This window comes from Rhinolophus hipposideros (genome assembly GCF_964194185.1).
Source record: "Rhinolophus hipposideros genome assembly, chromosome: 16".
Classification (NCBI taxonomy): domain Eukaryota; kingdom Metazoa; phylum Chordata; class Mammalia; order Chiroptera; family Rhinolophidae; genus Rhinolophus; species Rhinolophus hipposideros.
The window spans coordinates 50,414,077-50,523,180 of NC_138062.1; the positions used below are offsets into that span (position 1 = coordinate 50,414,077).

Here is a 109,104-nt window from a genome sequence, read left to right on the forward strand (position 1 = left end):
TCAGAGTTTCCTTCCTTCTTATGGCTAAATAATATTCCATTGCATGGATGGGCCACATTTTGTTGATCCATTCATCTGTAATGGACACTCACCACATTGTTTCAATATTTTAGCTGTTGCTAATGCTGCTGCTGTGGACAGTTGTGTGCAATCATCTGTTTGAGTCCCTGCTTTCAATTCTTTTTGAAGGTGTTTGATCCAGGGGCCAGAACGTAAGACCAGGTGAGCTGGAACACGTTGACTTGGGGGTCACTTTCTCGGGACATGGGATTTAACATCTGGGCAAAGACTCCAGGGGATGATGGTGCAGCTGGATAGAACCCTGGCGAAAGTGCTAACCCAGGCTGAGCAGAGTGGAAATGGTCGGGTGAGCTGTCCTGGCAGAAGGAGAGGGCCGTAGACATGCTGGAGTATGTGGAAACTGCCCATAGGACTGTGTCCCACGGGAAGGCCCACAGGACACACCATTTCCCAAGGAGTTCAGAGAGAGGTGCCAGGACCAGGAGGGAGCTGGGTAGTGGTCTCCTCTCCAGGCCATCACAGAGCTGGGCTCATCAATGTCTGTGGCTGTGATGCGCTAAGTACTAGAGGCCGGGTGGGTCCTTCGCCATCAAGAGCCAGAGCCTTCAATTATGCAAAGACAGTGTGATGGTGAGATTTAGGTGTTGGCCGTAGTGACATCCACAACCAGGTGACCCTAAGTAAGCACAGTGGGCCTCACTAATCAGCTGAAAGGCCTTCAGAGTAAACCTGAGCTTTCCGAGGAGGAAGAAACTCCATCTTGTCAAAGATGAACAAAGCTGGGCACTAGCTAAAGTGGTCAGGATAGATATTTATTGGTAACAGACTATGACAATAAGGAAAAGGGTACAGAGTAGAGTGAATGCAACTTCGATTGAGCATTTTAAGAAGAGAATGAGGGAACAGGGAGCGGGGTGAGTGGCGGACTCCATAGAGTCAGGGAGGTGAAAAATTGCAGAAAGCAGGAAGGAGGGACTGGGCCATGTGAAACGCATCTAGGTTTGCTAACTGGCCTTTAGGGGAGTTCATCTCCTCACACCCCACAGAAGCCAGGAGACAGAGCCCATCTCAGGTGTGGCTGCAACAGTCCATTCTTTTGGCACCCCGGAGTTTTCTCAGGCAGGCACTTTTAGGAGGAGTTGGGGTCCTCCTAGAGAAGTGGCCTGGAGCTTTTAGATACCATGTTAGTGTTTTTTTCAAGTCTTTATAAGCCAAGGTGAGATGGATGGGCAGCCACGCCACTGAGGGTGCCATTTAATTAATACCCACAATCTGCAAAAAAGCAAGAGCAGAGGAGCAGGACCCTGAGTGTGGGTGGCCCAGTAAAGAGTCACGATTCCTTTGCCGATTCCCAGACCTAAGTCGGACTGAAGAGCTCGTCAGGTGCCGGGGCTCTGTGCTGAATTTGCACCATGTCAGCCTCCTAGCACTTCCCCAAAGCAGTCTGCAGTCCTCTTCCCAAGTGACTGTCCACTGCAGAATTGGGTGTCCAGACATGCCAAGGACTAACAGACACGGGCTGAGCTGACACTGATACCCACAGACCAAGGAGTCATCATGGCCGCCTGCAGACTGAGAGCACGAGGGGGTGGGGACAGGTAGTGAATGGAGTCCTGGAAGAAGTCCAGCTCACAGTGGACCAGCTCATCCATCTCTGAGTATGGGGTTAGAACTGATGCCTCGAAGTTGGAGAAACTTCGTCCCGCTATTCAGTCCCTGGCCTGGGGGATGTAAGACTGGGGGAGAGACCCTAGGAAATCTCTGAGGTTATTCCTATCTCCAGCCCAAGCAGTAAAATAGAAATAATATTGCATCCAGGGAGATTAGGCCGCCGTCAAAGGCCCAGAGGAGGCAAAGAAGAGTCCCTAACTTCTCTGTTTAATTCTCTGCTCAGCCCTGCACGCACCAGATGGAGAGTGACCAAGGACGACTACAGGCCTGAAGGAGAAAATGCCCCAGCCAGCTGCTCGGTGGACGGGGAGGCCTGGCCAGAGCTTATCACTAAGGCCTCATGTATGTCATATGTGGCCATTGGTTTGGCCCCTGCATCCTTTCCTCTGCTGATTAGAAAGAGGGATCAGAAACAGTTCATGCTCCCGTGAGATGGACAAGGACGTGCATGGACAGTTTTGCCCCAAGGCTAGGCTCGCCAGATAAAATACAGATGCCCATTCTGTTTGGGGGGCTGATGGGAAAGTTCTGGCACTAGATAGAGATGGCGATAACACAACAGTGTGAATGTAGTAGATGCCAAAGAATTTGTACATTTAAAAATGGTTAAAGTGGGAAATCTTATGTTTACTTTACCACAATGAAAAACAACAACAAACAAATTAATAAAAATACAGGATAGCTCATTGAATTTGAATTCAAATAAACAATAAATCGTTTTTTTAGGGTAAGTATACCCCAAATATTACTTGGGCTATGCTTATCCTAAAAGTTTATTTGATGTTCCACATGACTAGTCATCAGGGAACTGCAAATCAAAGGCACAGTGAGGGCGGACGGTGGCTCAGTTGGTTAGAGCGTGGGCTCTGGGCAACCGGGCTGCCAGTTCGATTCTCACCTGGGCCAGAGAGCTGCGCCCTCCGCAACTAAGATTGAAAGGACAACAAATTGACTCGGAAATATACACTGTTCTCCAATAAAAAGAAGTCCTGTTCCCCTTCCCTAATAAAATCTTTTAAACACACACACACACACACACACACACACACACACACAATGAGATATCACCTCATACCTGTTAGGATGGCTACTATGAAAATACAAAAACAAACAAAACAACAAATGCTGGTAAGGACATGGAGCTATTAGAACCCTCGTGCACTGCTGGTAGGAATGTAAAATGTCATACAGCCACTATGGAAAACAATACGGAGGTTCCTTAAAATATTGTAAATAGAACTACCATGTGATCCAGCAGTTCCACTTCTGGGTAGATCCCCAAAAGAATTGAAAGCAGGGTCTCAAAGAGATATCTGTACACCCACGTTTATAGCAGCGTCGTTTGCAATGGCCAAAAGGTCGAAGCAACCCAAGGACCTATGAGCTGTCACTCCCCACTTCCCCTCCCCAGCCCCTGGCAAACACTAGTCTACTTTATGTCCCCATGGATTTGCCTGTTCTGGACGCTTCGTATCAATGGAATCATATAACATGTGACTTTCATGTCTGGCTTCTTTCACTCAGCATGATGTTTTCACAGTTCATCCATGTTGTAGCGTGTGTCAGTGCTTCATTCCTTTTTTAGGGCTGAGTAATAATCTATTGTGTGGATGGACACATTTTGTTTATCCATTTACCTGTTGATGGGCATTTGGGCTGTTTCCACCTTTTGGTGATTGTGTATAATGCTGCTGCTAACATGCATGGGCAAGGATCTCTTTGAATCCCTGCTTTCAATTCTTTGGGGGCATATATACCCACAAGTGGAATTTCTGTGTCACACGGTCACTCTATATTTAACTTTTTGAGGAACTGTCAGACTGTTTTCCAAGCTGCATCATTTTACATTCCCACTGGCAGTGCACAAGGGGTCCGATTTCTCTACAGCCATGACATTTGTTATTGTTATTTTCCATTTTGGATTACGGCCATTCTAGTGGGTGTGACACGGTCCATTTTCCTTTTGAGCCTTTTGTTACCTTCTCACACAACTGCACCAGTTATTGAGTTCTGATGACTTTATTTTCTATCACCCTGCTAGAAGAGGCCACGCAGCTATCTATGAATTGGGGACAGTGACACAGGGTCAGGCCCACCGGGAGGTGTTAGTTAGTTTCCCACCCCAACACTTTCTAAAATAGCCACAGTGAAATTCCACCCAAAATGTACACCAGCGTGCAGCCCGGTGTGGGAATGAAGGGGGCCTCCAGGGGCCGTCTTCCTCTGGGAGATGCTAGATGGCCCTGCTGCCCTCAATAGCAGCTTTGAGTTGATGTAGGAATTGGAGCTTTGAGGCCAGGCCAAAACCCACCTCTCCAGACACCCCTGTGTGCCCCCAAAAAAGCAACCTGTGGTTGAATTAGAATCAAAGTGTCCGCCTGCTGTCCCCCCACCCAAGGCCTTCTGTGACCCATCATCACGTTCAAAGAGACCATTCAGAGAGCAGAGGAGACTATAAAATATATACACACACACTTATTTTTTTTTCCCACCAGCATCACTGGGGCCTTGGCCACACATCCATGTCCCACAAGGGCCTCCTTTGAAGCAAGAATGGGGCTGCAGGGCGGGGGGGCCCACAGAAACCCACAAGCACCCACTGTTCCTGGGGGAGCTTCAGACGGGGTCTAGTCTATGGTCCAGTGGGGCTGGCCACTTCTCAGCAAGGGTGGGGTTTCAAGGGCCACATCTGTGGGAGCCTGGAGCCCGACAAAGGGTTTCAAAGAGGCCAGTGGCTGGACTGGGGGAGCAGCTGCAGGATCCTAAATGTCCTTTTCCCAAAGTTGTGGAATTTCCCTGTGGCAGCTACGGCTGCTTACCCTTGAGGGACCTCTCTTGGTACGAGAGAAGAATTCTATTTTCCCGGACTTAGAGGCTGCCATGGAACTCGAGGACGGGCTGGGTCAGCATGTGGGGCATAGTTGTGAATTTAGGGCTGGCAGGTGAATTAAAGTTGGCTTAAGTCACTGAGTGGGATGGGTCTAGGATTGGTTGAGATCTACCTGGGCTGAGAGAAACACACACCTGTGCTGGAGGCCCAAGGGGACTTTGTGTGGTCTGAAATGTTTTGTCTTTTTTTTAAAATTTCAATGATGAATTATTAAAATTCAGACAAAGCAAAGAAGACTAAGCATTCGCAAAGAGCTAGCGTTTGATGGCTGGTGGCCAGGTACTGCCCTAAGTTCTTCACATAACATGTTGTAGGGTGTTGGGGCCACTGGAATCCCATTTCACAGGTGAGGCACAGAGAGGCCAAGATATTTGAGAGATGTCACACAGCAAGCCAATGGCAGAGCAAGGATGTGAATCCAGACCTGCTCTGGTTAACCCAAACTCAGCAACTGTCTATCCTATGTGGTTGGAATATAGCTATACACGTATTTTTCTTTTTAATTGAATTTTATTTTTTAAAAACTTTTATTTTGGTAAAATCTATAAAATAAAGTTGCCATTTTAACCATAAAATTCAGGAGCATTAAGTACATTCACCAAATGTTTTGCAACCATCACCATCATCTACTTTCAAAATTTCTCATTGCCCCAAATAGAAACCCAGTATCCACTAAGCAATAAGCCCCCATCTCCGGCTCCCGCCCCTCCCCCCCAGCCCAGGCTAACATCTAATCTGCTTTCCGTTGCTATGGGTTTGCCTATTCTGGATATTTTATATGGAATCATTCACTCTGAGGTTTTTAGTGTCTGGCTTCTTTCATTCTGCAGAATGTTTTGGAGGTTCATCCATGTTGTAGCGTGTGTCAGGGCTTCGTTCCTTTTTGTGACTGAGTAACATTCTACTGAGTGGATGGACCACATTTTGTTTATCCTTCATCAGCCAATGGACATTTGGGTTGTTCCTACCTTTTGGCTATTGTTACTAGTGCTGCTGTGTACGTACATGTACAAGGATCTCTGAATCCCAGCTTTGAATGCCTTTGTTATAGTTTTCTCTCACACACACATTTTTCATAGACTACTAACTATCATAGACACTACGTTTTAAAACAGTTATGGAGTTATAATTGACATACCAAATACTGCATGTATTTAACGTATACAATTCGATGTGTTTGACATACATCCACACCTGTGAAACCATTACCTTGATCAAGACAGTGAATGTAGCAATCACCCCAAATGTTCACTCCTGCCTACCTCCTATCCCTCCCCAGGCAACCTCTGACCTGTTTTCTGTACATTTACATTCGTTAGTTTGCACTTTCTAGAATAGCCTATAAATGGAATCTTGCAGTATGTAGCTTTTTGTTTCTGGCTTCTTTCACTCAGCATTACCCCTTTGAGGTACAGCCATGTTGTTGAGAGTGTCAGTAGTTCACACCTTTTCATTGATGAGAAGTATCTTGTGTGTTCATACATTCTCCTGATGATGGACTTTTTAGTAGTTTTCAGTTTGGGACGATTGCAAATAAAGCTGCTGTGAGCCTTTGTGTACAAGGTCTGCTTTCATTTCTCTCCAGTAAATACAGAGGATGGGAAAAGTTGGCTCCCATGGTGGGTCCACGGTTAACTTTTAAAGAAACAGTTAAATTGCCTTTCCAAGTGGCTACACCAGTTTGTCTGTCCAGCAGCCTGGACAAGAGTTCTGGTTCGTCCCTGCCCTCACCAGCATGTGACAGTGTCAGTATTTTTCATGGTGGCCATCTCTGGGAAGGATGGTGGGAGAAATGTGCCAGAGATGACTGAGAAGCAAAGATTTTGACTAACTGTGACGATTCTTTTAGTCATCCCTTCAACCTATAAACATGGGTAATAGGACACTTCCTTGTTCTACCCAAGCAGTGACAAGGGCTCATGAGTTGTCCCCTAAAACATTTATTGAGAACCTATTGTGCGCTCATTATTGCACCAGGCCTTGGGCATACAACAGCAAACAAGACTGACAGTTTCTGCCCTTCAGAGAGCTGGTTTCTGCCTTGGATTGGATCAGTTCTAGAAGCAGAGCCTGAGATGGAGATTCAGGGTTGTGTGAGTTTGGGGGAAATGTGTGAGGGAGTGAAGGATGCAGGACAAGTTAAGGAAGGAGCAGGCAAGGAAGTGGGCTCAGCTGGAATCAAGCCTCAGTCTGATCCGGGTGAGGGGGGAACCCTGGAGCTTGATGACCATTAGAATGGTCCCATTTAGTTGCGAGGGATTCAGCCTCTTGTGCCGCATACCATTCAGTCCTTGGTATGGGCTTTCCTAGGGTGTGTATGTTTTAGAGGGGGCATGACCTCCCTGGTGAGACAGTTTGCTCCGGGACAATCCTCAAGGGGTGGCTGTGAGCCTTTAGCAGTCATACTTGCAGCAGCTGGCATAGGGGTGCGCCAACCAATAAAAAAATTCTGGGCAGGGCACTCAACAGCCTGTATCCTCCACAAAAAAGTGGTGTCCATTAGGCAAATAATCACACTGACAATAATTTAATCACAATTATGATCAATGCTGGCTATGAAGAGGGCTTTATCAGAGGAAGGGAGAAGGTCTTGGGGTGACAGGGAAAGGAGGGCTAAGGAACGCATCTGGAATCCTGGCTACCATGTCATTGGGGTCAGCTGGTCCTGACCGCGTTCTGGGGCTGGGCTCCCTCCTGAGGCACCTGAGATGATTGGATAGGCTTTGAATTTTATTGAAACCATCTGTTGGTTTGTTCTGATTTGCCCTTAAACTGTGTCTTCCTGGGGCGGGGAGATCTAATTATTCATTTTCTATACCTTCACATTTCAGTGCACAGGAGGCCAGAAAAGATGTGAAGAAGGAAAAAGGAAGCTCTTATCACGTTGTGACAGGAATACTGGAAAATGTGGAACCATAAAGTATCAGTAATAAACCAGGAGCCCTGTGAGATGACTTCAAGTATTTAGAGGGCCCCAGAATCTTGGGACAGAAAGGGAAATGGAGGGTTCTATTTGGACAACTTTTTACTGAGCACCTACTGTGTGTGGGGGCATTATTCTCCGCGTAGAAAAGACCTTATAATGAACAAAGCCAACCCCATGCACGTGAAACTTTATAAATATTAAGGGGGTGACTGGTAGCTCATTTATTCTTCATCTTAATGGTTATTAATTCCCTTTCCCATGAAACTCAAGGCTCAGAGAGGTGAAATCACTTATACAAGGTCACACAGCTGGTAGGTAGTCAGGTCTGGATTTCACCCCAGAGCAAGTGGTCCCAATTGCTTTGCTATATAACACTGCCTCTGAATATTACTGTTTGAGGCAGCAGCAAACACCATTTCTGCGAGCAACAGGATCCAAGCAGGGCTGTCCCCACTCGTTTATTTAAACCACTGCACACTGAGCACCTATTAAGTGTGCAGACACCCCCGTTTTACAGATGGGAAGACTGAGGACCAGGGGGCGTCTCCAGGAGATGTTGGTGTACTTCCCCAGCTCCATCTGCGTAGGGCATTCAGTTAGGGCTCAACAGAAGCGTGGACCATCGCAGCAGCACCACCCGTAGCGCGAGCGCCTCTCTACAGCAGTTGGGGCGGGACTACGTGCTCCGGCTGCCGCCGCGACAGCAGTTGATAGCCCCGCCTCCGCCCCGCGCGTGCGCACCGCGAGTCCCGTCGGCCCACTCGACTCTGGGCGTCCGGGCGCGGTTGGAGAAGAGCGCGCGCCTGCGCCGACGTCGGGCTCGCGCACGCGCACCTGCGCCGGCGTCGGGCTCGCGCACGCGCACGGAGGTGGCGGCAGCGGCGGCGGTTCCTGCCGGGGGTTGCGAGCGGCGGGCGGCTCTGAGAGGAGCGGTGGCGCTGAGGGTCTCCGAGGCAGCGGCGGCGGCTCGGCGCGCGGCTCTCGGCCCGGCTCGTGCCGCGGCGGGCGTTTCGGTCCGGTTCAGGGGCGCGGGCGCGGCGGCGGCGGCGGCCCGAGGCCTGCGGCCTAGGCCTCAGCGCGGCTGCGGACTCGATTGCGGCGCGGAGCCGGCCAGCGGGCCCTGAGCGGCGGCAGCATGAGTGTGGAGGCGTACGGCCCCAGCTCGCAGACGCTCACCTTCCTGGACACCGAGGAGGCCGAGCTGCTCGGCGCTGACACGCAGGGCTCCGAGTTCGAGTTCACCGACTTCACCCTTCCCAGCCAGACGCAGACGCCCCCCGGCGGCCCCGGCGGCCCCGGCGGTGGCGGCTCGGGGGGCCCGGTCGGCGCGGGACCTGGCGCTGCGGGCGGACAGCTCGACGCTCAGGTGAGCGGCACATGGCGGCGCCGGAAGCCCCGCGGGGCCTGGCGCCCGGGGACCTGCCCCGGCTCCCCCGCCCCGGCCGGGCCCGGGTAACCTGTTCCCTTGTTCTCCACTCCGGCTGGGTCCCGAGTGACCTGTCCCCGGGCCTTCACTCCGGCGAAGCCTGGTCTCCCCCGCCCGTGTTTCCCGTTCGGGTCGCGCGCGGAGTAACCTCTCAGGACCCCGAGTCAGGCCCGCCCGGTGCGGACCAACGAGTCCCGGTCCGCACGCCGCCGGCGCGCGTCTCGCGGACCTGCCTTGAGCCCCCCGAGCCCGAGCCCTGCTCCGGATCTAGCTCAGCCCGGCCTTAGGTGGCTCCCCGCGGGTTCCCTTCCGAGCGTGTACGAGGTGACCTGCCCTGCGTGCTTCTCTGCCGGGTCACGGGTGACTTGTCCCCAAGTTGCCCTCCGCCTGGCGCTCAGAGGGTCTGCCCGGGTCCCCACTCTGCCGGGCTGGAAACCGTGCCCCCCACCGCCCGCCTGTGGTCGCGGTCCTCCCGACGCCCCCTTCTCGCAGCCGCGGGGCCTCGGGGTCAAATTTCCTCGGGCCCAGGGACTGGAGAGCGGAGGGTGCAGGCTCCAGGGGCATAAATGGAACTTTTGCCTCCGGTGTCGAGAGAACCCCACATTGGCTGGCTTTGGGTTTTGAGATTATTCAAGAGGCAGGTTGCGTTTTGTTTTTCCTCCTTGCGTTGCCTGTTGCTGAAACCGACCTGTTACGTAACTCCACCGCTCTGCCTTGGAAAAGTTGGGTCTGAGTTTGTTCCTCCAGTGGGCAGGGATAGTGGGTTTTACATAAATGGATCTGCCACATCAGAAACTTTTGTTTTTAATGATGTGAATGTTTAGTGAAAGCGACGTAGGTATTTTAAATTTGAGTTTGGGGGATGAGAAGTATCCGGCGTACACTTCCTGGAGCTGGATGCCTGCCGCCAGTGGGAGAAAGGGGCTGGCGGGGTCTTGGGCTAGGGTCCCAGGGAGTGTCTCCATCACCTTCTGGGTCTCAGATTCCATTCCCCAGGTCTCCCTGTGCCTGGTACATCCCTTAGGTTTATTTTCCTGACTACTCCGCCAGGGAGGAGCTACAAGGCCCACCTTCTCACAGGTGTCAAGGCGTGAGGTGCCCATGCCTGGGCTGGGGGAACCACCCCATCCTCAGCCAGAGTGAGCTCAGACCCTGTTCTGGGGGATGAGCGTTATGTTCTAGTTGGGAGTCGTTGGTTGAGTCACTCCCGTGGGTAGACCACCCACTTGGTATTTCTTTTAGCCCCTAATAGAAGCAAAAAACATTTGACTCATTCTAACCCCAGATTCCTTAAAAATAGAAGTCTGATCGGTGGGGCATCAGAGAGAACAGGTGTGCAAGTGTGTATAGTTTTCAGTTTTGTTTATGTGGTGGAGGGAGGGAGGAGACAGGGAGAGTCTGCCTGGAGAGAAGAATGAGCCCCTGGAGGTGTGTGATCACATCTGTAGTCTGACTCTGTAGACCTCTCTGTTGCCACAGCTGTAAAATGGGGGCATAGCAGTTTTACTTTTGTTACTTTTAAACATGCATGATCTCTGGACTCATTCATATGAGCTAGATAGTGCTGTCTGTAACTTGTGCCCAGTGTGTCCAGAAGGTCCAGGATAAAGATCTCTTGGTCAAGCAGTGTACCACGATCTGTGGCAACTCAGGGTTGTGAATAGTAGTTGGTTTTTTGCAAATCCTTTTTTTAACTGTAGCCAATACAACACAGCAAACATGGGTCAGCTCTGGTTCTAGTTTTGTTCCTCATATTTGTGATTAATTGCGGCGTGTCGTCTTTCAGTTGAAGTAATCGATTTATTTTCCTGCACCTGAACACTGAGCAATATAAAAGCATGCAATATAAAATGCAATATAAAAGCATGAATACTCTCCACTGGAGGTAAACATTACAGTTGAGCTCACTTGAGTTCTGATGACATCAAAAGGGCCTGTTCTTCCTTACTTTTAGTTAACCCTATGAGCCACCCACCTATACCTGTAGCCTAATTTTTGATTTATATTTGGGGAAGGGGAGTGATGTTTGTGTCACAAGAGGAGGCCCTGAATTTGGGGGCAGGAAATTCTGAATAGAATTGGAAAGTGGGAAAAAAATTGATTATCTCCTGTGCCAGGTGGTGGCATTTGCTACGTACAGTATTTGCTGGTCACAGCATTTGGGGCGATTTCCCTTGTTTGTCCTCAGGAGTTGGCGGTGGAACCAACTGTATGATGGGGTTACCAGAGAGACTCCAAAACCTCCCATTCTAAACGCCTTTTGATTGAATCTTACTGGATTAGTGGTTGTAAAGTGTCAAGTGCTGTTGCAGCTGCTTTTGTTTCACAGTTTTATTGGGAGACAATTTACATACCATACAATTCGCCCATTTAAAGTATACAATTCAATGGCTTTTAGTACATTCAGAGTTGTGCAAACACCACCATAATCAATTTTAAGACCTTTTCTTCACCCTAAAAAGAAACCCTAGACCCTTTAGCCTGACAGTCCTCCCTCCGCCAACCCCAGGCAACCACTAATTTTATCTCTGGATTTACATACTCTGAACATTTCCTACAAATGGAATCATACAATATGTGGCCTTTTGTGTCTGGCTTCTTTCAGGGAGCATGTTTTCAAGGTTCATCCATGTTGTAATATATATTTACTCCATTGCTTTTCATGACTGCATAATATTCCACGGACGACATTTTGTTTATCTACACCTCCGATGATGGACATTTGGGTTGTTTCCACTTTTGCCTATGGTGAAAGGTGCTGCTCTGAACATGAGTATACAACTTTCTTTGTGGCTGCATGTCTTCAGTGAAATTGCTAGTCGTGTGGTAACTTCGTAACCCTTTTAGGAGCTGCCAGACTGTTTTTCAATGTGCAGCCACTTTTTTTTTTAAGAGGACAATTTATTTTTTTATTTTTTAAGTAAATTTTTCATTGGGGAACAGTGTGTTTCTCCAGGGCCCATCAGCTCCAAGTCGTTGTCCTTCAATCTAGTTGTGGAGGGCACAGCTCAGCTCCAAGTCCTGTCGTTGTTTTCAACAACCGTTTTCAATTGTTGCAGGGGGCGCAGCCCGCCATCCCTTATGGGAATTGAACCAGCAACCCTGTTGTCGACAGCTCTCATCTCCAACCAACTTAGCCATCTGGCCGCCCCTGGCCACTTTTGATATCATCAGGCCTGCCTGCTGGTTTTGTGTAGTTGGTTTTACCTGAAAGTTTGTTTAGAGGTAGAAAGTGTGTCCTGGCAAGAGTGGAAAAATGGCAGGCAGGGGTGATTCCTGCTGAGCTCTTTTTTTTAAAAAAATTCATTTGGGGTGACAATTGTTAGTAAAATTACATGGATTTCAGGTGTACCTGCTGAGCTCTTGAGTTGGTTCAAATAACATTCGTTTTCTTGTATGAAATGAAGCTGATATTTATCAAATTCCTTGAGATTCTGGAATGAAAAGTGCTGACACAGTCCTGCCAAGTGTCCTTAAAATAGAGGGACAGTTTTCTGTTGAGCATCTGACCCTTTTCCTGGGCCGTTTGCCTACCCCCAAGAGGGCTGGGAAAGGTTATTTCAGAAGCTTTTGCTTACTAGCTGGTATTACTACTCTTCTGTGGTCTTTCTAGTTGGAATATTTCCTTTTGACTGTTGGTACGATTGTGTTTCCTCCAAATATTGGAATTGCGGGGAAAATGTACGAGTTGGGAATACTACCCAACCCAAAAAAGTAACTCTGTACGCAACAATGTGGATGCATCTCAGAATACACAGGGTGAAAGAAGCAGTTAAGCAAAAGGACAGGTATATTCTACCTGTGATGGCGTTACATCCCGATAAACCCATTGTAAGTGGAAAATATATGGAAAAAGATGCATTTAATACACCTAACCTACCGAATGTCACAGCTGAGCCCAGCCTACCTGAAACATGCTCAGAGCACTTACACGAGCCTACAGTTGGGCAAAATTATGTCACTGCCGCTGCCCAGAGTCACAAGAGTATCGTACCGCATATCGCTAGCCCAGGAAAAGATCAAAATTCAAAGTGCGGTTTCCTGAATGCGTATCACTTGCACACCATTGTAAAATCGAAAAGATTGTGAGGCCGGGACCCCCTCTAGGTACACCATGAGTCCATTCATATAAAGCTCTAGAAAGTGCTAGTCGCTAACTTATAGAAAGCAGATCTTTGGTTGCGGGGAGGGGAAGAAAGAAAGCGGGAGGAATGACAAAGGGCATCAGGAGACTTGGGGGTGATGATTGTGTTCATTGTTTAGATTGTGGGGTTTACATACGTTGACATGTGTCAACTTTACAAATTAGACGCTTTCAACATATGCTGTTTGTTATATGTCAGTTATACCTCAATGAAATGTAAAAACCACATGGAGACACCACTGCCCACTCACTCAAGTGGCCCCCTTTTTTTAAAATGCTGGAAATGCCACTGAAAACTCTCATACCTTGCTGCTGGGACCGTCAGCCACAGGTCGGTAGCCCAGCAGAGAAACAGGCAGTTGCCCCAATGTGGGGCTGCTCAGAGTTACAGCAGCCTCGTTCGTGAGAGCCCCAGGCTGGAAACAAGCAGTGGCATCAGCAGGTGACTGGATCCACAGGGGCTCTTCCTCAGTGGCAGTCCTGAGCACACAAACGGGCTTCTTTCTCTTCTTCAAGCGAGAAGATGCTAGGATCACGAGTTGTTACTTCGGAATTCATGGCAGGCGGTCCCAGCATATCCTTGACCGTCAGGAAGCAGGTCCTCTTCTGCTTACTGTCCTGGAGTTTCTGACGAGGAGTGAGTTTGAGCCAGTCCAGGGGTTCCTCAGAGTGCTGAGTTTCAAATTGGAGTGGGACTTTTTCCATCTGGTTTTGTGACTATGCCGTTCAGCTCTGATCTCAGTGCGCCTTGAGAACCTTGGAGATAAGACGCTGGTAACCTTGCAGGAGCTCTGGCAAGGCTTCATCCAGCACTTTCCCCTATTGGATTTCCCGGGTTTGTTTCCAAATGGTGAGGACTCGACCAGCGGTTAGGACAAAGGGAGGGCTTACGTGTCACTTACTGGTGAGTACGTGAAATGACTTCTTACTCCATTTGCCTGTTGCTTCACCCAGGTTCAGCAAGAGTGGGGGGAAAGTTAATGCCAGGACAATACCAGTGTTAACTAAAAACCGAAGTTCTCAGTCCAGTTCCCACAAACCAAAGACACATCGTTCTGGTAGTTTCACTGAGGTGTGATCACATACCGTAGAGCCCTCTTGTTTGTAAATGCGCGAGTCTCTGTTTTCCTAGTAAATTTGCAGGGCTGTCCGACCATCACCACAGTCACTTGCTACCTTTGATTTCTCCTGCACGCCGCCTTTTCTTTCACCTTCCATTTTTGCTCTTGCTCATCTTTGTAGTCTTTCGTCCACAGCTGTAACGTAGGGAAAGCAGGCGACCTGTGTTCCATCACTATTGGTCACACGTCGGGGAGCTGTGCTACCCTGCGTGCTGGGCCCTGCTGGAGGCTTCAGAGGTAGGAGCTGAGGCCTGGAAGCCCTCGTGGGTGGATCCGTGTTTACTTCTGTCCCCTCTGCAGGCCCTCCAGCCAAACCTCTTCAGCCTGGCCCCTGACTCCCGCCCTTTCAGCAGTTCTGTTTGCTGTGCCTGGGGAGAGCTGTGGAGTCCAAGTGAGCCCTTTGGCAGCTGCAGCTGCTTTGTTAGCAACGACAGGTGGTGCCCAGACTGGTTGACCTGAGGGATGGTGAGGGCCCAGGAGAGGGTGAGGTCTGCCCTGCAGAGGGAGCGCCTTTGCGAGCCGTGTCCTTGAGTTCAGGAAGGTGCACCCACTAGGCGGAGGGGTGGGCACGGTGCTGCACAGGGCTTGGCATGGAGAGCGAGTGTGGGCAAGGGCCGATGTGCCATGCAGCGGGCTTGGGCCGGCTTCTGGAGCCTCGGGAAACTACCGACGGGCTGAGCGGAGGCAGGGCCCTTAGAGGCACAAGACCCGGCAGAGTGCGGCCGAGGCCAGAAGGGGAGCTCAGGCAGCGGGGGCTGTGGGCGGGGTGTGCGTATGCGCGTGCAAGGTAGTGTGTGACTTACCACCGTACCGGAGGCCGCAGCGGGCACGCCTGCTCCCTGCTGCGTGCGAGTCCTCACACGGACTTGTGTCTAGGGCAGACACGAGTTCTGTCTGGTTTTCATCAGGGCCGTGGACGCCCCCTGCGGAGGCAGGGCTCCCCTTGACTGGGAAGTGGGAGTGGGAGCAGTGCTGATCAGCAGACCCTTCCGAGACAGGAGGAAAAGGCCCCCCGGAGTGGTGTGGGTGGAGGAGAGAGGGGCAGATGCTGGCAGTTGTGGCCACCGTGGCAGGGCGGTCCTGCGGGGCTGCAGGGTCGTCCAGCGTGGCACGTCGCTGTGGCCTGGAAGGTGGTGAGGGGGAAGGGAGTCCAGCTGGGTCTCCAGGTCTTGGGGGCCTTGAATTCTTCTTGCTGGAAGCGCTTTCCCTGAGAGAAGAATGCTGCCTCTGATAAACATGGGAGGCTGGGTTCAGGGATCCGTGGCTGGAAAAGGGTCCTTGTGCCTTTTTATGTGTTGGTCCAGTAGCAGCTTGGGAACCGGCCCACCGACCGAGCTAGGCTTCCCGGGGTCCCTGTGGAGGCTTTCAGACGTACAGCGGAGGGGGCTGTGGGTGGTGCTTTGTCACCACTGACCATGGCACCTGCCTGTCTACTTGAGTTCCTTGCAGAGCCCAGCTGCCAGGGATGACAGTGAGCCCAGAGAGGTGGCTGTTGTCATCCCCGATGGGAGGGATTTGGTCAGAGCTCCCAGGGATTCCAGGGGGCTACCTAGTCCACCTGCGTTGTGTTTGTTACGGATTCTCTCATGTGTCGGTAGAGAAAGGAAACCCTGTCCATCCGCCACTTAGATTCATTCACCTGTTTTGAAGAGTTTCTTCTCTTCCTTTTTTTTCCTTTGCTGAAGTGTTTTAAAGTGTCACTTCACCCTCCTCCTGAAGTTGCTCCACGGGAATTAGCGATACCCACCCACTGACCTACATTATTTAGTCTGCATTTCTAGCAGCAAAAGGGCATCTCTCCTTAGAAGCCGTACTGTTCTTTTCAGGTGAACAGCACCGTTAGTATTTCAGGGTCACCTAATATATGGGGCTTCCTTTCTCCCCAGCCATATTCTTCACTTGTCAGAAAATGTCGTCTTTGCTTGGTCCCAACTCCTTCAAGGTCCAGCATTAATGTGATTGTCGTGTCTCCCGTCCTGTTCTTCGGAGCAGCCCCTCCCTCTCCTTTGCAAGTCACTGAGCTGGGGACCTGTCTGCTCATTGTCCTGTGAGCTGTCCCTCCTTCCGGACACACCCTGACTTCTGCTTGCATGTGTAGGGTGAATTCCACCTCCGTCTCCTGTGAGAGTGCTGGTCACAAGACTGGCCAAGCAGGGGCAGCTCACGGTGACTCGAGGACACCTTAGACATGTCCAGGATAGTCGGCCAGTGGAAATGAACCACAGCCGTGGACTCAGCACGCTGACCAAGGGTCCACTGTAAGGGGGCGGAGGGCGGGGCCTTCTTATCCAAAACCCAGTGGCACCATGCGATGTCACCTTCTTTCTAAGTTGGAAATGGTTGACTTTCAGTTTCATGTGGTTTAAAACTAATGGATTGGAGGAGGCTAAAGGCGCATCATAAGTAATGTGATCATTCACTGGACTTTGAATTTAAACAACCAGAAAGGACATTCTTAGGACACTGGGGAAATGGACCTGTGCCTGTTAGATGGCAGTATTGTAGCATTACTCCTGAGCGTGACCCGTACAGGCACACCCCGGAGAGACTGTGGGTGCACTTCCAGACACCTCAAGTCATGCGAATGTCTGGTTTCCCCAGTTATGTTTATACGCTACTGTAGTCTATTAAGTGTGCGATAGCATTCGGGCTGAAAAAGGGCACATACCTTAATTTACAAATACTTTATTGCTGTAAAATGCTAACCATCATTGGAGCCTCAACAAGTCGTAATCTTTTTGCTGCTGCGAAGAGTCTTGCCTTCCATCTGTAAAAAATGCAGTCTCTGCAAAACGCAATGAAACCAGGTATGCCTGTAATGTGATTATGGGGAGAAAGCCCTTGTCCTGGGGCCCATGACTCGGAAGTGAATCAGGAAAATAAAAGTGTGTGTGCAGAGGGAGAAGCAGAGAGCACGTGTGGGGAAATGTGAGTGGCTGGGGAATCCAGGTGCTGGGTGTGGTGGCATTACATTGTAGCTTTGAAACTTTTTCAAAAGTTGGGGGAGGCTGGACCTTCTGTTAGCCTCTTCCTGAGGGGGTGGGGAGAGGTCAGAGGTCCTGTGGCTCCTCTCTGCCTCAGCCACCCTCAGGGAAAGGTGATTTAATTCCCTCTTTTATATATAAACCTTGGGAATAAAAGAATAAATGACAGTCACTTTACAGCCTTTGTGTTTTTAGATGAGAAGATTGTATTCATTTAACCCACACTTGGAGGGCCTCCTGGGTGTGGGCTCAGTTCTAGGTGCTGGGGTCAGAGCAGGGAGCAAGACCAGCAGAGTGGCCCCACTGGGGTCCCTCAGAGAGTCAGGGGGGCCTCCCTCGGAGGCAGCCTGTGAACCAAGACCTGAAGGACCAGGAGCCAGCTGTGCAGAGGCAGAGGGACAGTAAGTGCTAAGGCCCCGGGGCACTGGCTGACTGGGAGGCTGAGGGACAGGAAGGTCTGCTTCACGCTGGGCTGTGATGCTCACAAGCGTGAAGCCCAAGCCTGTGGTCTCAAAGTTCTTTCTAGCAGCTCGAGGGGTGGTTTTCCTATTGCTTTGATACGCACCAGCTGAGTTCTGGAGTGGCAGAAAACCTTTACCTTGATCAGCTCAGCAAGTCACAGGTGGACTTCAGATAGTGAGAGTTAAGAGCGTAGTGGAAAGGGAACTGTTTCCCCAGTGACAGCGCGCCTGGAGGTGGCTCGGGGTGCCTGGGAGTGCAGGGAGGCCTTGGCTGTCTTGAGCCTGGCAGGACCCAGGGGGCCTGGCTGGAGGTGAGGAGTTGATGACCTTGGAAGACCTCAGGCCTGCGTCCTGCGTCGGCTGAGGACGAGGACATCCTGTAGTCCTCCTCCCATCTGGTCACCTGACATGGGGTGTGGGCCTTCTCTGTGCCCGGGACTCACTAGTGCTCTGACTTATTTACAGTTTCTCAGGTCAGATGTATTTTTGAAGTTAATGTTATCGTAAAACTTTTCAGAAAATAAAGGAAGAAACTAACCACCCAGCTATAGAAGTCATTTTGTGCTGTGGCCAGATCACAGCTGTGCAGGAGAGGGGCCGAGTAGGAGCTGGGAGTGCGTGCAGATGTGTGTGCATGAGCGCACGCAGGCACACGGGGTGGGGGGGGGGGGGCCCGCACTACACTCTCCAGCCTCCCTGGCTGTAGTGAGGGTAAGGAGAGAACCCACCTGACCTTGGGTCTGTATTCTGTTGTCTTGGGAGTTCCAAGAGTGGACATAAGATTTCCTGCCCCTTAGTAAGCCTGAAGGGGTCAGTGTGGGTTCCCTGGGGTTGCCACCTGGCTGGTCAGTCTTCCTTAGGAGCTGCACACACTCCCGTTGTGCCCGCTGCTGGTTCATGCGTCCCTCTGCTGAGTGGAAGTGAAGTGTGAGGCAGGAGTAGTGGATAGAATGAGGCCACCCAGGAGGTGTGCATTTTTCCTTTTTCCTCCACGTACTAATTCTGATGTTTCAGGAAAGTAAAGATTTAGGCATCACCAAGGATATTGCTTTATAGGTGAAAGCTCATGCAACCTGATAAGAGATTTTAAGAGTTCTTCTAGACTAGGAGTCAGCATAGCCCTACTATTTTCTTGAAGGGCTAGATAGTAAATATTCTAGACTTTGTGGGACAAGAAGCAAAATTGAGAATATTATTAGGTATTTGAGCCAGTCATTAATGTAAATTGCCGAACCCAAGAGGGTAGCCCGCAGGCTGACCCCATTCTAGACCACCTTCTTAGCCCTCTCCTGTATTCAGCATGGTATATATGCCCCTCTCACTGCCGTGAAGTGAAGTCCGTGCCAGAACCTAGCCACACACTTTCAGAAAACCAACGTGTGTGCCTAGGTGTATGTCACACCAAGAGACGCTGGGAGCCAGCAGCGCCAGCCCTGTTGGCAGCCTCACACTCGTGTTGCCCCTGCATGTGTCAGGAGAAAGATTGCCAAGTGGAGAGGTGACTCTTTGAAGTGATAATCAGATTCACAATTTCAAACAAATCAAAACTCAATAAAAAATGTGACAACCAAATATAAAAATGGGCAAAGTACTTGAATAGACATTTCTCCAAAGAGGAAATACAAATGGCCAAAAAAGCACATGAAAAGATGCTCGGCATCAGGGAAGTGAAAATCAAAACCACAGTGAGATACCAGCTCACATTTAGGATAGCTGTTAAAAAAAGAATAAAACAAAACAAAAATAACAAGTAGTCTGAGGCTGGGAAGAAATTGGAACCCTTGTAGACTGGTGGGCATGTAAAATGGTATCCCCACTGAGGAAAACAGTCTGGTGATTCCTCAAAAAGTTAAACATATAATGACCATAGGACCCAGCAATTCCACTTCTGGGTGTAAGGAAAGCAGGGTCTCTAAGAGATACTTGTGTGCCCATAGCAGGGTTATTCACAGCAGCCAGAGATGGAAGCAACCCACGTGTCCACAGACAGCTTGGCTAGATAAACAAAACGTGGTATATTTATGCAGTGGAATATTATTCAGCCTTAAAAAGGAAGGAAACTGACACCTGCTACACCCTGGGTGAACCTTGAGGACATTATACTGAGTGGAATAAGCCAGACACAAAAGGACAAATACTGTGTGATCCCACTTATTTATATGAGGTCCCTAGAGGAGTGAAGTTCATAGAAAAAAAGTACAATGGTGAGTGCTGGGGTGAGGGTGGGGGGATTTCGTATTTAATGGGGACCGAGTTTGGGAAGATGGGAAGTTCTGTAGGTGGATGGTTGGACGGTTGTACACCAGTGAATGTACTTTATGCCCCCAAACTGTGCACTTAAAAGTCCCTCCCATGGAGGGAGCTGAGCTGCGCCCTCCACGACTGGATGGAAGGACAGGAGCCCTGGAGCAACAACACACTGTTCCTCAATATTCCCCAATAAAATTCAAGGAAAAAAAAGTGGTTAAGATGGTACATTTTATGTTGTGTATTTTACCACAAGTTTTGTTTAAAGATCAGGGATTCACAAAGAAGTGCTTGTGATGACACTATAGCACCGTCTCCTTTGCATTGAAATCCAGAAGCTCATTTTGATTTTTCCTTTTTTTCAAACAAAGCATTCAGTCTGTTTGTAATTAACCTGGTTGTTTCCTTCCTGAAAAAAGCATGTTAATGCGGTGGCAGACACTGAAATGGGGTTCTGGTCGGAGCGGAGACCATTGCAGACACAGGTGTGCCTGCAACGGATGCGGACTTCCAGACGCCCCAAACGCACCTTTGCAATATCCAGAGCACCCCCTAGGGGGAGCTGCTCTTCCCACCAGAACTCCTGAGGATGGAATAGGGGGTGACTGGGCTGGAGCAGTGGACAGGGAAAGCCCCTGGGGCACTGCTGGCTCAGGCTGTGCTGGCTTGAGCGGGCCGCACACACCGTGGTTCTGGTTTTGGGTCCCCCGGCTCTGAGTGGCAGGGGCTCTGCAAGGGCATGGGAACAGTGTCTGCCCCAGGGATCCTGTCACTTCCCCCCGTGCCACACCACAGGACGGTTGTACTGTCTGACCCAGCCTTGTTTGGCTATGGTCCATGGGGGTAGATGACGGGGACCGTGGACTGTGGTCTGAGATTCCTGGCGGGCAGCGTTACAATGCTTGTCAACCCTATGGCAAGCGGAGTCTCCTGGGCCCCGGAATGGACATTTGAGCTCAGCAGAAGCTCAAATGTGAAATTCATGGCTTAGCTATTTTGTGCGTTTTTGCTGTTGTAACAAAAAGGTAATACATTTAGTAAGATTATTGCCTGAATTCAGAAGGTTATCCTGACATTCAGTTTCTAATTCATAATCAAGAAGGGCTGCCTTCCTGAGAGGGGACTGGCAATGGAGGAAGTCTGGAGAGAGAACTGCCGCGCCGGCCCCCCCCTTAGGCTTCGGGAGGACCATTCACTATGGGATTCCCGGCTTTCTGGCCTGACATGGTGCAGCTTTCCCCAGAGGGCACCTTAACTGGTTTGTAGCAAGTCATCTTGCTCCTCAGTGATGGCCATCTGTATCCTAGTGGTGGCCATGGCTCTGGCAGACAGGGTTGGGGCTGGCTCCACAAGTGGATGACCTTGGCCAGCGGTGCACTGTTTTGGGCTGGGGAGAGTCTGGGCAGTCAAAGCAGAAGACACTAAACAGTTGTCTCCAAGCAGAACGCCAGCCCACGCTTCATGGGCCGGTGGCGAGGCTGCCCACTTGGGGAGAAGTCATGTGCCCGAGACCTGAGGGCTGCGGGCTTGCATGGTGACGCTGCTCTTCCGTGGCAGGTTGGAGGACCTGAGGGCATCCTGCAGAACGGGGCTGTGGATGACAGTGTGGCCAAAACCAGTCAGTTGTTGGCCGAGTTGAACTTCGAAGAAGATGAAGAGGACACGTACTACACGAAGGACCTCCCGGTGCACGCCTGCAGGTGAGCGAGCCCCCCAGGGCCGAGCTGGGGCTCCGCCTCGGACTGCACCTCCTGGCTTCCCAGAGGCTGCTCGGGCCTGTGCACACACACAAGTCCCTTTTACTAGGCAGGAGGGCGGGCTCAGCGCCTCCTGTCACCCCTGATTCTCCCAGCAGGTGGGGAAAGGGTCCCCTCTCTCTGCCTTCCTCAGGCCCTGGGGCTGTTCCCCATATCTGCCCCACTCATCAGAAAGAACTTGTCACGGTGGGTGAGCATTTGGGGGCTTATAGGGTAAACAGAGCAGCCAAGATTTCGCTTACAGAAAGGTTACTGTCGGATTCTTTAAAATGCTGCCTCTGATGTGTTCAAGATTCCTGAAAAGTTGGGAAATGAGTAGTCCGTGGGTAGACCTGCATGCATGTTGACGAAATTTGGAATTACATCTAGCGCAGGACCCATCCCTTATATTTGGACTTATTCTGGCTTTTTTTGTTACATGCACATGAGAAAATTGAGACCAAAAGAGGTGAAATGATCTTGGTTGGGGCACTGGGCCAGTCATGGCAGCTTTGGACCTGAGCCTCAGCTCAGCCCTGCCCACCCTTCTGGATGCTGCCCCCTGGGGTCTGCACTCACCAAGGGACGCTCAGAGCCGCCCTTTTCCCGCTCTGTGGGCAGACTTTTTATTTTGGCTCTCTCATTAAATGTTCGCTCTCACTTGCAGCTGTTTTTGTATATGTATGAGTGATATATTAGTGTCCCTGTCATATGCACAGTTGTCCTTGGTCCTGGTGAAGCTACAGCTGGTTGAAATCTACACAACTTCTGGCCCTCCCAGCTGTCCCCACATGTGGGGTGATGCAGGGAAGGTTCCTGGCTGAAGCACTTTCTGATTTGAGACTAAGTCTTGGCTTCATACACATACAGAACTTCATGCAAAGCCAGTGTTTTTGTTTTCGGTGTGTTGATTTTCAGAAAAACGAGGCTGGGGAGTGGCGTCCGGGATTCTCCCGATGTGTTCCTTTCTAGCTGATGTCAGTCTGCACCCTGGACCCTCTGCTGCTAGGTCTGAGCCAAGTGTTCCTGGGAACACGGCGCCCTCTGCTGGAGCATGAACGCAGCGTGGTCACAGCTCACCTTCCCTATCCCAGAGCTACACTTGCTGGTCTCCCTGCTTATAAGTCATGTTCCTGAAATTTAAGGCCATGGGGGTGACTAGGTAGCCTTGAGCGTGTTAGGCTCACCTGGCACCTCGAACAGCGCTCACACCCCATCTGGAAGGGGCTTTTCTGCTGTCTAGGGTGTCTCGGAGGATCTCCACAGGACCCCAACCGCTTCCTGTGTTCACAGCGCCAGGAAGCCTCTGCAGTTAACTGATTGGATTTTGTTAGTAGGATCGTTGGGTTTGAGTATGTGTTTAATGAAAAACTTAAAAATGTTGTAAGAGGAAAGAATTTTACATCCTGCCAAATTAAAACCAGAGAGCGAGTGACCTTCCAGCTTTAACTGTTGATGTTTTGACTTTTTTAGTTACTGCGGAATACATGATCCTGCTTGCGTGGTTTACTGTAATACCAGCAAAAAGTGGTTCTGTAACGGACGTGGAAACACTTCTGGCAGGTAGGCACCAGGCCGAGCATGTGTCTTTAAGCAGGCTGTGTTCCGATTTGTGTGTAAATTATGGAAATGCTGAAGCGAAGCACAAGATAAAATCACGCTAACAAACCTGGGTTTTTTCCCCCCTCTGTGACGGGTTTAACTTGAAACAGATGGTGGTGTGTGAACGCCTTAATGTATTTACCCTTGATTTATTCTCTGGTTCTTTTTATTATGCAAGTAGGGTTGGCTTAATTCTCCTTCCCAGTTTTTATTTATATTTTTCTGCAAGATGAGCTCCTGGCACACCCATTCATCTTCATTATGGGGTGCCCGGGGAGGATGTTTCCAAGACAGTAACGGGCAGCCATGGGAGCTACTTCCTGGGAAGGCTTGCTCCAGCCTGAGCTCATCTGAGTGGTCTCGAGGCTAACACAGGCCAGATCCTGAATCATCAGATCCAATCAAGGTCACCAACCAGAGGCTCTGGGCTCCCTCCTGTGGATCAGCAGCAGCTGTGACGGCCCAGGCTTGTGTCTGGGGGGATGAGAGCAGTTCGGTGCTGATGCTCGGTTCTCGGGAGAGTCTGTCTAGCTCAAGCACGAGGACTCCTCGGCTCCTGCTTCTGGCTCATTCTGCCGTCACAGCAAGTAGAGTAGCGTGTCAGTGGGATAGGGCGCCAGGTGGCCAGCAAGGGAGTGGCATCTTCTGAGGTTCATGTTTTGGAGAAGTAAAATGACGAAAGTCCACAGGCAGGTTTGTGTGCACAGAGCCTCCACCTGTCCTGTGCCTTCATCCGCTGTGGGCCGGCTCGCGCCATCGTGCCGCCTGAAAACAGAGGGTTCAGATTTGGGGTCAGCTCGGAGTTAGATGAGAATTGTGGGGTTCTAAGCAAGGCAAGGAAGGGGGCTGATGTATTTAACAGACTTTAAAGGAACAGCATCTTCAGGGTGACCAAAAGAGATTCACGTCTTCTTTTCAGAATGTTCTGGTCAATTTAAGTGTTACCATGTTTGCATTAGTTCCTCTCCTGCAGGAAAAGCAATTAAGTAAAAGTTGTCTTAGTTGGCAACTCCAGCTTCCGGTCAGCAGAGCCAAGATCAGGAAAGTGAGGAAAGGGCCTCTAAGAGAAAACAGGCTCAGTCAACCAGCGTTGTGTGCTCTACGTGAAGCCCCAGTGATAGCTGACGGCAGCCTGTTGCCTTCAGGGAGCTGCCACTGTAGTGGGATGAGGTGGGCACAGAAAGAGCGAGAGGAAACCGCTGGTTCTGCTGACATGCTCAGTTGTGGCTCCAGAGAGGACTGGGGGACTTTGGGGGTGCCGAAAGGGACAGTAGTCGGATGATCTGATGAGCTTTGTGGGGCCGGAGAGGGTTAGAATGAGTGAGTGTTGGTGTCTGAGCTGAACCTTGCGACAGAAGGGGTTTCCTGAAGTGAAGAGAGGGTGGCAGCAAGGAGTGTCCAACAAAGCCACAACCAGGCTGCAGAGAGCCCGAGGCAGGGCCTGCCCCACCCATGAGCCCCAGCGAAGCAGGCTTGGCATAGGGCTTGGCATAGCGAGGTCCTGGTTTAGGTGATCTGTGGCCCAGAAATGAGAACAACAGCAGATCCTGTCCTGCCCACGCCAAGACGGTGGGGTGTCAGAGGGTTCCTTGCCTGCCCTCGTGCTTCCTGAGAGTAGCCCTGAGCCCCCCTACTTGGTATTTTTTACTGTCCTCAGGTTTCTAATACGTGTGCTTATCAAGTTTCCTGGCTGGCAGCAAATTAGGAGGAGCTGTCGCTTCTGGCATCCAGCACGGGTCATGAGAAGTGACTTTGGGAGAAGCAGCAGAGAAGCCATGAGGAGCCAGAGGAGCAGGGAAAGGGGCAGCAGCCGGGGCTGAGTCAGTGAGACCGGATAACTTGTATTTAAGAAAGCAGAAACTGGAAAAAAAAAAAAAAGAAAAGCAGAAACTGTGAAACGTGTTAGGAAAGTTTTCCTTAAAAATGGTTAAAGTTGGGTTGACTTTTGCACTCAGTGGGGAGCCAGTTCTGGGGCTGGCTGGTCCCCTGGGATGCCAGATGGATGAGGTGTGACCGCCCCTGCTAATGGACCGTGAACGGTACCGGAACTTTTAACGGGGGGCTCGAGAATTGGAAGTGGTGAAAAGCCAAGTCTCGGGTGTTAACTGTTTATCATTTCCTGGTTGCAGCCACATTGTAAATCACCTTGTGAGGGCAAAGTGCAAAGAGGTGACTCTGCACAAGGACGGGCCCCTGGGGGAGACGGTCCTGGAGTGTTACAACTGCGGCTGCCGCAATGTCTTCCTCCTCGGCTTCATCCCCGCCAAGGCCGACTCGGTGGTCGTGCTGCTATGCAGGTGAGGGCCTCCTTTCCGGGGGCTCTGCTCAGTGGGACTCGGACAGCTTTCAGAGGGTTTCTGCTCCCGGGCCGGGCTGCGCACATTCAGGGTCGGGCGTGGGGGAGAGCTGGGAACGCTGAGTACCTCTTGGGGTGTGTTCTGGGTAAGTCCTGAAAACAATTCTGTAAAACCGAAGACTCTTCTGAGTTTTAAGAGTTCAGATCTCAAGTGTGTGGGGAGATGCGATTTATTACTAACAATGAAAAGTAATTTGATCACATTATAAGACGCAGGGACAGGCACTTGGGGGTGAAAGGTAAGCCTTGGGCGCAGGTCATCGTCATCTTGGCTCTCCTGCCCTTGGGGCTTCTACAGGCAGCCCTGCGCCAGTCAGAGCAGCCTCAAGGACATCAACTGGGACAGCTCGCAGTGGCAGCCCCTGATCCAGGACCGCTGCTTCCTGTCCTGGCTGGTCAAGATCCCTTCAGAGCAGGAGCAGCTGCGCGCTCGGCAAATCACCGCCCAGCAGATCAACAAGCTGGAGGAGTTGTGGAAGGTGAGGCCTGCTGAGAATGCAAATCTGCCTCAGCACTAGTTTCCTGTAGATGGGGGGGGTGTGGTGTCTTCCGAAACAGGAGATTCTGGAAGTAACTGGAAGAGACTGCAGCCTCTACCTGAAGGGGCCCTGACACGAGCTGGCCCTGGACAGCTGTGGGTGGATGCGTCTCTGGGCCTGAGTAGACAGGACTAGGAGTGCACTTTGAAACCTCCCTGGGCTGGGCCTGCTTGGTGGCTCAGGTGGTTGGAGCGCTGTGCTCCTAATGCCGAGGTTGCCGGTTCGATTCCCACATGGGCCAGTGACCTGCGCCCGCTACAGCTAACATTGTGAACAACTGGGCTGTCGTGAGTAAGCTGGAGGTTAGCGTGGGTTGCCTTGGGCTACCGTGTGCCGCCAGGAGTGGCCGGCAGCCGGCGAGAGCTGCCCTGGGCTGCTGTGAGCGGCCAACTGATGACCGGCAACCGACTGCCTCAGCAGGGGGAACGCAAGGCTCATAACACCAGCATGGGCCAGGGAGCGGTGTCCTACGCATAGACGGAGAAACAATGGCCTGAACCGGAGTGAGGGGGGAGTGAGGCGGAAGTGGGGGGGGGCTAAAAAAAATCTTCCCTCGGCCTGTGATATGTCTGAGCCAGGGTGACACCCGGCTGGGGGTGAGCATTTAGTCGGGAAAGGGATCTGGGTCCCAAAGGTCAGAGACTCTCAGCCCCGAGCAGTGAATGACTGAAGGGGAGAGGGGCCCCCAGGTCTTGTGTGATCGAGTTCTCCAGGGCAGCCCTCCTCTGGTTCTGGCTGTTTAGATTTTACTATAAAGTTTCAATAACGAGGCTAGAAATTTTAATTAGGAACCCATGTAACCAGAAATCTTACATGTGAATTTACCTTCACTTGGAGTACAAGTCAAAATATTTTTCAGGCATCATCTAGCACTTCCACTTCCCACTTCCATAACTGGTGCCACAGTGGTTTCACCGTTCCTGGTTACGTCCCAACAGTCCGTCTAATGTTCTGTCCCTGCCAGGGAAGGGTGCGTCACCCTGCTGGCGCAGTGTACGGTCAGGAGGAAATGGGGAGTGGGCCTTCCTTCTGTTCACACAGCCACAGGAACCGGTGGTCTTTCTGGCAGCCTGGAGGAAGTGTTGTTCAGGGCCAGGCGATTGTGGAGGCCGCAGCCATTTGATGGTGTACCTGGGGTGTCATCACCAAGACTCCCTTGTTGGTGTAACCCTGGGGGCGGGTAGGAGCAGGCAGGTGTCCAGCTCCCTGTGCCATGTGAACTTCCCCAAACGAGGGCTCCCCGCGGGGTGGACACCACTGACTGCCAGCCACCCTTCTCTGCGTCAGCCCAACATCGGCTTCTTCTGAGAAGTGATGGGTGTGCCCCCGTTCCTCCGGAGATTGTTGAGCTTGCATGCAGTTCATTTCATACACGGGTGAAACCGGGATGAACTCGATGCTGTTCTTGTCTTCTAGGAGAATCCTTCTGCCACCTTGGAGGACCTGGAGAAGCCAGGAGTGGATGAGGAGCCACAGCATGTGCTCCTGCGGTACGAGGACGCCTACCAGTACCAGAACATATTCGGGCCTCTGGTCAAGCTAGAGGCCGACTACGACAAGAAGCTGAAAGAGTCCCAGGTGATGTGGTGTATGCAGGAGGGAGTGGTCATTCTCACGGCTCTCCTGGTGTCTGGGGAGGGCAGCTTTCCCTGCAGGCTGCCGATGCTGTCCGCGGCCCCGGCCGAGTGAGTCCGGAGCAGTGCGCCGAGGGCAAACGCCCGTCACAGACCTAGACACCAGCCCGAGTGCTGAGTTTAATTCCAACAAAAGTCCCTTGCGGTTCAGTTCTCAACCTTTGCCCACAGCCACAAGTGACAGACCCGAGGAGCCAAGGCACACCAAGGGTGTTCCTTGTTGGTCCCACGAAGAGCGTGTCTAGGAAGGACGAGACTCGGCGCTCATGGGCCACGTCCTCAGCTGTCGGCTTCCTTTCTCTCCCTGAGGACCTCCAAGAGCAGATGTCGAGTAGGGAATCCTGGCCGACTTATGCAGGTTCTGGGGGTCCTAATGGCTTCTCTCCCAGAGGGGCGCTTTTTTGGTGTTGCAGGCTGTTGGGTGCTGCTCTCTGCAGTGTGACGTCACAGCTCTGAGGTGGCCGTAGGGCACACGCCTATGGAAACCCAGACCCAGGAGTCCAGGCCATGTCTGGGTGGTAGGCTAACAGGGCTCTTATTTTTCATGTGCTCAGACTCAAGATAACATCACGGTCAGGTGGGACCTGGGCCTTAACAAGAAGAGAATCGCCTACTTCACTTTGCCCAAGACTGACTCTGGTAATGAGGATTTAGTCATAATTTGGTTAAGAGGTGATTTTAAGTTTTAAAATATTTGTGACCATAAGTAGCATAAAATTCCTAGTTTCTCCCTTGTAAAGTGTCCCCTTAATTTGAACTCTTCCTGGTGGCAACCTCGGCGCATGTTGAAAATGCTAACTTTCTTGCTGTCTTTTCCCTGGAAGACATGCGGCTCATGCAGGGCGATGAGATATGCCTGCGATACAAAGGGGACCTGGCGCCCCTGTGGAAAGGGATCGGCCACGTCATCAAGGTCCCTGATAGTATCCTTCGTGTGACAAAAAGCTGGCAAAGGAGACTGTATGTGTGTCACTGTGGAGACCAGTCCTGGGGCCTCAGGGGGAGAATATGGCCATGGCTGTAGGGGCCCTTTTGAGTCATGTTTGTTTCAAGCCACTGAGCCGTTTCTCCCCCCCCCCCCCCCCACTTTTCCACCTCCCCTCTTCCCACTCTGATTCAGGCCATTGTTTCTCAGTCTAGTCGTGTAGGACACAGCTCCCTGGCCCATGTTGATATTGTATGCCTTGCGCTCCCCCCCGGCTCAGGCAGTCTGTCACCACTCATCGGTCGGCTGCTCGTAGCAGCTCACGGCAGCTCTTGCCGGCTGCCAGCCACTCACTCTGGCCACCGGCCCTTCATGGCGACACAGGGTAGCCCGCGGCAGCACTCAGCAGCCTGCGGCAGCCCACGGCAGCCCAACTCCAGGGAGAGCTATTGTTTACAATCTTAGCTGTGGAGGACGCAGCTCACTGGCCCATGTGGGAATTGAACTGGCGGCCTCGGTGTTAGGAATTCGGCGCTCCAACCACCTGAGCCACCAGGCCGGCCCCTCCCCCATTTTCTTTTTTTTTTTTAAGGAGGGCACAGCTCACAGTGGCCCATGCGGGAATTAAACTGGCAACCTTGGTGTTAACACCACGCGCTAACCAACTGAGCTAACCGGCACCCCCCCTGAGCCGTTTCTTCAGGTGGATTTGAGGGTTCACCATTTATATGAAACTGATAGGAGCGCTCAAAGCCAGGTGCTTTGAGCTCCGTGCCTCAGGGCTCTTGGGAGTTCACATGTGGAACCCAGGTTCTGGACGTGGTGGCTCCATCCTGGCCTCCAGGACTATGCCCCAGGGCTCAAAGGGTAATTGGGGTTGGGGGAGCTGGCTGCAGGGGACACACACATGGGCAGAATCTGTCAGAATGAGGGTCTCACTGGCTGAGTTTTCACCTTTTGGCGCAAAGGAGGGTTCTGTCTCCTCAATAACCAAATGAGGGCCCCTCAGAAAGGTAAACCAGCTTATGACAAGGACGCACCTTAACTCAGCGGCACAGATTATGGCGATGAGATCGCCATTGAGCTGCGGAGCAGTGTGGGCGCCCCTGTGGAGGTGACGCATAACTTCCAGGTGGATTTCGTGTGGAAGTCCACCTCGTTCGACAGGTGCGTCGGCCCTTGCTTCCACCTCCGCTCTCTCTGATTCTCTTATCCCCGGCTGAGGGCTTCCCGCTGTCCATGTGAGCGTGTGGCCAACCTGTGCTCCCCACAGGATGCAGAGCGCACTGAAGACCTTTGCCGTGGACGAGACCTCCGTGTCAGGGTACATCTACCATAAGCTGCTCGGCCACGAGGTGGAGGACGTGATCATCAAGTGCCAGCTGCCCAAGCGCTTCACGGCACAGGGGCTGCCCGACCTCAACCACTCTCAGGTTCTCACTGCTCTCGGGCTGGGAAGGGCTCGGCCCGTACAGCTGCTGGGGGGGGCGCGGGGGGCTTGCAGGGCATCTGGACCCTAACAGCTGCTTATATCTGAAGGTTTATGCCGTGAAGACTGTGCTGCAGAGACCGCTGAGCCTGATCCAGGGACCTCCAGGCACGGGGAAGACGGTGACCTCGGCCACCATTGTCTATCACCTGGCACGGCAAGGCAACGGGTAGGGGTCAGCAGGCCGATGTGCGGGACGTCCCGGCGGGTTACCTGCTCACTGCGTTATCCGTTGTTTGTATTAGATCGGGCTTTAGTGGTTGCTTTTAACAAGCCAGCCTGCTGCTCTCCAAGGCAGCGTAGGTCAGTGCACCCGGCTGTGCTGTGCACGCCTCGGGGCTTGGAAAGTCTTCACCCTGCGACGGAGGTGACGATGTGGGTCCATTATCGGTGGCATGAGTAGAATGAAAACTCGGGGCAGGAAGCTCCAGACTCACTGGGTTTTAAGCTCCGTTCACATCGTGCCATACCTGGCTTTTGTCTGACGTCTGAGCCCGCTCCACTGCCTGGGATTCAAAACAGCAGTATGCTTGGCCACTTAGCATTTCCTGAATCCCCTCTGGGTGAGCGCTGACGTGTTTGCTCGCCCTCTGTTGAAGGCCTGTGCTCGTCTGTGCTCCGAGTAACATAGCTGTGGACCAGCTGACCGAGAAGATCCACCAGACGGGGCTGAAAGTGGTGCGGCTCTGCGCGAAGAGCCGCGAAGCCATCGACTCCCCAGTGTCGTTCCTGGCCCTGCACAACCAGATCAGGAATATGGACAGGTGGGTACCTGATAGGAGGAGGCGCATCTCCTCTGCGTGGCCCTGGCACACGCGCCTCCATGCCCACTGCCATGCCCCCGTGCTTCCAGCATGCCAGAGCTCCAGAAGCTGCAGCAGCTGAAGGACGAGACCGGAGAGCTGTCATCCGCCGATGAGAAGCGGTACCGGGCCCTGAAGCGCACGGCTGAAAGGGAGCTGCTCATGGTGAGGGCACGCAGTAGCACCTTTAGTCAGGTGGTTCCCTGCTTCGGACAAGACCTTGGATACCCTACTTGATATGCTTTCTCTGCGATCACACAGACATGATTTTTAAGTGGTGTCCGCTCTCTGCCAGTCTCCCTGCTGCCGGGAGCCCCAGATCCTGGTCCAAACCCCCGGAGTGGGTCTGTTCTTTCACGACAAAGCGACCAAAAATGGATCCCAGCTCCGTGCCTGTACCCCGGCTCAGCTCTGCCCCTCAGAGACTGTCTCAAGCCCCGAGCTGTCTGGGCTGGGAGGTTTTCTCCACTGAAGCCCAGGCACTCAGGATCTCAGCAAAGTTGGTGTCACCGCAGCATGGACAATGGATGCTGTCAGGGCGGGACTGCTTGTTTCTGTGGTTGTCAGGAGGGTGGAGACCAGAGCAGTGTCCTGTCCTGCGTGCTTTTGGGTAGTACCTGGTAAAGGGACTCTGCGTGCCCCTGATGCTCACGTGATCTCTTCCTTAGAACGCGGATGTGATCTGCTGCACGTGTGTGGGCGCGGGAGACCCCAGGCTCGCCAAGATGCAGTTCCGCTCCATTCTAATCGACGAGAGCACCCAGGCCACTGAGCCGGAGTGCATGGTCCCTGTGGTCCTCGGAGCCAAGCAGGTGAGCCATTCCACTTGTGGTGGCCGTAACTTGGAAACTGGTGTGCGCTTTCTCTTGTTCCGATTCTGCGTAATTCTTAATACTGTGAGGCTGTGTGACGCCCTGGTAGCGATGCTTGGCGGGCCCTTTGAGGGGGTCTTTGAAGGGTGGGTGCTGCACAGGGTGCCTCTGTTTGGGTCCTGAGTGCATGTCTGAATGCGTTTCATGTCTGTGGCAGGCAGATTTCCCATGTATCTTAGCACTGGCATTGACGTGGCTGGGTGCTTCTGTGGCCCCTGGGCCCGAGTCCCCTGTAAGGCGACGTCTAGGCTACTTCCTGCTTGAGCTTCTCACCCGTGTGCGCCTCTCTCCGTAGCTGATCCTTGTGGGTGACCACTGCCAGCTGGGCCCCGTGGTGATGTGCAAGAAGGCGGCCAAGGCCGGGCTGTCGCAGTCGCTGTTTGAGCGCCTGGTGGTGCTGGGCATCCGTCCAATCCGCCTGCAGGTCCAGTATCGGATGCACCCCGCCCTCAGCGCCTTTCCCTCCAACATCTTCTATGAGGGCTCGCTGCAGAACGGAGTCACCGCAGGTAACGTGCCAGGGGACACGGGCGAAACTTGCCGTGGTTGCCTTCCTGAGTGGCCTTACCTAGCGACCACTTACGTAGTAGGTGCAGGGGGCACCTCGGAGAGGCACGATGTCAGCAGGACATCGTGTCCACTTGGGAGTGTAGGTGCCTCGGGGCGTGGGCATAGTCACGAAGTCACTGACGAACACTCACGCTCAGAGCGCGTCATGCAGCCCAAGGAACAGGCAGTTCTCAGAGCCCGGGCCCTGGGGTCTACAAGATGGGGGTAGGGTGGGGCGAGACTCCTTTCCTAGTGACACCCAGGCGGCGTGTGACCTTCACTACTGACACGCACTGATGGTACAGAAGCAGCAGCGCTGGAGGCCAGTGGGGCCTCGCACAGATCTGGACGGTGCCACCAGACTGCTCCACAGTTGGCGGCAAGTGGCATTCTAAGTGTATGTCCGTGCGACACTGGTGGGCGTGCAAGGTGCTTGAACGAAGGGCTCACAGACATACCGGTTGTTCAGATGGCGGGTATTGGGCAGCTGTTTTCCTGAAAACCAAGCTTGTGGCTTCAAGGAAAACAACTGACTATTAATCACCAGTGATAAAATCTGAGGAGTCAGTGAAAATTAGTATTTCAGAAAACTCACGCCCCCTGGCATGAGCTGACCGAGTGTCCCCGTTGCTGAGTGGTTTTTCTGATGCGATCATGGTAGCGACAGCGTCTGTGAGGGGAGTCAGTAGGTACTTCTCATCCCCGCGGCCAGCAAGAATGTTGCAAAGTCACTCGGGTCACAGGCAGTCCCGAGTGCAGGGCTGAGTAGAAAGGCTCTTGTCACGGATCTCCAGGGTGCCTCCCATGCCTGTAAAGGCTATAAAATGTGTCACTGGCTCCCGGGACACAGTGTGCAGTGGCAGATCCCAGTGAGCCAGATCGCATACACAGCGAGTTGCACAGATTGACTAAGTTTACATTTTAATGGAAAATAGTGGTACTTTTCTGTTTAAAAAAAATTTTTTAAGTTAACATGTAATGGGCTTATTTTTTTTTTTCTCTTCTTTTTACAATGGGCTTCTTTCTAAATGAAGTAATAGACATAAATTTTCAGGTTTTAAAATACAGTGAATATCAGTAGGTAACGAAGTTTTTTTGACTTCTCAACTCTTCAGAGTGTAAAGGGGCTCTGAGACCAGCGTTGGAGGGCCACTCATTTAGTGTGTCATTCGCTCCAGCGGCCATGTTGGCCTTGTCTCGTCCCACTTAATAGATAAGGCCAGGACTGCACAGCTGCCGTCCTGGGTGGGCCTGTGGGAGATGCCATGACTGCTGTCACCACGGCACTTAGAAGGCTGCTGGTCCATCAGGCGGAGGCCAGGCCACGAGGAGCTCTTTTGTGATTCACTGACACGGTTGGCACTTCTGGGAAAGCCACTACTTAGCGCTGGTTTAGAACTGACGGTGGTTCATTGCTGTGGCATCAGTGCCCAGCGCATAGATACTATGTTTCCCTGAAAATAAGACCTAGCCAATGAGCTCTAATGCGTCTTTGGGAGCAAAAATTTATATAAGACCCGGTCTTATATAATATAAGACCGGGTATAATATAATGCCGGGTCTTACATTAATTTTTGCTCCCAAAGACGCATTAGAGCTGATTGTCTAGGTCTTATTTTGGGGGAAGCACGGTCCCCAATTGTGTATTTTTAAAATTCTTTACTAAAGTGTAAAGAAGTACCCAAACCTTAGTGACTTTTCACTAAATGAACATAGCTGTGTACAGAACCTCACCAGCCCCCAGGAGCCCCGTCAGCCTTGAAGTGACCCCAGGGTGGTGCTGGTGCCCACCCACACCCACCGACAAGGGTGTCCTGACAGCTGTGGCAGGAGTGTTTACACCACAGAATTTGGCAGGTGCTATAGACCAGCCCCAACCCCAGTGGGTGGTTAAACCTTTGCCAGCAGCCCCTGGGCTAACGGGCCACCTCACTCAACGGCCTCTGTCCCTTGTTTGAATGATACAGACGAACGATGGGCTGTTGGGATGCAGAAATACTGGTTTTCTCACACTCCTCTGTCGGTTACACGCAACTCTTCCAGTCTGGACTGTGACAGGACATGTTGCTCAACAGTGTCTTCTACAAAAGCTGGTTGTAGGGGCTTCTGTGTCCTGTGAGGACAGTAGTAAAACTTCTAGAAGGAAACAATATCTTCGTGACCCTGGCGTGGGCAAAGTTTCCTTGAACAGGTCGCAGAAAGCACTGACCAGTGAGACGTGTTCAGGGAGAGAGCAGCTCTGTCCCTGAAGCACAGTTGTGTGCACACGTTCGCTCAGTCCTGCCCGGTTGGGCAGGTAACCCGCTTGGGTGGCCTCTGGCTGCGCTTCTGTCATGAGAAGTATTGACTCTTCCCTCCCTGATGGCAGCGGATCGTGTGAAGAAAGGGTTTGACTTCCAGTGGCCCCAACCTGATAAGCCGATGTTCTTCTACGTGACCCAGGGCCAGGAGGAGATCGCCAGCTCGGGTACCTCCTACCTGAACAGGTAAGCAGGGGCTCGCCCACCCCAGCAGCTGGCGTCAGTGGCAGCCTGGCCAAGCAGTTGGTTAATGGGGAGAGCTGACACTGCCCGCCTCACCCCATTTTGTTCAGGCTCCTCAACCCACAGCATGTTCCCTTCTCTCTTGTCAGTGTGGTTGTCATGTTGAGAGTTTCTGTGCCCAAGCAGGTGTGCTCTGCCGAGGGCACAGCTGCCCTTGTGCCTCCCACAGCCTCGGGCCTCAGCTCTCGGGAGCCCACAGTTGCAGCCCAGGAACTGAACGCTTGGTTTCCGTAGGACGGAGGCAGCAAACGTGGAGAAGATCACCACGAAGCTGTTAAAGGCGGGCGCCAAGCCAGACCAGATCGGCATCATCACGCCGTACGAGGGCCAGCGCTCCTACCTGGTGCAGTACATGCAGTTCAGCGGCTCCCTGCACACCAAGCTCTACCAGGTGCGTGCCAGGCCCCTACCAGGCCGACCTGACCTCCTGGCTGCAAGGGTCGCGTGTGCATGTTACCCGTGCTTCCGCCCGAGTCCTGCACCTCTATTCCAACGATCGGGAACGTGGGCCACTGTTCATGCGTAAAAGTGTTTTTCTCAAGATAGTTTTCAGAGCAAAACTGAAAACAGCTCCAGCATTGACCAGTAGGGGTACGGTTCGTGCCGCTGCGTGGGGGATGTTCTATGGTCGTGACAACTCTGTCCCGTCCTAGGTCAACACCTGGGTAAGATGTCCAGGTGTATCTGTCAGGAGGGTGATGGGCAGCCTCCTGACGGTTATTTCTGTAGTTATTTCTCCACGTAGAAATGAACCAAATGCAAGCTAACGACTCTGATGACGACACGCGCTTTCTGTTCTGTTAACTGGGAAACATCTCAGGTTTTCTGACGAGTCTGTTATGCTTTTCTTATTGGGACACATTACAGAGATTAAATAAACGAAGTAGGAAGGCAGGGAGAGAGGGGCTGGGGGTCAGGGCTGCTTGCTGGGGTTTGATGGTGCGTTTGGCCACGCTTTAGGCAGCCTAGGAGTCCTTGAGGGCAGCCTGCTGGCTCATGGGGACCATGTGTCTCCTGCAGGAGGTGGAAATTGCCAGTGTGGATGCGTTCCAGGGGCGCGAGAAAGACTTCATCATCCTTTCCTGCGTGCGGGCCAACGAGCACCAAGGCATCGGGTTTTTAAACGACCCCAGGCGGCTTAACGTGGCCCTGACCCGAGCACGGTACGTGGGCCTTGCCGGCAGCAGTTGCCTTTCTCCTGCCTCAGGGCCTTGCAGAGGAACTTTCCCTCGGGGACTGGTCCTCTGGTTACCAGTCCTCATGTCCCAGCTGCACCTTGGCTGGTGGCACAGGGTGTGGGAGGGGGGCTTCACCAGGGCCTGAGGTCCAAGGGCTACAGTAGCAATTTAAAAGGAAGGGCTCACCCACGAGTTGTCTTCGTTTCTCTGTCCTGTCGGTTTTCTGTGGCCTTGGTCTCACGGTCAATGTCATTCTCGGCTCTTCTGAGCTGAGATTCAGACCCAGCGGGGGAATGTGTCCCTGTTAAGTTGTTGAATTCACGAGTCTAATGTTTTGGTCCGTCTCCTTTTTGGCTCTGGGATGTAAGTGCTCTGAAACAGTGGTGACAGCAGAAGGGACCTGAGAACAAGGTGGTCGCTGTGCTGCCCCTGTGCCAGCGGGAGGTTGGGCTCACATTCCTGTCAGCTCCTTCCCCGTGCAGGGCACTTGGTTTTCATAGTTACCCTTCCTGTGGTCCGCTCTTGTTAGGTGGCCAGCATGGCGGGGCTGTCTCCCCAGCTGGGTGAGGGTGAGCACCCACAGAAGCTAGGCCAGACTTGGGTGTCAAGTTGTGTGTCAGGGTCCGCAAGGTGGCCCAGGAGGCCAGCTTGGTTGCAGCAAGGAGACTAGTCTCTGAGTCCACCTGCCCACAGAGGTGTTTTGTCATCTGAGCTCCTAGAAACCTGCCCCCAGATAAACTGAGTGTAGTGTGAAGAGCTTGCAGGGTGGCCCCCAGTGCCAGTCACTGGGCAGGGAGACTGAGGCCGGCCCCCAGGGACTTTGGACTGACGTTTTGAGTTTGGCCTCAGACTGTTCTGCATGGCATTGGCTCACTCTGCGGCCCGAAGCACTGTGCTCTTTGTACCCACCCCTTGCAGATACGGGGTCATCATTGTGGGCAACCCCAAAGCACTGTCCAAGCAGCCCCTCTGGAACCACCTGCTGAACTACTACAAGGAGCAGAAGGTGCTGGTGGAGGGGCCCCTGAACAACCTGCGGGAGAGCCTCATGCAGTTCAGCAAGCCCCGGAAGCTGGTCAACACCATCAACCCTGTGAGCGCTGGCCGTGGGTGGGGGGAGGACAGGGCCAGGGCCCCTTTGTCCTCGAGCCCACGCTCTGGCACGCGGCTGGAAGCGATGGCCAATGTGGCCTGTGGCGAGTGTGCACGTGTCAGTGTGTGCGCAGGAACGGTGCGTGCTGGCCTGTGTGTGCGGAGCCCTGCACACCAGCGTCCTCAGGCCTTTCTGGCCTGGGGCTTCTAGGTCTGCTAAGTCCTGGGTGCGTCTAGGAATCGGACACGGGCAGTCAGGAAACCTTGTAAACCTGGGGTGCTCTGGGGAGCTCAGTGCTGCTTAAGCCGAAGCCAGAGATCAAATGTTGAGCATCAGAGATCGATTGGTTGTTTAAAAAGGAGTGGGATTCCTCACCTACTTAAACCCTCCGCAGGGAGCCCGCTTCATGACCACAGCCATGTATGATGCCCGGGAGGCCATCATCCCAGGATCCGTGTACGATCGGAGCAGCCAGGGTGAGTGTGCTCGGGGGGCATGTTGACCCTTCCCACGCCTGCACTGCCTCTGTCCACAGAGACTTGCCTGCTGAGTCGCTTCTCAGCTGCTCTTCTGAGATCAAAGAGTTGGTCTTTGGCAGTTTCTAAAAACAAGGTGTTTTAAATAACACAGCTCTAACACAGCTCTTCCTGTTGTCCCGGTGCCCCAGCCTACCCTGTACTCCCCTTCTCAGTGGGAGGTCACACTCGCAGCTCCTCCAGGCCGTCAGGTTTCATTCTTCCTGAAGCCTCCACTTGCTCTGTCAGACTCAAAGTGGGGTGCATGTCCTCGTCTCCTGCGTGGGGGCTCTGTATCCTAAGGCTGAGCCTGGTTCCTGCTGCCTGAGCCAGTTTGTACACAGTTTCCGTTCATCCCCCGGGGACCCTTCCCCACTGCAGCCCCTGCAGAGGCTGTTAACGCGACCTGCTCGTGCTTTACCTTGGGCTTCGTTCCCTCGCGTGCTCGCCATCCATCCTGAGGGGATGTGGACCCCAGCCCCTCCTGTCACAGCCCCCTTTTCTTGACCCTGTATTCTGCTAGTCCCTGAGCTCAGATTGGAAATTGTGTTCTCTAACCACAAACCTCTCGCCTCCTCCAGTGAGTCACCGTGTAGCTGAAGGTGTTGGCAGCTCCTCTCTGAGTCCCCGGGGCCCGACCCGGAAGCCACACTCCAGGCGCTGGCCCCAGGGCCTTTGTCTTCAGTACATCCACTGGGCTAAGGAGTTTAGGCGTTCTCTTGCATTTTGCTGTGTGTATGGGACATAGGAACATATATTTTGGCACAAAAGGACGTGCTGTGTGGTGGTTCTCAATTTCTTGGGTCCCTGTAGCAGTGGTTCTCAGAATCCCCTGGAGAAATGAGTTTCATGGGCTCCAGACCCCAGCAGGTTGAGAGGGGGATGACTGTGAGAATCGGCAGCAGTCTGGTCTGCGGTGGGGCACCCCAAGAACCACAGGCAGAGCAGTGACAGACGGGACAACGTCCCACTGTGGGCAGAGCAGCTGACGAGGTGGGCAGCAGGTTCTCCGGGATCCCGTGGGGGACACGCCGTCCACCCTGTCTTGCAGGCCGGCCCTCCAACATGTACTTCCAGACCCATGACCAGCTCGGCATGATCAGCGCAGGGCCCAGCCACGTGGCTGCCATGAACATCCCGATCCCCTTCAACCTGGTCATGCCGCCCATGCCCCCCCCAGGGTACTTTGGACAGGCTAACGGGCCGGCTGCAGGTGAGCAAGCCCCCGGCCTCGGCACTCGCACTTGTCGGTGAGGCTCTGGCAGCCGTCAAGGACTGGACCCCTGGACGCTGTCTTTCAGGCCGGGGTACCCCAAAAGGCAAGACGGGTCGTGGCGGACGCCAGAAGAATCGCTTTGGGCTTCCTGGGCCCAACCAGACGAACCTGCCCAGCAGCCAGGCCAGCCAGGACGTGGCGTCCCAGCCTTTCTCACAGGGCGCCCTGACTCAGGGCTACATCTCCATGAGCCAGCCTTCCCAGATGAGCCAGCCCGGCCTCTCCCAGCCCGAGCTGTCCCAGGTGAGCCAGCCCAGGGCGCCCTCCCCACGTATGCAAACTCCCCTGACACCCCAAACGACGTGGAAGGACGTGACTGTCCTCAGCAGTGAGACCCATCCCACCCGTGGCAGCGCCCTCCCAGTCCCAGGCAGCTGGTCTGGGTCACCTGTCTCTGGTGAGGTAATCCGTGTGCGTTTCCTGCTGCTCAGGCTTGAGGACCAGGTTTCCGGATTCTTCTCTGGGCTGGGGGGGCTGGACACGGAGCCAGTTCACGAGGCTGCGCGGACGTGTGACTGGCGGCTCATCTTCCCAACCATGTCTTTCAGGACAGTTACCTTGGCGATGAGTTTAAGTCCCAGATCGATGTTGCGCTGTCACAAGATTCCACATACCAGGGGGAGAGGGCCTACCAGCACGGCGGAGTCACGGGGCTGTCCCAGTACTAGAAGGCAAGCCCACCCCCCGGGGGGCGTCACCAGGTCCTGCACTTGTGGGAACACTCAGAACACACGGTGGGAGTCTCCAGTCCCCAAGGGGCCAGCTTGTCCTGTGACCTAGCACTTCAGGTCCCTGTGCCTCTGAGAAAGGCGGATGTGGGGGCCCATAGCCCCCCGGTGGGCAGGGAGGAGGACATACCCTTTGCCCTGACTGGCAGCTCACGAGGGTGATGGAGGTTCCAGTCCCAGGTGCGCAGGGCGCTTCTGCCAGAGGTGCCTCTAGGTGCCTGTGAGAGCCCTGCTGTGCGGTGCCCAGCTGTGTGCCGAGGAAGTGGGGTTCCGGTGCTGCCGAAGGAGGTGCCAGTGTTAACAGCACGGACTCTAGCCTTAGCCCTCAGCAGCCTTCTTCCCCTGGGTGGGGAGTCACTGGTCTGGGGCTGTCCAGCACCAGAGGTCCCTTTTCACAGGTGAAGATACAGGTGCACCTTGGGGTGCGGAGAAAGCCCCTTGCCTTTCAGGTGCCGGCCGGGTTCCCGTGTGACGGCCTCATGCCTACCCTCCCTTCCCACAGGTGGCGGCAGAAGAGCTAAGCTACGTGGCTTAGTCCATCAGCATCTTATTCTGGGTAATAAAAAATAAAAATCAATGGATACCTGTTTTCCACTGCTAAAACTGAAGCACCACTGTGAGCGACAGGAGAGGGAGAGGATCACCCGAGGGAGAGCAGCCCGAGGTAGCAAGTGCCCACTGCTGGCATCGCGGCGAGGAGACGAGAGGGAGCACGGAGCTGGGGCCGGCCCGCCCGTGAGCCCCGCAGCCGCTCGCCACGGAGGCCCGCTCGCCGCATCCACACCGGGTCTGCAACCAGGCGGAGGGAGGAAGACCCTCATCTCAGAGTAGCCCTTTCCTCTGTTCTTTCTTTCTTTTTCTCTTTTATTGAAAGGGGACTACGTTTTCGCAGGAACAGCCCGCGTTTCTGTGCTGAGCAGGCTCCTTGCAGGTGGCAGCTGTGCCGAGAGCCGTGCAGAGGCTCAGGTTTGTCACGCTGTCCGAGACCACGTGGTTACGCTGCCTGTGTTCTGAGAGGGTTTTCATTTAAAGAAAATACGGTATTTGGGGATTTTCTGTTTGTTTTTTAAAGATTCTTTCAAAGGAGTACTGAAAAATACTTTCCTGAGTTTCTCTCAGATCTTAGTGGTGGACCTGGGAGATGCAAGAAGCTTCCAGAAACAAAGTTTAAAGGAGCCACACAGCAAGGTTAGGATCAACACCTGTGACGTAATCATGGAGAGGAGGATTTTTGTTTTCAGTTTAGCTTCCAGTGGCTTCTCCCTGTGCGTCAGGGCAGTGAAGGGGCGCGGCCCCAGCCGATGGGCGGCTCCACGGTCCCTGCTGGACTCCAAGAAGCAAGGCGCTTCCCACGAGCAGCAGACGCGGCTCCCTGAGGGATCCTGGCAGGACTGACCGTGAGGACAGAGGGCAGGAAGGTGGCTGGTCACCGGCCGGTGGCTTCCCCAGAGCCTGTCCTGAGGAAGACGGCAGCCAAGAGGACCCTTCCCCAGGGACGCGCCCACAGCCGCTGTGGCTGTCAGACAAGCCGAGCACCCCGCTCCCCTTACGCTCCACCCCACTCCCACGTGTGGAGCCCCTCTACCTGTGGGCACAGCTTCGATGAGGTGGGGTGGTTTCTGCCTTTTTTGGAAAAGAAATGTTTCAGAAATAAGTTGGTTCTGTGCCGAAGGTGCTTGGAGGAGTTGGTCACCTCAGCTGGTACAGGGGTGTCGGCCTGGGTCTGTGTTCTGGAAGTCCTTGTGGCTGGGGCAGCCCCCCTCAGCTCCTTGCACAGCATGGGGGGGGGGTGTTAGTCTCTCTGGTGACCACCTCGGGGACCATCCCCTGCCTGCCCAGGCCTTAGTAACCTTGACCCCCAGCGTCCCCTGCCCATGTGCCCTTATCCCAAAGCCTCCAGATGCCAGCTGGTACATGGAGAAATGGGGACACACAGGCACCTTTCTTCTGGCAAGGCCTCTTATCCCATTGCTGTAGGGCTTTGGTCCCCTTCTTTGGACAGGCCACCTAGAGGCATCTGGCTTGGATAGGCTTCTGCTGTGCCCCTGTCCCCTGCCCCGTTCTTCCGGAGTGCGCTGCCTCTGTGCTGTTGGCTTTGTTCACCTTCTAGCAGCAGTTACTCTGAGTTTTCCAAATCAAGGAGCGTCTGTACCAAGGCAATGTCACTTCTGATTTTTGGTCAATTTGTTTTAAGCTCTTTTGTCACCAATAAAATCTTAAACAACTCTTGCATTCACGGGGCTGGATAAACTGCAGGGCGTTGAGAGCCCTTGGTCTGGGGGCCTGGCTGGTTCGGGGACTCGGCCGCCTCTAGGGCAAAGCTGAGACGCGCTGGATCTGCACGGGGAGCTGGAGAGGGCACCTCCACCCCTCGGGTGAACAGCGCTTGGGCCTGCCAAGAAATGGGGAGCAGCTCCCAGGGTGCCCCGGCGTGCACGACTGCCTGGAGATGGGGCTGTAAGGGCAGATGGCCTCACTGTAGCCCCCCCGCCGCCCCTTTCCGCACCACCCATAGGATGGATACAGCCGTTTCCTCCCTCAGCCCCAGGTGACAAGACCCAGACAGCAGCTTGGACCACGCAGTGTTTATTGGGCTCCGCTCCCGTGGGTGACGTCAGCGGCAGCCGCACTCGTCCACCACCATGTCCTCGTAGTGCCGCAGGACCACGTTGTCGCTGTTGTCAAAGAAGAGTACGGAGATAGGCGACAGGCGTGCGGGCACACAGCAGGGCAGGCCGGCGGCGCTGGGGGCGGCCGAGTGCATGAGCGCGCGCAGCACAGCGTGGTTGAGTGCGGGTGGCCCGCCGGGCCCCGGCATCGTGGCGGGCAGGGAGCACTGGCCCTGGCAGTAGTTGGCGAGGAAGCCACGCGGCGCGATGACCCAGCGGTGCCAGCCCACCTCGCGGAAACTCACGTAGAGCCGCCGCGCGCGACACGCGCTGCTAGGGCCACCGCCCACCGCGGGCTCGGCCTCGCGCCGCGGCCGGGCCAGGGGGTGGCACAGGCGTGGGTCGAGGGTCACCAGCAACAGCGAGGCCTCGGCCAGGCGCGCGCAGGCGCCCGGGGCCCGGGGACGCAGCGCCAGTGCCAGGCGGAGGCCGCGCGGCGCCGAGGCGTTCCGGGCCCAGGCGGCGCCCAGCAGCTCCGCGCGCACCGGCGTTTCCAGGGCAGCCACCGCCTGGCGGAGCAGCACCGGGCCCACGCCCACGCCCTCGACCGCCCGCGCCACGCGCAGCTCCCAGCCGCCCCCCGCACCAGCTCTGGCTTCCGCCGCCTCGAAGCGCAGCTCCAGGCGGGCCCGGCTTGGGAGCTCGGCGGCTTCCACGGCTGACAGATCGAAGACGACGGTCCACTCCGGGCACTGCCCCGCGGCCGAGGTGGGCTCCGGCCTCCGGGCGCGCGCACCTGCGGAGGCAGGGAGAGCTCGGCTCGCGCTGTCCCCCCTCGGGGCCCGCCCGCGCGAGACGTCTCGGTTGTGGCCCCGAGGAGGTGAGTGCCTGGGGCTGAGGGCGCAACCATCTGTTTTAAGGCGTCAAATGGTGTGAAGGAAGGGGAGGGATGGAGTGGGGGCGGGGCATCGTTTGCCAGGAAGAGACGTGCCCAATGCAGGGTGGCCTGCCTGTGTCGGGGACTCAGGCAGGGGACAGAGATGAGCGAATGCCTGGGGCCGGCTGGGATGCGATGCTGGGCCCGAGGGCCCGGGGCGGGCGGGGGGGGGGCGATTGTAGGAAGACTTCAAACGGTGTGAAGCAGCAGTGAGGGGAGTGGGGGCAGGGCTTCAGCTGCAAGCAGGGGTCCTTGCCCGGTGCAAGGCTGCCTGACCTTGTTGCCACTCCCCCGGGACCCCGCAGGTGTCCTCGGGGAGGAGCGGATGGAATGCAGGGCCCCAGATGGCTTGTGGGCCGGACGGGGCGGGTGGGTACCCTCGGTGCTGCTGGAGGTTCGTGGCGGGCTGGCGCGCCCAGGGGTCTCGGCCTCCCAGACCCACACTACTCACCGCGGTCTGGGATGTGGCGCACGATGTTTCCGGCGACCCCCAGCTCCTCCACGTGGCACGGTCGCAGGGTGGCCCCTGGAGGCGTCCATCGCAGTTTCGCCTTGGCCTCCTGGGGGTCCCGGCGGCGGAACAGGCGCCACATGAGGGGGGGCACAGGCCTGGCCTTTGGGGCTCCCTGGGGCGCGTCGCGCAGCCCAAGAGCCTGGAGCAGAGCGGCGGCGGGGCCCGGTGCCATGCGGGCGCGGGCCGGGAGCGGCGCGGGTAGCAGCAGGGCCAGGAGGAGGGGAAGGACGTGGTGGCCGGGACGGCGGAGCGACGGAAGCATCCTCCTGGCAGGCAGCGGCCGGACGAGTGCTCAGGGATCCGGGTCTGGGCGGGGTCAGGGTCCTGTGGGGAGTGGCCGCGGTCCTGATGCTGGGCAGGGACCGACCCCGGGGCAGGTTCTCAGGGGTGCGGGGCAGGGGTCCCAGGAGTGGCCAGGGCCCTGGAGGGGCGGAGCTGGACGGGTCAGGTTCGGAGGTGGGGGAGCGGCGTGGCTGTCCCATGCTGCGAGGTTGGGCGGGGCTGAGTCCTGGGTGACCCCGCGGGAGTCGAGGAGTTCAGATGCGTTTATCCTTCACCAAGCCGTTCCTCAGCGGCTTCCTGGGGGCCAAAACCGGGCCCGGGTTAGCCTGGGGGCCCCACGACTCTGCATACCCTCTGTCCCACCCGCCCTGCCCTCCTCATCCCTTTTCCCAGCCTGGCTGCTCCGCCCCCACAATTAAACCCTCCTCTCCCCTTCCCCCTTCCTTCCCACCCTGGGCCCCCCGCAGCTGCTGGAGAGCAAACGCCAACTACCCACCTCCGCCTGACATAACCCCACGCCTCAACCTGGATCAACCCTGCACTTTATCCTGCCCCTCTCCCTGGGAGGCAGAACCGGCCAGAGGCCCCTGCCACCCGCCCAGGAAGGCTCACCTGCTCCAGTGGCCCTAGCTGGCTCACAGCCCCACCAGGACAGGCTTCCCTGCCCTTCCATTCTCCATCCACTGTCCTGTCTATACCGCGGCAGCCCATACTTGCCTTCCTTGGTTTCAAAACAAGTTACACAAATTTTAAAACCCAACTCAATATGCGGTGTCCAGCTGAACATCCCAAAGAAAGGCCTCTAACTTCTAAACAATATGCATGGTTTGCCTGTTTCACACTTGTACAAAGATGTCTGCAATTTTCCAGAAACACAACTCTTTGACATCACTCCCGTGCACACTACTGTCCCTCATAATTTCCATTTTCCCTGCAAGTCTCTGGGATTCTGATGGGGAGGGGCCCTGTGTGCCAGGGGTCTGCCCAGGCCCGTGTGACTGGACCTGACTGGGTTCTGCCCTGGCTCCTCACTGCCTGAGCCAAAGTTCAGAGTCGTATCCTGTTTGGCTGGCAGGTGCCCGGATGGCATCTCACTGCAGCCTAAAGTCAATGGCCATTGGCCACTCCTGTTCCCACTTAACGGAAACTCTACACTGTGGTACACAGTGTACCGGTCTCTGTAGTAGTGGGTTCTACAGTCTAGTTTACACACAATTTTACTCTTTGTGAGCCAGTAATATATATGGTCACATTATCTAGATATCAGAAAGCGTAGAAAACCCCGTGGGCCAGAGCCATTCCTGGGGTGTAGCCTCACACAGACAACTAGCAGACACCTTTTACATAATGACATAGACTTTCCTGGAGAAGATCGTCTCGGTCACTTTAATTCATCCTTTCCTTGGGCTGGAGCCACTGGTTGTCCTTTCTGGGAGCACGCATCTCATCTCATCTCGCTGCTTTTCCCTGGGTCACTGCTCGTTCTCCCGCTGCGGCTGCCGCCAGCAGGAGGCTGTTATCTGTGAGGATGTAGATAAGACCTATGCGGACCTCCATGTGTCCTTTGTCTTCTGGCTTTGCCTGTCTGTCCTTTAGATGAAGCAGAGGCAGCTTCCTGACTTTCTGACTCTTCTCATACATACGTAGTTCAATCGCTAGACAACCCAATGTCTCACATTGGCTCCAGTTGGCGTTCAGGGCTTCCACTTCTGCACTGACATCTTTGATCCGTAGGAGTTTGCCCTGGGGCTGAGGCGAGAGAATCTCCAGATGGCCACCAAGTGTCCCACTGTGTTCCAACAGTGCTTCCTTCCCTCCTGGTGACCGTTATTATTTGCTCAAGTGTGATGGATTCCGTTCTGTTCCCTCATTTTTAATTCCTGTGCTTTTATAGTTGAGTTGAATGCCTTCAGAATCGGTACCACCACCCTGTGCCCTTTTATCAGAGCTTTCCTGGTGAGTCTGGATTGTGTTAGCACAAGTTTCCACGTGTCCCTCTCCCCTCATAAACAGTGTTAGTATTTTTTCGGGGTGGGGGTGGGGAGGAGGTGGGAATAGTCTCTCTATGATATCAGAAGTCTACTTTTTGTTTCAGTGCACCACTGTGGGGAAAAAGAATGGGGTGAGGGAGAAGGTGGAGGGAGACGAGGACAGGCGGCGACGCCGGAGGGATTCTGGATGTTTCCTGGAGGATGAGGGGAGGGGGCGAGGGGGCTTCCTGAGGTTTCCCAAGGTTTTCTCCCTGAGTGGCCATCAACTGCGATGGACAAATGTTCAGGAGAGGTCGTTTGGGGTGGGGTTGGGGGTTTGGGATCTTTTAGAAAAGTGGTGTTCCTCTTAGAATGTGAAGCAGACACTGGAGACAGAATGGCACTGAGGAGAACTGTGATCGGGAGAGGAACTTGGAAGTCGGGGTGTTTTCAGTGGGAGGGCCCTGGGAGGCTGGTGGGGAGCAGGACGCACCAGGTGGGGCAAAGGACATCAAGAAGTGGGGAGCAGACTGCTGGTTGCATGAGGGGGCACTGGGTTAGGTGCAGGGGTTTCTTTCGGGGGTGATGGAAAGGTTCTAAAACTGACTGGTGATGGTTGTACAACTCTGAGTGGACTAAACACATTGAATTCAACAAGGAAAATGGGCAAGTTATGTGATGTGTGAATTCTGTAAAATTCAGTAAAACTGTTATAAAAGAAACAAAGAAGGGAAGGTGACCCCGGGTTTAGCACTAAGGAGGCTTCAGTGAAGCCAGACAGACGTGGTCTCAGGAGGTGTTGGGGAGCGGACCCTGGAGTGGGGTGCATGTGAGAACAGAGGGAAAGGGAGAGTTCTTCTGTAAGGGAGGGAAAGAAGCTGGCGGGGCTGGCGCAGAAGGGGGGAGAGAGAGGGTCTCTCCTTGATCAGAACATCCTGAGCAGGCAGGAGGGTGGATGTGCCTGGCCCTGGCCAGTGGCCTCAGAGGGAGATGGACCGTCCACTGAAGTGGCCATCCTGCCACTCCTCTTTTGTTGAGGACACGGAGGCCAGGTTGTCATGCATCCATCAAGGGGATGGATGACGGTGACAGCAGTTGGTGGCAGAGGAGAAGGAAGGGAGAGGCAAGGGAGAGCAGGCATGCGCACACTGCTTGGGTATTGCCAAGGAGCGCCTGGCTCATGTTGGCACTGCAGTGTGAGCGTGATGTACGGATCGCAGATCTTTAGAGATGGGGCAGCGTCGGAGAACTGGACGTACAAAGCAGTGAGGTGTCATCGGGGGGGTCAGCAGACCCAGAATGGGGTGAGGGTCCCTTGGGGGCTAGTAGTCCTGGCGGCCCCTCAGAGGACCATGCGCTTCAGACCAAGGTGCTGGGTCATGATCAGGGCACAGGGGCCAGCCCAGGGGCTGAACTGGTCCCAGAAGGTGGTCTATCAGATGACCAGCGGCCCTGTTGTGGGGATGACCAGGAGAGAAAACAGAGGGCTAAGCAGGAGTGAAGACGGGGTAGGGCGAGGGCGGGACTGCTGCTACTTGTTCTATGGTTTGTTTCTCCTGAATTATTTGCAAGTGGTCTTTCAGTCATCATTTTCTTACGGAATTTTCGTCTACATGGTCTGCGTGATCCTGGTTCTGAGCAATTGCGGTTACCCCTGTGGCTTGGTGTGGTCAATTCTGAGAAATGTTCCTGTTTAAAAACACCTGTTCACCCTGCTTCTGAGCTGCTGGCTGAGGTGCACAAAGCATGGACCGCGTCTCCCTGGTCCCGTCTACCCAAAGGTCAAGGCTGCACCACGTGCAACGTTCCACGTCAAGTTCTCTTCCTCTCTGGTATTTTTAAAAAACCCAGACTCATAACTGTCATGATTACTCATGTATGTTTATTTGGATGCCTACTTGAGAGTCTACCCTTGTATTTTGCATTACTTATGCTGCTTTTTCTAACCTTCCTTTTTTGCACTTATTTTGTTGTACCTGTTTTTTATTCCATTCTCTACACCCTGGGAGTATTAACATAAGTAGCTAATATAGCCTAAAGGCAATAATCCCAAACCTCTTGCAAAATGCAAAGCCCTCAGTTCTGTTTCGGTATTGAATACTTCCGTTCTAATTTTTTTCTCTCAAATTAGGCATTTAAAATGTTTACCCGATTATGTGTCACTTTTTCTTATGATCTGCCTCTTGAGAGAGCTTTCCTGTTTTCTGACATATAACTTTCTTAGTTTTTGTTCCTGTGGGTGTCCTGTCCCTTGTCTTTAAAATTGTGTACTAAATTCCTGGTTGCTTGTTACTTTACTTCAGTACTTGAGGTGATACTTTACTCCAGAGTGTCTAGCGTCTCTTGTTATTGTTAGTCTGTCATTGTTTCATAGGTCATCTCCCCTTTTCTGTGGCTGTTTTGCATTTCCATGATGATGTGTTTGGGACATGGGTGCCTTTTTATTCATCCTGCTTATGATTGATGTCAATTCCTGGAAAATTCTCAGCACATCTTCTCATATTGTCTGTCCACACTTGTCTCCTGTTAGAACTCAGCTAGACCTGGTCATTCTTAGAATTCTAGCTGCCAGTTTCCATCTGTTTTTGCTGCATTCTGAGTAGTTTCTTCACAGCTCTCAATTTACTGATTCTCTCTTCAGCTGTATCTAATCATGTGAGCCTTAACAGCGGTAGTAGGTTGAATGGTGGTCTCTGAAAAGGTCCTAATTTCTGGAACCTGTGAATGTGACTTTATTTGGTAAAAGGATCTTTGCAGGTGTATTAAGTAAAGGAATTTAAGACAGAAAAGCCGGACAGAGGCAGAAATCAGAGTGATGCAGCCCCAAGCCAAGGAACATCTGGAGTCCCAGAAACTGGAAGAGACAGAAGGATTCTCCCCAGGAGCCTTCAGAGGGAGTGTGGCCCTGCCAACACCTTGATTTCAGGCTTTTGGTCTCCAGAACTGTGAGAAAATCAATTTCTGTTGTTTTAAGTCTGTGCTACTTTGTTACGGCAGCCCCAGGAGAGTAATACAACAGCCAGTGCTGTTTTTGACAGTCTCTCATGCCTTTTATTTTTTAAATAAACTTTTTATTTTAGAATACTTTTAGATTTGTAGAAATGTTGCAAAGATAGTACAGAGAGCTCTGGTGTAACCCTCACCAGCTTCCCGAATGTTAACATCCTACATCTCCATAGTGCATTAGTCACCCTGAAGAAACCAACGCTGGGACCATGCTATGAACCAAACTTCAGACTTTATTTGGATTTCCCCCGTTTTTCCACGGCTGTCCTTTTTCTGGCCCAGGATTCCACATTGCATTCAGTTCTCTGATCTGGGACAGGTCCTCAGTCTCCTTGGTTTCCATGACTTGACAGTTTTGAGGCATCCTGACCACCCCATTTTTATACCCAACTGGGCTAACTCTAGCTGTCCTTGGGGAATCGAGTTCTGCTTCTGGTGCTCATGGGATTGGTCATGGCACCATTTCCCCTGACGTCATTTCTGTTCAGAGTTTACACTCTGCCATCCTAGTGGGAATGCTGGTGGGGTGCCAGGCCCCCAACTCACATTCTGGCTGGATATTCTTGGGGAGACAGAGGAGGGAGAACCAGGCGGGGCTGGGGGTAGGGCCTTGGGCTCTGCATTTACAAGGACTCTCCACCAGGAGTTCACTGTTCTACAGCAGGAAGAGCTTTCCGATTTTTAGATTTGGCCAAGCAGGTACCTCCCTTGCCCTGCCCTGGAGTTGTCTGAGCCACCACTGCTTCTGGACGCCTTTGAGGGTCAGTCAGACTCCTTGCAGAGACCTTACTGATCTCTTGGCAGAATTCCCGACTCATGTTCCCCGGAAATCTATGGTCAAACATCTCTCAAATCAGACTCCTACCCGCCTCCAGCAGCACACTCAGCCCTGCGTAAATGGCAGCTCGAGCCGGAAGTCTTGGGTGGTCTTTGATTCTTTTATTTCAATTGTGCCTACATCCAAAGCAAGTCTGGTTTGTTCTACAACAGAGTTGGGATCTGACCACTGGGGCAACCTCCCCTGCTGCCCAGCCCACTCGTCCGTGATCCCCACACACCTGCCTGATCCCTCCCTACCCTGCTGAAGACTTTTTGGCCTGGGCACACCCTATCCATAGTCCCGTGTTGGTGAGTGGAAAGTGCTTCTCTTTATTTGACCTGGCCTTCAGAGCCCTCCCTTGATCCCACTCTCTGCCCTGGCAGTGCCCCATTTCTCTGCACCCCTTGTCCTGCTTTACAAAGAGTTTTAAATCTCTGCCCCTCTCATCCTCCTCACTGCCTATCCTGACCCATCTCATTAAGCTCTGAGCTCACAGCTTCACCACAACCACCTTTTCCAGGTCAGTCACTGATGGCCCCCCAGAGGCCAAATCAGCTCTGCTCGGTCAGCACCTCGACCTCCTACCTGCTCAAACACACCGCACATTAATTCTGGGTCACTGCATACCCTCGACCCTGCTGGTCACCAAACCCTGCCTCCATTCACTCCTGGGGCCCCTGCAGGCCAGGGGCTTCAGATACCATCTGGCTCACATGGGGGCCTGGTGAGTCCTAAGGGCCCTGCCTCGAGGCCCCTTTTTCTCTCCTTCCCCAGGACTCCCACCTGCGCTGGACTGGGTCCGAGGCCCCAGCCCCATCTCCTGCTTGGGTAGCCAGTGGGCCAGGGAGCATCAGCATGAGCAGAAGGTGGGCTCTCTGGGCCCCCAGTGGAATGCCCTCCTCCCCACCTCCCCTGCCACACACGGAGAGGTTTCCCTCCGGCCTGACCAACGACTGCTCCTCACTCACGGGGCCCTCGCTTGCCCACTCCGGCCACACCAGTCCCTGGGCTTGGCCCTCACTGCTCCACGACGACACCTGAAACCTGCCCTCACTGTCCGTGCTTGTGTCATCTCACTCTGTCACTACGTCCTCCGTGCCTTTACTGCAGTCTCGGTTTGGACGGAGGCTCCGGAGGCAGCATTCGCTCTGGCCTCATCTGCTGCTGTGTCTCCAGGGCCCGCCCACAGAGCGCGCTCAGACTGACAGGCGTGGCGAAAGGAAGGACCTGGGGTGGCGGCCCCTCCACACTCACTCAGCTTTGCTGGGCTTGGGGCTCGGGGCCTCTGCTGCGTCATATTCCCGCACATCCTTCAGCTCGCGCACCTGGCCTGTCAGCACCTTGGCAGCAAAAGCCACGATGTACTGTGGGAGGGGAAGGCACGGGTGAGAAAAGAAGCTTCCTCGACCACGCTGCCCTCCTGATGGCGGTTCGCTTCTGCCACGGGCTGTTTGCCTGCGCTGTCCCCCATGCCTAGCGTGCCCCTCCCCGTGCCTGCGAAGGGCCTGCATCTGGACCACCGGTCACGGGCGGGGACGAGGGCAGGACCGATGGCTGAGAAGGTGGGTGGGTGAGGCGCTGTGAGAAGCCCACTTACCAGGAACCAGTAAAGGTTCATGAGAGTGAGAAGCAGCAGGAGTGTGTTGAAGAAGAAGTAGAAGGGAATGTCAGGCACCGAGCGCAGGCTGCAGTGGCATGTGGCGTACAGGACCTTGAGCGGGAACCAGTAGAGGCGGAACCAGAACCTGTTGCGGGGAGGAACAGGTAGGGGAGGCTGTCGCATCTGGACTCATCTGTTCCTGCTCATTCCCACCCAGCCTTGTCCCGTTGCCCCAATTTTGTTTGCCCCTGCCCATCTATCTCCATTCCCGTTGTCCTTTCCTGCCCAACCAGGCTCCTTCACCACTCACTCCATTCATCGCCATCGTTTCCCTGCGAGGCCCGCCCCTTCTATAAACCCACCTGCTTTCTTACCTGGCTCGACCTCCTTTCCGGCCTGATCAGCCTTCCCGCAAGCCCCGCCTCCTTCCGACTGGCCCTGCCCCTCCCACAGGCCCGCCTTCTTCCCCGCATAGCCCCGCCCACGCTCGCCCAGTCCCCGCCTCCTGCCCAGCCCACCGGGTCTCCGACTGGCCCTGCCCCTTCCCTCCTGGCCCCACCTCCTCCCCCGCCTGGCCCGCCCCCATCTCTGCCCCTGCTCCGCAGGCTCACCAGCTGAGGCTGAAGCTGAGGCAGCCCAGGTCTGCAGCCAGGGCGTGCAGTGGGTGGTGGGAGCCTCCACGGGACTTAAAGTAGACATTGAGCTTGGTGAATTCCAGCTGTACATCGCTGATGTCATGCAGGAAGAGCACCAGAATGCCTACATTGTGGTACCTGGGAGGGAAGCGGGGAAGGACAGCAGAGAGGGGAGGTCACACTGGGGACCCCCGCTCTGCACGGAGGCCCCCAACATAGGTCCCTGGGCCGCGTCTTGCCGACGACCCCTCAGAGCCATCCTCCCTGGCCAATCTGCCCTGCCCATCCCGGCGCCCGGCCAGATCAGGGCAGCACGCAGGCTGTACTCACCCAATGGCAGCCCCACTTAGGCCCTCACCCTCACTGTCCCCAAGTGGCCCAGGAGCTTCCCTGAAAGCTCCTTCTCTCGTCCTTCCTCATTTTCACACTCTCTGGCCCTCACAGGCCTGGGTCATTCTGTATCCAGATTGCCCACAAGCTCACCAGCACCCCCAGGTGTGTATGATTAACGAACTTCACTGAGAGCTGCAGATGCCTAGGAAAGGCAGCCTCCCCACGAGTCTAAAGAAGACGGAAGCCGTTTCTCCATCCCTCCCCAGCATCCCCCCTCCCGCTGCTTGGGCCAAGAAGCCTAAATTCAGTCTAGATGGGGCTGTGGTTCTCTCTCACTATGTTTCTGCCCCACCCGGTCCTACTACCCCCGGCCCTTTGCACATGCTGTTCCCAGCGCCCAACATGCACCTCCCTGGTGATCATGGAGTTTTCCTTCTGCTCTTTTCAGTCTTTGCTCACCTGTCATTCCAGACCACCCCACCTAAACCTTACCACCCCTGCCGTCCTTATCTGGCGACTTGATTTTTCTCCATAGTTATCACCTTCAAACAAATGGTTAACTTCTTTTCTTTCGTTTTCCTTTTTTTGGGGACAGGGTATTATCATCTGATTCTACCCTCTAAAGCAGTGCTGTCTAATAGAATTTTCTAGGATGACAGGAATGTTCTAAACCTGCATTGTCCAATATGGGAGCCACCAGCCACACGTAGCCAGTGAGCAGCTAAAATGTGGTTGGTGTGGCTGAGGAACAAAATATGTGATTTTATTTAAGTTTAATTAAAGTTGAATTAGCCACCTGTGGCCAGCAGCTACTGTACTGGAGGCTGCAGCTAGAGCAGCAAGTCCAAGGGGAACAGGACGTGAGTGCAGATGTCATTTTAGACAATCTATCAGCCACTCAAAAAACTGAGTAGAGAGGAATTAAAATTAATTTTAATAATGTATTCTAATTAACTCAGTATAGCCAAAATATTGTAATTTCAACATGTAATGGCTGTAACAAAGGCACCGGCAAGATGGTCGCAGTCCTTTGCCTTCGAAACTGGGGGGGATTTCACACAATCAGCAGGCCATGGTTTGGATGGGCTCCATCTGAACGGCTCAGTGGCCACATGGGCTCTAAAATGCCAGCATTTGTCTGTTGTGTTCATGGCTGTGCCCCCAGCAGGAAACACTTGTATGTGACTTGGCCCAGGCGGGGTTGGAGGGGGATGGATGGGGTGGGGGCTCCATCTATTTCATCCCATCCCTCTGGAACCTTCCTGGAACCCCCCCCTTGGACATGCCCCCACCCCCCACCGGCCTCCCACCCTTGCTCAGCCAGTGCCCTCTGCCCTCCTGGACTCACCGGAAGGCATAGGAGGAGACAATGAGGAGCAGGGTGACCACGTGGTGAACGAGCATGACGACCGAGTCCTTGCGCCAGGAGTCCATGTACAGCGTGGCATAGATGGAATGGCCGTAGAAGCTTCCCTGCAGCAGGTAGGCGGCTGCGATGTCCCCTGGCACCGCCATGCCTGGTGTCCAGTCTGCGGAGAGCCAGACCGTGCCACCAGGAAACTGCAGAGCCTCCAGGACCCCCCAAGCAGCCCCCTGTGCCCTCACACTGGGCATGCACCCTTCCCACGCTGGGGCAGGCCGAGAGTCCGGCGGGGGTACTGGCCACTGCGTTTCCATCCCCAGTTCTCTACTGTTACTGTTTTAACAAGATTTTTATTAAAATATAGCTGACATACAGTATTATATTATTTGCTGGGGCACACCATAGTTATTCAGCATTTATATACATACAGAAGTGCTCACCACAATAAGTCCAGCAGCCGCCTGACACCGCACAAACTGTCACAATATTATTGGCTATATCCCCTACATCTATCTACCCATTATTTTTTATGAATAGGGGTTATTTTTCAGAATAGTTTAGATTTATAGAAAAGGATGCTCCTAGCCTTGAAACCAGTCCCTTGCAGGACTTCTGACTCTGCTCCGCTGCCCTTCCCATCTTCCGTCTCTGTCGAGCCAGCTGGGATGCCCGTCCCGGGGACCCTACTCCCAGCAAATCCCCCCCTGCTGCCCACTCGCTGGTGCGGGCAGAGTGGCTGAGGCGGAGGTCACAGACCCACCAATGCCAAGCATTTTGGGCTCTCCCCAGGCAGGCTCCCTTACCCCTCCTCTCCTCCTGGCATTTGCACCCACCCTCACTCAGGCTTCACCCCTTCCTGGCAATACCAACCCCCCCACCTCTCACCTCTGCCCATCAGCAGGGCCAAGGGCTCTGCCTGTTGACCTGGAACTCTCTGGACTGTGCCCCACCCCTGCCTCGGTGACGTGGAGCCCCCCTCATGCCCCACTGGCTCTGCTGTTCCCTGGATACGTCCCGTGCCCCTGCAGCATATGTGCCCTGGTCCTGCAACCGAGATCCACTCGGACCCCGACCTGGGTGCCCCTCTTTGGTCCACACCTCCGCTCACTCCCCTGGCCCCCACGACTCCTACCCTGGTCCAGGCTCCACTGTGTCACACCCAGTGCTGCCCCAGCTCCTTCCGGCCTCCGAGTATGTTCCCAACTGCCCCTTCTCCCCACAGCAGCCTACGTGGCTGTGAATACGCAGATCCGGGGACCCAGCAATTCCACTCCGAGGTGTGTGCCCAAGGGAACTGACAACAGGGACTCCAACGGATACTTGTACCCCCGTCTCCACAGCAGCACTAGTCCCAGTAGCCAAAAGGTGGAAAGCAACCCAGAGAGCCATCACTAAATGAAGGGTAAACAACATGCGGCCCATCCACACAATGGAGTATTACTCAGCCACAAACAAAAACGCAGACACGCACTGCAATGGGCATGAACCTTGGAAACGTGATGCTACGGTTTCAGAAAGAAGCCAGACACAAATGGTCACATAAACTTGCTTAACCATGTTTAAGTTCAGTGGCACGAAGCACGTTCACACTGTTGTGTAACCATCCCCACCATAGCTCTTTTCACGTTGTAGAACTGAAACTGTCCCCATGAAACACTCACTTGCCCTCGGCCACCCTCAGCCCCTGGCACCATCTATGAATCTGCCTGCTCTAGGGACCTCACATAAGTGGACTCACAATATTTGCCTTTTTGGGACTGGCTAAAATGGTTAATTTTATATTATGAACATTTTACTTAATTTAAAACATGCAAAACTCCCCACATGTCAGATCTCATCTCCTCCCATTTTGACATGTCCAGGGGTTCCCCAAAGCTCGACAGCAAAACTCACACTTCTAGCTGGGCCCTCCCTCAAGTTTCGTCCTCAGCTGCACCTGTTGTCTGGGAATGCTGCAGTCAGTGGAGCCCTCCTTCACCCCCCCATTACACGCACCGGCCAGGTGCCTCTGTCCCTCTTTAGAAAGAAGGCACTCAGAGCCGGCTGTGGAAACATGACACCAGATGTTCCACCTATCGTACTAGCAATACTTACCGGGCTGAGCCTTCCTCCTCCAGCCTCAGACCCCAGATCTGGGGCAGGGGGAAAAGGGGTGCATGGCAGTTGAGACTTTGTCCCTCCGTGCACACTGGGGGGCCGGGCTCTGTGCTGCACCTCCAGCCTCCTCTCCACACACGTCCCACCTGCTGCTCTGGACGCTCCACATCACCCCACTTCTCCCCGGCCTCATCACCCTCCCCCACCTCCAGGACCAGCTCTTGGGCTTCCCAAACCCAGCTCCTCGTATCCTCCAGACCTGCCCCACTGAGGGGCGCCAGACCCTGGCGTCGTACCCATCCTCCTCTCACACCCACCTCTGGTTTGGTGGCAAATCCCATCAGCTCTGCCTTCAAAACATTTCTCAAATCAGCCACTTGTCCCCTCTGCACGATCCTGGTTGGAGCCCTCTCACTTCTGGTTCCTACCCTCAGCCCCCTGCTCTGCTCACAGATCCCCCCATTCTCATGAGTACCCCCACTGCCCGCCCGCCCTCCTCGCCCCCAGCCCTGGCCAGGCAAGCTCTCTGCTCTGGGTCTGCCAGGAGTGTTTCCTATCTGCTCCAGGCTCCTCTAGCTCCCCAATCAAAAGTCACCTTTGGTGGGGCCATCCCCCAATTGCTGTTGAAAATGCCCCCCCCCCTCACAGACATCCCATATCCCCCCCTCTCTCCTCACCCAAGTTTTCTCATCAGCACGTATCACTGTTAACAGATTTTGTATTTCACTGTCAGGGCTTTCTCTGATCTGCTCACAGTTGTGTCAGCACAGAGCCTGGTACACAGTCAGTGCTCAATAAATGAGCATGCAAAGAAACAGCTAACTCTCAAGCATGGTATTGTATCAAAATTTATAAGAGGTCAGAGGCAACACCATGCCTGAAATTTTAAGAGTTCAATATAGTTCATTTACATAAAACAAAATTGAATGACAGCCAGAACCGCCCCTCTAGAAATTTACCACGTGGCAAATGTCTGAGGCAAAATGGCCATGTGGGCAGCATGGTCCCATGAAGATAGGTGCCCAGTAAACCCAGCGCTTGTCACCAGGACCCTGCAGTGCAGGGCCTCCATGCCCAGCCCTCCAATGGTGCCCCCAGGAGCCCTTTCAGGCTTTTTGCGTCACATGGCAGGAAGCACATCCATGGTACACAACCTGGGTGGTCAGCACAGGAACAGGGGTGCCTGATCCCCTATCACAGGCCTTGTTTTCTATACTGGCCTGCCCATTGGTGATAGAGGACACTGCTGTCACCTCCTGCTCACCCCACGCAGAGCTCAGGCCTCGACCACCCCCACATCTAATCCAATTCACGAATGCAGTCACTTCTCACCATCCTCATGCCTGCCAAGCTGGTCCAAACTACATTGGTCCCTTGCCTCTCCCCTGGGCCCTGCAACACTCCTCAACCAAGACTCTCCTGTCTCCACATGGCAGCCAGAGGAAGCTTTTTATAATCCACAAACCATCCCATTTAGAATTAAGCTAAAACTCCTGCCACCCTCCTCTTGGTCTCACACACCAAGCTTGTGCGTGCCCCAGGGCCTTTGCAAATCCTGTCTACATGTGATGTTCCTGACACCTTTAGTGCTCATCTGGGCCCACACAAGGGGTCACCTCCTCCAGAACACCTCCCCACGTCCTCATAGGGCCAGGTGCCCCCTTCCCTGCTCCTAGAGCCCCTTCATCACCCTGGTCTGGGGCAGACATCTGTTATGGGATGGCTGATGAATGTCAGCTCCTCTGTGTACCTTTCTCCTTGGTGTTTAAAGCAGAACCCCCTGCCCCCACACCCCATCAGGGCCCCTACCGTAGAAGACGGAGGGTGGGTCATGAAAGAAGGGGTAGTCGGTGCCAAAGAGCAGGTAGGCACTGTAGCTCCAGGCGCCCAGGTAAAAGAGGAACTTCCAAGCGCTCTCAGGCATCTTAGCGGCATCTCTAGGCTGGAGGCGGCACCGCTTCGCCAGGGGCTGTGGGTGAGGAGGGGGGTGGACATCAGCACAGGGGGCTTCTCTTTCTGGGTGGAGAGACCAAGGTCCAGGGACTCCCTGGGCTGGGCAGTGTTCGGGGGGGGGGGGGCTGGCCCAATACCCGCAGCCGCCTGGAGTAACCAGAGCCCACGTGTGCCTGCCAAGGGCTAAACTTAGTGCCCAGCTGTCCAGCCATGGTGTGCATAGGGGACTGAGGTGAGGGGGACCTGAGGGAAACATGAAGGCCAGTAGGGGGACACGTTGGCATAAAGCAAGGGAGGGCAATGGGGTCTGCACAGGGGAGTCAGGGGGCTTGGGGGTCACGAGGAGCAGGGGGGTATGACAATGAGGAGATTAAAGAAATGATGTGGGAGGGGCTGTGGAGTGAACCTGTGAATAGAACGTGGAGGGGAACATGGGGACATATGGGGGAACTTGGGAGACTGGAACCCCAAGTGATCCTCATGGGGGAGAAACTTGAGGGGAAAGGGTGCCTCACAGGAGGAATGTGGAGAGACCGGGAGGAACAGGGCTGGAGAAGATGGGGTGGGTATTTGCGGGAGGACGTGGGAATGTGGGGGTACAAAGAAGAGAATGGGGCAGGGAAAGGACAGCACAGTGAGATGGGGTGACCTGAGGGAACATCAGGAAGGACATGAGAGAAGTGATGATATGCATTGTGAGGCACAGAATTACTTCAGGGGCCCAGCACCCCTGGAGTCCAGGGTGGGTCGGGGCCTCAAGTTCCCCAGGGGCGGGGCCCCAGAGCTGCCGGGCCAAGCCCCGCCGCCTTCCTAGAGGCTGAGGGGGCGGGAGCACCTCCAGTTGCCATGGAGACAGCCAGAGCCAGCTCCGGTAACCCCTGGCAACCAGGCTGCTGCCAAGATGAGCTTTGGAGGACTGGCAGCCCCTCCGCCCGTTTCTTGGGAAGGCGAGCCCCAAATTGGGGCGAGAGGCCCACCCGGGCTGGGGAGGGAGGGCCTAGGGCTAGAGCCCGACTTCCGTGGATTCCAAAAGTGAAGGGGCACGTGACTTTGCTGTCCCGCCATCCGGCTCCCTCAGGAACGCAGGGAGAAAGCCCGCTCTGTCCCGGAGGCCGCAGAGCGACCACATGCCCCTCCTGGGTTCTGGCCCTCACCATCCCGGACTCCCACTTCTCAGCTGGAAATTGGGAAGTTGAGGGAGCAATAAACCCCGAATTGGGACCAGGGTTGACTATGGAGGGGACCCTGACATGCCTGCCTCCGTCTCCCTGAGCAGGGTGACAGGAGGGGTCTCTTCCCCACGCGGGAGACACAGGGATGGGGGTGGGAACAATGGCAGCCAAACAATACCCTATCCCCAACTTAACAAGGGCCAGTCTCTTCCTGGCCAGCAGAGAAAGGCCCCTTTGTCAGCGCTGGGCGCTCTGTCCCTGCACTCCTGCCACCTCCAGCCAGACTGAAGCGGAGTGACCCCAGCTGGTCCACGGGGGAGTCGCAGCCGAGCGAGGGGCCCAAACGCCTTCCCAGCAGCTCCCACAGCTGACCCCTCCCCAAGGATGGGAGGGAGGCCAGGCGCCAATGTCACCACCACGGTCACTCTCCAGGCGGGGCGGTGGCCTCCCCAGGCTCGCTGGAAACTAGGCAATTCTGTCGCAGCCCCTTGGAGGTTGCACAGTTCGGCTTCCAAGACCGAGGCCCTGCCACCTCTCCAAGGATGCGACCACCAGCGTGGTGGGGGAGACCAGGCCTTTGCAGCCCTCGGTCGGAGGAGGGCGCTGACTCCAGACAGGCGTGCGGCAGCGGCCGGGAGCTCCGGCCGCTCCCCGGTAGCAGAGAACAGGCAGCCCGGCCGCCACGAGGAGCTGGGACCCCACTCCAGCTCGGGCTCTGAGGGGGGCTCCACATGGTCCGGAGGCCCCTAAGCGCAGAGCCCTCCCAAGCCAGGTCCTCCGCTCCTGTGACCCTGGCTCGGCCCACATTGACCGGAATGGGTCGTGTTCCGGTTACCTCAAACAAGAACATCCCACCCGTATCGGGGTCCCCACGTCGCGGGTTCCCTCCGGCCCGGCCACACCCCCGCATCCACCCCCATGCCCACTCCGCACTGACTGCAAGGGGCGCGCTGCGGCCCAGGACCCCGCGTCCCTTGCTCCTCCAGCCCGAGGCCCCCCACATTCAGCGATCCGGCCCGCAGAGACAGAAAGGGGCGCGCGGCGGCCCGGGGTCCCCCAGCCCGGGGCTCCCATATCCCGACCCCCAGCCGCACTGACCCGAAAGAGGCGCGCGGTGGCCGCGGAGCGCAGCGCCGTCCAGCCGAGCGCCCCGAGCGCCAGCAGAAGCAGCTCGGGAGGCGCCAGGTGCGCGTGCTCGGCCAGGCCGCGGCGCGCCAGCCCCCAGCCGCAGTCCGCACAGCCCCGCGCTGCCGCCAGCGCGCTGCCCCAGCCGCGCTGCACTAGCTGCGCGTAGCTCGGCATGGGCTCGGGCCCCGCCGGGCCCGCCACGGTCCCCGCCGCCGCCATGCCGCCCGCTCGCCGGCTGTCCCAGCCGCCTGCGCCTGCCCGCGGTGGCCGCCGGAGCCGCGCGCCCCGCGTCACGCGCCGCAGCTGGGCCAGGGGCGCGCGGGCCGAAGCGCTAGGGACGGAGGGGCGGGGCAGGCACAAGCTCCGCCCCGGCGAGGACATGGGGCCCGGGAGCAGAGTCCGTGATCTGGGGGCCCGCAGGTGCTGGGTCTCTAGGAGGCAGTGGCGGGGACCACGAGAGGATAAGTCCTGGCCTTGTCGCGCCGTCCGGGAGGCGGGCCCGCGCTCGGCCCCATTTTCCAGCAGAGGAAACCCAGGCATGGAGCTCCTGGGGCTCCCCCACCCCCACAATGTTTCCGCGACAAAGGGCGCGGTGGGCATCAGGAGGCAGCGCCCTCGACCCGGAACTTACTCCTTCCCGGCCCCCCAGCCTGCCCCGTCCCATTCTCGGACCCCACCATTCCGAGGCCTGGCACACGCTCGTCCAGCGGCCTCCCCTACATGCAGTGTAAATGAAGGCCTCTGTTCTCATTCTCAAAAGGACGCTGCCCATTCAAGGCGGCAGAAGAAACACCTGGTGGAAATTCTACCCTCCATCCCAGGGTTCCTGGACTGGGGACCCTCGTGTGGACACCCCCTAGGCTTGCTCCTCTGTGCTTACCCAGGCTGTGCAGGGGTTCCAAGTGTGAGGTGGGGGTTGTAGGCATCAGGGGGCTCCCTGGAGGAGGGACCAGGGGGCCTCTGAGGCTGAGGGTTGTGGGGCTGGGGCCTGAGAGCCACCTGCGCTCTGTGACCCTGAGGACCTGGCAGGCCTCCCCTGCAACAGGTTAACACAGGCCTGGCAGGGAGGCCAAGGGAGCGGGTGCCCACGTGATCAGAGGCTGGATTCAACAGCAGGCTTCACTGGGACCCCAGATGATTTTCCACTATCCACTGGGCAGGCCCTATGCCTGAAAACCCCAAGGACTGTCACTGAGGGCACAGGTCCCCTGCTGGATACTACCTCACCTGGCACTGACCCCCCCCCCCCCGTGCCCCTCCTTTCCCCTCACCCAGAATGTTAGCCCCTAGCCTTTGAGGTGTAAGGACAGTGCAGGCATCAGTGGGGCCCCTGCAGGAGTGGGCTGGGTCCCACGCAGCCACCAGCCTGACCTGCCCAAGTGCACAGCAGAAGACAGGCAGGAGAGTGAAGGGCCCTCCTCTCTTCCCTCACTCCCCACCGCCTCCAGTCCTGCAGCACAGCCGGTGGCCCCCCCATCATTCTTGAATCCAGTCCCTTCTCTGTACCTACACAGCCTCAGGTGGCTCTGGGACACCTCGTGCCTCCTGCCTGGCATCCTGGCTTCCTCCTCCCCCTGCCAGGCCTCCTCTGCTCACAGCCCACCCTCATGGTTCCCACCAGAGTAAAAGCCCAACTTCCGCGACTCACCAGCTGCCCTCTTGCCTTCTCCACCTGCTCCCTCTTTCCAGCCACATTGGCCTCGCTGTTCCTCTCGCACCCCAGGCAGTTCTGCCTCAGGGCCATTTTGCAATGGCTGTTCCCTCTGCCTAGACCGTTATCCCCCCGCAGGTACTGGCAGGGCTCCTCCTCCAACGTCAACCTTTACTTAAAATGTCACCTGCTCAATGTACCCCGGGCCCCGCCCATCATTCTCCTTGGCACCTGTCATCATCTGTCCTGCTGTACCTCTTACTATTTGCAATGACTTTTAACCTTTTAAACCACAATTACTTTTAAATACCAACCTAATATTTTTGAATGTGTATGGGGACAGGGGTTCATCCATCCCATCAGATGACTAATGCTGCGGCCAACCTGGCAGGCAGAGGGGTTCAGGGGTCCCGGGATGGCGGGACACGTCCCCATAGATCCAGCCGGGCCTGTGGGGCAGCCCTGCACCTTCCCAACCACCTATCTCTGTCCTCCCACCCATCACTATCTGGTGTCCATGGCACCCATCGGTAATGGGAGAGGGCCGCTGCCCACCAGCCTAGCCCAGCCCAGCCTCGAGTTTCATTCTGGCAGGGCCCAGACAGGAGGCTGCCAACGGATAGGTGCAGCACAGGAATGGAAAGTAGCTCCTGGTGCTGGCAGCGGGGGACCAGGGCTCCCAGGCACCAGGGGCCTAGTGAGGAGCTGCTGAGGTCCCAGGGCTGGTACCCCTTCCCTGCCACCTGAGAGGGCACGGCCCTCTTCCCACTGGGGAGCTCATCCCCTCACACTGATGCCCCTGCCTGGGGAGGCCTTCTCTGCACCTCTCTCCCCTGCTGAGCTCCCCGTGTCCTGTCCTGGCAACGAGAGACTGGATTTGGGCAGCACCTCTGAGGCACATGAGGCTAGGCATGGGGAACCTGGGGTCTTACCTCCTCCCTGGAAAGGACTCAGACACTGGCCCAAGGACAAAAGGCACGAAGCCCTGTCCAGCTCACCGAACCCAGTGTGGCCTCAGTGCCTTTGCATGGGCTGTTTCTGCTGCCTAAGATGTTTGTCCTCTAGAACCTGGCCTGGCAGCCAGTTCTTGTTGTTTGGGTGGACACAGCTTGAGTGTGACCTCATCTCAGAGACCCCCTAATCTGCTTACCCACCTCCCTCTCTGTTGTCCTCTTATTGCAGGGTGCTCACTATGCGTTTATTTCTCCAGGCAGGGAGCTCTGTGCTTTGGCCACTGCAGTGCTCCAGCACACATGGCCCCAACCACAGGGGGTCTCAGACTTGGCCAGTGACACTCCATGGCAGCAGCCAGGAGCTGGGGCCTGGTGTGGGGCTGAAGTTTACTCCCATGAGGACACGGCATACCCCTTCCTCGCGTGGCCGGGCTGACGCCTGACAGCTTCTGGCCCCCTCACCACCTACAGACCACCTGGCCTGTAGGGGTCCTGGGTTTGAATCCTAGCATCCCTCTTAATAGCTGTGACTTCTCTTTGCCTCAGTTTCCCTGGATGCCAACTGGGCTTGGGTGACATGGCTGTGCCTCCTGCAGCTCAGCAGCCCAGGACGACTGTTTGAGGGGCAGGGAAGTCTGTGCAGCTGCAGACGCAGGTCTCTATAGAGGGCCCCATGCTCAGGCCCCTCCCATCCCAGCCTTGGTTCCCACACGCCCCCCTCAAAGTGGCTCGAGCAAACATGGATCGAGGCGGGATACCTGGAGTGGAGAAGTTTATTGACAGGAGGGGGCTGCGTTTCCAGCCTCTGCCTCTGGCCAGAGGGAGGGAGCATGGACAAGGGCCAGTGCCCAGCGCGGAAGGCAGCACAGCGGGCCTCACCTCCGCACTGGGGAAACTGCTCGGTGGCCACCTCAGGCGCTGGGAGCGTATTGTAGCACCAGCCTGTCAAATTCATTTTCCTTCAACACAAAAGGTGGTGAGACAAAAAGAGAAAGGGGAGACACGTGAGCCAGGCCCCACGTTCTGGGTCCTCCCTGGCTGAGCCTGGGGGGTCTGGGGCTCACCTTGGCCTGGTACTCCTTAATGAAGGGGTGGGACCTGTGGGCATCCTTCAGCTGGGACAGGTAGCGGTTTGTCACCTGTGGGGGAGGGGAGGCCAAGTTAGCTGAACAGGGGGACCCCTGTGGCTCTGACCTGCAGGGCAGGAGTGTGGGGGACGAGAGCTGCCCAATGGACTCCCTTGCAGGAGTCCTCGTCTCCCCATATGCCCGACATCACCCCACCCTGGAACAGCACCTGGCAGAGCCAGGTAGAGCCCACAGCTTGGCACATGGATGGGAGATGCACCGTGGGGTTCATGGGAGTGGGCTGGACCTCTGCTTCCCTGGACAGGGAGGTCAGGAGCAAAGGCCAGGTCAGGGGGAATGGGTTTGGGAAGGGAGAGGAGTCTGAGGCACCCAGAGGCCTGGGGGTGGAAACCTGAGGCCCTGGCAGAGACTGTGCTTTCGGCCTTGCCCCAGCTGCCAGGCCAGCCTGACCACACAGAGCTCGGGCATCTGTCTCAACGAGATTAGGGATGTGGGCCTGTTTCTGGGGCCAGTGGGAGGGAGGGCCGTCCTCTCAGTCCTGCACCACCCCAGCCAGGCCTGCCTGAGGACCTTTCTGCAAGGGCCAGGGAATGACCGCCACGCAGCCCTGGGCAGGCCCCTGCCACCTGGGCCAGTCACCTAAAGCAGCGGTACCCAGGATCCTCCTCCCTTCCCCACTTCAGACACGGTGACACATCACTCACTCCCCTGGGCTCCTTTTACCTCCTGTCGCCCACCCCCAACCCTGAGGTGGCACAAGTCGAGGTCCCAGCCGGAATACCCTCTGAACCTCAGCCCACTTGTCCATAGGACCCCTGGGGGTAGCTGACCTATGGCCCTGGCTGGGGGGTGCCCTGGGGGAACACCTGTAATGCCAGCTTCCCAGGGCCCCTCAGCAATGGCAACTGCACCGCCCATGGGGAGTGGGTTTGTGCCCCGACCCCAGGCCAACCCTGAAGTCCAGACCCTGAGGGCCAGACAATTCTCCTGCACCTGGCTAGGGGCGGGAGGGCCTACCTCAGGGGGCTTGCCTAGGTGCTGGGACAGGACGATGAGGTTGATCAGCGTCTCTGGGTGGCCACTGTCCTAAAAACACAGGGGAATACCAGGCAAGCAGTGTCAGGTATTGGCCTGCCCACCCACCACAACCCTGGAGGGGGGGACAGGGCCTGCACAAAGTCACACCCTCAGAGGTGGGGCAGGGCCAGGGCTCCAAGACCCTGAATGTTCCCCCCTGCTGGCCACTCTGCAAGCCAGCAAGCTCAGGGCCCTTTCTCCTGTCCCTCCCACCTCCCCACACCAGCTGCCTTCCCTCTGAGCTGGTTACTTCATCAGCAGACCAGGCTGAGACAGAGCCCCCTTGCCTGTCACAACTGGGGAGGGGCCTATTTATCCCGATCTCAAAGTAACAAAGCCCAGCCAAGGGCGGCCTCAGTGCTGCCAGAGCCCAGCTGTCCCTCATGCTGGAGGGACCCCGCCCACCCCGCCTGCTCCCAGGAGGCTCTGGCAGGAAGCTGCTGGGAAATTACAACCTCCAGAAGGATGACGTCACTCCAGCCACCCACGCTGGGCTCTGAGGCACAGAGAACCCTGGGAACCCACCAGCTGCTGCCTCAGCCAGAGCTCCTGGTAGCTACAAAGCAGGAACCTGCGGGGAGCCCTGCCTGGGCACTTGGGGCAGAGATGAGCCCCCAGGAAGCATGGCGCTGCAGGCTCAGAGGCTGCATGGACGCTGGCCTCCTCCAGACCCAGCTCCACCACAGGGTGCCCTTCTTTGCGGAGACCCAGCTTCTCCCGCAGCACAGGGCATTCTGGCAGGGTGAGGTAGGCAGCTCTGCGTGTGCGGCCTCAGGACATCGGCCCATAGGAGCGCCGACTGACCCCCGTATGGTCTGTCCCAACTCTGCAAACAACCTTCTGGTAACGGCCTCTCGCAGAGATGAACAGGGAGAAAGCTTCCTACTGCTGTCCGTTTATCATTATATTACATGTTTTCCAAAACTGGAAAAAACTTTGATGTCTTTTCCCGTTAGACAAATACAGTGAAAGACCTCAGATGTTGGTGGGGAGAACAGAACTGTGGCCGCCCCAGAAGACAGCGCTCTCGGGCCCCCTCTTCTTGACAGGACCCAGGCACTGCCTCCTGTCTGCAGCTTGCTCTCCCCGCCCTCGTAGTGAACTGTGGGTTTCTCTTTCAAAACAGACCCGGGTGGGAGTCATGTTGAGGGCCCTGGGCCAGGCAACCAAGGTGGCAGAAAGGAAGGGCTGGGCCCTGTGTGTCCACTCAGCTCAGGCCAACTCAGGCCCTGCCTGACCGGGTCCTTCCATTTCCAAGAGAAGCTGGAATCAGGATTTTTGCAATCACAATTTTTAGCTGATTTGCCATTCCAATCCCGATGTGGCTACGTGGCAGGCCTGTGCCACCTGCTATCCCCTCTGGGAGCCCTGAGATTTGGACTGGGTCTGCCCTACCTTGTCCAGTGCCTCCTGCAGCACGCCCTCCGCTGCCTCCCAGCGGCCCTGGGCCATGTGGCAGGCCGCCTGCCCATTGAGCAGCAGCAGGGTAGAGGAGCACTTGTCGGCCATTTCCTGGAAGATGTAGTAGGCGTCCTGCAGCTTCTCGCCACCCTGTGGGGACAGTTGTGACATCACTGCTTTGTCATCCTGTGGTCCAGGCCTACCCCTGCCTGCTCCCTCACAGAACTCTGCAGACACGAGCCCAGCAGAGCCAGCCCATAGCAGGCGCTCCTCGGACACTGCCCCTGTGCAGAGACCCACACACAGCCTGGGCTCTGCGGACAGTGCCGAAACCACACACAGCCACCTCACACCTGCTCCCCCTGCCCTCCGTTTACATACTTGAAGCTGAAGCTTCCAAAGGAAGAGTTCGCTCATGGGCATCCAGGCCAAGTGGAGACCACTGGGGCACATGGCCCATCAGCGGTGGCCTCTGCTCTGCGACCAGCAGCCCTGTCCTGCCTACCCAGGATCTGAGTTCTGTCCTCCTGCTAAAGACGCAGACTCATGCTTGTAGGGGAGCCTGAGACCGAGGTGTGCTTATGAAGAGGCAAGGCGACTGGAGAGAGCCATCGGGGTTTGTCCCACTAAACTGGACACACACTGGAAACTGGCCTGGGTGAGGCCTCATTCCCCGAGGGCAATGTAGACGCACGCAGATGGGAAGCACATTTTAAAAGGCTTCCACAAAAGAGCAACTCAGAGAACGGAAGCCAAGTGCCAAAAGCCAGCAAAGGAGCTGTTGCCTAGAGATGGGGGATGGGGGTGCCCAGGCATGTGGGGAGGGGCTGGATGTGGGGGAAGGCACCAGGGGTACAGTGGCAACGCCCAGTGCCAGGAGCCCACAGAGCAAGCCAGGCCCAGAGTCAGACTCTGGAGGAGGGGGGCAATGCCAGGCTGGCCTCCTCCATGCATCCCAGGGGCGCAATGTGGGCAGAGGTACCCTGAGTTTGGTTGGAGCCCCCCGTTTGTCCACTCATATTCTGGCCAAGCTGCTTGGCTGCGAGACACCCAGAATGGGATCGAGGCTGAGTGAAGTGGGAAACACGCCAGGGGTGGCCCAGACTGGAGGAGTTCCTCTGAGGGACGGGCCCCTGGCCCCAAATAAACGGCAGTCGTGCCAACACAGAACCCCACATGTGCATTCCCCTGCTGGGAGCAGCGCGGCTAGATGCAGGGGGCCACCTCTTGGCTCCCTGCTGCTCCTGCCCCCTGGCCCGTGTGCTCGGGGGCTCACCACAGCCAGGTTGACCCAGGCGGTGGCCAGCTGGGTGAGGGTGGCGTCCTCATCTTGGTCCTGCATTTTCTTCAGCTCCTTCCTGGGGGTGGAGGAGAGAGGTGGAAGGGAGCCGAGTGGCCTGGCCGCTGCAGCCCCCCTCACACCCGCTCCTAGCTCAGGAGGCGCACACACCTGCTGGCCCACGGGCCCTCGCCCAGCCGCTCCCATGCTTGGCTCAGATATGCCAGCACCACCACACTCATGAAGTGCACCCCAACCCTGCAGGACGGTCCCCACCACCAGCATCAGAGGCATGGACCCACTGTCCCTCATCCCTCAGGGAATGGCAGGTAAGGAGGGTGTGTCACCCCAATGAACTGGAATGAAATAACTGGAGAAATGATCGTGCCACCATGTTCTAGGCCTCGGAAATAGTTTGGGGACAGTCCCCATGCAGAGTGCCCCCTTGAGGGCAGAGGCCTGGCTTCCAGAGGACATGGGTCCTGACGCGGCCTCGTTGCTGTTCAGACACCTGACGCACAGACCCCAGCCCAGCAGCCCCAGGTGGGGAGGGGCTTACCGGGCAAGGTCCAGGCGGTCCAGCTTCAGCAGAATCTGCACCGTCATGGCCATGCTACGGAACAGAGCAGGCAGTCAGCAGTGTCCCCACTGTCGCCCCATCAGGGCTCACTCCACGTAAGGCCACACCCTAGAGCATTCCTATGAGTGCTCAAGCCACCAGCTCGGCCTGATAGAGGGGGAAACTGAGGCTGACCGCCAGCTTAGCAGAGCTGGACTCAGACCAACGCACTGCTCACTGGGCCAAGCCCCCCTCCCTCCTGGGGCCCTGGCTCCCACATCTCACCACTGTCCATGCGTGAGCCAGGCGCTCTTATGGGGTCCTGAGGGCAAGACTCCAGGCCTGTGGCGCACTCCCTGACCACCCCAAGGCCGGGCACTGTGTCTACACCACGCCCTCTCCCCTTCCCGAATTCAGTCCCAGATGCAGCACTGCGTGGGGGCAGCTGATCAACCCTTCAGTTCCCACAACCATTGCCTCCCTTTCGGCCCCAGATTGCTGTGACTGCCCATTACTTATATGGCTGTTCGTTCCCAAGTTTTCCCACAAGAACATGACCCAGCACCCAGAGCAGCACTCACAGAAGCCTGAGAAACACTCGCAGAGCTCACTGCCTTTGTAGCTCTGCACTACGCCTGTTTCTAACCTATTGCACACCCCTTTCTGGACGGAGGTAAGAGGTAAACAGATACGTAACAAACATAAGGGGAAGGCAGGCACCAGAGAGCTCACGGGGGAGGGCAACGGTGCCCTCTGGGGCCACAGCCCCGGACTCAGAGCCCTGGACGCAGCGTCAGCCCAGAGTCGTCTCCTGGGTAGGGGATGGGGCTGAGTGCACGCTGCGCTGGGCTCCAGCACCCCAACCCTGGAGCACCCTTAACAAGAGTCAGCCTCAGGGGAGGGCCTGGGGGGCCTGGGGAGGACATAGAAAGGCCAGGGTCAACACAGAGCGGGTGTACAGAAACCACAGGCAGAGACAAAGGTGCTTTCTGCTCTGCCATTGGAAACAGAGGGTTTTCAGCCCCGGGCACTGTGTGCCCTTGGAGCAGCAGCCCAGCTGTGCAGAAAGGGGTAGTGTCTCTGAAACCAAGAATAGGAGCTGCAAGCATCAATTCCGCAGAGCTCTTAAAGCAGCCCCCCCTTCTCCAATCCCAGAACGACGGCCCTGGAGGCCCTGAGCAGCCAGGCCGTCCCCCCAGAGCAGGACGGGCGCTCACCACTCCAGGCTGTCTCCCTGGTGCAGGGCGCGCAGGGCAGCGTCCGGGTTCTGGTCGTGGAAGTAGATGGACGCGGCCATGAGCAGGAAGGTGGTATTGGTCACATCCACGCTCCTGCTCATCTCTCGGTCCAGCTCTGCGATCATCGTGTCCCTGCAAAACAGGGCGCGTTCAGGGATATGAAGGACAGTTTGAGGAATGTAATCAGTAGTGTTGTAAGGATTTCGTAGGGTATCCAGGGGACACTTGTCTTATTAGGGAGACCGCTTCAGGGATAATGTAGATGCCTGACCATTGTGCTGTACACCTAAAGCTGAATAATAATGAATGTCAACTATAGTTTCATATATGTATAGTCACAAGGAGCAGAGTACAGCATGAGGAATCAGAGACAGTGGAAATGTAACGGCTGTGTGCGATGTCAGAAGGGTAGTAGATTGGGGGAGAGGGGTTATCACTTTGTGAGGGGTGTAAATGTCTAACTAGTACATTATTGTGCACACCTGAAACTAATAGTAAATACATAGCTAGATAAAACAAGGTGCCCACATCAGGAAGCGGCTTTGCCCCTGCAGGAGCAGACACACCCACAAAGGGCGTGCACAGCAGCTGCAGCGAGGGGACAGAACAGGTCCAGCTGTCTCTATCTAGCCCCACTGCATGCCAGTCTCACCACCTTCCCATGAGGCACTTCTTTCCATCACATAGACAGGGAAACTGAGGCTGGGCACTCTAGGCAGGTGGGTAGATGTGGTAAGAGGAGCCACGCCCACCACACAGCATGAATGATGGCCCAGGTCTCAGGTACCTCAGCTCTCAGAGAACTAGGTGACTATTGGGCCAACTCTGCCCCTGACACAGGGGGACAGGCTGACTCGCCAGGGGCCTGTCAGGGACATGAGGCTGCCCAGGTGAATCACACTGGTGACACCGTTACCTTCCCGAGGCCTGTGGTCCGGGCCCAGCGTGCCAGCCACTCCTGGCAGGCGGGCGCTATGCTGGGCTGGGGGTTGGGGGCCGGCAGCGGGGGTGGTCAGGGCTGGCCAAGGATCAGCTGGACAGCCCCACAACCCCAGGGAGCCCAAGCCATGGTCTGCTGGGCTGGAAAATAAAGCTGAGACCCCATGTTTCAGAGGGCTGCTGAGTAGTTGACGGGAGAAGGGAGGCGTGGGCCCAGCCCGAGTCACTGCTGCTGTCCAGGGTCCACAGTCACTACAAATGTGTATGTGTCATGCAGGTGCTAGGGAGGAGCCCCTGAAGCTGCTGGCTTGGTCCCTGGAACACAGGGTATGGACACACTGCTTGCTGTTGTCACTGCGACGTTAGTGTTGTACGTTGTACCTGTCACGTACTGCAGTTATCCTCACGGGCTCCAGTACCTTCTCCACCGCCTGGGTGCCAGGCTGTCTTGGAGGGGCAGTGGTTTGTGCTGCCAGGATGGACGCACTACACGTCACTCTGCTTTCCGGAGCACGACCCTGTGCCCCATGCTTCCTGTGGTTTCCTTTCTGTACTGCTCCCAGCAGCCACCGCTCCTGGAGGGCCCCAGCATTCTTTCCCCTTCCATATGAGAACGGGGCTTGTCACTCTGGTTAGTGAAGCGTGAAGCAGGAGAAATGATGGCCTCTGGAGGCCACTTGTCTTAGTGTCCTGGGGCTGCTGTCATAAAGCACCACGAACTGAGGGGATCAAAACAGGAATTATTTTGGAGGCCAGAATCCCAGATCAAGGTGTGGGCAAGGCCGGCTCCTTCCAGAGGCTCTGACAGGCCTCTCCCCTGGTGCTGGGGGCTGTGGCAGTGTTTGGCCTGTGTCCACATCACTCCAATCTCTGCCTGTCTTCTCTATCTCTTCTTCTGTCTCTTATAGGGACACCGTCACTGGATTAGGGCCCAGCCTATACCCAGGATGATGTCAAGATCCTTAACTACTTCCATCTGCAAAGACTACATTTCCAGGGAGGTCACATTCACAGGCTCTGAGTGACAGGACACAGACATGTCTTCTGAGGGCCCCTATTCAGCTGCCCCCGCTGACAAGCAAGCCCCTGATCACAGGAGGCAGGGACAGGATGCAGCCCCCCACAGAAGTGGAGGTGGGGGTCACAGCAGACCGTTTCACCCATGGCCACAATGGCCCTCAAGGGAAGAGGGGACTCACCAAGGTCAGGACCACATCCTGGTCTAGAAAGCTCCAAGGGGCGGAGATCGGGTAAGGGCCCTCTGAGAAGTGTCATGGTGCCATGAGGGACAGCCCAAGGTGGTGGTGGTGAGTTCCTGGCGCTATGATGAAGTAGGGGCTGCAGAGTAGAACTGCTCCCTATGGCGAGCCTTGGGGCCAGTGGGATTGTGTGGGGGCTCCAAGCACAGGTGAAGCAGGGTCACCTGGCTCCCACCCACAGCCAAGAGGGCCATGTACTGGGCGAGCATCCCTGTGGCATGGAATGGTCCCTGAAAATGTAAACCAGGCACCGCCTGAGGCCCGCACACTGAGCAGCTAAGCAGTCGGGTTAATCCTAAAGAGCTCAGCCCCGGCCCTCACGAGGGCAGGCGAGGCCCACCCTGCCCTCCCTGGGCCACAGGAGGGTGTGGGGTTTCTGGGTCCCCACATCCCCGCCCCCAGTCATTACCCTCGTTGGTTGGTAGCCTGAGGCTGGGGTGAACCCACACCTCAGGGTAAGGTCTTCGCACACGTCACTACCTGATCCCACCTCGCCCTCCTCCTGGGGAGATGATTAGCAGGGAGCACAGCCATTAGCCCCGTCAGGCTGAGGGTGCCAGCCCTGTGCGTCTGGGGGAGGCCCCATCTGCAACACCCAGGGCTGTCCATTCAGAGAAACCCTCCAAGTCCCCTGAGGGCATCTACACACGTCCTTGTTTCTGATTCCCTAGACCCCGCTGCAGCAGGGTCCACTGCTGCCCGGCACTGTGCGGGTGGAGGAAACTGAAGCTCAGGGAGGCGAGGGGGCAGGGAGGAGGGATGCAATGCCCCCCGATCCTCACCTCTGGCTGTCACTGGCCAGGTACTCGGCGAACATGCGCACAGCCTGGAGCTCGGGGGCCGAGGAGGGCTTGATCTCATCCAGCACCACTCCGTACTTCCTCTGCGGTGAGAAAAGCATGCCGTCAGCTCCACCCGCCCCCTGCCATGAGGTTTACACGTCTTCTCAGGGCTCCAGCATCACCCTGGTGAAGCCCTAATGCCTGGGGCCGGCACCCACAACCCCCAGGGACCCCTCAGCCTGCCAGATGCGCCTCCCCCACTCAGGACTCTGTTCTCGACTCTCCTGTCCCAGGGACGTTGGTGGTCACGGTCCATGCTCACCTGTGCAAGGTATGCTCTGTACAAGAAGACATCCCTTTCCACGTCTCTCTCTGGGCTAGAGGGCTGTGGAAACAGAGGCAGGTCACAACACATGGGGCCCTGTGCCAGACAGGCCCTCAGAGGCCCGGAGTTTCCCTGGTGGAGTCCCAGCCCGGGCTCTCAGCTGCCTGTGACCTTGGACAGCAGGAGAGAGGCCTCCGCTGAGGGCACACAGCATAGTGGGCACTTGACCTCGTCCCATCCCAACATCCCCCCAGAAAAGAGGCCCGACTATCACCCGTTCATCCAGGGTGAGAGACCGGACACCGCCACAAGTGCCACAACCGCTCCAGCCCCAGGGCGAGGGGGTGGGTGATGCTGGAGAACAGATGGGACCCAGGTGGAGATGTGCAAAGAGAACTTCCTGACAAATACTTCCATGCAGCTCATTCCTGTCCTGCTTTCTTTCAAAACATTCTTTAACATGACGTACAGAAGAGACGAAGGTTTGCCTAGCTCAGAGGACTTTTGTGGGAGAGCTCAGCTCTGCTGCCCTGGGGCACGACGTCCGTGTCCAGCCTGGGCCAGGTGACACCTCGGGCACCACCCTGCACTTGGGGAAGATGTCCACGGTCTGCACCTCTCAGCCCAGCCAGTGCAGAGCCGAGGAGCAGAAACAAGGTGACCTCACACAGCACTCACAGTGGGACTGTGAGGAAGGGCCCAGAAAGCTGCAGGGAGGTGAGGGACCCTCCCTTGGGAGAACAGCTTTTGGACCCCAGGGTGCTGTCCGACTTCCTGGAAGACCCTGTGGGGTCCGGGACAGGTGGGCACAGAGCAGCTTGGCCTAGGGGACATGGGGGCACTGGGAGAGGACACCTGCGGAGCTGGGAGAGAAACAGTGAGGTGGGGAGGGGGGCTGGCCACCTCAGGGTAGCCACTGTAACAGCCTCCAAACTGCAGGGGCTCGGAAAGTGCCCAGAGAGTTGGCCTGTGCAGCTGCCATGGCACAGGTACAAAGGATCTGGAGTCCTACAGATGGGGGTCCACCAGGATTGCCCCCCCACCAAAGTGAGAAGATTCCTAGTCATAATGCCCAGCCTGAGGGGGGTGGGGGTAAAGGTGGTGAGCATGTCCTCCTCCCACGCCAAGGGAGACCATGGACAAGAAGCCTGGCTCCTGGCCCCAGCCCAACTCAGGCCAACTTCACCGCAGGGCCCCAGGGGTTTCCTCTGGCCTTGGTGACCAGGCTGGGGATCTGGTCATGATCGGGAACATAGCATCTGCTCAATAAGTGACTCTCAAATGACCCTCAGAGGTGGACACTGGTAAGGACAATCCATGTGGGGGACCCCCCACACCACCTTCAGTAAAAACATAGACAAAACGCTGGTTCTTGGGGTCTTCAAAGCAAAGGTACAATGGGATGCCCAGAAGGGGACTCTGGTTCCCAGAGGCGACTCGGAGCCTCAGCTGCCGTCTGTAAAACAGGCACCACCACTGACCCCATAGGAATGCTGAGGTGTTACCAAGATGCCTGTGTAGCTGCTGCTCAGGACCCTCTCCATCAGCCAGAGAGTGGAGCTTCTGGGAGGCATAAGACTAAGGACAGATGTACAGATCGGGGACACCCCAGGGACCCCGATGCACGCCACCAGGGGACCACTCTGGTGCTCAGTCCTGGCAGCTCCTCAGAATCACATGGGAGCTCAGAAACCAGCCATGCCAGGAGGCCCATGCCTATGAATGCCGCCCAGCACTGGGGTGGTCCTACCTGCCCCCAGGCAGAGCAGAGGTACAGCCAAGACCTGAGAGCAAGGGGTACTGTGTGGGAGGCCAGTGATGGAGCGAGGTAAGAGGTCGTGTCCCCTTCCTTTATTGTCCAAGTGGCCATCAGAGTCACCTGACCACACTAGGCGGTTAGCTTCTCGAGGCTTTCTTCTGTTTTGTCCCCAATACCTGGGTGATGCCTGCCACCTTGTGGGCACCTGAGAAATGTATGACAAATGGGGACGTGACGGGGACATAGCGCTAGGACACACCAGTGTTCTACCTAAGGCCTATGTTAGATTTGCTGGTGTGGCTGTGACGAACAACCACAAACTGAGGACTTTATTTTCTCACAGTCCTGGAGGCCAAAAGTCTGTGATTAAGGTGTCACCAGGGCCACACTGGCTCCAAAGGCTCCAGGGGAGGATACTTCTTTGTCTCTTCCAGCTTCTGGTGGCCCCAGGCATTGCTTGGTTTATGACTGTTTCATTCTAACCTCTGCCTCCATCTTCTCTGTCTGCCTCAAACCTCTCTCTGTCTTTCTCTTAGAAGGACACCAGTCATTGGATTTAGGGCCTTAAATCCAGGCTGATCTCATTTAGAGATCCTTCACGGAATTACATCTGCAAAGACCCTTTTTGCAAATAAGTCACATTGACAAGTTCTGGGTGGACATCTTTTCAGCGACAGCATTCAAGGTAGTACAGACTGCCGCAGAGGTTCAGGTTCCCTATGGACCAGAATTAAATCCCATCAGGTGGAACAGTGCTCGCATTCTCTGGACGCCTCAGGGATGTCTTGGTCTGGTGCTAGCACATCTTTACCACGTTGCCAAAGAGTGTGGGTGGCGTGTGCCTCCAGCCAGAGTGACTGCTGGTATGGTTTTTCAGTCACTCTCTTTGTACCGCAGATCATGCTGGTTCTTTCAGCAGCAATGTAGTCTGCATATCATGATGGGAGAAGACTCAAAGAATACATTACTATGATGTAAGCAGAACAGACACATAGCAGAAGACAAAGGGTAGAACGTGAGCACAATGCTGAATTTCAGTGACCCTACTGATAGATGTCATTGTTCCCATTTGACAGGAGGGGAAACTGAGACTCAGAGAGACACAATGATGACTCAGACCTGGTTTCAGAGAGAACACAGGAAAGCCGGAATCTGAGCCCAGGTCCATCTCAATCTTCTCACAGCCTATACTATCCCAGCAAAGAAGCACATACAATTCTGGTGGCAGGCCAAATGAGGCTCCCCAGAGAGATCCACGCCACTCCTTGGGACCTGTAAATAGCTTAGATTACATCACAAGAGGGACCCCGCTGATGTGATCAAGGTTATGAACACTAAAATGGGGAGAATGTGCTGGTTATCTGTGAGGGTCAAGTCCAATCGCAGAAGGCCTTAGAAACAGAAACTAGGCAGAAGGGAAACTCAAGACTCCAAGTATGGGAACCCCATGGCTAGTTCTGAGATGAGGGGGCCACATGCGAGGTTGAGGACTGAAGAGAAGCCTCTAGGAGCTAAGCGTGGCTCCCGGTGGAGAGCCCAAAATCTGAATTGAGTTTGGAAGCAGATTGTTTCCCAGAACCTCCAGAAAAGACACAGCCCAGCTGACCCCTTGATTTTAGCCTGCTGAGAACCATGTTGGACTTCTGACCTATAGGAACCGTGAGACAATAAATTTGTGTTGTCTTAAGCTGCTTGTGATAAAGTTGTTAATGCAGCAACAGAAAAATTAATACAATCGTGCAAATGTTATCTCAACAAATCCTAACAGCTTCCTGAAATCTGTTTGAGGTTGTCTCCGTTATACAATGATGCTCCGACGGCCAGAAGCCTGGAGAGCAAGCCTTCTTTACTTCAGAGTCTAAATTCCTCCCAACCTTCTGGCTGCCTCTATGAAGACACGTCACTCCCTTGCTTGGTGCTCTGATGGCCTCCTAATCCCTGCTGTTCCCCCAAGGCCCTGCCCACCTCATTCTCAGTCCCCCGCTTCACCATCTCCCCACTTCTGTCACACAGGCCTCTTATGCCTTGACTACCCTGAGCTCATACTTGTCTCAGCATCTTTGCAGCAACTTATGGGGTGAGATGCTTCTCAAGGTTCAGTCTCAGGTTCAAATGAGTCAGAGAGGCACGGCTTGATCAGACCACTCCCATGTGAAGCAGCAACCCCTCCCCCCCAATTTCCAACTCAGCACTTTTTATCGCCCCACGCCCACACACAGTGCTCAAGTTCAAGTTGTAATTACATATTCACTCACTTCTTTACTCATTTACTCTCTTTGGAACACGAGGCGGTGAAGGCAGGCAAACACCTTGCCATGCTCACTGCTCTTAAAAATTCTCCAATGGTTCATTCTCAAAGTGACAGTTAACACCCACGTCCCTTCCTCAAAGGTCCCGCTAAGGGCTCCTGCTGCCCCCTCTCCAGTCACCAGCTCCTGGCTGGCTGGGCCCTGCCTGCATGTTTACTTTCCAGCTCTCAAACAGCCAAGCTCATCCCCACCATGCTCCAGCACACCACCCACGGACTTCTTGTTTATTTACTCATTGATACACTTGTTTAATGTCCGTCTCCCTGGCAAGGCTGAGATTCCCGCAAGAGAGCTGGGAGTTTTGTCTATTTTATCACAGCTTGGAGCCCGGCACGAATACGCCGACTCACAGAGACGCTCGCTGAGGAAGGAAGGAATGTGCGAGTTTGGGGAGAGACAATCCGGCCAGTGGGGCAAGGTAACGTCGGGGAAACCATCTCTCTCGAGCGTCGGTATTCTCATCTGTAACGTGAGGATAAACAGTCCCTACTTCATGGGAATTGAGGGTATAGAGGCACAACGTGGGCGCTCAACAAGTGAGAATTATAACCATTATTATTACCAAAGCGGTGGCATAAGTGCCTCTTATTCAAATGCCTGCCAGCGCGCAGAGCGAGCACTCTGAGAAGTATAAACTGCTACTTCTTCGGGTGTTGTCACGGCACAAGGATTAACTCCTCACTGCTTCTGAAGATATGAGTGGGGGAGTGGGGTACGCCGCGAGGGGAAGAGAGTTTTCAAAATCAGAGCGCTACCCGCGGCCATCAGGAAGCGTCCTCCGCCCCCAGCGTCCCGCACCCCGAAGCGGCCGCACCTTCACCCGCTGCGCCTCGTTGATGCACTGCTGGTAGCTGCCGATGTAGAAGGCGTTCTTCACGTCGAACAGCTCGTCCACATCCCCTGAGCCGCCAGGGGTCGGGCCCGGGGCCGGAGGCGCCATGTCACCGTGGTCTCACTCGCTCCTCTTCCTGAGGGACACGTCGGCCGGAAGCAGGGCGCCACCGCGGGCCACACTGGGAAATGTAGTTTACTTGGCCTGGAGATGCGCTAATGGGAGACTCCGAAACGGGAGTAAAGGGGCGGAAGACGCAAGTGCGTCTTGCAGAGCACTTCGGGAATTGTAGTTTGATTCGATCCTGCGGGCCACTGGGATTCACCGAAACGGTAAGAAAAACATTGAGGCTGAAAATGGAAAGGAGAGCGAACGAGGGTGAGACCACGCTGGAGGCGGGTCCAATCGACGAAAGCGGTTTGGTGACGTCATCGGCACGCGCCGGAAGCGCGGCTCACACGGGTTCTGCGGCCGGCGGCGAGGATGGCTGGGTTTGCGGAGCTTGGACTATCTTCGTGGCTCGTGGAACAATGTCGGCAGCTAGGTTTGAAGCAGCCCACGCCCGTGCAACTCGGCTGCATCCCCGCCATCCTGGAAGGTGAGTGTGGCCCGGTCTCTTCCCCGGGAGGCGTGCCCGCTCCTGTCGCCTCCCTTCCCTTTAACCCACGCTGGTCCTGCGAGGCGAGGGGCAGCCTCGGGAGTTTCGGGGAGCCTGGGTTGAGGCACACTTGGCGGGTGGAGGCACACGAGGCGGTTTTAGCGTTTAGGTTGCTCAACTGACTCGCTGTGTATCCCCGCCAAGTTGTGTAGCCTCTGAACTCGCATAGTCTCAAGAGTTCTGGGGGCGGGGGTTGGTGAATGACTAACCGATAATACTGGTAAAGTTGAGTAGTTTGTACTACTATCTTCATTTTACAAATGCAAAGTGAAGTTGTCAAGATTACTGGTAGATCCAGGACTCTGGTCCCGTGACTTCTGTTCTCACTCAGCTGGCCCAACCCAGTGTTGCCATTGCAGAGATGTCCTCACAAAGCCTAGGATGTGGCAAGTGGAGGGATTAAACAAAGGTGAAAGAATCCACAGGGAGCATAAGATGCAGATTGGGGGAAGGCACTCCGCATTCCCCCAAGTTCATGCTGGGGGCAGGGGTTGTCAAAATTAAGTGGTGGTTAGTAGCATCTTGGGTCAGATGGATGTGGGCTCTAGTCCAGCCTGCTAGTCATCAGCTATGTTCCCGGGCAAATCTCTGAGTCTCAGTTTCACCTTCTGTTAAATGGAAATGATAATGGCCTCTTCCTCCTAGAATTTATCAGTTGCCCATAATGGAAAGTTGTTAGTATGCCCGGAATGGGAGTACCCGGCACACAGTTAACTGCTCATTAAATGTTAGCTGTTGTAAACTGTGCTCAATGGAACATCTGTATACACCTAAACTGGGTTGATGTCGCTTGCCCTCTGCCCAGGTCGGGACTGTCTGGGTTGTGCCAAGACCGGCAGTGGCAAGACGGCAGCATTTGTGCTGCCCATCTTACAGAAGCTGTCTGAGGATCCCTATGGCATCTTCTGCCTCGTCCTGACACCCACCAGGTGAGCCCCCCCCCCCCCCCCCCGCACAGGCCTCCTGGGTGAGTTAACCAGCTGTGTTATCTCGGGCAAGTGCCTTTACCTCTCTGAGCTGCACTTTCCCTGTGTGCAAAATGGGGACAGAAATCATGCCTCCTCTTAGGTGTGTTACAGAATTAAACAAGATAGCATGTGAAAATGCTGAGCACAGGGCTTGACTCAGGGCAAGAGGCCATACAGGAGCTGTTAATAGTCTTGTAGCTCAAAAACTAGGCATGTCTTCTGATCCTGGGTGGATAGACTCGGTGATTGACATAAGTCCTCTCTAATGGCATGCTATAAGGCTGTGGTCTGGGAACAGGTGTGGTCAAGGAACGCTTCAGTCATGGGTGCTTAAAGGATGAAAAGTGTCTCGCAAAGGGACAAGTTTGGGGAAAGGTAATCTAGGCAGAGGGCTGTTGGTGCATTCATGCAGAGGTGTGAGCGGCAGAGAACAGAAAGGGTACTGGGGCTGGGCATGTTAGAGCCAGCTTGAGAAGGGCCTTGAATGCCAGGTTAGAATTGATTCTGAGGGAGTGTGAGCAGGAGAGGGTAAGACAGGAGGTTGGGAAGTGGGGACATGGGCCAAGGAGGACTTGGATACTGACTGGCCTCAGGGAAGGGGGCCCTAATGCTCGGATTTCAGGCTTTGGTAACTGGTGTCAAGGCCATTGCTGAGTACATGGGAGGAGGAGAAGCCAGTGTGGGTGGGACTGGTGGGGGTGGGGCCATGGGCTGTTCTGGGACCCAGTCTGGTGAGGGAGCAGAGCCCACACAGCCCTCCAATGCTCAGTGTCAGAGCTTTTGTCTAAAGGGGACCGGGAGCTGTGGAGGGTGTGTGAACGGGAGCTGGCGAGTCAGGAGGCCGCGGGGGTGGAGGTGGAAATGTGAGGCAGGCACAGAACCCATCTGATCCAGCCCGGCTCCTTCACACCCACAGGGAGCTGGCCTACCAGATCGCAGAGCAGTTCCGGGTCCTGGGGAAGCCTCTGGGCCTGAAGGACTGCATCATCGTTGGCGGCATGGGTACGGGGGCCCCAGGGAGGCTCTGAGTGTGGGGTCCCCGCAGCCTCAGACCACCCGCCCAGCCCCACCTCTTGCCCTCTACCTGCAGACATGGTGGCCCAGGCCCTGGAGCTCTCCCGGAAACCACACGTGGTCATCGCCACACCGGGGCGCCTGGCTGACCACCTCCGCAGTTCTAACACCTTCAGTATCAAGAAGATCCGCTTCCTGGTAAATTGGCCTGGCCACTGATTCATCCATTTGGGGAACATATGTCCCACAGGCTGTCTAGTAGCATGTTAGGAACATAACAGGGACTGGTCAGAGACCCATAAGAGGTGACCTGTACTAGCGAGAGTGGTTGGGAGCAGGGCGTCTCTGGGGAGGTGGCATTGGAGGTGAGACAGGTGAGGGAGCAGGACCTCCAAAACACTGAGGGAGAGTGCTCCCAGGCCCACAGCCAAGGCTGGGAAGGAGGCCCACGGGGGAAGCAGACCAGCCTTGCACAGCGCCCTCCTCCCCATCCCCTTGCTGCCGGTGCTGCAGGTGATGGATGAGGCCGACCGCCTGTTGGAGCAGGGCTGCACGGACTTTACAGCGGATCTGGAGGCCATCCTGGCAGCCGTGCCGGCCCATAGGCAGACACTGCTCTTCAGTGCCACTCTTACTGACACGCTCAAGGAGCTGCAGGGCCTGGCCACCAACCAGCCCTTCTTCTGGGAGGCTCAGGCCCCGTGAGTCTACAGCCACCTTTGGTGGGGGAAGGCAGGTGGCGGGGGGTGGGGGGGTGTCACACCCAGTGGAAGTTATTGCCCGTGGGGGGGGGCGGGGTATTAACCAAATTCATCAGAAGGGGAAACAGGCCTGCCCGTCCCCAGAGTACGCACGGTAGAACAGCTGGACCAGCGCTACTTGCTGGTACCTGAGAAGGTCAAGGACGCCTACCTGGTCCACCTGATCCAGAACTTCCAGGATGAGCACGAGGACTGGTCCATCATCATCTTCACTAACACGTGCAAGTGAGTGAGGGTGGGCCCCCCGCATTTGTCCCCCGAGTGAGGGGGGGCTCCCCCATAATCCTTCACAGAAGCCTAAGATGTGGCCTGAGGTCACGGGTGGGAGGCACTCAGCACTCCAGGGCCTGTGCTCAGACCAGAGGTTTTGGAGGATTCGCTCAAGAATGCTCAGATCCAGCGGCTCCCCAAGGTTACCCCTCCTAAAGGTGGCACCAGGATTTCGGGGTCCTCAGACCCGCCCTTAACCCGAAGGGCCTGTGGCCTTGAGCTGTCACTACCCTTGGAACAGCCTATCCACAGTTGTCTAGGGTTGTCACTGAGGCCCAGTGCAGTGGCACCCCCACCTGAGGTTGTCCTCCCCATAGCCCCAGGGGACTTGAGAGTCCTATGAAGCATTGAGGGAGATTTCAAGAAGCTGCAGACTGTTCTAGCATGAACCAGTAGATGGGCACTGCCCCCCAAGAATGTATTGGCTACCACTACAGAGGGGCCCTGGATGTAGGGCTGACTCCTGTTTGCTTAGGCCAGGGGAGGAGTCAGAGAGAGGATGGCAGTGGACAGGACACCCTGCACCTCTGCTTGTTCTTTCCCAGCTGTGCAGGGCCACCTGCAAGGGGTCCCGGGCAGGGGCGGGGCAGGAGTGCTTTTCCAGGAGCCTGGTGCTGGGGGGACTGACAGTGTGTCCTTCCTGCCAGGACCTGCCAGATCCTGTGCATGATGCTGCGGAAGTTCAGCTTCCCCACTGTGGCTCTGCATTCCATGATGAAGCAGGTGAGGAGACCTCCGCCTGCCACACTTGCCCAGGCTCCTCCCAGGCTCCTCCCTCTGTCTGGAGCACCCTTCCCGCCGCCCCTCTCTGTCCTGGTCTGCCTTTCTCACAGTCCTCTCCTTACTGGACTGTGGGAGTCCTGTGAAGGCAGGACCATCCTGGCCTCTGCCTTGTGCCCAGGCCTCATACAGTAAGTGCTCAAAACATTTGCCAAAATGCTGCCTGACCCTCAGCCCCCCGATTCTCTCCCCAACCTGGCATAGAAAGAACGGTTTGCTGCCCTCGCCAAGTTCAAGTCTAGCATCTACCGGATCCTGATTGCAACAGATGTAGCTTCCAGGTGAGCAGCCCAGGGTGCTCCCTCCCCTATGCTGGCTCGGTGACGCCCCACAGAGGGTCCAGAGGGGGAGGCTGGCCTTGGGCAAGCCCCAGCTTCACTGCTAAGTGACCTTGGATGAGTTCTGGCCTTGGTTTGCCCATGTGGACAGTGGTGCTGACCAGTCTCTGCCTCCAGGGGCCTGGACATTCCTACTGTGCAGGTGGTCATCAACCATAACACCCCCGGGCTCCCAAAGATTTACATCCACCGAGTCGGCCGGACAGCCCGTGCAGGTGAGCAGACGGCGGGGTGGCCTTTGGGGACCCATCCCTCCAGCCTACCCATACTAGGAGGAGCCAAAGTCATGAGCTGGTAGGACGTGGGCGAGAGGCGTTAGAGGCGGTGTTTGCAGCTTGGGGAATTGTCCTTTCAAAAGCAAAGGTCAGAGTACTTTGGCTTCTCTGTCTGACTACATGCTGTTTCCTAGGGACACAGCACACACTGCCCCAGTCCTCACAACTCCCTGTTGCCTCACCCCAGTGCATGAGCCCTGGTGGATGTGATGTTGCCCTGGGGGTTTGGTGTCCAGGTTCAGTGCCTCATCGTGACCCCGGCCAGGGGCCAACGAGGCATCCATCTCTCTGCTCCCAAGCCCTCTCAGGGAGGGGCACAGCATTTGTGAGATTTTTCTCATGCCTAGAGTGGAGAGACGTGATTTCTGGGGCCTGGGGCCCTGGGCCTTCTCTCCTGCCCTGTGGCCTCAGGCAGGTCACACGAGCTCTCTGGGCCTCACTGCTTTTGTCAAAGGATGGGTAATGAGAACATGATGCCTGTGTGGGGCTGCTCTGAGCGTCACAGGCCTCATCAGACTAGTGGTCCAGCACTAGTCACGGTTACAGAAATGGGGAACAGAGAAACTAGGATGCAGAGATGGGGGCTGAGGCCTGGCAGGGCTTATTGCTGACTTATCTCAGCCTGGGCTCCTTGGCAGCCAGCCAAAAAGGGAAATTGACCACGTTCACTGGAGAGCTGCCTCTCCATGGCGTCCTACAGCTCCCCTGAGACAGACCCACCCATTACACGGCCCTGAGACCCTGGGCCTCCATTACCTGTGCCCACCTACCCACCACACTCTGCTCCCCTCAGTTGAGAGGAGCCCTAATCTGCCTGTTGCTCCCCTATCCTGACCCCCGCACACAAGGTAACTGTGGTGCCTCCTCACAGGGCGGCAAGGACAGGCCATCACCCTGGTGACACAGTATGACATCCACCTGGTACACGCCATTGAGGAGCAGATCAGTGAGTGAGGGGGTGGGGCAAGGGAGGGACACCAGCCCGCTGTTTCCCATGAGCAGACTTAAACTGCACCTTCCTCATGCAACCTCCCGAGAAGTGATTAACCCTGACGCTCCCCGTAATGGCCGTCAGCAGCCAAAAGCCACATCCAGTGGGCAGGGACTTTAGTTTCTGAGACCAAGCTATGTGGGTAGTCCCTGTGGATGGGTCAGAGGCCCCAAGTACAAGGCCTGGGCCTGTTTAAAACCCCGCTGAGGTGGTTTAATGTGTCTCCAAGACCAAGAACCACTGGGCATCTCCAGTCACCATCCTGACTGTCCTAAAATTCAGAAACACCTTGACTTGAAAGGACACTGTATCCAAAAAAACACCAAAACTCCCAGTTCAATTCATACTGGGTAACCACAAAAAAAGAGCAGTCTCTACCTTCCTTAGTTCAGAAATCCCAGATCCTGGTGATGGAAGGAGCACTGACTGGGTGGTGAACACACAACGGGATTTATAGATGATGTAATACAGAATTGTACACCTGAAATCTATGTCATTTTACTAACAATTGTCACCCCAATAAATTAAAAAAAAACACAAACCCAGATCTTGCCCACCTGCCCTTTATCTGATATGACCCACCACATCGGGAACTCACTATGTAGCTGGAATGCCTTTCCCTATCGTGTCGGCCCTGCCCTGCCCCCACCCTGGGCCCCCACTGTCCCCACAGAGAAGAAGCTGGAGGAATTCTCAGTGGAGGAGGCTCAGGTGCTGCAGATTCTCACACAGGTCAACATGGTGCGGAGGGAATGCGAGATTGTGAGTATCAGGGAGCAGGTCCTTGGGGCCCAGGGTGCTCCCTTCAAGATGGGCACCCCCATGATGGCCTCTTCCTCCTCCCCACCCCCAGAAACTGGAGGCAACCAACTTTGATGAAAAGAAGGAAATCAACAAGCGGAAGCAGCTGATCCTGGAGGGGAAGGTGAGGGCTAGGTTGGCAGGCGGGTCAGGGGGCAAGGCACCCAAGGGGTGGGGGATGACCAGCTCAGCCACTTGCCCTTCCTCCCCGAGCCAGGACCCTGACCTGGAGGCCAAGCGCAAGGCTGAGCTGGCCAGGATCAAGCAGAAGAACCGGCGCTTCAAGGAGCAGGTGGAACACACGCTGCAGCAGCAGGCCAGCAGAGCTGGCCGTGGGAGGCATCCTGCCAGGGCCCGGCCTGAGGCCCGTTCAGCCTCAGTGCCCACCCAGGGCCCGGCCTGAGTCCCACACAGCCCCCACCTACCCAGCCTGGGACTCCGTCATCGAGCCGAGAGTTGGAAGGTACTCCCTTGGGGATAGTCTCCCCTTCGAACCTGCCCAGCCCACCTCAGCGGAGCCCATGGACACCCACAGTACATGGATCATCCGTCCTGTGGCTGCAGCTGGCCCCTTCTCAACACCTTGGCCAAGAGTCAGACTACAGAGGAGGACAGAATAGTGGCCACGTGGTTGGGCCCAGCTCCATACACAGTGACACACTCCCCGCCGGCCGAGGGTCACTGCAGCAGGTACTGTGGGGCCCCAGAGTGAAGATGTGTCACTTGGAGGCATTCAATAAATAGGTCTTTTGACTTCCACAGTCTGACTCGGGGAGCAGGGGCAGGGGAGGAAGGTATGGCCACCTGTGCCTCTCAAGTCCCCCAGAAGTTCATGTCACTGCACCCCACCCCCAGTTCTCCATTCCCTTTGGGTGAGGCCCAAAGCTTTGAACTGCAATGCTGGTTGTTCCCGCTGGGTGACCTTGGTGAAGCCCCTTGGCCTCAGTTTCTTCATCTAGAAAATGGGCATAGCAGCTACACCTGTCCAAATGTGGCCCTGAGATTGGTGAGATCATTCCCTTGCCTGCTGAACAGGGCTGTGGTCTAGGAGCTTCCCTGCCTACCCACCTTGTCAAGTTTGGCGTTTGTAGCCAGAAGGTAAGGGGGCTTAACCAGGGGCCATCTAAGTCCAAACTGGTCCAGACAACAGGCTGAGCCCCAGGGGATGGGGGCAGCAGGATCAAGCAGAGCTGTGTGGCCTGAGCATGCCTCTCAGGCTTTTGAGCCTCACCCTGCTCACCTGCAGGTGGCTTCCCAGACCTACATGGATGGAGGGCAACTACGGTGCCCCTGAGGAGGCAGGAAGAGGTCCAGGGACGGCAGTGAGGTGCCCGGGTGCCCACATACCACACACACACAGCCACGCTTAGAAATGTAATCTGGGCATCAGCACGTGCCCCGGGAAGTCTAGAAATCCTACACAATGAAAAGCCCCAAACAGCCCCTGAGCTGTGAGTGGCCAGGCCCTACCTGGGCTGAGTTGGCCCCGTCCCTGCCAGGGCGAAGGGCCTGCTGTGCCGCCTGCGGCCGGCCCATGCTCCAGGCGGGAAGCATTCATGTAAAACCCCTTCCCACAGGCCCCAGCTCCCATGTGGACCAGTGGCAGGGCTCAAGGCTCAGGGGGTTCCCTCAGCCAGGCGGGCCAGGCCCTCACGAAGCTCGCTCAGCTCAAACAGCCTGACGTCCAGCAGCTGTGCAGCCCGGCCCACCTCGGCCCGTGCCCGTTCCCGCTCAGCCCGGGCCTCCTCCAGGCTGCGCTCTGTTGCCCGCAGCTGGTGCTCCAGCTCTGTGTTGCGGGTCTCCAGGTCCTGCAGAAAGACAGCAGACAGATTTGGTGGCCCCCACAAGTGTCCAGGGTCATCAGCCCTGCCTGGGGCATCCAGCACCTGAGTGCCATACCCCAGACCCCACTCTGGGCCAAACCCCTGCCACCTCTGCCCAGGTCTCCCTGGTCCCACATCAATTTGGAAACCACAGAACTGATCACGTCCCTCTTCTGAAAACCCTCCTGTGGCCCATCAGGCTGGGGACTGCATCCATACCCCTCCCTCTTCTTGCTCACTCCAACTCAGCTTCGCTGGCCTCCTTGAACATGCTGATTTCCTCCCCACCTCGGCTTTTGCACATGCTGTGCACTCTGCCCAGGACACAATTAGGGAGCATTTCCCCAGCCTCTCTCTCCCCGGGACACTTTTGGAGGCACCAGATCCTTCAACATCTCCACCTGCAGACTCACAGGATGTGCCCATGAACATTTCTCAGATGAAGTCTTTAGCGAAAGCCAAGCCAGCCAGACCTATGTTCAAATGCAGGCTTCTGACCTTAGGCCGGGGATGGGTGAGGGCTCCATGGTGTCAAACACGGGAACTCAGCAGGGACTCAAGAATTGAGTGAACGGATGAACATAAAACATCGTACCAATAACAACCATTTACAAACCACTTCGGACCTTCCATGCATCTGGTTTTCCTCATCCTACTTATAACCTTAGGTAGATGTCTTCCTGACCTCACTCACAGGTGGAGAATCAGGCTCAGGGAGACCCACCAGGAAGGGAAGATCACAGGTCTGCCCCACACCAAAGGGTGGCTACCCGTAAATATGGACACCCCCCACGCACCCTGGCAACCACACACCTGCACCTTCTGCTGCGTCTCCTCGCGCTCCACTGTGTCAGGGGCCTCGCGGGGCCCAGCAGCCTGGCTCTTCAGTGTCTGGATCTCCTAGTGGAGAAGAGTTCCTAGGGCCTGTGCTGGGTTGGGGGGCCTGCTCCCTCCCGGGAGGTCAGGGAAAGTGAGGCCTGGGGATGCACACGGACAGCCACGCTCGGTACTCACCTGGTCCTTGGTTTGCACTAGGGCCTCCAGCTGCTCCAGTGTCTGGCCAGGCCCCTCCTTCTCACTGACTGGGGGGGGCTCCAAGGCTGCCTGGGCCTCCAGCTCAGCCACCTGTGTGGACAGGAAGGTCAGCCACTCCCCGGGGAATCTGCCTCCTGCTCAGTCCAGCTCGTGACTAGGCATTCACCCTCTCTGATTGGAGCTACCACCCACCCTTGGCAGGGAGGACTTTGAGTTCTGACACCCCTCTGAGGGGGGCTCTATTTCAGACCCATTTTATAGAGCACAAAACTGAGGCTCAGAAAAGCGACCTGCAGAGATCACACAGCCAGTGCGTGAACCCAGGACAGACATGAGGTGTGGAGGCAGGGGCTCCACAGTTGTCGGGCCCCTTGGGGGCTCTGGGAGGGAGAGGTCCCCGTACCCGCTGCCTCAGCCGCTCAGCCTCTGCGCGCTGGCCCTCCAACTGCTGCCTCCATTGGGCGGCGGCGGCGTTGGCCTCTCGTAAGGCATTCGCCAACTTGTTGTTGCTGTCCTGCAGCGCAAAGAATTCGGCCTCCCACTGCACCTCACCCACGGAGCTGCGGGAACAAGGCAGGGTCAGGGCAGGCGCTGGGCTAGGGGGTCGCAGTTGGCCGGGGGCGGGGCAGTTTCAGGGAGGCGGGTCTCGCCGTGGGTGGGGTCTTGGCTGGGCGGTGCTAGGGGCGGGGCCAGTGTGGGGACGCCCCGGGAGGTGGATCCTTGTCGGGGGCGGGGTCAGAGCAGGCGTGTGGTGTCTGCTAAGTGAGACAGTGGGAATACCGCAAGGGGTCAGCCTATGGGGACGTGGCCAGAGTGGTGGGACTGGGAGGCTCTGGTAGGTGTAGAACTATCAGGAGAAGGTGGAGGGGGCGGGAACTGGGCCAGCCCTGGGAAGGCGAGATCAAAGCAGGAGCGCATTCGAGGAGCACGGTAGGCTCCGGAAGAGGCAGGATTGGGGTTCAGCCTCCTCGTTCCCAGGCTTTGGGTCCACAGTCAGACCCGCCGCCGGTCGCGCCCCAGCAGCTTCTAAGAAGCTCCTCTCCCCTCCCTTAGTCCTGCTCCGCTCCTGTGCCCCGCCTACCCCCCTCACCCCTCCGACAGCATCTTCTTGAGCCGCTCGCGCTCTGTGGGACCAGGGGCGTCGGCGCTCTGACTGCGGAACAGTTTCTCGTCGCCGGGGCCGTTGGTGCTGACGAGGGGGCTCGGGGGCACCTAAGGGCGTGGGCAGAAGCGGGGTCACATGAGGGGATGGCTTCAGTCAAGGACCGGTTACAATGTCATGGTTGGGGTCAGGGCTCATGTTACGACTGGCGACTGGCGTTGTGACAGGGAAGGCGTCCTCCCAGCACCGGGATGCGAGCATGCCCCTTCCCTCCTCATCCAACCTGCATGGCTCCCCATGGCCCCTTTGAGGGAATTCCAGGCCCTAGCCCCACACCTTGCTTGCCTGGGCTCTCACCAACCCCCCTGGAGCAAACCTGATTGCAGGCCTGTCTAAACCCACTGAAATACTTGAAATCTGCCCAGGGGGAAGCAATCTGATACCTCTGTGCTATTCCCTAGGAATAAAGCCCCTCCCTGGAGCCTAATTTCAACATCCATTTCAGATTCTGACAGGAAGTCCCCTGCACCTGGCTGACTTCCTTATGAATCCACCTCGCTGCCTGGACCACGAGCCCTGAGAGCAGGGGCCAGCCTGCTTTTTCATCTCTGTAACCTTGGTCCAGCCCTGGGCCTGGCACACAGAGAGTGGTCAACCAATTATGCTGAATAAATTAATGGAGGAAGACCCAGGAATAGTTCTTTACTGCTCCTGTACTTAGCCATCTCAACTTCAGGTTTTGACTATGCCATTTGACCTGGCTTTCTGGCTTTCCTGGACCCAAAACTAAGCCAGACTCCCCCCGCCCCCCTCCCACACCTGTTCCAGGGCACCTACACCCCTCCTCCATGGTCTTTGCCATGGATCTGTGAGCATTTGGTCTTAAGCACCAGCACAGCGCATGGACCCCCCAATATTGGTTGAGTGCCGGACAGGCATGGGACAGGGAGGGCTGACCTGGTGGGCAGTGAGCCCCAGGGCTGGACTGGTGAGCTCCCCTCCATCCTGAGATTTCTCCCTTGCCAGTCTTGCTGCTTCCTTCACTTCCTGGAACTTCTCAGCAAACTAGGGTGGAGGGGCAGGAACAGATAGTCAACAAACCCCTGACCCCTCCCCCAAGGCCCCACCATGTCACCCTCACCCAGTGCCAGCCCTGTCACTTAGGAAGGGACTTTAGGAACTGTGTGCATCCCGTCTCAGGAACTGAAAGAGTGGGAAGAAGGCTTGGAAAATGATGCCCCAATGAGCAGAGTCAGTGTGAGGGTAAAAATGGGATGTTCATGGAGAAGGGAGCCCTCTCAAAAAGGGATCCTCATTTTCCTCTCACTGAGGCTTATTTCAGCAAGCTGAGCCTCAGATGGATGCTAGTCTGTCTTTAATGCCCGGGACACGTAAATATCCTTGTATGACAAACAGAAAACAGGTTTTGTGCTCAGAGCTCTAGCCAGTGAGAAAGTGATTGCCCTCTTCTCATTTTTGTTGTATTAATGTTTACATTTGCTGCCCATACCAGCTTTCCAGTTAGGGGAGGACACACTTCTTTTTTTTTTTTTTCATTTTAAAATACATTTCCTTAGTTTGAAAATATGTTTTAAAGAAAATATTTACAGACATACAGCCACTTGATTTGTGCAAAGGGGCAGTGCAATTCACTGGGCAAATGGTTTTTTCAAAAATGGCCCAAGAGCAACTGCATATTCATGTGGGAAAAAATACTCCTACCTTACACCACCCACAGAAATACATTCACAACCTAAATGTGAAAGGAAAACAAAAGCTTCTAGAAGAAAAGAAAATTGTCATGCCTTCGGCAGGACTCAGGGCACTAACTATCCAGAAAAACAATGGATAAAACAATACTGAAGTTTAGAGACAGCAGAGGGTGGAAGGAAATGATGATGTACTGCCAGGGTGTGTGGGGAAGTACCCAGCCCAGGGACCCAGAGAGGGGCAGGGTGTGCCTGAAATTGGTTGCAGGAGGCCTGCAGAGCTGGGACGTAAACCAGGACGGGGCTTCTCGCTTGTCCAATTCTGCAGCTGGGAAGGTGGAATCCCAGCACCTGCCCAGGGACCCCAGTGCATTCAGAAGACCCACACCCAGCCCTGTCCCTCCTACCCCATACCCCCGAGACCCACCTGGGTCAGATGCTGCTCAGAAGCAAAGCCAAGGCCATAGACAGTGTTGGCTCGACTGTCTGCCCACTGCCCGAACTTCTGGGAGGTTTTGGTAAAGGTCATGTTGGGAGTGACAGTGCTGTTGATAATGGCCTGGGGATAGGGGAGCAAAGTTCAAGGTTAATGGGACTGCTAATCATGAACGTGAGACCTTGGAGTACCACTTTGTATTAGTGCCTCAGAGGTTCCTGTCTGAGCCGTTTCAGGAGGGAGACAGGCTCAGAAAGGGTCAGGGCTCCCTACTCCCTCTGCCTGTAGGCACACAGCAACAAGGAGACCCAGGCCTATTGCTGGGACCCCTGTCACCTGCTGCCCCACCCAGGCCCCGCCAGGACCTTGGCACCCCCGATGCTGATGATTCGGTAGACATTGCGGGTGGCATCGTAGAAGTAGGAGACAGTGAGCGCGTGCTTGCCAGCGGGGATCCAGTTCCGCTTGGTGGCTGGGTCAATCTGGAACACGTGTGCCCGTGTGCTGAAGATGGGCTGCTCCCTGCGTGGGGAGAGGGCTCTCAGTGGGGGCTGGGCACCTCCAGGGGCTCAGGGCCAACCCAGTAGAGACAGGGGCTCACCTGGCTGTGGACATTGGTCAAGCTGGGCTGGGTGAGCTCCAAGGGGCAGCCAGAGGGGTGGCAGGAGCTGCTGGTTCGGCCTCTGGGGGGAGAAGGGGCTTGTCAGTGTCCCCCCCAGGACAGGCTGAGTGAGGCCAAGCAAGTCCAACCTCAGGACCCAACACGAGGAGCACCGTTCACAGACCTTCAATCAAAAAAGTGAGGGAATCAGTAGGTCACTCAAAGCAAGGAGACCTTGACTTTCTCCACCCAGAGAAAGCCCCACCAGACTCTGGGCAGGAGAAGGCTCTCTGAGAGGAGCCAGGTGGCCCCTGACATCTCAGCATCCATCTCTCATTGTCCTGAAGGCCAAGGCCAACTCCCGCTCAATACTTCCCCACATATTCATCCATCACTCCCCAAACCACTGCCTCCAGCAAAAAGTGCCTACTGGGAAACCAGTTCCCTCCACTTCCACTCTAGGCCCCAGGCACAGGCTTAGAATCGAAGTCCAAATCTTCAGGGCACCCCATCCTAGTTAAAAAGACAAGATGTACCCAAGCAGGACCACCCAGATGCCCACTGCCAGATCACCCATCAGCACTCACTCCCAATACATGGGGGTTGGGCGGGACGCAGGATTGGGAGATGGTCTACCTAGTCTCTGCTGGTCCCTCTAGCCACCCCACCCCCACCAAAACCGGGAACAGCTGCCCAGGGAGACTTCCTGACCCTCCTGCTGCGCCCACAAACTTGCATCCAGGGGATCCAGGAGGGACCTAGGAGAAGGGGGGACACACTGGAGGAAGGGATGCACGGCCGAGTGGCCTCCGTGGTCAGAGGGGAACGTCCCCCCCCTTCCTGGGCAGCTGCTGTCCTGGTCACAGGGTCTGAAACCGGAGCCCCTGGTGGGGGAGGGGCGGCAACTCTGGCCGGGGTTGGGGGCGGGTCCCGGGTCTGGCAGGGATCCGCAGCGCAGGGGTCCCAGAACTCACTCCCTTAAGGCCAGGACTCTCCTGCAGAGACTTGCGCATTTGGGGAAAGTTACTCACCAACTAGTCATACGCCTCGGACGCCGCCGGCGGTGGGGCTCCGGGAGGGGGCCCAACCCCGCCGGGTGCCCGAATCCCCAATTGCCTGTGGGAGCGAAGCCCCACCCCACGCGTCCCAGTCGGGGGCCTGATACTCAGTCAGGATTGAGTCCCCACCCGCGTCAGGAGCGGGGCGCCCAGTACTTCGCTTAGTGAGGCCTCCGACCCTGGAACTTCCGAGATCCCTGCGACGCCCCCGACTCCAGGTCCAGAACTTCGGGGACACATTATCTGCCTCCTCCACCCCAAGGGCCAGAACTTCGGGGATCGTCCGCGCCGCCCCCAATTCCTGAACTTTGGGGACCCCCTGCCACACTTCTATCTCCAGGTCTAGAATTCGGGGTACCCTCGCGCCGCCCCCCGCCCCAGGTCTGGAACTTCGGAGACACATTCCTGCGACGCCGAGCGCGGAACTTTGGGAATCCTTCGCACTGTCCCCTCCCCGACCCGAGCTCCGGAACTTAGGGGCCCCTGCGCCCCCGCAAGACCTGGAACTTCGGGGCTCCTCCGGCCGCCCCCATCCTCCGTGTCCGGGACTTCGGGGACACTGGCGCCCTTCCCCGGCCCTGGCATTTCGGGGCCCGCGCGCCCCGACGCAAGCTCGGCCGGCCGGGCTCACCCTGCCTGCTGGGCGCCCCGTGAGCGTCCGGGCGGAGTCGGGTGCGGCCCGCGGTGCAAACTCCCCGCACCGGGCGCCCGGCTCTCTCGATGGCTCCGGGGCTCGCGCCCTCCGCGCCGCCCTCCGTGCCGCCCGCGCCTTTGTCTGCGCCGCCGCCGCCGCCCGCGCCGCCTCCGGTCCCATCGCGGTCGGTCCCGACGCGGCCGCCGCCCGCCCCGCCTCCCCGGGCCCCGAGGCCTCCCGCAGCGCCCTCTACCGGCCCTCCACGGTGATGGGGGTGGGGAGCCCGTAGGAATGGGGAGAGGGGTGGGACTGGGGGGAAGGGCGGGGAAGGGGACTGGGGTGGGGGACCCAGAGACCGAGACGGGGGTGGACGGGAGGCAGAGACACAGGAGACAGACAGACGGAGAACTACAACAATGTACCAAGACAACTGTGGCAATGCCAACAACCGTAGGGGATGGTGATCGTTGCTGTGTTACAGGATCCCTGAATCTAGGGCTTAGGGATGGTCGGGGTCCAGTTCCCACCGAATGGTGAGTCTGGTGGAGGTCCGCAGACCTGGATTGCCACTTCTGCTCAGAGGGAGCCCGCCCTTCTTACACTTGCCAGAAGCAGGTCCTCATGGGGCTGCGGTCACCTCCCCAGGCCTGAGCTTGCCTCCAACTTACACAGTGCCGTTTGGCGGCGGGCAGAGGCAAGGAGGCCTTGCCCGAGGCTCACAGTTCCTTGAAGCTCTGAGCTTTCTGACAACCTGAGAAGTTTTGCTTTTGGTCTCTTCTGTCACATCTCCTTTCCCTCTTCTTTTATTTCTGTTTGCCTGACAAGAATCACACATCTAAACTGGTAGCTGCTTTCAAATTACCTTTATTTGAATTCTAGAGACTTATTCCCAGGCCAAAATCTGAGTTTCCTCCCTCCAGGCCTTTGCCCAAGCTCTTTTCTCTACCTGGAATGCCCTTCTGACAGGCATATATTCTGCCTGGTCCTTCAAGGCTCAGCTCCCCGCCCCTCTCCTCCTGGAAGCTTCTCTGACCATCATGGGCTTGGAAGCGATCTCGCCCTGCCCTGCCCCACTCTCCTTTCCCTTTCTGTCGGATAACTGATGTGTGTTACCTGTTGATTAGTTCAGTGCGGCCAGGTCTGGGAGCTCCTGGAGGGCCAGCCCATCCTGGACCCCCAGCCTTACTGGGGAAAGAGGCACAGACTCAGTTTCCCAGGCTGCTTCTAACTTCACAAGGCATCTGTACGAGCAAAAGATTTGGCTTCGCTCTCAGGCCTGAAGCCACAAAATACTTGAACACTGTGGGGAACAAAGAGAATACCGTCTGTTCTGTGCAAAAGTGACTTTTCCTTATTACCAAAGAAATAATAATAATGTAACTGGAAAGGTGCCTGCAGGGCCGAGGCTTCTGGAAGCTGCTTAGTGTGTGCTGAGTGCCAGCCGGCTACAGAACCGGGGCCACGTGGCCATTCAAGGGGGAGGCAGGCGAGGGGCCCAGGCCAGCTTTCCTCCTTGTGTAGGCAGAAGGCAACAGCATGAGAGAGAGTGGGGAGTTGAATCCTTTCCTGGACACTTCTCTCAGGCTCCAGGAGGGGCTGGGATGCTGCTGGCCTTGAGCAACCCTGACCTGAAGTTGTCTTAGTCAAGTCCAAACTGAGGGAATGGCTTTGTCAGTGTAGACCTGTTTTCTCACCTGGAGAATGGGCTGATGAGCACTGGGCTGGGGTTGGGGAGGAGGCACTGAGGATCCACGTGACACCAGCATCTCCTCACTCTCTCTTGGGTATAGATGGGTAGGGGGCTTCCCTGAGCTGCCACCCCTACCCCAGCCTGAGCCCACTTCTCCTTGGGTCTATCCTTGCAGGGTGGGCAGAAGCACCACCCCAGGGTGGCTGACTAGAAGTAACAGCTTTCCCTTGGGGCTGAGGAAGGACATGAGAGAATGAACCTGTCATAGGCATTCACAAGGACTAGAATGGCTTATTGGGCTCTAGGGAAGCAGTTTGCAGAGTGGCGCTTATGGCCTCTATTTATTGTGACCCAACCTTTGTACTAAAGCTAAATCTTCTCTCCTCCCTGGAGGGTTCCTGTCCCACCAGAAGAGGGGAAGTCTGTCACTCTTCTCCAAAGGGACATGCCCAACTACATGACATGAGTCACAGTGGCCACCTATATCTGTTGTGGCATGATTTGGTTACCATCCACCTCTTTCACAGCTCTGCCCAACACCTAGAGCAAGCCTGACCTGCAGCAGATGCTCTATAAATGCTTCCAGAAGGAAGGGATCACTAGATCCCAGCATTGGTCTTTTGTGGTCTCCAGAGTCACATGAGCCAGAAAGTGACTCCCAGCCCTGCCTCTTACCAGCAGTGTGACTTTAAAGAAGGCAGTTTCCCTCTCTGTGTCCTAGTTTCCCCACCTATAAATGTGCATAAGAGTGGTGCCCACTTCTGAGGTTTCCTGTAAGGACCCAACAAGTCCTTGTGTGAAGAGGGCATGATCCTAGGAGCTTAATTAATGCTCACTGTTATAAACATTATATTTATTCTTGGCTGTCTGGGCATGTGGTTTTGATCCTGAGCAAAGTTCTGAAGATTTTCTCTGTTAGAGGTTGAAGGATTCCAACCAGGTGTAAGCTCTTGGGGACAAAATTGGTCCAACCTGATGTGATATCCTCTAAATATTTAGCTCTGGGTCCTTTATGTTCCCCTCCAGCCATCCTCCTCTTCCTTCTCCCCATTCCCCCAGCCATGTCCAGTTGGGCCAGCTATCAGAACTTATCCTCTGGGAAAAACTCCTAATCATCCCTCAATGCCCCACCTCCAATGTTCTTTTCTGTGAGAAGCCCTCCCTCCGCTTCCCCTAGATCTTCCCCAACACTTTCCCTCCTTCTGGCCCAACTCTGACCCGAAGGGGCTGCTGGTGTCTGTGTCTAACTCTGACTCCGCTACCCTGAGGCACCTCAAGAGCTGGGCTGTGGCTTCCCTTTGGTTTGGCATCTCCTGGCATTGGGTGGATGCATGGGGGTTATGGCAGAGGAGAGTTTGATGACTCGATATTGGTGATAGTAACTCTGCCTTAAATTTATATCCAACTCAACTTCTGCCCAAAGCTAAGGTTAATTAATTAAACAAACAGCCCCAAGGAAATAATGGAGCCCGCTGGCTCAGGCCCAGGCACACAGGTGCTTGAGGAGGGAAGGGGTCCAGCCCTGGGTTATGAGTTCATAACCCAAGACCTGGGCAGGTCAGGGGTGGGAAGTGGCAGCACTTGTGCCCCCTCCCAACTCCAAACCTGGATCCCACAGACCTAATTACCCTCATTGCCACGTGTACTAATTACCTCCGTGGTGCCAGGTGGCTGGGCGGGGGCTGCTCCACTTTTGGGAGGTAGGTCGGGACCGATTATTTTTGGCTATGCCGTCCTTGAAGGCTCTGCCATCCACGAGCGTGAAGGGCAGAAAGTGGGGCGAAGAAATTGCGGCCACGACAGGAGGGACACTGGGAGATGTGTGGGTCGGGTTGGCCCAGGAACTCCCTGAGCAGGGGTTTTGGCCTAAGGCCTGAGGGTCTTTGGCACATAGCTGGAGGTGGCAAGACCTGGAGGGGCTGAGAATCAGCTCTGAGGTGGACTGGTCTGAAGGCCTGTTTTAAACGTGGCATCACCTGGGGGAGAGGGCTTGCTGTGGAGGGCTGGTCAGATGGGCCTGGCTGGGGACACCAACCACCACTGACTTGCTGTGTGTTTCTGAGCACATGACTTCCTCTCTTTGAATCTTTCCTGAGGGATCAAATGGGGATAATAACTCACAAAGTGTGCTCTGGGCAGAGGGCACAGCATGTACAAAGGCCCTGGGGTGGAGATGGGCTGGGTGCATTGGAGGAACAGTGGGGAGGCCAGGTGGCCAGAGTGAAAGGAGAGTAGGGGATTCTGAGGGTTGAGGGGGTCACAGGCCAGGTGGGGCCTCATGGGCTGTGATAAGGTGTGTGGGTTTTATTCCAAGGATACTGGGGAGCCATGGGAGAATTTGGAGCCAGAGAGGGAGAGACATGATCAGATTTACACTGCAGGCTCCAAGCTGGTTTTTAGCTTTTAGGAGAGAACCAGGTGTCTGTATATGTGGAAAATGGGTGCAGAACCTCCCTGTCTCTGAGCCTCAGTTTCCCCATCTTGGGTAGAGTCCTGAGGCTTAGACAGCCCCAGCTCACACACTGGACCCTCAGCCAGGGAAGCTCTCCTCCCCCCAAACTCCCAAATTCTGGCCAAGCAGTCTACATGGGCTCTCCTTTGCCTGCCCTGTCCTCCTACTCTCCTTCTGTGGCCTTGAAGGAACAGCTGTGGGAATAGAGAGCGGGAGGCCTCAGGGAAGGCGGAGAGGAGGGGCTCCGGGGGCCGTGTTCCTGCTTGGTGACAGCCTACGCGGGGCCGACGGGTGCTGAATGTTCTTGCAGGAACTGGGTGACTCACATGTGGCAGCCTCTTCCCTTGATCTGCTAGGGGAGGCCATTCCTGGTCTCCAGGCACAGATTGAAGTCAGGATTCACCTCTCTGGGACGCCCCCAAACGAACCCTCCCTCTGCCTCCCAGGATCCCTTTAACTGGCTGCACTGCTCACTTTCCTGCTCCTGCACCTTTCATGGCTCTCCTGGAGGCTTCAAAGGGAGAATCCAGCTATCACCATTGGCTACACTGCTGGACCCCACATCTGAACCTCTGCACTCATCTCCAACACTCCCTCCTCCAGGAAGCCTTCCCAGACTCCCTCTACTCCTCCAACCCTGACCTCATAGGAGGGGGCTGTCTCTGCCCCCACCTCGGATTGGGGCTTCTCAGAGTCCAGGCTCAGGCCAAGGCCTCTCGGGGCTTCATCATCGCCCAGTGTGGGAGGCCACAAAGGGGACACTGGGGACGACTCCTGTTGTGGTCGCCCAAGAAAGGACCCCATGGGCCCGACCTCTAACTTCATTTTTATGGAAGAGAAAACTGAGGCTCAGGGGGCTTAAACCAATTCTCCAAATCAAAATTGGCCAGGTGGAAAGCTTGGCTTTAAACTGGGTCTGAGAGCCAAACCCTGCTCCCTGCAGCCTTTGGAGCCTTATTTACACACTGGTAGGGGAGGAGGCATCACCTGCTTGCAGGTAGACTTGATACAGTCTGGGCTTAGACACCCAGGGTGGGAGAGCCTGTCTCCATGGACACATTGGGGGCCTCCCTGGGCCTCTATTTCCTCCTCTGTAAGATGGTGGTTCCTTATCTGTTAACTCATGTTTATTGAGCACCTCCTGTGTCCCAACACTCTGGGAGGCCCTGCCCTGAGGAAGTTCACAGCTATCTGGTGGATAAGATGGATGACAAACAGAGGAACAAGTAGGATGACTTCCGACAGTTTAGGCAAAGTGAAGAAAAACAGACAAAACAACAAGCAAAGACAGGTAGTTGGTGAAGGCTGCTCAGAGAAGGGGAACAGCACGTGCAAAGGCCCTGAAGTGGGAATGTGCTCAGCCCCTTGGAGAAGCATTGAGGATGCGGGTGTGGCCGGAACAGGGTGACTTGGGGGGATAGTGAGGAGCCTCGTGGGCCCCAGCAGAGTGTGGACTTTATACTCAGAGCCTTGGGGAGCCATGAAAGGCTTTTGAGCAGGAGAAGGTCATGATCTGTTTTTACATGTGCTAGATAAGTGTCACCAGAGTGCCACACGGTGGATGGACAGAGAAGGGTGATCCTAAGACTTTCTTCCTCTGTTATATAGAGGCAGAGGGTATCCTGGGCTCTGCTTGATAACAAATGACAGTTATCAGCCCTATTATTATATCTTTGGGGTTGGCCACAGGCTCTGAGTTCATATCACTCCAAGGGCCTCGGGGAGGGAGTCTGTCTCAATAACTCCCTTTCTGTCTTATCTGGCCCTTCTTTCTCCTCTCTCTCTCTCTCTCTCTCTCTCTCTCTCTCTCTCTCTCTCTCTCTCTCTCTCTCTCTCCTCCCCCTGAAGCCCCATTATCACTGAAATTCCAGGCCTCCAACAGGACGGAAACATCTGCTTCCCTGAACATGGATCCTGCAGCCCCAAGGGAGGTCACAGAAGAGCCTCCTGTCCCCCAGGCTGGGGGAAGGAGGACCACTGAGGGAAAGAGAAAGGGTCACACATTATGCACTGGCTGCATACACAGGGGAGACACTATACACAGGCTGCATTCAGGGGTCTGCGTTCGAGTCCTGTCCTGTCCTATTCTGTCTGGGAGGCCTGAGAGCGGTGGCCACATGATTTCCGGGTGGGGAATCACAGCCAGGCACAGGATGAGTGCTTGTTGATGGAGCCAACAGGGCAGCACCACCTGTCTGATTTGCAGGACCCAGCGCAAACAGCAAATTCAGAAAATTATTCAGAACTTTAAGACGGTGACATCAGAGCGTTAAACTCGGAAGCTGGCCCTGCTGGGAGCTTTCACGGTCACCTTCTACAACTGAGGAAACTGAATCTGGAGGGGGGAGGTGTGCCAAGAGGAGAGGGACCTGCGGGGACCCTCCCACCTTCTGAAACAGTGGTAAGTGTGTTGAGTGGCTGGTGGGCTGGTGAGTAGATCCCAGGAGCTGGGCCATATCAACCTCATTCCTGATGAGAGGCCAGGAGGAGCTGTGGCATACATTTTCTAACAGGATCAGCTTTATGTGTTTTCTCTTCTGACTGCTAAAGTAATACGTACTCAACGTAAAACGTTTTAAGAAACACAGACAAGCATAATGTAAATAGCATTTAATTCCCTGAGTGCATTTTAATTATGACCTTACAATGTGCTTGGTGTTCACTGGTAATTTAAAACACACTGGAGGGGTGTCCGGTTGACTCAGTTGGTTAGAGCGCAGTGCTCATAACAGCAACGTTGCCGGTTCGATTCCCACCTGGGCCAGTGAGCTGCACCCTCCACTAGATTGAAAATAACGACTTGACTCGGAGCTTATGGTTCCCAGAAAAACACACTATTCCCCAATTTAATTTTTTTTTTTTAAAAGTACACACTGGAGCAGGAAACAAACAAAATTCAGACTCCATCCCTGCCTTTGGTGGGCGTGGGCTGACACACACCAGGTGCTCCATAAATATCTGCCAAGTGAATGAAATTTTAAAAATAAAACAAATGCCCAGAAATCACTGTTACTAACATGATGGTCTATTTCATTAGATTTTTTCTTTTTTCTCTTCTCAGCCACAATGCAATCATACAATACCCATGACCTCTCAGTCGAGGCCCACTTTAGACACTGATCGATACCAGTCTGCCCTCTTGTGTTGAAAGATTTCATCAGCAGGGGCTCCTCCATGATTTATTAAATTGATCCCCTATGGTAGGGCATCTAGTTTGCTTCCTGGAGGGTCACATTTTAGGGATGCCTTTAAATGTGGAATCACACATTTTCAAGGCTTTTGATGGACACTTAGGGCCATACCGCTTTCCATACCACGTGTGCCAAATCTTACTCCGCTCCCAGCAATGGTGGGTGAGTGTGCCCATTTCTCTGAATATTTGACATTTGCAAATAAATATTAGAGACATTTGCTTTGCAAGATGTGGATTAAAATCAGAGGTCCCCAAAGGGGGAGTGAGGAGTGACTTCTTAATAGACATGGAGTTTCTTTTTGAGAGGATGAAATGTTCTGGAACTAGATAGAGGTAGTGGTTGCACAACACTGTAAATGTGCTACGTGCCACTGAATTACACGTTACAATCACTAATTTGTGTTATGTGAATTTTAGGTCAATTACAAAAAATCAGAGGCCCCAACCTGGGGGTGGTCTCTGGCTTCTAGAAAGTCCCCAAACTCTGCTCTAGTGTCACCTCCTCCAGGAAGCCTCCCCTCATTATCACACTCAACAAACCATGTCTCTTCCAGCACTTTCCATTTATCCTCTTATTAGTCTTCAGAGCCCTCTCCCTCCCTGGAATAGTTTCATTCATTCATTCTACAAAGGTATTTTGAGGCCTAATAATGTCCTGGGCCCTCTGGGTGTCGGGGTTACAATAAGCATAAAAGGTAACTATATAAACAAGGAGAAGTCACATGGCAACATGCCCTGAGAAGGAAATCAAACAGGAAGCAAGAGATGTTCTGGAGAGCATGGAAACGGGTGGGGTTGGGAGAGTGAAGTGGGGACTGCCCTGCTGTCTCCAGGACATGCAGGGAGGCCCCTCTGAGGAGATGACATTTGAGCTGAGACCGGAAAAAGGAGGAGTCAGGCATGCCGAGATCAGAAGGAAGGGCATCCCAGGGGGAGCATACAGCACACGCAAAAGTCCTGAGGTAGAAAAGTCCTTGGCATGTGTGAGAAACATGAGGGAGGGTGCTGTGGCTGGAGCAGTGTGTGCATGAGGGAGAGGGAAGGTGAGAAGGCCAGGGAGATGAACAGGGGCTGGGCCTCCCATGGAGCCTCAAGGAGTAGGTTCTATTCTAAGATGATGGGAGCCATGGGAGTTTTTTGAGTTGGGGAGTAACTTGGTGTGGATTGTAAGTTCTGGAAAGTTCCCTGTGGCTGTTGTACGGAGAAGGGACTGGGAGACGGTTGTGTCAGGGACAACAAAGGTGACAGCCTCCGGGGGAGAGATGGCCTATCTGAGTAGAAGGAGCAATCATGAAAAGTTGGCCAAGGGTGGGGGAGTGGAATGTTCTGGAGTCTGAGGAAGGAGAGGAGTCCAGGGAGGCTCTTGAATGTCTGGATGTTTGACAGAGCTTCTCCCTGATTTGGGGACACTTGGAGGGCACTGGGCAGGTCTGAGGGTGGCCTGGGGGCCTCACGTCCACAACCTCCAGTGGATGAAGGTGCTGGAATGGGCACGGTGAATTTCCCCTTGGCAAAGACATGCATGGGGAATGCACACGCAGCCCAATGTACACCTTCCCCCTCAGAGAAAGGCAGGAAAAGGAAAAAAAAAAAAGGTGGGGTTGAGGCGGGCAGGAGGCCGCATGAGACGTTTCACCATCCTGTGGGAAGGAAGCAAGTTAGAGCTGGCCTGTGCCTCCCCACCCTTTGGCAAACACTCTCAAAAGTCACTGCATTGTGCTGACAAGGCAAAGCTTGCTTGGCTCAGCCATCAGGACAGGCCCACAGGGGACTTGGAGACTATTCCGGATCGAGTCACATGTTTCTGGGTTGGACTCTCTGCCCTACCCCTGGCTAACTGTATCAGCCTGGACATGGATGAGCTTTTAAATAAATTGTTCTGGAGCAACTAGATATCCATGTGGAACAAAATGAATGATCCCTACCTCACACCATCCACATAAATTCAACCTTGGGCAAAGCCCTTTCTTAGTCTGAGCCTCTTCCGGGAGATGGTCCTCACCTTGCAGAGCTGTTGTGGGATTGGGTCCCAGGAAGCCTGTTGCGTGGCTGGCACACAAACAGCTACTGTCATCATCATTATTATTATTTCTTTAAAATTCTATCAGGCACACACGAGTGCATTTAAAACCGGAGAAATAAGGTCTATTGATTGTATTCATGTCAATTTTCTGGTTGTTACAATGTACTGTATTCTCGCAGGATGTTACCACAGGTGGAAGTGGGGTGAAGGGTACCCCACATCTCTCGGTACTTGTTTTTTTCAACAGCTTTATTGAGATATAATTCATATACCATAAAATCCACCCTTTTAAAGTGTTCAATTCCATGTTTTTTTTAGTATATTCACAAAGTTGTACAACCACCACCATTATCTAATTCTGGAATATTTTCGTCATCCCCAAAAAGAAACTCCATGCCAATTAGCAATCAGTTCTCACTCTCTTCTCCACCTACCTTGTGTCCATGGCTAATCTACTTTCTGTCTGCATAGATTTGCCTATTCTAGGCATCGCATGTAAATGGGACTATATCATATGTGGCCTTCTATTTTACGTCTGGCTTCTTTCACTCATCCTCATGTTTTTAAGATTCAACCACATTGCAGCCTGTATCATTATTTCATTCCTTTGTGGCTGAATAATATTCCACTGCATAGATATTTCATATTTATTTATTCATTCATCAGTTAGTAGACATTTGGATTGTTTCCACTTTTGACTTATGAATAAGGCTTGTATTCACATACAAGTTTTTGTATGAACATATGCTTCCAATCCTGTCTTATTTCCTACAACTGCATGTGAATCTAGAATCATTTCAAAATAAAAGGTTTAATGAAAGGGGAAAAAAGACTTATAACGCTGAGGATTAAGATTACATGTTGAAAATAATGGAAAACAACACATATTATTTTGTAAAGTAGGGGCAACCTCTACGAAGATAATGAAACAGCCCTTAGCCCAAGGCCTTGACATTTCTGTCTGCTCTGGGGCTCTTACAGCCCCCCCCCCACCTGGAAATGCTGACAGACCCTTAACAGCCAATGACAAGTCTTACAATGGTTTGATGTACCTAACCATACCGCTTCCCCACTCTAATGCCTCGTATAGTTTCCCATCATCTTGCAGCAAAGTTGACCTGCTTGGTTGACCTTGGAGCTCGCGCCCTTGCTGACGTTTCCACTGCCCTCCCACAAGTACACCATGTGCCTACCCTGCTTACTCCCCTTCTGTTTTCCTCTGCCCAGATGCAGCCAGTCAACATGCCTCTGTGTTTTCACCTTTGTGGTGGGTACATCATGAAAGACTTCTCAGAGGAGGTGGCATTCTAGTGAGTGGGCTTGTAGGGAAGCACACAGATGGTTAAAATTTAGTTTCAATTGGGTCAGGCAATGGTGCCCAGTTCTTTGGTCAAATACTATTCTAGATGTTGCTCCAAATGTATTTTCTAGATGTGGTTAACATCTCCAATGAGTTTACCTTAAGAAAAGGAAGTTATCCTCGATACTCTCTGGATGGGCCTTATTATCAAGTAAAGGCCTTAGAGCAAGAACTGATTATCCTGGGGAAAAAGAATTCTCCTCAAGACTGCAACATAGAAACCTTTCCTGAGTTTCCTGCCTGCTAGACAGAGACTTCGAACTTACACCCCCAACAATCATGTGAGCCAATTCTTTAAAACAAGTCTCTTCATATACTGTATATAATGTACATATATCCTGTAGATTCTGTTTCTCTGGAGAGCCCTGACTGATACAAACACCCAGAAGCCGGCAGTGCTGGGAGGCAGGGCTTGCTTCTCAGAGACAGGATTTCCTGGACAAACTGAGAGCGTCCAGTGGCAGAACCAAAGCCGCTCTCCTTGGCCTTTCCCAGTTGGACGCAGGCCAGGCTCTCGGCCTCGGAGGCTATCCATGACACCTGCAGGCCAAGGACACACATTAGAGGCCTTGGGTTTCATGGTCCTAGGCAGAGGTCACCCCAAGGTGCTGATCCAGCCTGCCAAGTTCAATGAAAAGAAACCCAGAGCAGGGAGCTGTGAGATTAGGCGCGCGCGCGTGCGCACACACACACACACACACCCCAACCCAGATCTGAGTGTGGCCAGCCACCTGGACAGGGCCATCCTTGGCCCTGAAAAGACTGAGAGATGGACCAAGTGGCCTGGAAGAACAAAAACTTTCATTTTGGAGAGATCCAGGCGAGATAAAATGATTACAGAAGCTGATAACGAAAGAGCACTTTCTCCTCAGGGGACCCTGCCGTCCCTCGTAATCTAGGGCCTTGGAGGTCCCCTTCACAGAAGAGGCAGTGGGGGCAGACGCCAGCCCACATTTCTGATTTTAAAGCCTGTGGCATTGAGTCTCCAGTCTACCCAACCAGGTGACTATTTAACAGGGTTCAATATAACCATTAACATGTATTGACCGTCCTCAACATCTACCCAAGAGAGGTGAAAACATACATCCACACAAACACTTGGACACTTGGACACGTGTTCATGACAGCACTATTAATAATCGCCAAAAGGTGGTAACAACCTCGGTGTCCATCAGTGGATGAATGATAAACAAAACGTGGTCCATCCATACAATGCAATAGTATTCAGTCACGAGAAGGAAAGAAGCTTTGACACACACTATAATGTGGATGAACCCCCAAAACATAATGCTGAGTGAGAAGCCAGACGCAAAAGCCCACATGTTGCATGATCCCATCTATATAAAATGTCCAGAACTGGCAAATCCATAGAGACAAAACGATTAGCAGTTGCCAAGGGTGGAGGGAGAGCAAGGGGGGAGTGCCTGCTAATGGGGATGGGGTTTATTTGGGGGGATAATGAAAGTGTTTTAAAATTGACTGTGGTGATGGTTGCATATATCTGTGAGAGTCTTAAAAAACATTAAACTATATACTTTAGATGGGTAAATTGAATGGTATGTAAACTTTATATCTCAACAAAGCTGTGTTTAAAAACATTCTCTAACACTCCACATTTACTGAGTATTCACTGTATACCAGGCCCTGCACTGGGTGCTAGAACAGAGTCCAGAGAGCGGGGAAGAGTCATAAACAGATGACCATAGTGCCAGGGGATTCCTTTCTTACAGTACAGAGAGGGAAAAGATGGAACATTTGTGTGGATGTGTGAAGGATGGAGGAGAGAGTGTGTGTGTTGGGTTTTGAAGGATGAATAGGAGTTTGCCAAGTTGAAGGTGGGAGCTGATGGTGAACTCAACATTCTAAATCTAGTAAACAATAAAATAATTTAAAAAATGAAAATGAAAATGCTTGCATCATTTGTCTGCATGAACTGAAGGAGTGTTTATTTTTGGATGCTTCACAACCCATCCTGAACCACACCTGGCTCTCGCAGGCCAACTCTCAAATGACATTGTTCACGTGCACCACAAAGACAGTGCTGTAACAGCACGTTAGTCTCTTTGTCAGGAAGTGTGGAGAAATCACAAATTTGAGCTGCCTGCAGTCCTAGAGGATGTCTGTGAGGATAGACAGAAGGTCAAAGACCAGGCCTGACAGAGAACCTACCCCAAGGACCCGCCTTCTCTTAGCTAGGCTGCGTTCTTTCTGATCTCCCTTTTCCCCCACTTTGGCCAGTGCATGGCTCTGGCAGGTGGCTACAGCGAGTAAGGAGGATTGACGTTCTTATCTGAAAATAAATCATGGCTCTGAGTGGGTAAACAAGAAACTAGGGCGGAGGAGGGGCTGAAGGGAAAGAGAGAACTGTGCCTTTCCTGGGAAGATGAATGCAGCCTTCAGGGGCTAGCCTCCTGGGGCTGGGCCTGCAGCCATGCGCTCTGCCCCCAGCTGTTCCCAAGTGCCTGGGACCCACTGTACCTTTCCTCTGAGTCCTGACCCCTGGGCATGACACCTCTCCCAACCCAACGTGGAGCCTATTGTCTCTCAGAAAAGTCCCTTCCTTGCGCTGTTAATGTGGATCTTACTTTTTTGTAAACCCTTTTGTGTGACTTTTGACCATTTGCCCAGTGTAAGATGCTCCCTAATCTTTACAGAAAGAAGGGGAGAAAGCGGGACTAGGACTCAGTGGTGGGGGCCCCAGGGGCCCTCACTAGGCCTGACTGATGGTGATTTAAAATGGGAGGCATCTGAAGGGGTGAATGTCTTGATCAAAAGCAGCTGAGTATAGCTCAGGGGTGAAGGCTTGGCTTCCGGTCCTGGCTCTGCGCACCTGCAGGGTCTGTTCCTGTTCCTTCCAGGAACAGCATCTTGGCATGTACAGGGCTGACCCCCTCCCCTCTCAGGAAGGTTGTCCAGTGAGTGAAGGAGTGAATGAATCAATACATAGATGGACAGAGGCGACCGAGAGACTGTCAGGGAGACGCAGGAGGGATTTCACAGCAGGCTGCAAACCAGTCCTGGGAGGAAGCAACGGGAAGAGACTGCCTCCATTCAAATCTGGTGCTTGTTTTCCGGAGACCACAGCTGCCTCCAAAACAAAGACCTGACAATTGCCACCAGCATGTGCTTTGCCATTTTTTTTACTTCCTTTGAATATTCAGTGAATTTTCTTTTCAAACCGCATAGGCAAGCACTCTCTGTGCAATGAGGTGCATGGTTTGGGGAGGGGCAGGAAGAGCCCCCACCTCCCCCACTCCGCTCCACTTTCTGGGAGGGGAGGAGCGGAGGAGGGGAGGAGAGTTCCGAGCAGACCTTCCTTATCTGTGCTCAAATACGGCCATATACAGCTCAAATACATCCCTGTATATGGCCATCTGTCTATATTTTCCAGTTCTGCAAAAATTACATCCACTTTGGCTTTTATCCTCCAGGATCAAACCCCTTTTCCCAAAGCTCTATAATATGTCACACCCGAAGACGGCTTCACTTTTCCCTTTCTTCCCTCTATGTGCTTTGTCCCCAGAATTTGCTAGCATAGCAAGGCTCCTGACACATGTGTGGACACCCAGGCTCACACCCTGAGTTGACGCAGTGGCTTGCCCCAATGAGTCGAGGGGCACCAGTGTTTAAACACACCAGTCCAGCTGGGCTGGCAAAAATGCTGGAGTCTGGTACAACTTCTGTGAAAAACAGCTTGGTGGGTTCCTCAAAAGGTTAAATGCAGAGTTACTATGATCTAGTAATTCTACTCTTAGGTATATACCTAAAGGAATTGAAAACAGGCGTGCAAGCCAATACTTGTATACACATGTTCAGAGCAGCTCTATTCACAATCGCCAAAAGGTGAAAACGACCCGGATGCCCATCAACAGATGAATAGATGAACAAAACGTGGTCCATCCATGCAGTGGAATATTAGTCATAAAAAGGAGCAAAGCACTGACACCTGCTACAACACGGATGAACCCTGAAACAATGCCGAGTGAAAAAAAGCCAGACGCAAAAGCTCATGTTGACTAAGCCCATTTATCTGAAATGTGCACAACAGGCAAATCCATAGAGATAGAAAGTGGATTAGTGGTTGTCAGAGGCTGGGGAGGGAGTATGGGAAGTGATTGCTCATGGGGATGGGGTCTCCTTTTGGGGTGATGGAATGTTCTGGACTAGAGGTGCTGGTTGTACAACATTGTGAATGTGCTAAATGCCGCTGAATTGTTCACTTTAAAACGGTGAATTTCATATTATGTGAATTCTACATCAGTAAGATACAAAAATTTGGGGTGATCCTCATGGAAGCCAACAAAGAGGAGGTGCCATTCCTGCCAACACGGGCCAGCAATGGGTGTTAGCAATTCTGACATTTCTCTGGGCTCTCGTCAGTGAGCGGACAACTACCTGTACTCGGGTATTTATTGCCTGCCTGCATTGCTTTCCTCTGAAACCCTTTCACCTACATTCTTCTCAGGTGATGATCTGGAAAGGAATAATGTCCATCATCTACAAGTGAGGAAACTGAGGCTCTGAGAGGTGAAGTGAATTTGCAAGATCACTCACGGGTGGCCCTTCCATCAAGTCACAGGATTTAGGTAAGGATTTGGGAACTTTATTTTTAGGAGGACGATTGGGCCAATAGGAAACCTCACTGACAGGTTCCCCGTGACACAGAACGGTGGAAATAGGGCAGCTGACATGGGTGAGCTTCGCAGTGTGGCAGCACTGCTTCTCAGAACCCTGGCAGTAGCTACTGTTCTCCCATTTTACAAATGAGGACACAGGCTCACAGAGGTGGATCACTCGCCCCAGGTCTCACAGCACAGACAGGACATGTTAGGACTGAGAATTCAAACCCTCAAGTTCTGCTTTGCTCTGAGCTGCCTTCGGGCAAAAGCAAGTCATCAAGATGTAAACGCTGAAATCTCAGCGTGGAATCTCACTTCTTACACTGGCCCAGGAACTCCAGGAACTGGTAGGCTGCACTCCCAAGAGGCCAACCTGAGAAATCTCTGGAGGAAAATCAAGGAAAAGAAAGCTCAGCTCGTAAGGTCCCCCTCCTGGGGTCTGAGGGAGGCAGCTGGTGGCAGATTCATCGTGGAGCTGCAATTCTTGAGTCAAAGTTACCAGGGCCACAAGCCTGGGCTTGGTGGGACATAGGAATGGCAGGTGTGCATTTGTGAGTGTGTCTGCCCGTGTGCCTGTGTATGTGCCTGTGTCTGAGCCTGTGTGTGCATGTGTGTGTACATGTGTGCCTGTGTATGTCTGTGCGTACATCTTTGAGCCTACACATGCACACATGCATTTTGCCTGTATGTGTGCATGCATGCTTACATATATGCACGTGTGCACGTGTACACACGTATCTATATATGTGCCTGCACATGCACACCTTTGTGTACGTGCATGCATGTGCACACAAGTGTGTGTATGTGGGGAGCTTCCAAACCAGACGAGATCAACGGGAGAGCCTGGATTTTAGAGTTTGGGTCTGGAATCAAACTGGGGCCTCAGTTTCTCCATTGGGAAATGAGCCGACTTC

General features: G+C 55.0%; 6 protein-coding genes across 12 annotated transcripts; 2 read left to right on the forward strand and 4 right to left on the reverse strand.

Annotated features, from left to right (window-relative positions):
- The first annotated feature begins 8,349 nt into the window (after positions 1–8,349).
- On the forward strand, positions 8,350–41,961 carry UPF1 (UPF1 RNA helicase and ATPase). 3 transcript variants are annotated; one of them, XR_013995071.1, is made up of 25 exons: positions 8,364–8,874; positions 21,449–21,591; positions 23,101–23,190; positions 25,359–25,526; positions 25,884–26,064; positions 27,541–27,702; positions 28,313–28,430; positions 28,583–28,681; positions 29,742–29,850; positions 29,957–30,116; positions 30,223–30,341; positions 30,772–30,936; positions 31,026–31,140; positions 31,644–31,787; positions 32,143–32,356; positions 34,765–34,882; positions 35,174–35,330; positions 35,960–36,102; positions 37,036–37,210; positions 37,605–37,686; positions 38,777–38,938; positions 39,027–39,244; positions 39,550–39,672; positions 40,232–40,695; positions 40,971–41,961. XR_013995071.1 is itself a non-coding variant. In XM_081075875.1 (24 exons), the coding sequence occupies exons 1-23, from the start codon at positions 8,644–8,646 to the stop codon at positions 39,667–39,669; spliced, it is 3,393 nt and encodes a 1,130-aa protein (XP_080932001.1). In that variant the 5' UTR covers positions 8,350–8,643; the 3' UTR covers positions 39,670–39,672; positions 40,232–41,961. The 3 variants fall into 3 exon arrangements, 2 of the variants coding, with proteins under 2 accessions (XP_080932001.1, XP_080932002.1); XM_081075875.1 differs by having other exon boundaries at positions 8,350–8,874; positions 40,232–41,961; XM_081075876.1 differs by having other exon boundaries at positions 28,313–28,397; positions 40,232–41,961.
- A 251-nt stretch (positions 41,962–42,212) lies between these two features.
- GDF1 (growth differentiation factor 1) lies at positions 42,213–44,200 on the reverse strand. Its single transcript, XM_081075877.1, has 2 exons — positions 43,727–44,200; positions 42,213–43,134 (listed from the first exon to the last, which is right to left on the reverse strand). The coding sequence occupies exons 1-2, from the start codon at positions 44,049–44,051 to the stop codon at positions 42,344–42,346; spliced, it is 1,116 nt and encodes a 371-aa protein (XP_080932003.1). The 5' UTR covers positions 44,052–44,200; the 3' UTR covers positions 42,213–42,343.
- On the reverse strand, positions 44,177–60,432 carry CERS1 (ceramide synthase 1). The gene is made up of 7 exons (XM_081075878.1): positions 60,119–60,432; positions 57,705–57,864; positions 53,784–53,964; positions 52,079–52,240; positions 51,465–51,612; positions 51,122–51,231; positions 44,177–44,368 (listed from the first exon to the last, which is right to left on the reverse strand). The coding sequence occupies exons 1-7, from the start codon at positions 60,365–60,367 to the stop codon at positions 44,326–44,328; spliced, it is 1,053 nt and encodes a 350-aa protein (XP_080932004.1). The 5' UTR covers positions 60,368–60,432; the 3' UTR covers positions 44,177–44,325.
- A 3,065-nt stretch (positions 60,433–63,497) lies between these two features.
- On the reverse strand, positions 63,498–77,951 carry COPE (COPI coat complex subunit epsilon). Its single transcript, XM_081075663.1, has 10 exons — positions 77,582–77,951; positions 72,697–72,759; positions 72,375–72,475; positions 69,374–69,526; positions 68,157–68,210; positions 67,595–67,676; positions 66,313–66,468; positions 64,858–64,926; positions 63,817–63,891; positions 63,498–63,711 (listed from the first exon to the last, which is right to left on the reverse strand). Exons 1-10 carry the CDS (start codon positions 77,705–77,707, stop codon positions 63,664–63,666), a joined length of 927 nt encoding a protein of 308 aa, XP_080931789.1. The 5' UTR covers positions 77,708–77,951; the 3' UTR covers positions 63,498–63,663.
- Positions 77,952–78,039: 88 nt separating this feature from the next.
- Positions 78,040–85,213, forward strand: DDX49 (DEAD-box helicase 49). Of its 2 annotated transcripts, XM_081077645.1 has the most exons (13): positions 78,040–78,197; positions 79,063–79,186; positions 80,142–80,227; positions 80,316–80,437; positions 80,753–80,940; positions 81,085–81,225; positions 81,918–81,993; positions 82,255–82,331; positions 82,506–82,603; positions 83,535–83,609; positions 84,328–84,416; positions 84,508–84,579; positions 84,673–85,213. In XM_081077645.1, the coding sequence occupies exons 1-13, from the start codon at positions 78,083–78,085 to the stop codon at positions 84,856–84,858; spliced, it is 1,449 nt and encodes a 482-aa protein (XP_080933771.1). In that variant the 5' UTR covers positions 78,040–78,082; the 3' UTR covers positions 84,859–85,213. The 2 variants fall into 2 exon arrangements, with proteins under 2 accessions (XP_080933771.1, XP_080933770.1); XM_081077644.1 differs by having other exon boundaries at positions 78,060–78,197; positions 84,508–85,007.
- A 603-nt stretch (positions 85,214–85,816) lies between these two features.
- On the reverse strand, positions 85,817–93,051 carry HOMER3 (homer scaffold protein 3). 4 transcript variants are annotated; one of them, XM_081077646.1, is made up of 10 exons: positions 92,851–93,051; positions 91,162–91,243; positions 90,926–91,082; positions 90,552–90,683; positions 89,373–89,480; positions 88,404–88,525; positions 87,717–87,873; positions 87,293–87,403; positions 87,092–87,178; positions 85,817–86,263 (listed from the first exon to the last, which is right to left on the reverse strand). In XM_081077646.1, the coding sequence occupies exons 2-10, from the start codon at positions 91,173–91,175 to the stop codon at positions 86,072–86,074; spliced, it is 1,080 nt and encodes a 359-aa protein (XP_080933772.1). In that variant the 5' UTR covers positions 91,176–91,243; positions 92,851–93,051; the 3' UTR covers positions 85,817–86,071. The 4 variants fall into 4 exon arrangements, with proteins under 4 accessions (XP_080933772.1, XP_080933773.1, XP_080933774.1 ...); XM_081077647.1 differs by having other exon boundaries at positions 91,162–91,345; positions 92,851–93,044; XM_081077648.1 differs by having other exon boundaries at positions 91,162–91,345; positions 92,720–92,928.
- Between the last annotated feature and the right edge of the window lie 16,053 nt (positions 93,052–109,104).

What these genes read in the sequence shown, in the direction of transcription:
- UPF1 (XM_081075875.1), top strand. Translation starts at nt 8,644, where the DNA reads ATGAGTGTGGAGGCGTACGGCCCCAGCTCGCAGACGCTCACCTTCCTG. An exon ending in CTGGCACGGCAAGGCAACGG is followed by an intron (nt 30,342 to 30,771) that starts GTAGGGGTCAGC and finishes CCTCTGTTGAAG; the next exon opens with GCCTGTGCTCGTCTGTGCTC. An exon ending in TGGTCCTCGGAGCCAAGCAG is followed by an intron (nt 31,788 to 32,142) that starts GTGAGCCATTCC and finishes CTCTCTCCGTAG; the next exon opens with CTGATCCTTGTGGGTGACCA.
- GDF1 (XM_081075877.1), bottom strand. Translation starts at nt 44,051, where the DNA reads ATGCTTCCGTCGCTCCGCCGTCCCGGCCACCACGTCCTTCCCCTCCTC. An exon ending in GCGCCACATCCCAGACCGCG is followed by an intron (nt 43,135 to 43,726) that starts GTGAGTAGTGTG and finishes CTGCCTCCGCAG; the next exon opens with GTGCGCGCGCCCGGAGGCCG.
- CERS1 (XM_081075878.1), bottom strand. Translation starts at nt 60,367, where the DNA reads ATGGCGGCGGCGGGGACCGTGGCGGGCCCGGCGGGGCCCGAGCCCATG. An exon ending in GTCTCCTCCTATGCCTTCCG is followed by an intron (nt 52,241 to 53,783) that starts GTGAGTCCAGGA and finishes CTTCCCTCCCAG; the next exon opens with GTACCACAATGTAGGCATTC. An exon ending in CCCAAGCCCAGCAAAGCTGA is followed by an intron (nt 44,369 to 51,121) that starts GTGAGTGTGGAG and finishes TTTGGCCCCCAG; the next exon opens with GAAGCCGCTGAGGAACGGCT.
- HOMER3 (XM_081077646.1), bottom strand. An exon ending in AAGAAGATGCTGTCGGAGGG is followed by an intron (nt 87,874 to 88,403) that starts GTGAGGGGGGTA and finishes TTGTTCCCGCAG; the next exon opens with CTCCGTGGGTGAGGTGCAGT. An exon ending in CTGAGCGGCTGAGGCAGCGG is followed by an intron (nt 87,404 to 87,716) that starts GTACGGGGACCT and finishes CTGTCCACACAG; the next exon opens with GTGGCTGAGCTGGAGGCCCA.
- COPE (XM_081075663.1), bottom strand. Translation starts at nt 77,707, where the DNA reads ATGGCGCCTCCGGCCCCGGGCCCGACCCCTGGCGGCTCAGGGGATGTG. An exon ending in ACAGAGCATACCTTGCACAG is followed by an intron (nt 72,476 to 72,696) that starts GTGAGCATGGAC and finishes TTCTCACCGCAG; the next exon opens with AGGAAGTACGGAGTGGTGCT. An exon ending in CCTGGGTCAACCTGGCTGTG is followed by an intron (nt 66,469 to 67,594) that starts GTGAGCCCCCGA and finishes CTGTCCCCACAG; the next exon opens with GGTGGCGAGAAGCTGCAGGA.
- DDX49 (XM_081077644.1), top strand. Translation starts at nt 78,083, where the DNA reads ATGGCTGGGTTTGCGGAGCTTGGACTATCTTCGTGGCTCGTGGAACAA. An exon ending in CATCCCCGCCATCCTGGAAG is followed by an intron (nt 78,198 to 79,062) that starts GTGAGTGTGGCC and finishes CCCTCTGCCCAG; the next exon opens with GTCGGGACTGTCTGGGTTGT. An exon ending in GCAACAGATGTAGCTTCCAG is followed by an intron (nt 82,332 to 82,505) that starts GTGAGCAGCCCA and finishes CTCTGCCTCCAG; the next exon opens with GGGCCTGGACATTCCTACTG.